Source organism: Cucumis sativus, chromosome 2, assembly GCF_000004075.3.
Source record: "Cucumis sativus cultivar 9930 chromosome 2, Cucumber_9930_V3, whole genome shotgun sequence".
Classification (NCBI taxonomy): domain Eukaryota; kingdom Viridiplantae; phylum Streptophyta; class Magnoliopsida; order Cucurbitales; family Cucurbitaceae; genus Cucumis; species Cucumis sativus.
In genome coordinates, this window is record NC_026656.2 from 11,802,294 (window position 1) to 11,944,882 (window position 142,589).

The 142,589-nt window shown below is 32.1% G+C and overlaps 12 protein-coding genes, 1 long non-coding RNA gene and 1 other non-coding gene across 23 annotated transcripts in view; 7 read left to right on the plus strand and 7 right to left on the minus strand.

Annotated features, from left to right (window-relative positions):
* Positions 1-4,862: 4,862 nt before the first annotated feature.
* LOC101217948 (la-related protein 6C) lies at positions 4,863-8,307 on the minus strand. Its single transcript, XM_004153725.3, has 10 exons — positions 7,420-8,307; positions 6,627-6,708; positions 6,424-6,518; positions 6,283-6,354; positions 6,121-6,200; positions 5,953-6,031; positions 5,814-5,861; positions 5,669-5,737; positions 5,406-5,534; positions 4,863-5,314 (listed from the first exon to the last, which is right to left on the minus strand). The coding sequence occupies exons 1-10, from the start codon at positions 7,774-7,776 to the stop codon at positions 5,054-5,056; spliced, it is 1,272 nt and encodes a 423-aa protein (XP_004153773.2). The 5' UTR covers positions 7,777-8,307; the 3' UTR covers positions 4,863-5,053.
* An 8,124-nt stretch (positions 8,308-16,431) lies between these two features.
* Positions 16,432-17,623, plus strand: LOC116401976. Its single transcript, XR_004214311.1, has 2 exons — positions 16,432-16,920; positions 17,049-17,623. It is a non-coding gene; the product is annotated as an uncharacterized LOC116401976 (long non-coding RNA).
* Positions 17,624-22,836: 5,213 nt separating this feature from the next.
* Positions 22,837-25,449, minus strand: LOC101214647 (transcription factor HHO6). Its single transcript, XM_011650899.2, has 5 exons — positions 24,958-25,449; positions 24,568-24,785; positions 24,074-24,467; positions 23,637-23,713; positions 22,837-23,446 (listed from the first exon to the last, which is right to left on the minus strand). Exons 1-5 carry the CDS (start codon positions 25,169-25,171, stop codon positions 23,180-23,182), a joined length of 1,170 nt encoding a protein of 389 aa, XP_011649201.1. The 5' UTR covers positions 25,172-25,449; the 3' UTR covers positions 22,837-23,179.
* Positions 25,450-41,214: 15,765 nt separating this feature from the next.
* LOC101207512 (serine/threonine-protein kinase SRK2E) lies at positions 41,215-46,591 on the plus strand. Of its 2 annotated transcripts, none has more exons than XM_011650901.2 (9): positions 41,215-41,600; positions 41,851-41,925; positions 42,070-42,171; positions 42,353-42,406; positions 42,550-42,642; positions 43,593-43,685; positions 44,858-44,962; positions 45,093-45,191; positions 46,046-46,591. In XM_011650901.2, exons 1-9 carry the CDS (start codon positions 41,568-41,570, stop codon positions 46,364-46,366), a joined length of 975 nt encoding a protein of 324 aa, XP_011649203.1. In that variant the 5' UTR covers positions 41,215-41,567; the 3' UTR covers positions 46,367-46,591. The 2 variants fall into 2 exon arrangements, with proteins under 2 accessions (XP_011649203.1, XP_004145407.1); XM_004145359.3 differs by having other exon boundaries at positions 41,217-41,608.
* A 5,737-nt stretch (positions 46,592-52,328) lies between these two features.
* On the plus strand, positions 52,329-56,556 carry LOC101213242 (probable N-acetyl-gamma-glutamyl-phosphate reductase, chloroplastic). 3 transcript variants are annotated; one of them, XM_011650906.2, is made up of 15 exons: positions 52,329-52,443; positions 52,535-52,579; positions 52,767-52,907; positions 53,043-53,150; positions 53,307-53,393; positions 53,508-53,558; positions 53,705-53,776; positions 54,194-54,313; positions 54,789-54,849; positions 54,944-55,024; positions 55,380-55,459; positions 55,550-55,639; positions 55,764-55,892; positions 55,984-56,126; positions 56,290-56,556. In XM_011650906.2, the coding sequence occupies exons 2-14, from the start codon at positions 52,538-52,540 to the stop codon at positions 56,089-56,091; spliced, it is 1,170 nt and encodes a 389-aa protein (XP_011649208.1). In that variant the 5' UTR covers positions 52,329-52,443; positions 52,535-52,537; the 3' UTR covers positions 56,092-56,126; positions 56,290-56,556. The 3 variants fall into 3 exon arrangements, with proteins under 3 accessions (XP_011649208.1, XP_011649209.1, XP_031737341.1); XM_011650907.2 differs by having other exon boundaries at positions 52,338-52,443; positions 52,529-52,579; XM_031881481.1 differs by having other exon boundaries at positions 52,371-52,579.
* A 72-nt stretch (positions 56,557-56,628) lies between these two features.
* LOC101207258 (kinesin-like protein KIN-12D) lies at positions 56,629-74,232 on the minus strand. 2 transcript variants are annotated; one of them, XM_011650902.2, is made up of 37 exons: positions 73,910-74,186; positions 73,136-73,823; positions 72,804-72,959; positions 72,614-72,697; positions 72,054-72,173; positions 71,861-71,974; positions 71,676-71,768; positions 71,430-71,590; positions 71,242-71,316; positions 71,059-71,146; positions 70,906-70,964; positions 70,592-70,655; positions 69,068-69,133; positions 68,801-68,983; positions 68,421-68,525; positions 68,107-68,342; positions 67,954-68,023; positions 67,783-67,848; positions 67,150-67,229; positions 65,580-65,649; positions 63,699-65,411; positions 63,127-63,576; positions 60,261-62,717; positions 60,068-60,175; positions 59,854-59,975; positions 59,668-59,755; positions 59,456-59,530; positions 59,134-59,376; positions 58,956-59,054; positions 58,703-58,780; positions 58,574-58,629; positions 58,380-58,491; positions 58,170-58,280; positions 57,870-58,040; positions 57,729-57,794; positions 57,502-57,621; positions 56,629-56,941 (listed from the first exon to the last, which is right to left on the minus strand). In XM_011650902.2, exons 2-37 carry the CDS (start codon positions 73,820-73,822, stop codon positions 56,804-56,806), a joined length of 8,784 nt encoding a protein of 2,927 aa, XP_011649204.1. In that variant the 5' UTR covers position 73,823; positions 73,910-74,186; the 3' UTR covers positions 56,629-56,803. The 2 variants fall into 2 exon arrangements, 1 of the variants encoding a protein (XP_011649204.1); XR_004214697.1 differs by lacking the exons at positions 56,629-56,941; positions 57,502-57,621; positions 57,729-57,794; ... (3 more) ...; positions 58,574-58,629; positions 58,703-58,780 and having other exon boundaries at positions 59,134-59,399; positions 73,910-74,232.
* An 11,614-nt stretch (positions 74,233-85,846) lies between these two features.
* On the minus strand, positions 85,847-89,197 carry LOC101207795 (salicylic acid-binding protein 2). The gene is made up of 3 exons (XM_004153623.3): positions 88,619-89,197; positions 86,598-86,729; positions 85,847-86,393 (listed from the first exon to the last, which is right to left on the minus strand). Exons 1-3 carry the CDS (start codon positions 89,087-89,089, stop codon positions 86,109-86,111), a joined length of 888 nt encoding a protein of 295 aa, XP_004153671.1. The 5' UTR covers positions 89,090-89,197; the 3' UTR covers positions 85,847-86,108.
* Positions 89,198-92,054: 2,857 nt separating this feature from the next.
* LOC101222441 (CCG-binding protein 1) lies at positions 92,055-93,415 on the minus strand. Its single transcript, XM_004153213.3, has 3 exons — positions 93,076-93,415; positions 92,930-93,003; positions 92,055-92,686 (listed from the first exon to the last, which is right to left on the minus strand). Exons 1-3 carry the CDS (start codon positions 93,308-93,310, stop codon positions 92,366-92,368), a joined length of 630 nt encoding a protein of 209 aa, XP_004153261.1. The 5' UTR covers positions 93,311-93,415; the 3' UTR covers positions 92,055-92,365.
* A 2,172-nt stretch (positions 93,416-95,587) lies between these two features.
* On the plus strand, positions 95,588-98,865 carry LOC101222916. Its single transcript, XM_004153215.3, has 4 exons — positions 95,588-96,430; positions 97,356-97,439; positions 97,878-98,007; positions 98,335-98,865. Exons 1-4 carry the CDS (start codon positions 96,114-96,116, stop codon positions 98,527-98,529), a joined length of 726 nt encoding a protein of 241 aa, XP_004153263.2. The 5' UTR covers positions 95,588-96,113; the 3' UTR covers positions 98,530-98,865.
* Positions 98,838-101,612, minus strand: LOC101222204. 4 transcript variants are annotated; one of them, XM_011650909.2, is made up of 4 exons: positions 101,467-101,612; positions 101,044-101,352; positions 99,437-99,544; positions 98,838-99,350 (listed from the first exon to the last, which is right to left on the minus strand). In XM_011650909.2, exons 2-4 carry the CDS (start codon positions 101,341-101,343, stop codon positions 99,051-99,053), a joined length of 708 nt encoding a protein of 235 aa, XP_011649211.1. In that variant the 5' UTR covers positions 101,344-101,352; positions 101,467-101,612; the 3' UTR covers positions 98,838-99,050. The 4 variants fall into 4 exon arrangements, with proteins under 4 accessions (XP_011649211.1, XP_031736519.1, XP_011649210.1 ...); XM_031880659.1 differs by having other exon boundaries at positions 101,044-101,356; XM_011650908.2 differs by having other exon boundaries at positions 101,044-101,416; positions 101,498-101,610.
* Positions 101,613-107,801: 6,189 nt separating this feature from the next.
* LOC101213446 (B3 domain-containing transcription factor VRN1) lies at positions 107,802-111,399 on the plus strand. The gene is made up of 4 exons (XM_004145301.3): positions 107,802-108,172; positions 109,838-110,432; positions 110,511-110,713; positions 110,805-111,399. Exons 1-4 carry the CDS (start codon positions 108,068-108,070, stop codon positions 111,138-111,140), a joined length of 1,239 nt encoding a protein of 412 aa, XP_004145349.2. The 5' UTR covers positions 107,802-108,067; the 3' UTR covers positions 111,141-111,399.
* Positions 111,400-118,158: 6,759 nt separating this feature from the next.
* On the plus strand, positions 118,159-122,774 carry LOC101213202 (B3 domain-containing transcription factor VRN1). Its single transcript, XM_004145300.2, has 5 exons — positions 118,159-118,402; positions 119,408-120,101; positions 120,183-120,343; positions 120,438-120,705; positions 122,377-122,774. Exons 1-4 carry the CDS (start codon positions 118,265-118,267, stop codon positions 120,696-120,698), a joined length of 1,254 nt encoding a protein of 417 aa, XP_004145348.1. The 5' UTR covers positions 118,159-118,264; the 3' UTR covers positions 120,699-120,705; positions 122,377-122,774.
* Positions 122,775-123,716: 942 nt separating this feature from the next.
* Positions 123,717-123,788, minus strand: TRNAD-GUC. Its single transcript has one exon. It is a non-coding gene; the product is annotated as a tRNA-Asp (tRNA).
* Positions 123,789-126,264: 2,476 nt separating this feature from the next.
* The window catches only part of LOC101222679 (serine/threonine-protein kinase SMG1), a 20,086-nt gene continuing 3,761 nt past the window's right edge, over positions 126,265-142,589 (plus strand). The window contains exons 1-9 of one of the 3 annotated variants that reach the window (XR_004214487.1): positions 126,265-126,839; positions 127,519-132,517; positions 132,617-132,805; positions 134,281-134,395; positions 135,543-136,599; positions 137,630-138,077; positions 138,909-138,962; positions 139,068-141,758; positions 142,306-142,419. Coding sequence is in view for 2 of the 3 variants with exons in the window: in XM_011650910.2 (XP_011649212.1) it covers positions 126,589-126,839; positions 127,519-132,517; positions 132,617-132,805; positions 134,281-134,395; positions 135,543-136,599; positions 137,630-138,077; positions 138,909-138,962; positions 139,068-141,933; positions 142,306-142,419 (10,093 nt within the window). In the remaining variant the exon portion in view is untranslated. Of the gene's footprint in view, positions 126,840-127,518; positions 132,518-132,616; positions 132,806-134,280; positions 134,396-135,542; positions 136,600-137,629; positions 138,078-138,908; positions 138,963-139,067; positions 141,934-142,305; positions 142,420-142,589 lie in introns of those variants that run through there. The other 2 variants (XM_011650910.2, XM_031880964.1) reach the window with 2 other exon arrangements.

A 142,589-nucleotide genomic window follows, 5' to 3' on the forward strand; every position in this document is an offset into this window, starting at 1 on the left:
AAAAACAACTATGTTCATTTATATAAGACTTTCTAAGATGAAAATTACAAGAGTTTATATTTGAAATGAACAAAAAAATCGTATCGTTTTAATAATTAACTTAGTCAAACCTAACTAAAAATAAAATAACATTATTAGATATGAAGTATGATAGTGTGTGAGACATTATATAAAAGGGTAACGATAGTGGTACTTGCTGACATTAAACTATATTTTACCATAAATATCAGATTAAATATAGGATGGGGAATATGAACAAATCTCAATATAGTGCTTTTAGTTAACTTTTCTGCAGGCACACTATAATCTATATGATCATCATGCACTAAAGAATAAATTAAGTTATACCTTCCTTGGTTCAATGGTGCATTGTACTAATCTCTTTGTATTCTGCCTTACTGGCGGCCACAAGAATAGCCAAAAACAACATATATAATTATTGTATACTTTTGAAAAATGGAACTGCCAAACAACTCTGCGAAGAAGGATAATTATTCTAAAGTTTTCAATATGTACAGACTCAAATCGTCATAAATTTACAATGTAACTCTTAAATTTGAGAACCATTTGTAAAGTTTTCATACTTAAGTTTTAATCGTACATTTTTTTTATAGATTTGATCGACCAATGACCGAATCTAATATATGTATAATCATTAATTAATTGCACTAGATTCATTAGCAACCGTAGAGTCGAATAATAATCCTTGAAATGTTTCGTGGGATAATACTATTAAAAGTTGAATAGGTAGCTCACTTGTTTTATAGACCTATTTTTCCTTCTTATTTCTTTGTGCAAACTAATGATATCTTCCATTTCAAATCTTTTTCTGTCAGTGAAAGTTTTCAAATGTATTGTTGTATCAAGATCATCTCAAAATTGCTTCCAAAATCATGTTTAGTCGATGATTTACAACTTTTTTATCCAAACATATGAGTTTAATCACATTTAATTAGTAATTTTTTTGTCTTATCTATACATATAGTAACTTCTCCCCTTCTTTTAGTCTATGTGAAGTTGGTTTTTTTTTTTTTTTTTTCTTATCTTTTTGGCTTATAAGCAAAGATTGAGAATTGAACTTTTTACATATAAATTAAGTTTGTCAAACATTGTCCATCTTTTTTAGATTCCTTTTAGCATAGAAACTTCATTCATCCATAGTTTTATTTTTAATATTTTTATGTAGGTAATAATAATTGCAATTTTATTTTTAAAAAACAATATATATTAGATAATTAAAGCTAAAATAAAAGAGAGTAATACGTAGTCCATTCGTTCAAACCTCTAATATTGTTAAACAATATTTCCATCCTAAATAAAATTATCTCTAATAAGAGTTTTTCTAATTCATTTACATTTACATTTTTGAGTGTGAACATAAGAACATTATTAATGTGATTGTTGAGAAGATATACGATCACAAGGATAAAACTAATAGGCTAAATTATAAAAAAGAATACCCCTCAACTTTTTTGCTGAACAATATTTTTTAACCTTTCTTTATTTTGAAAGTTGACATTTTTCTATAATTCTCTTTATGGAGGGCAACTAAAATTAATGGTAAATATATAGAGAGAAAAGTTCAAATTATGTACAATTGTGCCATTTTCCTATTAGGTTGGAGCACAACCAATAATCACTTCTACAAAAACTGGCCAAATTTGAGATTAATCTTATTCTTGATAGACTTGACTTAATATTATTATAGTTTATTGGGTTATACAGTAGACAATTGTAGTAAAAGTGAGATATTCAAAATCTTTAGTTAAAATATTTTTAAAGATTTTTTTGAGTGTGTCGAAATATATAATTAATAAATTAAATAATTTAGAAAGTACTTTTGTATGAGTAGAAAAACACTTTTAAAAGATCACATTAAGCACATTCCAAGTTAGATGTGTATTTAAAATGATTGAAGACTACATTATTGATGATAATAAAAAGAAAGTGTAGGAGAGGAGAGCCAAATTGAGAGAGTGAGATTTTTAGAAAACAAAACTCTTAGTCGCCACTTACTCATTTTGTGTGTATGTGTCATCCACTTATTAACATTAACACATTATTAATTACTTTAATTTTCAGGAGATAACACCCCACTTCAACAATAGTAATATCTTCTCACTATTTTTTAGGCAACCATGATGAGAAGAATCCCTATTTTTATAAATGAAAGGTTGGATGTGTATATACACATATATTTATATCATGTGGGTTTAAGTAGATAAGATAGTGACAACATGTTAGGGATAATTTTGAACCTAGTTAAAAATTAAATTTTCAAAATGGATAGAACAATCAATTGAACCTAGTTAAGGATGAGAGGGAGAGTGACACATGACTCTATAACATTAAGATATGGATATTTATTTATCAAATAGAATATATTTTCTTTTTAATTCATTTGTTTTATTTTTTATTTTTAAACATGCAATAATAAACAATAGAAATGAATTTTAAAGTTGATATTGTGGAAGGGAAGTGTTGTCAAACATAGGCGGCGGTGGTATTCCATCACACATAATCACATTATAAGAATCCAAAGCAAACCACAATGTCATAAATATTTTGAGTGGACACCAAAGTTCTTCACTCCACTTTTTATAAACAAATTCATACCATGGTTAGTGCTTCAACTACTTAATATCCATATTTGGAGAGAGATATTAAAGGGAGTATTCAAAATTTATATTAATATTCACATGTGGTATTTGCTAATGGAGAAATTATTTAAGGATTAGATCTCTTTGTAATGTCATTCTTCTCATTTCTTCACCGTTGATATAAATGAGAAGAAACTATAAAACTAGATTGAGCATATATCATGTACATATGTGATTAACATTTAGCCAGAATCCAAATTCATCTCACGGTTATTATGATGTTGTCACATTTGAGAACGAAAAATACTTGTATTTATACAGTAAATTGTTCATATTACAAAAAAGTGTCAATTTTTTTTTGTATTTCTACATGATCTTAGCTTGTGGATTCACTTTTATAAAGAACCAATTACAAGATGTCTTAGGTTTGTTTTTGTTAACTTTATTTTGTCTTTAATATCAAATTAATAAACGTTTTGATGATAACGCAAACTTAATTTTATTCCTTAATAGTTTTAGTGTCTTGAAGTGTTCGTCATGTATTGCTCGAAACAAATTTGATTGTCTAAATCAAATTTTAACAGAAGAAGTTATAGCCAAAAACAAACTTGACAGAAAAATATCGATGATGCGGTGGTAAAATTATCCAAATCGACCCAATCAAAGAGTGGCATTTGAAGCCTTGGAAGTGACACTCTGTGAAATTTGAATGTCACTACGTTGAATGTCATTTTATTCATCATCCTCTAAGGTTACCATACTGATACCGATCCTACAATATTTCCCTATAGGATATATGATATGATATGATATAATGATTCAAATGTAATTAAAGTTCTTCGAAAAGCTATTTTGTCTTTTAGCTTTGAACGTCCCTCTCCTTTTATTAGTTGTTCCACGATATTTTCCACGTAAAACCCACTCACACTAAAACAAAAAAGAGAAAGGGTCATTTGAAAATGTTGTGTATATATATATATATATATCATAGCTTTGATACGGATGATTCCTCTAGGTTTTCTTGGTTATATATATATATATATATATATATATATATACAAACAAACTTGTATCAAGAACTCGAAGTTGCATAAAATAAATCAAAGTTCTTCAATCAAATTGGAAAGTGATTGTCCACATAACTCATTCTCACATACTCATCATCATATCACCTTCTCCATCTTTTTGGACTCACTTTTCTCCTAAAGATTATGTGCCCCTTTTGACTATGGTTTTTTTTAATTAATATTATTTTTACTATCGTTTGGAAGTCGTTTCATATGTGTTATACCTATTTCACTTTTAATATATTCTTAGCTTAAATTAGTAGATAATCGATCTTTTCGTTACGCCTAATATAAGGTTGTTTGGCTCATGAGTTTAAAGAAAACTATTGAATTAATCTAGAGTTTCAAAAGTGGAAAGAAGTTCGAAGTTGGTGAAATCGTCTAACTTTGGTCAACAGAAAATAAAAAATCAAATTATAGTTTATTGGACTTGTGATGTAAGTATCATTGGAGGCAATAAATTTTTAGTGTAACTCAATATATATAGATATTCCAACAATTAACCAAGGTATATAAAGAGAAGCTTTTTTGTTCATAACAAAGGTCTCATATTTAAATTAATACAGGCCACTTTATTATCATTATAGGAGTAAGTGCATGACAACAATCAATACATATTGGGAGTAAAGCCCTATTTTTACAAGTAAAGCATATGAGAAAGGTAAAAAACTAAAAACATCCCTCATATTAGAAATGATTTGCTTAGACTTTCTTTCTTTTCTTCGGATGTGTTTTGAAAACTTTAGAGTACAGGTTTAATGTTCCACTCAAAATAGATTTTAAGAAAACCAGTTTACAAATAGTTGGCTTGAAAATAACTTTTACAAAAATGATTTTTGAGTTTTACTGACTAATCACTTTTTAAAATACCAAAATACTCTCACTAATCATCTACTGTATTTTCCCTATGCTTATTATTGGCTACCAAAATACCAAATATGTCCGACGATCAACTTCAACTGTCAACCTTGATGATTACCTCCATAGCCAAACATATTTTGATTGGCTCACTGGATAATATCATGACCTATATATTATGATCGTCATTTGGTAATTTATCATCTCAGGATGTTATATGACCCAAAATTTTGCTAATATTTAGCTAAAGTATTGCAAAGTTCTACACATTAAATATTATAAGAATATATATTGATGAGTGCAAGATGCTCAAATGAATGATGGCTAGCCAGCCACATTATACAGCAACCAAAACCCTATCAAACATCTCCATTATTACCAAATTTTTTATTAAATAATACATAAATGAAATAAAATGTAGCAGCAAAACTGTGAATGGTCTCATAAAAATAAAAAAATAAAAAAAAATTCATAGTTCCTTCCACCCTACTCAATAAATCAAACAGAGATTTCCCTACATTTCTTCTATCAGTCAACAAGCCTATTGACTAGAGGTTTAGAGCTTAATGGCTTGCCTCTTCCCATGGTGAAACCTTTAGTCCCATCAGGCATTCTTGGACTCTTTGTAGTCAGTTTGGAAGAAGCTTCACTCAAAACCTGCCCACTCGTCTGCAGAGATGATGTAACTGGCAAGCTATAGCTACGATCGAGATTGCCATGAATTCGTCCACGGCCCTTCCCACGTCCTCGACCCCAACTCTTCTTCAATGATGTAGAGTTCTCTTCAGACTAGTAAAAAAGAAAATAATGTATACTGTCCATTGATCAATTGCTAAACACATCATTCAAGGACAACACAGCTTTCCGTAAAAATACATACATTGCAATCGACATTCAGGTCATTGATATTTTGCAGTGGGGACTCTTCGACCGATACAGGAGATGGTGAATCATCTTCATCCAAAACGCTATCGAATTCTGATTTTCGATTCTTCAGAACAGATTTCGGCTATCCGTTTTTGCATTCACATAGAAATAATAATTAGAGCTGTTGTACTATGGTAAGGAGCAGGGAAATAGTGAAAATGCATGAAATAGTAAACAAGAACTCCACCCTTTGCATAACTTATTAATTACACTTACCGAGCGTCTCACCAGTGGCCTCACTCGGAGTCCTTTCCTCCAGTTTCTCTCATCGTTTAACTGCTCAATCTATAAGTGGAAAAGACATTAAGAAGATTGAATTACAAGAAACTCGATCCATTATAGCTCTACAATAAATGCATACCGCTCTTTCAGCTAACTCTGCTGTCTCAAACTCCACGAGTGCATGAAGCTTCAAAGAAATGAAGTATCCATTATAGAAATAGATTGTGAAGAGAAGTATCTTGGTTATATACATTATAGTAAAGCATGATTCACAATACCTTGTTACTGACAAACAATTCACCTTTAGAGCAGCAGGGATTCGATTCCGGGGGATGACAGATTCGGATGGTTTTCACACTGGTTAGATATCACCAATGAATGATGCTCAGACAGTTTATCATCTAAACAGATAGAATATGATATAGTGATAATGTCAACGAAACTACCTTCCAACCACACTGAATATTTTCTCCAGATTGTGATGAGAGTGATTTTCGGGCAAATTCTCAGCAACAACTGTGCGGGCCTGCAAATCGAAGAACAAAATATTACTCACTGTTCAGCTAAAAAGAAATGTTCTGCATTATTTGTACAATGGCTGATCTTACCAGCAATTCCTCTTTGTCCTTGTCTGTGAATGGAACCTTACGCCTAACTCTCTTCCCATCAGAACTGACAACCTTCGGAACCAGGTATTGATCAATAATTAATAAAGAGTAAAGAACGGAATGTTCTACTACGGAACTTACAAGCCTTGAAGAGGAGCGGAGTGCTTGAACTATGAAATTGTTGTTGGTTGAGAGAGACTTAACTTTTTTTGTCGACGAAAGAATAGAAATCGGAACTTCATAAACAGAATGAAAAACAAACACAAAAAAATAATCCAGTTTAAAGCATATCGAAAACTTAAATTAAAGCATCCGTGTAATATATAGTCTTGCAAAGGCCATACCATAACCATCGGGATCTTTACTAATGTGTTTTGCAAGAGTCTCATTTGCAAGAAGACTCATGTCACTAAGCTGATATTCTACCTGTAAAATTGAAATCATCCATAAGATACTGAAAGTTCTCATGTAAAAATCAGCATTATCCCATTGGCACCTGAACATGATAAACCTTCTTGAAAAAAAGTACGGAGTTCAAAGTTGGGTAGGCTTAACGTGAGCGTCTTTTAAGAGAATACAAGGGCAACAAAAAAACAAGCTGATAAAATCCCTTTAAAGAAAGGGTTTACAATTAAGATTCTGCCTACAAAAAAGTACTCGAGACCTGAGACCAAAGAGAAGCATGGAACCTCACCGAGGACCAAACATCACAATGATCACGTAAATGGGATTATAGTTACATAAAACTTATGCACATCGAATTTGCAAACTCTCAGCGTAACACACCGACTTCAGAGCCTAAAGAAAGAGGTATCAAACACATCAAGAGGAATCTAAGGAGAAAACTAACGGAAGAGGGATGTGAGAAACTACAAAAGATGAAAAAGTGGTGTATCTAATGGACATTATGATACCAGTCACATGTACAGAGTATCTAAAATGCATTTTCTTTTACTTATCCAACAGCAAGAAACCATACAAACAAAAGAAAACAAATGTCCCAGCCAATTCAAGATCCCCCAAGAGTATCTAAAATGACATTTTATGAAACATGACAAGAAATATGTATATATGGTGCCCAATGGAGTAATTCAAATCAAAGCTTAGTGATTGATAATTTTAAAGAGAAGAGAGTACCTGTTTGACGATTTTTTGCTGAATCTCCTCAGAACGAGCATGCTTAGAGAAATTAGGGAGCTGAATGTTGGGATTAGGGATCAAATAAGCAGGTTCTTGGTCCCCAATAAAGAACCAATCTGAAGAAGCAGGGCCCCCACCTAGAAAATGAAAATAGGGATGAAAATAACCGGTAACAGGCATCTGGGTTTGCGTTCTAGGGAAAAACTCAGGCGCTTGCGCATTAAATCTGAAGGCCAAATTAGCAAGACTGCTATTACTACTTCCATCGCTTTCGCTATTGATGATAGCTTCTTGATTGGCCTCCATTTCAGAATGGTTTTCACTAAACTTCTCTTCTGGATTCAGTTGCGCCATGCTTTAATCTTTTTTTTTTTTTTTATTTCCTGCGATTAATGGAAGTAGGGCTTGAAATGCAGCTGGGTTATTGAAATCTCACTCTCTCTCTCTTTTTTTTTTTTTTTTCTGTTTTTTTGTCTCTCTCTTTGTGTATGATTTGCCCTGAAGTTTAGTAACTGAACTATGAAAATCAAGCCACATTTCGCGCACAAATATATGCATTTTTCAGGTGGCGATTGAAAGGACGGTAGGATTTTGTGACAAAGGGCCGTTGGTTTGGAGTTTGACTAGCGATTTCGAGGTGGGAATTTTAACCAAGTGGCCTTTCCTTCCATTTTTGCTGCTTTCTCTTTCTTCTTCTTCTTCTCTGCTTTTGCTCTGTTTTTTTTCTTTTTTTAAAATTCTTTTTCTCCTGTTTTCTAATGGCTTCTTCTTCTTCCTCGAAAAAATGTGGCTTACGATTTGTTTGATGGATAAACTATTTTTAATGGAAAAATGAAATTCTGAAAATCAATGGGTATTTGATTGGATTAAGAGTGTTTGAACCGTTATACCAAAGTTTCTCTTTTTTTGTTTTATTATTATCTTTTGATATCTTATTGTTGCAAACAAATCATTCTATGCTATTCCATGTGATTACCCTTTTAAATTTTCAATACCAAAATTTGGATTCTTAAACTAATCTTCACCTTACAATTTCGCTTTTTCTTCTACTATCTTGATGCATTTATCATCCACTTAATTTATAGTCATTTCTTGGTTTTATGTGTTCATTTCATGATTTTGTAGGTATTAAGCACACAAAAGATAGAACAAAACTATCCTTTAGAGCTAAAATCACAAAAATACCTTTGAAGACATGGTATCCTGCTCAATGCACTTTTTCTAGAGGCTTTCTTCCCAAAATTGCATTTGGTATCACATCACTATTTTAGAGTGCAATGCTTCAAAGTATAAAAGCTAGGTTTTATGTCCTAAAACTTGTAGATTATAAATATAATTAATTGATCGTTATTAATAAAATGTTATTATCATTTCAATAGGTGTTTTATTGATTATATTATTAGTTTTGTTTTAATAACCTAAATTCAATAAACTAGCATTTTAAGTTGTTTGATGAAGTTTGTGAGAGTAAAGTTTGTGATGTTAATAAAATAATCAATTTCAAATATTTACAAGAATTGTTTGGTTAGAGGTCTTTTCCTATTTTTAAATTTTGTGATGCTTGTCAAATGAGTAAGCAAACTAAGTCATCTTTCAAATCTAAAAATGTAATCTCTACTACTAGACTCATACAACTATTACACATGAACTTATTTGACCCCTCTAGAATTGCTAGCTATGGTGGAAATTATTATGCATTTATGATAGTTGATGACTTTTATAGTTTACTTGGGTTTTGATGATAAATCATAAGGATGATGCTTTGAAAAGCTTTATTAGTTTTGCAAGCGTGTACACATTTTCATCCCTATTTTCAACAACCAAAACTTTTTTATCACTAACATTTTCAACTATGCAAGTTTTTTTTAATCAAATATTACTCTAAATCCTTTATCACACAATTGATTAGTAAGCAAATCATGCTTTAAGCCATCTACCAAGTGAACATTTTCAATCAAAGTAGATGAATCATTTCCTATATTACTCTTACCAATTATTTTACCTTTCTTGTTGTCACCAAAGATTACCATGCCTTCATCCTTTTTAGAGAAAGAGATAAGTTTGGATCGATCTCTCGTCATGTGTCTTGAGCAACTACTATCCAAGTACTATTTGTTTTTCTTGGAGGCTTTCAAACAAACCGAAAAACATAATGACACATCATTAGGTATATTAAGCTTAGACATGCTTTAACGACATATGTAGTTCTAGAACTTGAAGGAGTAGATGATTCATCAATATAACCAAAACCTCTCTTATCACCATAAGATTTTCCTACTTCAATAATTTTGTCCAATCTTTAAGTACCTATTGTCAACTTTTTATTAGTCTCTTTAGCTTTATCAATATCTTATAAAACATTTAGTTCATTTTCTTTAAACACTTTAATCAAGTTATCTTTGTCACAATTATCATTCTCAAGAAATCTAACTTTATCAAGCAAATCATCTTTCTCATTACAATAAAAAAAACATGCTTATAACTAGAAACATTCAATTCTTCAATTTGCTCAACATTTTCATTCTCTTTGAAGCAAGCAATTTATCAAGTTAAAGACTTATTTTCACTAATTAAAACATTGTATTTCTTCTTAAGCACAACATACTTAGAACTAAGTTTTTCTAGATCATTTTGCATGCTTTCAAAATTTTCAAATAATTGTTGGACAAGGGTGAATAGAGTTTAATTAAATTTTTTAACAAATAAGTCTAAATTAAACTAATTAGATCATTTTTAAATAAAATAAAGAATCTTTCTAAACTATCTTAAATAACAAGATTGATAAAAAGATATGAAATAGAGTATGCAATCAAACTCAACCAACAATAATATGTAACTAAAATTAAATGCAAAAATAATTAGAAAATAGTTAGAGAAGAAGACACCGCAATTTTGTAGTGGTTCGGTCAAACTCGACCTACATCCATTTTTTCAAACACCTCTTAGAATTTTGATTAAAAATCTTCATTTGACTCTTTCTACATATTAGAGTCGAACAGTTGAACAGTTACTTACTCCTTTTTTGGATTCATGAGCAAATCTGATCTTTTCCATGAGTTAGGATCAAACCGTTATAAAAACTGGAGCCGTTATAGAAACTCTCCAAGTAAACTGCACCTTGTACTGTTTGGAGGAGTTGATGGTAACATATTGTTTCATTCTGTCTGTCATTTATTGCCTTCTTTAAAATCTTTATTATTTCCTCATATAAAATTTCAAAGGATAAAGATTTTTTTAAAAAGAAGAAACATCTTTGTTCTGGTTTTGAAATTTTAATATTATTAATGTAAATAAAGTAGGCTTAGTTATTTTGGGTAATGATGTTAATGTAAATAAAGTAGGCTTAGTTTATTTGGGTAATTACCCTTGTATAAATACACTCCCTTTGGTCAATAAACAAATTAAGGGAATATTCTTCAGAATATACTTTCACATGGTATCAGAGCTAGGGTTTTCATCTTAGCCGCCGCCGCCGCCGCCGCTCACCCGTGAAAGTCTCCATCCCGAATCCTCATTGCGCATCGCAGACGTCTCGAACCGTCTCCGTCATCCTCATCGCGCCTCGCAGCCGTTCCGTCATCGTCATCCTCATCGCGCCTCGCGTCTCGCAGACAGCTCCGATCTGTCTCCAGCCCTTCCGCGCGCCTCGCAGACAGCTCCGATCTGTCTCCAGCCATTCCACCACAACATCGGCGTCGCGCCGATTAGTCGCAGCCTCGGCATCGCAGGTGTCCGTTTCCGCTCCGATTCGTCTCCATCTGCGCCGTTTCCGCTCCGATTCGTCTCCATCCGCGAGGCAGCCGTACGCGTCACCTTGCGGCCGCCGTCCAGATCTGTACCGCAAGACCTTCCGCCGCTGCAGCCATTGCTCTTCCGCCGCTGTCCAGCCGTCTCAGCCGGTTCTGTCTCCGTTGAAGCCAAGGCCGCCGCGTGAACTAGTAACCGCCACGCTCCCCGCTCACAACTGCCGCTCCACCTGCTATCGACGTCGGCCGACTAGTTGCTGTAACCGTTCAGATTTGCTGTCTGTTCGCGATGGTTTCCAAACCGCACGCGACTTCTCTTCCAGCCGTGAGTGCAAGACGACGTCTACCGTCCGACGCCGCCCACCAGATCTGACGAATCCTTCAGCCGTTTGTCTTCAGATCTGACGAATCTTTCAGCCGTTTGTCTTCAAGTTTTTTTTGTTTGTCTCCGTTCCCAGCCGTGCACCCCTGAATCCAGTCGCCACAACCCAGCCGTGCACCCCTGAATCCAGTCGCCAAATACAGTGAAACCCAGATCTGACAAATCCAGTCACGAATCAGTCAAAACTCGGTCGAAAATCCGCATTGTTAACCCCAAATCAAAATGGAGAGAGACCATATCTTTAGACCCATTTCTACCATACTTGATGGTACAAATTATATCACATGGGCAAATCAAATGAAAAGTTTTCTTATTGGAAGAAAACTATGGCGCATTGTAACTGGCGACATCACCAAACCAACTGCAAAGGAAGGGGATAACACATTCATTGAACGTCTCGAAGATTGGGACAGTAAAAATCATCAAATTATCACCTGGCTTGGTAACACCTCTATTCCCGCTATACATGCACAGTTTGATGCCTTTGATGATGCTAAAATATTATGGGATTTTTTGTCTACACGCTTCAAGTCTATTGGTTTAGCCCATTATTACCAACTGCACAGTACACTTGTAAATCTAAATCAAGATTCTGGTCAGTCTGTTAATGAATATTTGGCAGTTCTTCAACCCATTTGGACTCAACTTGACCAAGCGAACATCAGCAAAGATCATCTTCGCCTTATTAAAGTCCTTATGGGATTACGTCCAGAATATGAATCTGTTAGAGCTGCTTTACTACACCGGAATCCCTTACCCTCATTAGATGCAGCTATTCAAGAAATTCTGTTTGAAGAAAAGCGTCTTGGCATCAACTCTACTAAACAATCTGATGTTGTCCTTGCTAGCACATACACTCCCAACAGAGCCGCAAATATGTTTTGTAAGAATTGTAAGCTCTCTGGTCACAAATTTAGTAACTGTCCTAAAATAGAGTGCAGGTACTGCCATAAACATGGCCACATTCTGGATAACTGCCCTACCAGACCACCCCGACCTCCTAGCACTTCCACAAAAGAGAAAATTTTTACCAAACATGGTTCCTCATCTGTTGTTGTGCTGCTGCGACCTCGGATGATTCATCCCTCATTCAGATAAGTGATCTTCAGAGCTTATTGAATCAACTAATTTCATCATCCTCCGCTCTGGCTGTTTCATCAGGTAATCGATGGCTTCTTGATTCTGCCTGTTGTAATCATATGACCTCTGACTCTTCTCTTATGTCTACTTCTAGCCCTACAAAATCTTTACCTCCTATTTATGCTGCTGATGGTAATTGTATGAACATCTCTCATACTGGTACCATTGATACTCCCAGTGTACATCTTCCCCATACTTACTGTGTTCCTAACCTGACCTTTAATCTAGTGTCTGTTGGTCAATTATGTGATCTGGGCTTAAATGTTTCATTTTCTCCCAATGGTTGTCAGGTTCAGGATCCGCAGACGGGACAGACGATTGGAACGGGTCGCAAAGTGGGAAGATTGTTTGAGCTCACATCACTTCGGATTTCATCTCCTTCTTCCATCTCTGCTTCGGTCACTGATTCTGACACATATCAGTGGCATCTTCGTCTTGGTCATGCTTCCTCTGAAAAACTTCGTCATTTAATTTCTGTTAACAATTTGACTAATCTTACTAAATTTGTTCCTTTTAATTGTTTGAATTGCAAACTTGCTAAACAACCTGCCTTTATCTTTTTCTCAATCCATCTCTAATTGTGATAAACCTTTTGATTTAGTGCATTCTGATATTTGGGGTCCTGCCCCAATTACTACTGTTCATGGTTATCGCTACTATGTTTTATTCATTGATGACTACTCTCGATTTACATGGATTTACTTTCTAAAACATCGTTCTGAATTATCTCGCACATATATTGAGTTTGCTAACATGATTCGCACTCAATTTTCCTCTCCCATCAAAATTCTTCGCACTGATAATGCTTTGGAATATAAAGATTCCATCCTTCTTTCTTTTCTTTCCCAACAGGGCACTATTGTTCAGCGCTCTTGCCCTCATACCTCTCAACAAAATGGACGTGCTGAGCGCAAACATCGTCACATTCTTGACTCAGTACGTGCCCTCCTTCTTTCTGCCTCTTGTCCAGAAAAATTCTGGGGTGAAGCTGCCCTTACATCAGTATATACAATCAATCGTCTCCCTTCCTCTGTCCTTCAAAATACCTCTCCGTTCGAAAAACTATATGGTATTTCTCCCGACTATTCTAAACTCAAAGTTTTTGGTAGTGCCTGCTTCGTTCTGTTACATCCTCATGAACACAATAAACTTGAACCACGTGCCCGTCTCTGTTGCTTCCTTGGCTATGGCACCGAACACAAAGGATTTCGTTGTTGGGACCCTCTTTCCAACCGACTCCGGATATCTCGGCATGTCACTTTTTGGGAACACACTATGTTCTCTCGTTTGTCCTCCTTCCACACCTCCTTCTCTAGTCCTCAATCTTTCTTTACAAACACATCTGTTGACCTTTTTCCTCTCTCTGAACCCACCTTGGATACTGAGCTTGCACAATCTTCACCTGCTACTGCAAATCTGGATCCACCGTCTGTCTCCGATGATGTTCCTGAATCGCCACCTGCTACTCCTCTTCGTCGCTCTACCCGGGTAAGAGAACCTCCCCCTCATCTCACTGATTACCATTGTTTTTCTACCATTGTTTCCCTTGTTGAACCCACCTCTTATCAAGAGGCCAGTATTAACCCAGTATGGCAGAAAGCAATGGATGAAGAATTACAGGCTCTTGAAAAGACGCACACTTGGGACTATGTTGATTTACCTCCCGGTAAAAGACCCATTGGTTGCAAATGGATTTACAAAATCAAAACTCACTCTGATGGAACTATTGAACGTTATAAAGCTCGGCTTGTTGCAAAAGGATACTCACAAGAATATGGGATTGACTATGAAGAAACATTTGCCCCTGTTGCCCGGATGACATCTGTTCGCAGCTTGTTAGCTGTTGCTGCTGCCAAACAGTGGCCTCTTTTTCAGATGGATGTCAAAAATGCATTTCTTAACGGCAACCTATCTGAAGAAGTGTATATGAAGCCACCTCAGGGAACTTCTCCTCCTCCCAACAAGGTGTGTCTCCTTCGTCGCGCTCTATACGGTCTAAAACAGGCTCCACGAGCTTGGTTTGCCACGTTTAGCTCCACCATTACTCAACTTGGATTTACCTCCAGCTCTCACGACAATGCCCTTTTTACACGACAGACAACTCATGGTATTGTTCTTCTCCTTCTTTATGTTGATGATATGATTATTACTGGTAATGATCAACAGGCCATATCCGACCTACAACAATATCTTGGTCAACATTTTGAGATGAAAGACCTTGGATCTCTCAATTACTTTCTCGGTCTTGAAGTCTCTCACCGTTCAGATGGTTATCTGTTATCTCAAGCGAAATATGCATCTGATCTAATAGCACGCTCAGGAATTACAGACTCCACCACATCTTCAACACCGTTAGATCCTCATGTCCATCTAACTCCGTTTGATGGTGTTCCTCTTGACGATGCAAGCTTGTATCGGCAACTTGTTGGCAGTCTTATATACCTAACAGTAACTCGCCCAGATATTGCATATGCTGTTCATATTGTCAGTCAATTTATGGCTGCTCCTCGAACAATTCATTTCACTGCTGTTCTACGCATACTTCGCTATGTCAAAGGCACCTTGGGACATGGTCTTCAATTCTCATCTCAGTCTTCCCTTGTGTTGTCGGGATATTCTGATGCTGATTGGGCGGGGGATCCTACTGATCGACGATCCACTACAGGATACTGTTTTTACTTAGGTGATTCTCTCATCTCATGGCGTAGTAAGAAACAAAGTGTTATATCTCGTTCCAGTACGGAATCTGAATATCGTGCTCTGGCTGATGCTACAGCTGAACTTATATGGCTTCGGTGGCTCCTTGCCGATATGAGTGTCCCTCAACAGGGTCCTACCCTCCTCCATTGTGACAATCGTAGTGCCATTCAGATTGCTCACAATGATGTGTTTCATGAACGTACAAAACACATTGAAAATGACTGTCACTTTGTTCGTCACCACCTCTTAAGCAACACCCTCCTCTTACGTTCTGTTTCTACTATTGAACAACCTGCGGATATCTTCACCAAAGCCTTGCCATCTAATCGATTTTGTCACTTACTTACCAAACTCAAGTTGATCGCTACTCTACCACCTTGAGTTTGAGGGAGGGTATTAATGTAAATAAAGTAGGCTTAGTTATTTTGGGTAATGATGTTAATGTAAATAAAGTAGGCTTAGTTTATTTGGGTAATTACCCTTGTATAAATACACTCCCTTTGGTCAATAAACAAATTAAGGGAATATTCTTCAGAATATACTTTCACAAATATAAATCTGAAAAAAAAAATCTCCGCCATCGTGAAGGGCATAATTTTTAATTTGAAGATTAGAAAAAGAAACAAAACAATCTTCTTGTTATTCTTCTTAAGATAGAGAAAACATTAAACCTTTAATTACAAAATCTATATATAAGTGAATTCTAAGAGAATTGGGGGCAAAATTAGAATAGAATTTTATAGTAATAGGTTATGATGATAGTTAGAACATAAATTCTTTAAAAATAAATAAATAAACAAACATATTAACATATTAACATATTGAAAGTGGAGTATTTTAAGATATAACAAAAATTTAAAATTTAAAATTTGATTGGGTGGTTTTTCTATTGAAATATGAAGTAAAGTAAGAAATAAAAACAGTTTTCAATCATCATATATATTTCTACCAAAATGGTTGAGAGAGGGTGAAAATTAAAAGAGTTTATTTAACAAACATTAATTATAATAAAAACAAAATATAAAGTCCATAGAATAGAAACCCTAAACTCATCAATCTTCCGTTTGTGATGTGAAGTTTGGTCTTTATCTTCTCCCTCCCGCATGCTTGAGTGTAAGGGAAACTATTTTAGTGAAAAAAATTTGGAAAGGGTATTTATTTAATACACTTTCTAATTTCCTTTCTCTTTTCTCCTCTTTTTTCTTGAAATTTCAACGTTGGTTTTGTTGTTGGATTTGAAATCTTGGTTTCGCCTGAAATTGTTGCTTTCCTTCACGTCCGGTTGAAGAGAGTTGTTGATTTTGATTCTTTTAAGAGAAGGTGGTGAAAACCATCTTCTTCTTCACGAGTACTTCTCCCCCTATTCTACCTTCTCTCTCCATTATCTCTTTTATTCTGTTCTCAATAACACATGGAAGATATACTAAGCTCACCGCGCTGCCGTTGATCGATGCTGCCACTTCTGCTGCTCGTCATGCTGCTTCAGCGGTGTTCTTCCATCACCGCCAACTATCATCCCTCTCAAGAAAAGTGAGTCACTAATGGAGAAATTTATTTCTATTTACCTTTTTAATCTTCTTCTTCCTTTCTCTCACCTTGTCATTAACTTTCTCACTTCTTTTTCTGATTCTTATTTTGCATGCTCACCGAGAGAGAAGAGGAAATAGAGTATTGAGGGAAGATCTTTCAAATGTGCAATGGAGGATGAAGATCAGATTGCTTACATCCACTCTTGAAAGAAGGTAGTGAGCTTTTTATTCAACATATTCTTCAAGAAGATGATTCAAAAACAAATTAACAGATGAGTATTTTTCATGCTTGCTCTCAATCTATTTATTCTATGTTTCCTCCTTTTAAGCTGCAAGGATTTAAAGTTGTTATTTGGTTATTTTGTTGAAACAAAATAACTTGTTTTTTAAATAAAAATTCTTCCGCCCGAGTTGCCACTAAGGCCTTGCCTCCGGTCAGCTCAAATGTTGCTTCTACTGCAGAAGCCGCAGTCTCCATTGCTACGCTTGGCACCAAACTTGCCATGGTGGCTTCAGATTTGGAGGAGTCTCTCCCCCAAAGGCAAGGATATTAGATCTGCCTCTAAATTACTTAAAAAGACTTCTCTTTTAAGTTGTTTAGTTTGTGGTTGTTTTCTTTTTCTTTTATAAATTAATTATGTTTACAAATGTTGCTTTCAACTTAATTGGTTTTTCACATTATTATCATTGAGTTGTTGAACTGATATAAGATATATATACTAAAAAATAATTAACATGATTTAGATTGTATATTTAAATGAGAAATAGGCAATGTAGAAGGTGAGGGTTACATTTTATTAGAGAGTTGAAATAATGGGTTTAAAGATAAGGTACTATTTGTTTACTATTTATGTTAAAAGACAATTAATGTACTTTAGAAAGGTAAATGACAGTGATAAAACTAGCAAATCAAACTCTGACTCTAAAATATATGAACCCTAGACAAGTTGCCATAAGTTATCCCAACTACTCAGTCTTCCAAGTTTATTAGGTTTAGACCATTACTTCAACTCTCAAATATATCCCTCACCTCTCTTATTTAAATAAACCATGTTAATTATTTTTTTTAGAATATATCATCCTAATACAACACTCTGCAGTAATAATTATTTATAATAATAATAATAATGTTATTGTTATTGTTATTAAAAGATAATAATAATAATAAAATAAAAAGTTGAAACAAATATTTTAAACATAAAATTAAAAAAGAAAGAAACAACCGCAAACAAAAGGCAAACTATTTTCTTAAAGGCCGTAGTGGCAACCATGGGTGTAAAAATGACATGGGGTAGGTCAATATCTATTTTTGGCATGGATATTCCTAACAAAGCAACGTTTAGGAAGTTGCACACATCCACAATTTCCTATTCTGATTTAGGACAATTAAAGGAATGAACATCAGCCAAGGAATCAACATTCAAGTTTTGATAGATATGTTGAAAAGACTATGATTAATAGCTTGGGTGACATTTTCATCTACAGTTTGATTAAGATCAACACCTTGAGCGGCATCTTTATCCTCTAGCTTGGTAAAGATTAACACATCTTGAGAGTAGCATCTTCATTCTCAGCATGATTCATATCATCAGCTTGAGGGACATTATCACCGTTAATTGCTATGACAATATAGGAAATTGTTGCAGCAAGCAATGTTGCAGCCATCACAAGAGAAGCATTGACGGTGTTAGACATAACAACAATTACATTGTTGGAAGCCTTAGTGGCAAGCCCAGCATTAGCACCAGTTTTCACAGATGCAAAAGCATTACCTAGTTGATTGTTGTTTGCATAAGATACGATTGCTACAACATGGATAAGGACGTTTGTGACTTGAACAATTGCTATACCTAACTGAAAGTTAGCTATGAGGCTTAGAAATGAGACGGGAGAAAAAGGAGTGAATGGGAGAAGGGAGAAGTGCTTTGGGGGCAAAGAAAAGGAAAAAAATGACGTATGAATTAGGAGGGAAGTGAAGGAAGAAATTAAGATGGATTAAATAGATGCTTTGATTGTCCATTTTTACAACTATATCAGACTTTCTTTTGGCTTTGCTTTTTCGTTCAATCCATTTATGGATAACATTGTTGAAGAGAGTAAGAAAAAAAAAGATAAGGTCAATCTTTCTAATGAGTATCCTTCTTGTAGTACGACTAGTAAAAATGTATGAAATTACTGCATACATATATTTTTGTCCATTTATACGGTCATACAAATTCCCGTAAAGATATCTAATGTCATACTAAGATGCCAAAAAGCAAAGTTTTTCTACAACAAAAGATCAAACAGATGTATGTACTACAATAGGGTACATTTTTTCACACCCTCTTCAACAATGTTATACATGAATGGATTGATGAATAAGCAAAGCTAAAAGAAAGACTTGTATGACCACAAATATGAACAATCAAATTATCTATTTAATCCATCTTAATTTTTTCTTCACTTTACTCCTAATTCACGCTCTTCTCCTTCCTCTTCACTCCCAAAGTTTTTCTGATCCCTTCTCCTATTCACTCCTTTTTGTCTCTCTTTCTAAGCCTCATGGCTAATTTTCAATTGGGGATAACACTTGTTCAAGCCACAGCTGTCATTGTTCATGTTGTACCGGTTGTATTTTTCGTAAACAATAATCAATGAGCTAGTGCTTTTGCATCATTTGTGGAAGTCGATGTTAGTGATGGAATTGCCGCCAAGGCTTCCAAAAATGTGATTTATGCTATGTCTAACATTGTCAATGCCTCTATTGTGATGGTTATAGCATAACTAGTTGCATTAGCTTCTCATATTAATTATCATAACAATTGTTAACAGTGCTAATGCTTATGATCTGAATCAAGCTGGGGACGATCAATATCACTCAAGTTGTTCATCTTAACCAAGCTAAAGATAAAGATGTCACTCAAGGTGTTGATCTTAATCAAACTAGAGATGAAAACATCACTCAAGCTGTTAATTATAATCTTTTTCATATATATCAAAACTTGAATGTTGATCTCCTAGTTGATGTTCACTACTACAATTGTTATAAATCAAAATGTAAAGATAGACGATATGGATCTGTACACTGCCTGAACACGTTGCATCGCTAATTTTTTAGTTGTTATTAGGAGTGATTTGATTGCCGATTTCTGTGGCCATTCAAGTCTTTCTTTTTTCTTTGCTTCTTTCATCACTCCATGCTCTCTTTTCATTAGATATATGATACTTAGGTCATCAATTATGCACACCTATATGCTTCCTTCTTCCATCACTCACACTAAAGAAATAATTAAAATAAAGTAATAATAATTTGTCATATGTACCTTATCATGGTGCAATTTAGTGAAATGCATCAATACGTTAGAAGTTTTAAATCACACAAAAGAAAACTCTCTAAAAGTGTGAGTATACAATTTGAAGCTCATAATATTTAATTCTCACAATATAATATACAATTTTTATTTTCAATTTTGTTTCATTTGTTAGGTGGATATACAAGGGTTTTAATTTTAATATAATATGCATATAGATACATATGCAGATATCTGCATATTATCTGGTGTTCAACCGGTTTATGGCTTGAAAACAACAGATCCAACACCAGCGAGTTTGTGGTGTACCCAAGTCCATTGTTCATCTATGGAGTTCTGCAACATACGCCCAAATTCAAATTCATCATTCTAATCTCAAATTTGGCATTATTTGTTTTGTGGTTTGCCACAAAATTACTTGTCTATTTGTGGTGTTCACCTTAGATTTGCCCACGTATGAAACATATCTCGTTTTGAGGTGAACTCTTTGCAAAGGATTGGACTTTATTTTTATCTAATACGGTAATCCATCCTATGCTAAATTTAGAACACTCTTATAATTTGATCTATTTAATTATATCATTAACATGAGAGGTTAAGAAAATCAACTTGTACCATAAAATATGTAGGAAATTACCCTCTAAACGTTTATGAAATTAGAAAGCAAGAAAAAAGAATTAATTAAAAACACATCTACTTTTTTTTATTATTTATTATTCACTTTGATTAATATACTATTATAAAAAAAAAAACAAGAAATAAGATATGAGTTTTAATTTATTTATTTTTTTTAAAAAAAAAAAGAAATATTGGAAGTCATGTATTGGAATATTCCATTGTAATATCTATCCAAATAACACCAAACCAATGAAAGAGGATAATTATGTATGACCATAAGTTGTACATAGGAATCTCAATTTGAAATTTGTTCTCCATGTGATCCACCAATATTGATTTAAAATTTTGCTTCATTTCTATCTGACATCTACACACCCGAAGTTATTATTCATCAATCTTCTCAACTTTCACAACACAACCATCAATATTTTTTTAATTTCTTTTTTTAGATTTGAAAAATCTAATCTACTCAATATATTATTTGATTTTAACAATAAAATCAATATTCTCTATTTAGAAAAAAAAAAAAAAGAGAGAGCTGTCAATATGGGCCCTTTCTCATTATACCTTTGTCTATAAGATTCTCTCTATTATTTAGGTTGTGAGAAGGACTATTTTGTCATTCACCCAAATTTTAATTATAACTCATTCTTCTTTTATCTCACCTTTCTTCTTGTGGGGTAAAAAAAATGTTTCTTTTTTATGACTTATTCATTCATTAGTGTCTTGGGAGTAATTTGTTCATCTCTACCTTTTGGCTCAATACCTTTTTTTTAATGATAAATTACCCATTACTACATGATAATTTCACCAAAATTTAATTCAACCACAAACAACACATAAAATACATTATCGTATTTTATTAGCGTGAGACTTTGTATCCGATTAAAGGTAAACTCATGTGTGTGTTTATGCCCAAACTCTACAACTTCCAACTACTTAATAGTTAATAATCTAAGTGTTTTTTTTTTTATTATTATTATAAAGTTTGCATTTATGTTATTAATTTAAGAAGTGTTATAAGATAAAATAGGAATTTTTTTGTTAGAATAATGGCTGTTGCATCAACACCTCACATGTCAATTTTATGATTAAAATAATAAATTAAAAGATAATAACACATACAACAGAGAAGTAAAACAAAATAATAATAATAATTAGTTGTAAAAGAATAAATAGATATTGTTGAGTAAGATAAGTGAGGATCTTTGTTTTTGTCATTTTGCACAAACCACCATTTTCATCCACCCATTTGCATAAATGAATAGAATCTTACAACTAATTACAAGACAAATTTGTCAAATAATTCAAACAAATTCAGCATCTTCTAATATTCACTACAACTCATCTATATAAATTCTTTTAAATTTTTCTTTATTTTATTTTATTTTTCCATTTCCTTTTCCTTATTGGTTGTGCTTCATTTTTAATGGTATCAATGCTTGTGACTTCATTACATTCTATTCAAGGGGAAGACTACAAAAGTCAATTTTTTTTTTTATAGCTTAGATGCTTTCATCTCTAGAGAATCCAATGTAAAATTGAAAATCACAATATCCATTTTTAGTATTATTCTCATTTCTAGCTTTTGAAAAATGGTCTCAATTGCTTGTATACTATTTTTTTTTCTTCAATAATTTTTTATAGTATCTTGCATTTTAGAAACATTCAAATTTATATTTAAATTTTTAAATTTGTAAACTTTACTTTCATAGTACGAGAGATAATTTAGCTTTTTTCTTTTATACAAAATTAATTGGTTTTCTTGTTTTCCTATTATGTTGTACTTACAATTAATTGATGGTAAAAAAAATAAAAATATTCATCCTTATGCAATCACAAACTTGTACATAAAACATAATATTTCACAAATCATTTCATTTCATCACAATTATTTTTTAAAAAACAAAGACAGCCAAAAAGCTTGTTTCAATCATTTTGTATCTAATGTTTTCTAGGAGTGAATTGATGATTTCAAAAAAAAAAAAAAAAAAAGGTAAAAGTAATGGCTGGTAAATATATAATCATCATTTTTTTTTTCTTTTCTTATGATGAAATTGATCTTTTTCACATAAACATGGCTTTCCTACAAACATTTTGGTCCCATTTTTAATAGTGATGATAAACAGTAGCACTCTAAACTCAAAGGGGGAAGGGACACTAAAACTGCAAAATTTCAAACCAACCCTCTTGCTATCTCTCAAGAGCCTTCACCTTTTTTTTTTTATGTACCTTATACATATATTTATATATATGTTATATTTTTCTTCTTTTTTCCTTTTTCCTTCAGTTCTCTACCTCCCATGTTATATTTTCTTATTTTCAAAATTCATGGTGGGAAAAAACATCTTATACATCTTCATTTCCTGGTTTTTGAATTCTGCTTTTCCAGCAATAACTCTCTGATTTTACGTCCTCCTCCTCCTCCATGCTATCTCCTCCGGTCCCAGCTAACTGAAGGGGACCTTGTGGTGAGCCAGATTGAGAACTACAAGCCTTTGATGAATCTGCGTATGGATCTTGAGGTACCAATAGTCCCCCAAGAACGACTACAGATGATTGGTTTGCAGGGGGGACTGCAGATGCTGGAAGCCTTCTTGCGTGGAGTCGGAATTTCTGGATTGAGGAAAAAACAATATTAATCTCAACATGAAACATGAAATGCGAAACATTTTGACTATAAAATGGTAAACAGTTCATCACAGAATGGAAAAGGAGGCAGGCAAACTCTAGTGTATGCTTTAACTTTTCAGGCATTTCTTTAAAATACTTAAAAAGGACATTAAAAGTAAGATTTGGAGCTTGCCTGCAGATGGCTCTTCACTTCGTCGTTGGTGAGGCCATCTACCTGCATAAGTTCTCTAATCTGCTTCGGCGTGGCCACTGGAAAAGATACCAAAAGTTTCAAATTAGAAAACCCAGAACTTCCATCACTTTCAGTCAGAAGATTTATATCAACAATACACCTCATAGTTCTTGCTATCACAAAGACTAGTATTTAGCTTGACTGTGGTGATTAAAGTGGTTTTACATGATTTTCAAGCCAAAAGTAATGTAAACATGAGGAAACTCATCTTCATACAATTAGGTCTAAACAAGAGAATCCATCCTAATGTGCTTAAATTGTGAAAAAAAAACCTCAAATTATAAATATGATGCTGAATATTACCTAATTTATTGGACTCAAACACAAGACAGTTAACAGATATGTAATCTATATTTAACATGAACTTCATTTCTTACCCTGTGAGCCCCCAAGTTGCTGCAAGGCGCTAACGAAACGGCGATGCAACTCCTTCGACCAGCATCTCCTCTGCTTGCGAGAGCACTGCTGTTTCTGCTGCTGCATTCCAGTTCGTAAATTCACCGAAGCAGTGAGAGTGGAAGACGAGACAGCTCTAGTCCCGCTTGATCTCGAACCAGTTGAAGCTGATTCCTCCATTGGACTTTTTATTCCAGGAGTGCAAAGAGAAAGCCCATGAATAGGAAACTCCTCCTTATCCTCCTTCCTCGCAACCATGGCTGAAGAGAATATGGGATAAGATGGCTTAAAGGGCACTTGGATCCTCTCTCCATTTTTAGTTCTACAAGATTGCATTGAAACCTGAGTCACTACAGGACCTCCTTTCTCATTTCTCTGTGACCATCCAAAAAGAAAAGCAAATTATAAAGTGATTATCAAACGGACAAAAGAATAGAACTCCATAGTTGTTATTCTTTGGACAAATTGTTTGTACCTTGGTTTCCAATTTGTAATTAGAGTGGTGGTTATCATCAGAGTTCCAAAGTTGAACAGAGCTCATCCAATTCTTTTGATCCCTATAGTCATTCCCTTTCTTGGAATCATCACCGTCATCTTCTTCTTGTTCTTTCTTTAGAGGTATGAACTCTTCCAAAACTGGTTTGGTTTTAGGAACTGCACATTGCATTTTCTCATCCTTTACAGCTAAAATGGCTGAAAACAGAAACGTCAACAACCATAAGTACAAAACGGGGAGCCCAAAATTCCCATTGCAAGAAATGAATTTCAAATGATCTTCAAAGAGATTCCCCAAATTCCAAATCTCAGAAATTAACCGCATATTGAATCGAAACCTACAAATATTGAGAAGAAGAATTGAACTCACCATCTTTTAAGAGAACCATACAGAGAGGAAGCTCCCGTTTAAAGGCATCGATCTTCCTCACTTCATCCTCCAAAGTTTTGATGAAATCGTTAAGCTTAGAGACCCTATCGGAGACATTCCCGATCATGGAAACCTCTTTGAAGAAATCTGTGATCGTTTTAGGCACAAAAGAGGGTCTAAAATCCAAAGTGAGCTCAGAAGGAAGAGAACCCATTATGGATCTTCGTGTTGTGGAGAGAACCCAGATCTTGGTTTGAATTTTTGGATCAAAAGTTAGGAGGAAAAATGGAAGAAAAAGAAGAGTGATGAAGGTGGGTGAAACGTATAAATAAAAAAGAAAAATATATAAATCTATATATATATATATATATATACGTGAAGATGTTGAGTTGATGAGATTACGTATAAATACAGGGAGGGAAAAGAGAGAAAAGGGTGTAAGGGGAGAAAGAAGAAAGATGGTGGGATTGGGATTATATGTGGAGAATGGAGATTCTGATCGGAGTGCGAGTGGAAGAGAAAACATCGCCGATTTTTGACAGGGTTATAAAAGTCACTTTCGCGTCGTCGCATATTTTTCTCTCTTTTAACTCACTGAGTCAACTCGCCCTTTTTAACCCCAACTTCTTCTTTTTTATCTCTTTTTTCTATTTCTTTATATAATAAATCTCTCTTCTTTTCTTTTCTTTCTTTTTTTTTTTTTTTAATTTTGGAGTTTGCTGTTTATATTTTTCATTTTTTATTTTTATATTTAAAATTTTCAGCTTCTTAATTTTTATTTTATTGGGGTTTTTTCAAAATATAACAAACTTTAAAATATTTACATTTTAAAAACAAAAAATATCTTAGTCAACACTCGATTAATCGGTCACACGCGCGCACAATTAACCTTCTCTCAAACGATCTTGTACTACCGTCTAAACGAATGATCTACGACTATTTAGATCATGATACACGATAATCCTGTAGTTCTTTTTAAAGGATGAGGACAAAAGCTTCAAATTTAAATAGTCGTGTTGATCATGACAAATGAATCGTGTTGATTATGATAAGCGATAGTATAGTTCAATGTAAATGATCATTAAAAACTATAAATCTAACGATTGTATTGATTATGGTAAACGATCATGTTAATCATTTAAAATGATATTTGAACAATTTTGATATTCTCGTACATGAGAAAGATGAAAAAGAATATTGAAACAATTTTAAAATAGCTTCAAAAATCTGGTTGAAAATGAGAAGATAATATATATATATATATATTTTTTTTTTTTTTGTTAGATTGATGTAAATTATCCAATTTTTATTCTTGCATTTTCAATAAACATATTGATTATTTAATTAATTACGAAACAAAAACAAAAATAAATAAATATAGAGACTAAAATATAGAAATTGGATATTTAAAAAGCAAAAACTAACATGTCAAGAAATATGAAGAAAAAAGAAAGAAAAAGATTTGACCTTTTGTAAACGTTTTATATGGTTTACAAAAGAAGACAAAAGAATGAGTGAAAAAAGAAAGTGATGGAGTAGTAAATGAAAATATGTTGATCGGTTGCAAGAAAAACATTAACCTTTTGTAAACGTTTTACATAAACATATTAGGGTGAGATTGATTCATTTGAATAAGTTTGATATTAATTTGACATAAGTTATATGAATCAATTTTAATTACTCTAAATGAAATTAAGGTGTTTGTCCCAAATGATTGTGACAAAGTTTCAATTGTGTGCAAATGAGTAGTAGTGTATTTGACCCTTCAAAAATCTTTGGTTCACAAAATAATAGTTCACAATACCATTCACATTTACCAGTAAATATTTAAATATCGATATATCGTTGTAAATTTAAACTAAGGTTTTAACTTTAAATTTTGGTTTTTATTATGGACCAAGAAATTTAATGGATCAATGAGAGTAATTTTTAACTTTTTTTAAGTTTAAGGGTATTTACGAAACTTTTTAATAGTTTCAGGTATTTTGAAACAAAACTTTAACGATTTCCATCTAAAACTAATTGTGACGGTATTTTTTAACCATTTTCAAAAGTAATGAGATGTTAATTAACATTTTGATACATTGTCAAGAAGAAAGTTATGCGTGTTGAACGGCTGGTTGAGAGGAATTGCTGAACAAGAAGAAGAAGTCAAAACCAAAAGGAGAAAGAGTTGAGGCTAAGTATTGTGGATGGTCCTTCTCACAAAGTATTTTCAAATAAAAAGGAATTTCTAAAATGTGTCTTAATCCAATTGTTTGTTGTGAATGATTTCATGTCTTTCTCATGAGACGTGTTAGTGATGTCAGATGTTGGCGACGTTAAGAAAGTTAAGTTCGAGACAAGTTAAAGTAAGTTGTTATGCTTACTAGGTGTTCAACGCATCATCTCGCAAAGAGGTATGCGATGAGTGTCTAGGTGGCACGCTCCCATTTGGTCGCAAGGAGTGGCATTTGCTGTGACAAAATATCACTTAGACACTAATAGACATTATCTATTTGTCAATGTGTATCATTAATATAACGTGACAGTTGCTATATTAAAAAATATTTTCAACAATTTTGTCATTTAATTAGAATAAATTTTTGTTTATGGTGGAGACTAAAATAATGAAATAAGATATTTAGAAAACAAAAAAGCATGGCATAATAATGTTAGAGTGCATGAACACATTTGGGTCAACCAATGAAGGTCCTTAGCCATTCCATTTAGGCCATCCATTATGTCCATGACCAACCTATAAACTCTTCTACGAACTTGGACCATAGTCACCTCCAATCTCCATCATCCCCTTTCATCTTTGGGTTTCTTTGTCTTTACCATAATTGGTCTTCGTCTATCTTGATAAATCAACCCATAACATCATATTATACATGTAATGGTACATCCAATAATGTCTAATATATATATATACGTGTATTCTTTACACTCAATATTGTCTACATTAAATATGAAATAATTTCATATGTTCGGGTTCTTACTTCTTTTAGTATTTTTTTATTAATATAGTCATTGCTTGTATTGAATAGAATTAGTCAATGTTATGTCCATATTTCTTCCATATATAAAACATTATTCTTCACTTCAATAATAATAAAAAAAATGTATTGAAACCTTATTGTATGGCTCATATTTATAGTCAAGTCTTGGTTATGATATGAAATTGAATACAATAGTTTTATTAATTATTCATGTATTTATATTTATAAGAGTGTGAAAAAGAAATAAAGATTCGTTTTTTAGAAGTACGAACCCACTTTTGAGTAGATTATAGAATGAAAGATAAAACAGAGAAGAAAAATCTAGTAGTGCTAATGTAAACCTCACAAAATAGAATTTATATCTCCAATTAGTGAATACAATAGTGATATTGAAAACTCATCATATTCATCCTTCGTTTTTTCAAACTTAATGCCATTATTTCTAGGGGCGTTTTAGTAAATGTGCTTTTATAATGTTTCACTATCAAGATTGCCACTAACCCAATATCTAATCCCCTAACAAACTCTCTTTCTTAATAATATTATTTACAACAATTTCACAATCATCAAAAGATTTGAAACTCTTTACTAATTAAAATTGTTTTATAATTGGATGAAAAACGGGTAGCTTTCCTGTCCACAAATTTTATTTTTTATTCTACTTTTCATACTTTTCATCTTGACAAATTCTTCTTACTCTAATCGTAAAATATTTTAGTATTTTTCATGCATGATAAGAATGACATGCTTATTTGTTGATTTTTTTACGTAACTTTCTCAGACAAAAAATATTATATAACTAAAGATTCTAATATTTTTTACCATAAATAAAATCTATAATTTTTTTCTAATTAAGATTATATATCTTATTTAGTTGAATATTTATCTACTTTTATAATTACCCTTTGTTTTAAACTTGTTTTTGTTTGAAAGTAAATTTGAATTATATATATATATGTGTGTGGTTTTAAAGAATTGATTCCATTTGAAAGATGAGACTCTCATTTTCTTTAAATTTTCATTTTTCCTCCTCTTTCATATATTTCTTTCCAATTAAAATCTTTTTAGAACTCTTTTATCCCTTTAAGTTTTTCTCTCTATTTATTTTTTTCCAAAAAAGATTCTTTTGTACTTTTCTCTACAATTTTTCAATCTCTAAATAATTTCATTTCTCTTTCCAAAGTTTCATTTTCCCCAACTTTTTTCCATTTGTTGTTTTTAGTTATCTTTCCTTTCCTGATTATCAAATAAAATAAAGAGTAGTACTACTTAATTGTATACTATGACGCACTCATTTTTTTTTATGATCATAACAAGAAGAGATATCACAAGAAATATTAAAATATACTAGTAGAAAAGAAATCTTACCCAACTTCGGGAGAGCCTAATAAGAGTGTTCGTTCACTAATATCCCTATACTTACGAGAAAACTTAAGTTTCATTGAGAGAGTCTCACATGCACTTAAGGGAAGCCTGAGTAATCATTCTCTAAGTTGAGCTATTTGAGTGTTATTGTAATTGTCGTTTATTTACAAATAAGTATATCATTCTAATTGCTTTACTTTAATTATATTAGTGAATATGTTTTTCCATGGGCACACTGTCTTCCAAACTTAAGTAGAATTGCACTTTAATTATCTCATCATCCATTTATAATTGTGTAAAAGGTAAAATTTGAAGGGGAGAGAAAACAATTATTATCAAACAAATTTGATTTTCTCCTAGTAACAAAAAAGAAATTAATAATCAAACGAGTCGAAAATACAATGTATATAAAAAGCTATTGCACCTTTACTGAAATTGTGAGGAGTGTCTGAATAAAACTGAAAATTAAATTGAGGGTAGATAAAAAATGAAATCATGAAACGTCCAAACAGTGGAAAAGATGACTGTGTTGAAAATTATGGGAAGAGAATTAGTTTGATATCAAAACCAACTAACCATCCTAAATTCATTACATTTCATCATTTGAAACATGCCGTAAGGCGTAAGTAGATAAGATTAAACGGTCAAAAGTACCACTTAGATTAGATTAGGGAATCCAATTGATCAAGTTGAATGAAAGATTATATATATTATCCTTTCAAAAATTCATATTATATTGTAGAACACTTTATATAAAAAAAATTTAAAAAAAAAAAAGAAAGAAAGAAAGAAAAGAAAGTCATAGGTATAAAATCATTTTGACTTTATGAAGGAAAGATATGGGCCACCAAATTGGAATATTGTTGTGTTGATAGTCTATGTGTTGATTTAGATTCCAACAACTTTAGCTTACTATGTTCATCATAAATCTTTTATTTAATTAATTTCATTCACATTTGACCAAATATAAACATTATTCCATACTTATTTTGGTGTCCCCTCCAATTTTCTTTTTTTTTTTCCCCTCAACTTTTCAAACAATTCTCTCCCACTGTAAGGATGATGATAACCTTTATTGGTGGATTATAAATCTTTTCTTTCTCTCTTTCAGTTTTTTTTCTTTAATTAGTTTGTTTTGGGTTGTAGCGAAATAAATTTATAAATATACTAAAATTTCATAATACATACTTAGTAATGTCCATTAGTAATGCTGATAAACACTAATAAGTTTTTGGATGTCTATTAATATCTAGCATTGAGGGTAGATTTTGATACATTGATCAATACTTTCAACAATTTTGTAAAAAAAATTAATCCTTATTGTATCTTGAAAGGGTAAAAAAAATGGATTAAAGTGAGATCTACTTGGGCGATTTGACCCAACACCTTTCATTATAATTGATCGTATTTGTTGTTTGCAAAGTCTAAATTCAACATTCAACTTTGGCTAATTTTATATTTAGGGTGCTTTTATATTTACCTAAAAGTTATTTTTTAAAAAAATTTGTCGTCATTTTTTAAAAAAGGAAATATAGTCTTTTTCGTTAACTTTTTTGTGAATAAAATAAAATAAATCTAAATATAATTGGGAGTTGCATATGATTTAAAATAAACATTATTTTTTTTAATATCTTACAAAGAATACTTTAAATACTTTTTATATGAAATTAAATGGAATGTTTGTATGTTTGTTGAAGAAAAATTATGAGAAATTAGTGCAATTTCTCAAATCAAATCCGTCTTAGGAACGGTCTTCAAAAAGATATTTTTTAAAAAAATATTAATTAAAAATCAGTTTTTTTAGATCAAATTTTCGATTCCTAAAGATATGACCTCCCATCTCAAGAATTCTAGTAAATCGGACTCCCTAAATTTTCATAGGATTTTGTCTACGAAAAATAGTATAAGTTATTAAAAAATATTGATTAAGAAACCCCATGAAACCATAGATTAAATTTTGAAGGTTTGAAAAAATAAAAATAAAAAATTATAACATTATAGAAAAATTTTCTAAATGATTAAAAAAGAATCTTTATTTTAAAACATAGAGAATTTTAAGTTGGAAGGATTTTAAAACACATAAAATTTTAAATAGAAAGAATTTTTAAAATTTAAATAGAAAACAAAATGAGGCTTAATAAAAAAATTAGATAAGTAAAACAATCTTAAAGAAGAATCAAAATAAATTAAACAAACCTAAAATAACTTATTTAGATTTTAATATAAACATATATATTGGAGATTAATCTCAGACTTTCAAAGAATCAATTTCCTCACCTCAAAAATTCTAGGAAATCAGACTTCTAAATTTTCTAGGTTACTTTCTGAAAATGTTGTTTTTATAAAGAAAATTAATTTAAAATGTTAACAAATTTAAACAATTATTAGCATTAACATATTAAATTGACCACAAAAGAGAAAAAAATTAAATAACAAATAAAAGACGAGAACATATTAAAGAAGCAATAATCAATACTATAAAAAGAAAAATAAATAAATATGCTAATTATATATATATATATACGGAAGATAAAATATATAGAGAATAAAGCCTAAGAATAAATTAACAAAAGAAATACATGATAACAAATAAAAAGAAGATAAACAACAAGGTAGGAACTAAGAACAAGAATAATAAGCAAATATTTAATTATTTAGTCTTTTTTTTTTCTTTTTGCATTTTCGTATGGAAGCTTGAAGAAAGATAAATAAAACGACAATAGTAAGAATAAAAATATATAAAGAACTTTGAACGAAAATAAACAAAATCAGAAGAAGAAAGAAAAGAAAAAAAAATATTGAAATTCCAAGACACTAAACTCACTTTTGTTTGAAATTTGAAACATTGGACCAACGCTCTATCATACACCTCCAACTAAATTAGAATTTTTTTTTTTTTTTTGATTGGATTCTTGGCATTGTAGGGAGTTTTTATGAGAAATATGAAGATTTAGGGGTTGCTAGAAAAGAAAGTAAAATGAATGTTATAGATCTTCTGGTTTGTTTTTTTAAGAAGAGATAAAGGTCGAGAGAAGTAAAGAAAATAATACTAAGGTTAGCCTACATCATAAAAATGACATGAATGTTTTAATAACCAAAACCAAATTTAGAAAAATTACCATATTTAGTATTTCTCTACTTAACTTAGACTAACTAATTGATTTAATTACTCTAACAAAACTACCCACAAAACTTTAAAAATAGTTAAATAACATTTTTTTACAAATAGTTGGTTAATCACAACATTTAAAATAGAGCAAAATGAAGAGAAAAAAATTAATTTATCAATTAAATTAATTCTAAATAAAGTCGGACAAAATTAGGTGGCTACAAGTAAGGGCGTTCATAAAATACTTGAAAATCGAACCAATTTGACAAACCGAACCGAACCAAATTAAAATCAAACCAAAATCGATTGCATGCAGATCGGTGTGGTTTGTGTTATTTTAAAACCACTTCTTATGCGGTTTGGTTCATTTTAATATTTTAAATCGATTATAAAACCGAACCGAACAACTTCGTTTTAAAACATAAATAAATTTAAAGTATTGTTCATAAAGGTTTTGTTTCTAAAACTCGGTTAAATATGTTGACCTAAGATCCATTGATATCTAAAATCAAAAAGGGAAATTTTATAGAAATTGGTGCTTTGGTGGTTTGAGATTGTTCGAAATTTAAAATAGAAAAGCAAATTTTATCGAACTCGAGGTTTTGGTGGCTAGAGATTTTCCAAAATTTAAACCGAACGCATATGTAGTTCGATTTTGATTTGGTTTAACACAAACATGCGATTCATTTCGGTTTCGTATGAGATTTTTTTTTTGCATTTTAGGTTCGGTGCGGTTGTAGGTTGGAACCGAACTGAACCATGAACACCCCTAGCTACATGTACAAAAGATTGTCTCGTTTTCAACTTTATCAAATCTCATATACTCTTCTGAATACATCATTTCAATAGTAAGTCCAATTTATTTATAAGTTAAATGCATTCTAAGAATTTGAAAGCATAATGAAAATCATATGGAACATGAACTCGATAGAGATCGATTTAAGGATTTAAACACATGTTAGAAATCTTTTTCATTTTTGGAAACATTTATAAAGAAAATCACTCACCCTTACATTCAACTTGCTCTTCCTCCTAGCTTCCTCAGCCAACAGTCTCCTTGTACCTCTTGAAATCTTTGTCGGAATCAAGCTCATTCTGCATCTGTGAAATCTTGGATACTTCTTCAATCCTTTCTTAAATAAGCTCAGGGTACAAGCAACTTCAAACTGACTTGAATTCCTTCTATTTATAGGTCTCCTCCACTGAAATTTCTTAAGACCAAATGATTACCTTTACCAGAGACGAGAAGTGGCACAATCTCAAAACGCCACATGTTTCTGTCTGACCCTTATCCTGAATTTTGATTGGATGGCAGAGTCTAATCAATCATCGGCCTACTGATATCATGGTCACATCACTTGTTTTTCTTGGTGAAGTAGCTTATACTGCTCTATCATTCACCGCATAACCCTTTTCGCATGGAGACCTTCCATTGCATAATCCTTTCGAAAAAACATGTTTTACCAACAGAAATCTCTTTGCACATTATCCTTATTTCAAGGTCTTCATCACGTTGGTGATAAGCAATGAGGGCCTTACACTTTTTATATTGAATTAAATGAAAAATAATATTCAAAGTATTTTCTTGTTATATACTCCATTTCAATGTCGATTCTCTTTTTTTTTTTTTTTTTTGTTTCAATAAGAATATTTCTCAAAAAGTATTTCAAAAATCAAAGTTAAAATGACTAAGAAATATGAATATGATTATTATCAATGACAAAATTGCTTAATATATTTACAAATATAACAAAATCTTATAGTCTATCAATGATAGATAGTAAAGATACTGACAATATTATTTATATAATCTATTGTTTGATGAGTCACGTACATGACAGACAATTCTTGTATTTTTGTAACTCGTCATATCTCGAGAGAATTACTCATTTACATTAAGTAATTTCAACCTTTGATTGGTTTTGTGGAGCATGGTCTTGGAGATGGGGAGGAAACAACACAGATTCATTAGTTTTAGGGTGAACTCTAAAATGCTGCTATTGGAAGCGGCGAGAGGTGGGTCTTGGAAATGTTATTACGATTCCAACTGTGAGGCTCACATTGGTACCATGGAAAAATTAAAGTTTCAACCTTTTGTTGGTTCTATGGAACACGGTCTCCATGAGGCCATTGGCCATTTCTAAGCCATTCAAAGCCAATATTCTTTCTCTATATGGACTGAGACAGATTCCATAATTTTATGGGGCATTTCGACAACCTATACCTAATATCCAAATGAAATTCTATTTTCTTTCATGGATTCTTTATACTGTTCAATGTCGTTCTCTTTAGTTTTCTAGAAATATTTTCAAATATAGTAAAATGAACCAAAATATTTTCAAATGTTTTGGTTCTCGAGCTTTCTACACATATTTCTAACGACAACATTCATTATTAATTTGACTTGAAGATAATCTCCTATTGGGTGGATTCCTTGTATCAATAGTCGCCGCCTTTCTTAATTTTTTGAGAAGCATTTTCAAATATAGTAAAATGAACTAAAATATTTATAAAATATAACAAAATTTAATATGATAGAAACTAATAAACTTATATCATTGTATAATGTATATCAGTATCTAACCAATATCAATCATAGACACTTATAGACTTTTAATAGTGTTTATCAATGTCACTAATAAACACCAATATAAATCTATTTGTCTCTTATTTATAAAATACAAAATTTTATTATATTTTAAGTAGTTTTATCAATTACAATAATTTTTCATCTTTTTATTTTATCTTCTTGTTAAAAAAAATTAATTGCATGTTGATTTGATTTGTGATTAATATCTCTGATAATGTTTTTATCAATATAATTTTTAGAACAAAGTATTTAGAATAAAAAGATTTTCATCTCATCAATGACCATATGCCCTCGTACATGTTATCTCATGTGTTACAAATTTGTACAAGAATGATGTCTCTTTATCATAATTAATAAAATAGATGTTATGTTGCATATTTAATGTATATTAAACATTTAATATAATTACAATATTTTATAATAACGTTACCTTCAAATATATTACAAAATTACATCTTCTACTATCTTGATACTAATACTAATAATTATTTATCACGAATGCTTGATGTCGAAATACATCGAGATGTTATCAAAAAATTGATTATCAGAAAGCAATTACTCTTCCTAAAACTCGTTATAAATGGATGCACTTGAGGCTTAAAATTTTGAATCAATATGTCATTAGAGAAGAATTTTTCTACACTTTAGATATGCTTCTCCAGTAGCAATGTGAGAGAACTATTTTGAAGAATATCATGTACTTATCTAATGTCTTCTCGTTGATGAATAAAATAACGAGTTATTGATTGAAAAATCATGAATATCAGTCGATTAAAGAACTAACATTTCATGGGGTGAAGGTTGAAAAATTTAATAATGGGTGGATGAAAAATTATGAATATTGACCGACTAGAACAATCTCATTCCTTGAATTGAATGTTTTGAAGTTGACAATTGTATAATTAAGGTTATAATCGCAATAAATGAAGAAAAATTATTTTATGTGGTTGTTATAATCATCCAAATATTTTTAAAAAAAACCACAGAAAATGATGATCATAATTAGAGAAAAACTCTACAATAAAAGAAAAAAATACGGAAGCAGATTTTACACATCACATTAATTAATAATATATTTGTTGCATTTAGATGTGCTAAAGGTTTGAATTGAGAAAATTGACATATTTAAGAAATAGCAAGTGCTTCTTTTGTGATTATCTAAGTTTTGTTTCTCTGATTGTAATTATTTTGTATAATGAAAAAAGCATGAATACTTTTCCTATACGCTAAATAACTAAAAAATCTAATAATGAGATATTTGGCAGAACGGTGCAACTACGGACGTAATACTTATAAGTAAAAAATATTTGTTTCAAACAGAGAATGATGGAAGGAAAAGAGGGGCAAAGGTAATTGTAGAATTATTTTTACAACATACATAATTTTGATTGAAGTATAAGATTTGTTTAAATGTCACATCAACTCAAGGTACATAATTTAATTTATATATAAGACTTATTTAAATGTCACATCAACTTAAGATTAGCTAGAAATAATGGAAGGAAACAAATAATAGTGAGTTGGTTGACGTGTGAGATTTTTTATATTATGTCTTCTATATTCTACATTTCTTATATGACCAATTAGATAATAAAGATTTAGGTAGTTTGATTGGATTTTAGAAAAATAGTAACTTATTTTGATGATTTTTTTTTTTTCTTGTAGGAAATAATTTTGGATTGGAGTGGAAGGAGCGTGAGAAACAGGGAGAGAAGAAAGCGTGGGTAAGATGAAAGTGAGTTATTGGGTATAAAGGAATCTTTTAAGGGGAGTGGAATGGGTCCCAGTTGGGTTGAGATTTCTAATTGGAAAAGATTCTCTCCTAAAATACATTCAAATCAAATTACCTTTTTCTTTTTTTTTTCTTTTTTTTCTATTCTTCTTTTTTAGTCATCTTAGATTCCAAACTTCTAAAATCTAAAAATATTTTAAACATCATACTATGAAACTTAATATAAATATATATAACATAATTTTAATTCAAGTTGGGTGGGAAATCGAATTTTTCAAACCTCAACTCACTTAACTCTTATAGTATTGGTTGGATGGTCCAAATTATTTAGGTTATTGTGTTATTCTTCCAACCTTGTTTCATATAGTCATTTATACAAGGTCATGCATGTTTATTTATTTATATATATTAAGTTTAGAGATTTAAGACATATATTTTTCCTCCCAAGCTTACAATAAAACAAATGTACTTTGTATTTCAACAACCTATAATTTAGTTTAAGGGGTTTTAACTTATATATAGACTTGAGAAGTTTAAAATTCAAAAAGTTAGGTTGAGTTTCAAATTTAGAAAAAGTAGGGCTCAAATGACCAACACTCATTATCATTATGATTAATATTATATTAAAAAAATTGAAGAAATTTATAATGACACAAATATGTAAATAGTTTCCTTATTGAATTAATGTCAAATTTGACTTTGGATATTTATTAATCATTTTAGTTTAGAGCATGTGAGATAATATATATATATTAATGGTAAATATTTGGTTTATTTTTTATTTTCCATATAAATTTTATTTTTTTCACTTTTTATTGACATTGTTATATGGTCTTTTACATGATTATTTTTCTTTTTTTTGTTTGCATTCTTATGTTGTTGTGTTGGTCGAGTTTTATACAAATGTATGTATATTTTTTACATTTTTATTTTTTTATTCTACAAATTCTATAGTTTTTCGAAAATATACCATGATTTTTTTTGTTGATAAACATATTGAAAAATGAAAATATACATCTTATATATTATTTGGTATATAAAATATATTCACGCTCTTATTTGGTTTAGTTATTAATTTCAAATATATATCATGTTTATATCAAATATAATTATAACTATTATAGATTTTTAGTACGTCACATAATAGTAAGACATATTTTTACAACACCCTTCAATTAAAGAAAAATATTCTCTCTTGACCAAGTGTCTGATAATTCGAGAAAGATCTTGGCCAATATCCATAGATTTCGATTTGAATTTAGAAGAACTTTGTTCATATTCATTCTTCAAGAGACATTTCTCTAAGAAATCCATTTCTAGCATAGAGATATTGGAACAACCAGTTTCATGTTCTATTGTTGTTTCACCGTTCATTCCAGCTTGTAGCAGCTTGAAAGAAGAGGATACCAATGATAAGTTGTTGGAAGATATTCTGACACAGTTAATCTCTCCTCAAGTTGTTGCTGCTAATTCTTCTGAGAGTTCTCTTGTTAAGTTTGTCTTGTCTTCTGCTTCTAATAAGATATATATTTTACGTACTTTCTCATATATACACATGTATATTTAATTATTTGACATATATATACATTATATTATATAATAAACAATTATAATAATGTTAGATATATAAAACATGATAAGAAAAAAAATACATATATATAATGGCAATCTACGTCCATAATATCCTCTAGTATATTGATAACTTGTAAGAATACAAATTATTGTAACCTTTTAAGTAAAATAATGAAGTCTTATTGCATGAGAAAGAAAGAAAATAGAGGAAAAACTAGGTAATCTGGTTATTCCACAAATTAAAGTGAATGATACAAAAGAACTTTATCCCTGTTTTACTGCTAATTAGTGTTCTTATCGTAGGGTTTTAAGCGAAATGGAGTGAAGGTGAGCAATATCATGTCTACATGAGAAGACCAGTTCAACCTTTGCTGCGAAAAGAAATACAAGATAGGTGATTAAGGCACTAGCAAACAAAATTAGTTAGCTGGAAATTCTGAGAAAGGATGAAAAGATGTCTGTGCGGCGCTGCTGCAACTTTTTAGAAGCTTTATTAATGGTGGGTGGCGACCTATTAACATCAACTCTCGCCTTTAAATAGAGCTTCCCACTCCATAATTCAGTGTGCAAAATTTTGGCCGAAAAGAAAGTTTTTATATCATTTGTCGCCACGTGCCCGAAACGACGCGAAACGGCCAATGTCCTCAAAAGAGCTAGTTTTAAAAGAAAATAGGAGTCGCCACCAATCTTTTTTACGGTGTGATTGAACACCGAAATAAAGTAAACAGTTAAAAAAAATGGTCTGCAAAAAAATTGAGTTGAGTTCGGGAGTCATTTGCGTATGGGGAAGGTATTAGCACCCGACCACACCCATTTAGATAAACGGTGGTCAAATTTTAAATCTTGAATTGAAAATATTTTTTTAATTTATTTTTAAACTAATGTATTATTTCACCCCTCATTACTCCAATATTACTTCAATATTTGAAGCAATGATTTCATAAAATAAATGGAATAATATTCCATTAATTAAGACTACATATTTAAGGAAAGTTTCTCACCTTAAGAAAATAAGAAATTATTACAATTTAAAGATGATTTCATAATTTTACACAATATATAAAGTTGAATTCGATTGGCATGTTTGTTCGTTATATACAAGCAGGAAATATTATGGATGTTTATTATATAATATGAAGTATATAAATATGACATAATTAATTATACACATGTACATATGATAAAGTACATAATATATATATATATATTACATATCTTACTAGAAGCAGAAGACATGACAAACTTAACCAGAGGACTTCAGAAGAATTAGTAGCAACAACTTGAAGAGAGATCGATTGTGGCAAGATATTTTCCAACAACTTATTGTTGGTATCCTCTTCTTTCAGGCTACTACTAGAGTTCTTAATGGATACGATATTACACAACCGAAATATACAATTTTTACTCGTTTGCTTCAGAAGAAACCTTAATTTGTTCACAGTCACACTCAAGTTAGGAAAGGAGTTCAATTTCAATCTCATAAGAATCAAATATCTTTAATATACTAAATATACCCTAACAAATTTTGTACACTTAACCATAAACTCTTACTGAAACTATTTGTCGACTAGGGTTGAAAATCTTCTGGAGAGCGCTCTCCGTCATAAATTGTCTTCTTTACCCAGTAGGTTTACACAGAAAATGGTTACACGATGGGTAGTCAAAGATTTTTAAATGAAGAACCACTGTTTTGAAAGTTTTTTCAACAAGGAAGTTTTTCCAAAATTCTGAATGTCCAAATTGTTTCCATCCCTTTCTTATTTCATTTTTCTATTTTTTAATATATTATTAATAATAAAGATGAGTTGTTTGGTTAATTGGGCTCTACATTTGTGTAAAATTAAAGCTCATTAGTATATTTATAAAATTTTTAAAAATTTTGGGTTCAATTTGTATTAGGCTATAGTAGTTAAAACTCTTTTCTTTTTTCTTAACTAAATGAGTAATTATAATTGATTACCATTTTAAAAATAATAATTAAAAATATAGCAATATTTTAAAAAAAATACAAATATAGCAAAACTATCGTTGATAAACTTGTATCGCTGATAGACTCATACGATCTATCAGTGGTAGAGATCAATATTTGTGATATGGTTTATCGTTGATATATTTCTATATACTTAATTATTTTGAATTTAATGGTTAAATTTGGAGGTAGACCAACCAACCACCATTTGAAGCGTGTCATTATAAAGCCTATATATTGTTCACAAATGATCATTGGGCCAAGCCCAAAAGATCTAATTTATACCCCCACTTACACCCTCATTGTATATAATACTATATTGAGAAAATATCAAATTTTATATTCTCTTATCAATCTTATAACTATGATTGAGTTAATTATATTAATTAAAAAATAATTATAAAGGAGGGTAATTTTATGAGTAATATCACAAAATATTTTTTAAAATATAAAATAAAATAAATATTTACTAAACTATAGCAAAATTTTAAATTCTATTAATGATAGTCTTTTATTACTAAAAACATATGCTTAAAGACTAGGAAAGATAAAATTTGTTATAAATTATAAATATTATATAAAATTTATTATTTTTAAAAATTAACCTAATAACAATTACATAAAAATTGTAAATATAACAAATCAGTTATATGACACAATATGCTATCAATCTCTGTGCATAATATATATAGATTATATACACTAATAGTTATCATATATAAAAAGAAATGGATAGTTCGATTCTCACGTTCCCAATTAATAAATCTAAACTGAAAATGACTTTACTTTTAATATTTAAAATGAATATATCTTGTCCGAACAGGTGGACGAATAAGGTATGGAAGTTGTAAAGAAAAAGGAAAAGAAAGGTCCGGTTAATAATACTGCTAGGTATTGGTGAAGCTTTCACGGGGTGCATGTCTTATTTGTAGTGGTACAAAGTTCACACTATGCCATATCTTTTCACGGCCACCTCCTTTCTTCTTCAATAATCTCTCTAATTTTGCCCATCACTCATTATTTTGCATTCGATCCTTTTATGCAACACAAAACTCACCAATGTATAACACAATAATGGATAGCTAGGCAGTTTACATATGAGAGCCCCTTGAGAGTCTTTTGATTTAGAGGGTGTCTCAAGAGATAAAGTGACGACGGTTTTGACAGTGATCGGAGGTATATAGAAGCAATGGATGTGCCGATCATGCATACAAGTGACCGGTACGAGTTGGTTCGAGATATCGGCTCTGGCAATTTTGGAGTGGCTAGGTTGATGAGAGATAAACATACCGATGAGCTTGTTGCTGTTAAGTACATTGAAAGAGGTGACATGGTACAGTTGAATAAACTTAAAAGGCATATACTCACATCAAAATCTTTAAAGTTCAAATTTTTCATCGTACCCATATTGTCCTAAAGAATTGCGTTGGACGAGAGATTTCAAAATTTTCATACATTTTTTAGAAGTTTAAAAGAAAAACCTGTGAATTTTTTTTTTCTCTTAAAACGATATAAACTTTTTATAAATAATATATATTACTATAATCTTGATTGGATCTATAATGGATTGAACAGATAGATGAAAACGTTCAGAGGGAAATAATAAACCACAGGTCTTTGAGGCACCCCAACATTGTCAAGTTTAAAGAGGTACAATAGCTTTTAATATAATTGATTTATGTCTGCCTCATATATTTACCAAAATAAAACCCACTAATTTATCTTTGTAAAAAGTATTTTGTATTTAACCAAAAGCTAAGTACTAATTGATTTGTGTTTGCCTCATATATATAGGTTGTTCTAACACCAACTCATATAGCCATTGTGATGGAATATGCCTCCGGCGGAGAGTTGTTTGAGCGGATATGTAACGCCGGCCGCTTCAGTGAAGATGAGGTAATTTCCTAATCCTCTCCTTCGTCCTATCTCCTTTTGAATATTTTTCTTTTTTTTTTCTTCAACCAACTATATATATCATTTCTCCTCTAATTGATATCGATCACGACTAACATTTTTATTGATATAAGATTAAATTTACGATAATCTTATATCAGCTTTTAAATTTTGTTATCCGAAGGCACGATTCTTCTTCCAACAACTTATATCAGGAGTAAGCTACTGTCATGCTATGGTTAGTATTCTTTTATGTAGTATCAACCAAATGCAATGCTTTTCTAACTAATTTCCCTAAGTTCAATTGAAAGCATTTGGATTTTTTCATTTTTTTTTTTTTAAAAAAACAATTTTGGATTCTTTCTATGTACGTAAATTAAGGAAGTCTGCCATCGAGATCTGAAGTTGGAAAACACACTATTGGATGGAAGTCCTGCCCCACGTCTAAAGATATGCGATTTCGGTTATTCTAAGGTACTCAGCATTCAGTTGAAAAAATATTCGTCAAAGATATTACTGTAACAAATTGTAGGATGTAGATTAGAAAAATGCATGCATTCCTTTCCTTGACAATTACTAGATACAAACCAAAATATAGTATTACTTTTAGTTCCTCTCTTACACATGTATAATATACAAACATGGAAACGTGCATGTTAGTTTCTGAAATTTAAGCTTTAGGACATATATAATGACACGTTAGTTTTAAAAGGTAAGAGACTTCACTTATATTAAGCAATTATTACAATATACATAGTACTTAATTAATTGTTGAATAACGTAACGCTTTACATAGACTTACATTTGATTTAACTTTTTAGAGTGTGAAAACTTAACTATAGACTTCTCTCAACTGCAGTCATGATATTTCCATATCTTATGTAAGAAAGTGCACTTTAAACAAATAACTTAGCTAGAGCTAGACTTCTCCTAAGCATGAGATTCTTTCTTCAACTGTATCTTCATCACACTACGATAAACAAGAGAACACCCTATCTAAAATACAAGAGCACAGAAAAGTTTTTGAGACTCTGTACAAATCTATGAGAATATATAATTGAAACATCAACTTATTCTAAATTACTCTTGCAAAGGATTAACCTCACACAAAAGGGAAATACACACAACTTCTATAAGAACATCTGATGAACTTTGCTCTGCTGCTCAAAAACTTCTTCAACCACAGCACTATCCCAAAGAATAATCACAAAAGTGTGAGAACCCTAATTGAGAAAAAACAAGCAAATAAACAAGAAAACGATTTTCCAAACATTCTGCAAAAGAAGAGGAACAAAATGTGCTAATAGACTTACAATCAACGTGTGTTTCTTGAACAAAGATAAAATACTGTTTTATTGGGTTTTGATTTTAGTATTATTCCTCTAATTAAGCTGCATTATTATGTGATTTATATTTGAGAAAAGTCGTCAGTGTTGCATTCTCAACCAAAATCAACGGTGGGAACGCCAGCTTACATAGCTCCTGAAGTCTTACTTAAGAAAGAATACGACGGAAAGGTATTACCAAAACTATATGCTAATTAATTAATTATATTTCAATTAACACCTTAAATTTTCTATAACTAAAAATAAGTTTTCAAGAATTAATAAGTTCTTCTTTAATCATTATTTAATATTTTATTTTTTTAAATTAAATCTATTTCATCGCATAATTTTACCATATTTTTCATATTTCTTATGAGTAATTTATAAAAAAAGAAAAGTTGAATTATTAACCAATTTCTGAGCCTAGGCAAAAATAGCAATTTTTTTTTTATAATAATAAGACCACGTCACTACATTTTCTAAATTACAAAAATGTTATATATGGATTACTTTTTTAAATTTTTTAGTCGTCTGATACAATTTTTTCTTTTAAGAAACTATTTTTAGTTTTAAAGAAACTTAACTTGCCTTGTGAAAACATTGGTAGAAAGTAGATAAACACAAAATTTAGAAGCAGAAGGGAGGCTTAAAACGTATACTTAATTTTTAAAATCTAAAAGCTAAATGATTACTAAACATAACAATTTTCTTAACTTTTAAAAACTTAGTTTGAATTTTGAAAACAACTCTAATAGAACGTAACAAAATAAATTAAGAAGATGAAAGTAATGTTTATAAGCTTCATTTTGTAACAAAATAAATTAAGAAGATGAAAGTAATGTTTATAAGCTTCATTTTCAAAAACTATAAAGTTTTTGTTTAATAACATCCTTTTTTATTTTACAAATCTATGCTTTGTTTGCTTGGGTGTGTTTTCTAATTTTTTAAAGAAAATATTTGAATTTTTAATCCAATTTTAAATAATAAAATAAAATAACAAGTTTTTAAGATTTACTTTTAAAATAAAACAGTTAGCAAACAATATTAAATAATAAAAAAAATGATATTTGTAAGAGGAGTCGTCAAAAATAACAAAGTTGACAAAATAATATTTATAACATATAGCAAAATTTCATATTCTATCAATAATAGATATTGGTAGACACTGATAGAAGTTTATCAGATTATATCATTAATAGAATCCATAATTATAATTTATTTTACTATATTTGAAAATACATCTATTTATAAACTCAAGGTTTAGGGTTTATTTTGGAATAAAATTAAGTATTCAATGAGGTTCACAACTAGATAGTTGATTGATTGATTATATTGACATAACATACGCTATGGTTGAGGTGCAGATTGCAGATGTGTGGTCTTGTGGGGTAACGTTGTACGTAATGTTGGTTGGAGCATATCCTTTTGAGGATCCTGAAGATCCTAAAAATTTTCGTAAAACCATTCAGGTTTTTTTTAATGTTATGAATAATTTTATTATGTTTATAAATATTTTCAATCGTTGTCTCACTTTAAAACATCTTTTTTAAATATGATTAAATTACATGTGAAATTATTACTAATTTGATTATTTTGCAGCGAATTTTGAATGTTCAATACTCCATTCCGGACTATGTTCATATATCTCCTGATTGTTGCCACCTCATGTCTAGAATTTTCGTTGCCGATCCCGCTAAGGTTAGTTTCTTATGACCTAATTTGATAACAACTTTGTAGCTTTATTTTTCTATAAACTTTTTTGGGTCATTCAAGTCACCAACTTAACAACTCAATTTCAATAATAAACACCATTGGTGTTTACACACATTTTACCAATGAATTTATCCTTATCTCTATATATTTGTTTTTTATATTTATTAAACAACTTCCTCTTTTACCTCTTAATCTACTTTTACATTTATCAAGGAACTCTTTCTTACAACTCCACATTTCAAACACAAAGTTCTAATTTCAACGCATTAACTTTAGATCTATCAACTCAAAATTAACATATCAACTCCACTTAATGAGTTATAAACTCCTTAAGCTTTTAAAATCAAATGGGACTCCAACTTTTAACAAATTATTTTAGCGTGGATGCAGAAACAATAGTTACGTTTATAAATTTTGTATTCAAATTATATGCTAAATTTACTAAAGTTATGATGTGTATTATTTTCTGTCTAAAGTATAGGTAAGGTAGGAGGATTTGAACCTCCTTTTTCCCAATGATAGAAAAGTATATATATACACCTTTACTAATATAATGTTATGATGATTAAGGTATTTTCAAATTTTAATGGTATAGATTGCATGCTATATGCTAACATAACTAAGCAATCATTATTAGCAAGTTTGTTTGAAGTTTGAGATTTAAATCTCAATATCTCATCCCTCAGTGTAAAAAAAGTGTAGTAGTATTTAGTTAGATTTCATCTTTAAGTTATAAAGCATATATATGTGTGTATATATGTGGATTGGATCGATCGAGTGGGAACAAAAGATGTTTAATTGGTTGATAATGAATTATTCCACCACATGCATGCATGTAGAGGATATCAATACTAGAGATTAGAAAACAAGAATGGTTCTCAAAGAACCTACCGACCGAATTGGTTGAGGATGAGATGACGAATAGAAACATTAATAATATGGTGGAGGAGGAGGCGATCGATGAACCGTCGCAAAGCATTGAAGAAATCATGCAGATCATCGAGGAAGCGTCAGTGATGGAGGCCAGATTTCTACAGAGTCCTAACGGACAGTATCTGACAGGGTGTTTGGACATCGAAGAGGACATGGAGGAGGATTTGGAGACGGATGCTGAACTGGACTTGGAAAGCAGTGGTGAGATTGTTTATGCCTTAACGTAGAAGCCCTTCTTGTGTGTTTATAACGAGAATTGGGAATAACTACGTACACACTTTCCACTTTTCCTATGTTTGATTCCTGTTTTTGCTTTCAATTTTTATGTTGAATTGTAACGGTGAAGTTTGATTGTGTATTTGTATTATTCACTCTCCCAGCTCTCATGCAACAATATAATATTGGTTGGGTTTTGATAAAATATATGTATTAAAAGTATAGCTATTTGAAAAGTTTCGAAAATATGATTTAGTTTAAACTATTATTTGTTGTTGGTTGTGCATGGATGCATCCACATGTGGGTGCGTGCTTGCTTGCGTAAGTGTTGAAAGAGAACCGTCGTATTTGACAAAGTACCCATTGTGCACTTTGGGAGAAAGACTACCAAAATTATAACAACACACAAATGCAAAGTACTCCCCCGCTAAAAAAACTTAGAAAATTATAACTCATCCACCCACGTAGTCTACTACGTATACCTGCGTCTTGGAACTCACTCAAGTTAACTATTTTGTGGGCTCGATCGCACAGATAAAAAATTAAAAGAGAGGGATAGGTTGATTAGACTTTCATAGCTTTTGATACCATGATAAGAAATTAAAAGAGTCTGGAGAAGAAGAAAGATTATTGGCATATAAAAAAATCTGAGATGAAAAAACTTTTACCTACAAACACAGGAGATAGTTCCTCATATAACCATATTTGGGCCATACAATACAGTGAGCCAAGACAATCAAGTATATGATGGCTGGAATTAGTGGATTATTTTAACACACACCTAAAGATGTATCATATTTTGTAAAGTCTCACGGCCTTTTCCCATACAAAGAACATAAAGAGAGGATACTCCCAAATGTCTTCTCTTCAAATCATTGAAACAATTAGTTGATGAAAATATATAATAAAATGTCCATCACATAAAATGCTTTTAACTTTATTGGGGATAGGAGCTTTTCCACCGAACAACCCAACCCTTTAGCTTTCACCAGACGTAGAACTAAAGGGGACTATACTCTTACTACTTCTCACACTTTGTCATAATGTCAAAAGAGTATTTTGAAAATAAATCCTCCCTGGATTTTTCTATGTATTTATGATGGCCAATGACATTTACATGAAAAATCACTAATTTTGGGATAATAAAGAAAATAAAGGATAAAATAGATATTGCACTCAATGGTTCTGTAGTGTAAGATAATGGCAGTAACCAATATGGAAAAAAAATGTTCATCAGAACTGGCTATTAACCGATTACATTTTTCTGGAATTTAATTGTAATTTTTTGTTGGTGTGATGATTCGGCTATAATTTGGCATATGTTGCTGTCTAATTTGCTTCTCACATTTGGAGTCTTCTCTAACAATCAGTCTATGTTGCTAATAGAAATCGCTACTTTTGCTATATTTATAAATAATTTGGTTCTTTTTTATATATTAGATATTTTTTCGAACATTACTTTAAAATTCTATATATTTCAATGTCAACAATAATCTAGAATGATATAAGTTATAAACAAATATTATTTACATATACAACATTGTCTCAATCTGCCACTAGCTACCCTAATACTTTACAACAAAATAAATCAAACTCTGCAAGGTCTTTTTTCTGCATAAATTATTAAATTGGTTTTAATCAATTGAAAAGCGACCATTTAATTATTTTTAAAAAAGAAAATACAAAAAATAAAAAAGTATATGACCTCTCAATACAATCAAAGGACAGAACTTTAAATCAATTACCAATTAGAGTAATTATAATTTATAGTAATTTTTAAAATAATAAGTAAGTATATCGATAATATATTGATAGATTTTGACAAATTTTATTATATTTGCAATATTTTTAAATGTTGCTATATATTTTATTATTTTGAATATAATTGCTACGTTGCAACTATCCACTTGAGAATTGAAAAGGTTAAATTATGAGCTTTTTTGTCAACTTAGTCTAATTTACTTGACTTTTGTTTTTCAGAGTCGAAAGTTTGATCTTTTATTTTATAGTTATTTTACTAGTGTATATATATGGTTGATGATTAAGAACATTTTTGGACGATCTATCAATATTTATAAGTGATAAATTATAAGTATATGATTTGAGGTTGACATAAATTAGACACTTTATATACAAGAAGAATGAAATATTGATAACTTTCTTTATATATTTCTCTCAATTAAATATATTTAAAAGAAGAAAGAACCAATAATTAAAAAGAAGAATGAAACAAGAAACAACAATGTAGATTCTTTCAAACTCAAAACAAGAAAAAGGAAACAAAAACAAAATGGACAGAACAACTTGGTTGTAAAATTTGACCTCATGTCTATGACTATATATGTATGAAATGTCCAACTTGGACCAAAGAAATTTGAAGACACTTCAAACATTTATTCCAAATTCTACAGTACTTTGGCTACAAAAAGTTCCTTGAAAGAATGGTCGAACCAATTTTTGCCAATTCATATATGCGTGGATAAGAAGTTGTGATTTATTTTAGTTTCTGTCCACGTAAATTGGTAGAAATTGTTAGTATTTTCGTAAGTAGATTGTGTGTGGATTAAACTCTCTAAACCCACATTTTGTTTTTTAAAAGAATTGTTGCCTTTTATTCACTAATACAAATTTGGGATACAATGACACTTGAAACAAAAAAAATGTATGGGTTTTGCAACTTTTTTCTAAGATGCATTCTCAATTGAACATTATTTTTACACTTCTTAAAACCCTAAACCTATTTTAACTTAAGAATAAAATGTTTTTAAAAATGCATTCTCAATTAAACTTCTTTTCTAAAATCTCCTTAATTTAAAAACATGCATGTGTTTGGCAACTTTTATAAAGAAAAGTTTTTAGGTAAAATTGGTTTGATTTGTTATGTGTTAGAATTGTTTTTATAATTTTAAATTTAATTTATCTGCAGAGGTTTTGAAAGGAGTTTGATAACGATCAACATTAAAATTGGGTCGGAGGATCATGTTGGCAACTGCCACTCTAAAATAGTAATCGAGGTTTGCGGTTAGTGGTTGTCATAAACTAGTCAAAGATGATCACTGGAAAATGGTTGTCGGCAGTTGGTTGGTAACAATCATTGAAGAACAATTGACGAAAGTAAACGAACAACGATCTCTCAAAAACGATCGACGAAAGTTGATACGCAACCATCAATGAAAATTGGTCGGCAATAATGGTCATTGAACAACAGTCGACAAAAGTTGGTCAACAATGGTCATAAAAACAATGGTCGTTGGTAGTTGGCCAACAACTATTGACAAATGATTGATAAAAGTTAGTTGTTGGCAATTGGAGACCAAAATAGTCAACAAAAGTTTATCGATAACAATCACCAAAAAACGGTCGATAGAAGTATATTGATAGCAGTTATAAAAAAGGGTAAGGTTGGTTTGATAACGTTTATTGAAAAATTGTCGACAAAATGTCTACCAAACATGCCCAAAATGTTTGTCCACATTTTATTTCCCCACTGTGTGTTTTAGTAATTTCTCTTGCATCTTCAAATCAAATATTTCTCTTTCACTCGCACCCTTGCTCTTTCACACATAATTTCCACTCACTCTCACCCTTTCTCTCTCAAGATTTCATCTTCTCTCACAAATTAACTTCCAACCCGAGGTAACCGAGGGGTGGTTTGAGTTGACTCTGATCATGCAAGAAAGTAAATAGTTGACATAAGTAGTCAAGCGAAAGAGAATTCTATTTTCAAAAGAATCTATCTTGGGTAGTTATAATGATCTCTCCCCTTATTAATTCAAAGAATTCATTCATGGAGCTATCTTCACTTATCTATAACCATCACCTAACCAATTTAATTACTTCGTATAACTAAATTGTGTTCCAAGGTTTTAAATGTTTTAATCCAATATATGATTAAGCATGCAATATTGAATTTTTCAATGCAATATTTTAGATTGGTTAGAACAATGTACATCAAAACAGAGTTACAAGCTAACCTAACCTACCAAATCTTATCTAAATATCACAAGTAAAAAATTCAATGCAAAGCAAAAGTTATACATTTTCATGTGTCCAACGTATAACAAATTATCATTAAAGAATATAATTGAACCAAAGATTACATAAAATAAGTTCATGTTCTCATAATTTCATAAGGATAAAGAGAGAATCTAAGAAACCCAAGTTGGAAAACGGTACAAAAAAATAAGTGAGAAATGGCTTGTATTCGAGATAAGCTCCGGCTAGCACGAGAATGAATTTTTATAATAAATGTTGCAGCACTGCCCTCACACGTACATCTTGCACTTCAAATGTTCGGAGCGCTGCAATGCTTGACCAATTAAGTGAAAAGAGGCATTTCTGCCATATAGCGCCATGAGACGCTATGGAGCGCTACATGGTAGAAGCCTATTCCCTTCTTTTGCTTCGACTTTTACCTTGGTTCGTCTGGAATATGACGTCATCTAACTCCAAATTAGCTCCAAAATGACGTCAACTCCAAATTTCATCCACGAATTGTTCAAATCCTATAACACAATCCAATAAAACAATAAAATCACTTAATGAGCTTGAATTAAGAGAAAATAGATATATTTCATACACTATCACCATCGTCGCACCTATAGGACGTTTGTTGTCATCTTTGCATCTGCAGAGTCGTCCAACTGTGTCACTGCCACTTGTAAATTGCCTGTCAACGCACATTCATATCTTTTGGAGACGTTTGATATCGAGCATTGTCAAAATAAGTAGTTTTTGCGTAACGTTTCATCTTCTATTTTATTCTCTATTTTGTTTTATTTTAATTTTGAAACTGTCTGTTGGCTATAATGTCTAGGATTCTTCATGGTTGCTTGAATTTAGACTACGTGATTCTCTCTTATTACATTGCTTTTGGATGTTTATGATTGTGTGTGCTTTTTGTACAAGGATTGCGTGTTGGGTAGCTTGAGATAAGGTGATGGATGAGAAAAGTCTTGGCTTTCAAAGGTTTGTTGGAAGGGTTGGGTTGGGTTGGATTTTGCTAACATCCGAGTGGAAATTTGGGAATGGAGAGAAGGAAAATGCAAGGGATTGTTTGTGGCTGCATGTTTGGTTTAGTGTTTGTGCATGTGGTCAAATTATGGAGGAGATGGCAGTTGATGTGTTGTGTAAGGAACTATAATTGAACAACTTGATTGGTTAAATTAAATACTCTTCAACTTTGTGCTACAAATTCATATTATTCTTTTATTTACAAGAGTTTATAGTTCATACACATAATTTTCCTTTAATTTTGAGGCTTCAACTTCTTTTTTTATACTTTTTAAAAACTTTAATTTCTTAGTTTAGTTTTGAGTTCGAAAATCACACTTAAGCATGTTTAACTTGTTTCAATCTCACTCATACACTTTTTAGGTTAGATTTATTTTGAAGTAATTTTTTTACATTTTTTTTAAAAATAACTTTTTATGTTATTTTTGAGTTCAAAAGTCACACTTAGGCATGTTTAACTTATTTCAAGAGTTAAAATGTAAGTTAGGTATTTTTTAGGTTGAGCTTGGGAATGAATTTGTGACACCTACATATTTTGAAATTAATTTTAGAATTGAAGTGCTATTTTCACATATTTTACAAACTTTTTAGGTTAGTTTTGAGTATAAAAGTAATACATTGTCATTTATAAGTTGTTTTCCAAATTAAAGTATCACCTAAATACATTTTACATTATTTGTGGTTGATATTGAGTTTGAAAGTCACATCTAAGCATTTGCAAGTTGTTTTTGAGAGTTTAAAGACATTTTTTATATGATTTTTAGTTTGAAAGTTAACTTGAAGGAGTAAAACGTTACTGGAAGATAAAAGTAGAGTGAGAGTACAACATCATAGTTGAAGCATCCAAACTCTCTTTTATGGACTAAAAGTGTTTTAAAAGTGTTGTTACCCTATTTTTTTTTAAAAAAATAAAATTGATATGTATATTTTTATTTTTTTATGGCGTCATCGTGTGTATCAAAAAAAGAAAAGAAAGAGCAACTAAAGAAAGTAGATGATCAAACACAAAGCTTATTTGCAATTCATTTGTTTGGAAGAACGGCTGAAAGTTCTTCAGCGGCGCTAATCGCCTAAGGTTTGAATGCTCATTGTCTCAGTCATATTCAAATGGGTATCTTCAATCATCTTCTAAAACCTCACTCTTTTTCGTTATTTGCAAGGAGTAGAACATGACGTCTTCAACCTTCAGCTCTCTTTCCTGTTTACTCAAGGTTTCTATTCCTTATGCATTTTCTTTGAACGGTTTTTTAGTATCAGAGGAATTAGAGAGCCCCTTTTCAGTTCTTTCATTTTTGTGTACCCTTTCCAAATGGGTTTTCTTTTTCATTGTCGCAATATTTTGAGCTTGGAGAGGCTTTCCTTTTTTTCCTTTCTGTAATTTTGTTTGTTTTTTTTCAGGATGAATCACAGATTTTGAAGCTTAGAAAGCGAAGTGTAGGGAACGTGTTTTTTAAATGTTCAATGAGCGTTAAATCTCAAAACCCACAGCCGGAAGTTCGCATTGGTGTGCTTGGAGCTAGTGGCTACACTGGTTCGGAGGTAGCTTTCTTTAACCTGCAACTTATGTATTCACTTTGGGAAGAAATTTGCTTGCTGTCTAATGGCCAAAGCACGGGGATTTTGGAATGTTATGACATCAAAAGAGGAATGATCTCTTATGTTTCTTCCTTGCAGATTGTTAGGCTTCTAGCAAATCATCCACACTTTGGAATTACTCTCATGACGGCTGATAGGAAGGCTGGTCAACCGTTTTCATCAGTATTTCCTCATCTATTCACACAAGTATGACTTTCTTACTATTGTGATTCCACTTAATGTCGGTCATGGTCAGTTTTGTTATTTCTTAGTTGGCTGGAATGCTGGACATGAACCTTCTTTAGGTATGGTGTTCATTGTTATTGTGGAGTTATGTTGACCGTATTCCTTTGCTGTTTATAGGATCTTCCAGAGTTGGTAACCATCAAAGATGCAGACTTTTCAAAGGTGGATGCCATATTTTGCTGCTTGCCACATGGGACAACCCAGGTTAGTGTCGAATTGCAGTTCATCGACCAATTACTCATGAGATAGAAGTATCACAAATGTTACATAGGCATTTCTCCTTTTTAGTCTAATTAGTTTGCATTTTTCTGTCTCCAGGAAGTTATTAAAGCGCTTCCCAAGGAATTAAAGATTGTGGACCTTTCAGCTGTATGTTTAATGTTTTAACCTCTTATTTTATATGTGCCAGTGATTTTGTTTTTATTGTATTTTAACTAATTGGAGCTTTTATATTCTGAGGCTGAAATGATGAAATGTTCTCATGAATTGTACAATTGTACTCAATGATTCTCCAGGACTTCCGTTTGCAAGATCCATTTGAATATGAGGAGTGGTATGGTCAGCCACATAGAGCAGTGGATTTGCAGGTGTGATTTATTTATTTGTTTGAACTAGGAAAAATTCCTTTCCCTTCAGAGTGAGGTCTGTAAACAAGGTTGAGTCGGGAAATTTTGGCACATGAAAATGTTTGCTCACTTTAAACTTGAGCATCGATTTCCAAATCTGCTGATTTATTCTTCTCCTACTTAAACTTTCATCAGTTTTCTACCATGTTTCCTTTATAGCCTGAATACTGTGTATTTCAGCTGATTCTGCATCTCAGATTGTGTTATTTTGAGTAAGTTATGTGCTGTAAGTTTGTAATTTTTTCTTCTAGAGTATATTGGGCCAGTGGTGGTGAGATAAGATGTGAACCCTGCATTTCTTAAGACTTCTTTCTAACTCTTTTTAACATGTACATATTGTTTTGAATTTGTGATACAAATATTTCATATTGGTTTCAGAAAGAAGCCGTGTATGGTTTAACAGAAATTTTGAGGGATGAAGTCAAGGGTGCTCGTCTTGTAGCCAATCCTGGTTGCTATCCAACATCTATTCAACTTCCTCTTGTACCACTAATGAAGGTTTTTGTCTATCCCTAGAAGATTTCATTAGTACACTACTGATGCTGAGCTGATACTTCTTTTTTCTTCTTCTTTTTTTTGTATATTCCTATCTTGTGACCATCTTTTAATCTTAGCTTACCCACCCTTTGTTCATCTCATTCACTGAATTTTAGTGACTTACTTACGGTGAAACCGGCTGCAATTGTTCTCGACCAATTCAATGTTATATATGTTTTCATTTCCCTAGGTTAGAGGCTTGGCCAAATTATCATTTTGTCAGCAATAGCGAAACAATGTCATTTGATTGTGCATAATTAAAATGTAGATGGCTGATGGTGTATTGATGTATTAACAATATATTGGACTAAAACTAATGCATAGCATCTGGGGAGAAGAATTTGTGATTGCTTTTGTGATATTTGGCAGAAGAGATAACCGTCCTAATAAATTATATTTTCTGTCCACTAATTATCTTTCAATTATTTTCCTTCAGGCTAATCTAATTCAACTTGGGGGCATCATTATTGATTCTAAGTCTGGAGTCAGTGGAGCTGGTTAGGATCTATTCCCAATTTACACCCTCTACAAAATTTGTCATGAACTGGATTGTGTTGTACTGTTGCTTTATAAACTTGGTTTACTTCATAGGACGTGGTGCTAAAGAGGCAAATTTATACACGGAAATAGCTGAAGGCATGTACTCTTATGGAATTACCCGCCATCGTCATGGTAAGTTGATGCACTTGGTCATATGAAGGGTTTTCTAGTTCTTTGCATTCTACTCTGACATGTAAATAATATGTATGAGTTCTAGAATTTGTCATTCTTGGATGGCTAAATAATATGAGTTCTAGAATTTGTCATTCTTGGATGGCTAAATATTGCATTCTACTTTGCATCGTTACTTTTTTGGATATTGCAATATATTTCTATTTTTGGTGTTCTTTGTGTAGTTTGTTGTTCTTGATGTTCATGCTAGGTAGTTAGGTCATGCTCTTAGTAGTTACCTAACTGAATGTCTTGATTGTGGTATTTTTCAGTAGATTTTACAATGTAATGATCTTGATTTTTCTTTACTTTTCAGTTCCTGAAATTGAGCAGGGACTATCTGAAGCTGCAAAGTCAAAAGTAACTGTCAGTTTTACGCCACACCTAATGCCAATGGTAACACGCCTTGATATGCTAATAAGGATTGTCTTGGGATTGATTTTTGCATACGATAGTTTGACAGATATATTCTCATTACCATGTTAGATTCGAGGTATGCAATCAACTATATATGTTGAAATGGCTCCAGGGATAACTACTGAGGATTTGCACCAACACTTAAAAGTCTCCTATAAGGTATAAATAACTTCTCATTTTCTGCAGATTCCATTCTTCAGCATCCAGTTCCTGAGTTCACCATTTGATTAGATAAAGCATTAAGTCACACTTCTAACTATTTGATATTTTCCATTCTCTGTAGGAAGAAGAATTTGTACGCGTGTTGGATAAAGGAGTTGTCCCTCGTACTCATAATGTCCGAGGGTCTAATTATTGCCACATCAACATCTTTCCTGACCGTATTCAAGGAAGAGCAATCATCGTTTCTGTTGTAAGTTGATCAAATTCATAAATTATCGTTAAAACTAGCATATCCCTATCCATACGGTACCTAATAACAATCTTGATGGTTCGATGGGCAGATTGATAATCTTGTGAAAGGGGCTTCAGGTCAAGCCCTACAAAATCTCAATTTGATGATGGGATTCCATGAAACTACAGGGCTCCTTTATCAGCCCTTGTTTCCTTAACACCCTTGTTCCTGTTAATGGTTTGAAAAGAACTTGTGAGTCAAACTAAAAAACCTACTTTTTTGTTTTCTTCAATTTCATAGTAACAGGCTAAGGATTCTTTCCCCATCTTCATCATTTTGGGGTTTTCGGGTCCTCAAATACTTCCAAACCTTGGTCCATTCAATGGTCGATTAATTATGACTACCTGTTGTGTAGGTTACATGATGATGAAGATGCTACAATAGTGGAAACTCCAAAATATATCATAAGAGTTCTCAGACGATGAAAAATAAGTTTAGGGCATTTGTTCAAAGAATGCGTGTAATGTTCTCTTCTAATTTAAGCAGCACTTGTTTTGTTGATACCTTTCTTCTCATAAACAAAGCTGAGCTAAATTATTCAGTTTTTGCCTGTGGAATATACCTTTGATTTTCTTTCGGGGAAAATTTTGTTTCAAAACCTAGTAGCCAAATTTTACAAGTACATGTATTGTAAATTGTCATAAATATCTGTTTTGGTCTTTGTTTATATTTTTTTAACGAGTGGTGTGCCAAATTGTAATAAATTCCACTATATAATAATTAATTAATAGTAATATTTACACTGTCAACAAGTGATAGACAGCTAAACCTTTGGATGCCGGGAAAAGGCTAATTACAATTTCCTGGAAATGAGATAAATAAATTGAATTGGAAAAAAAAAATCTTAAAAAACACTTGGTTTTGGGGCCTCATCGATCTAAAGCAGAAAAATATGAAGTTTGAAGCAGCCTTAGAGGAGATTGACAATTATCTTCTGTCTTTGAACTCTTCGGTGAAGGTTGTGGTATGAGTTCGGATAATCTAATCCTCTCATTCGCAATTTTGTTCTGTACATCAAAACAAACAAGTTCAATTACAACTTAGACTATCAACTTTTAGGTTTTTGTTTGTTTTGTCCATAACTTTCAATTTTAACCAAAATTTTAGTACTAGAACTTTCAATTCTTTTTTTTAAAAAAAATCTCATAGGTATAGGTATTATTATGCTGTTCAGGAACCCTATTCCACAAGTTTTGAAAGTGATTATTTTTGCTATGGTTCATTTTGGTCTTTATTTTTAAGTTTTGTTCATCTTAGTTCTTGTAATTTGAAAAGTTCATTTTGGTTTTTGAAAATGTCATTGAATTTTCAAAAAGTGACAATTTTGTACTTCATTTTTAAGAGTTCAGAATGGTCGTTTTTTAAAAGTATAAGGATCAAAATGAACTAAAGTTCAAAATTCAAGGACCAATGAACATTTTGAAAGTACAAGAACCAAAATGAATAGAAGTTGAAAGTATAGGGACCAAAATGAACATTTTAAAAATAAAGGAACCAAAATGAACCAAAAACAAAAGCACAGGAGATCAAAAAGCATTCAAACCATAGTTTAAACTATAAATTATACCTTGAATTTGAAATCTTGGAGCTCTCTTTCTACCGAAGAAATTCTAATCATTAGTTGATCTAGTGCCTCCTCAGCCACAGAAGGACATATCTCAGATGCAGGTTTTGTTACTCCAGCTGCCTACAAGTTAAAAAGAAGAATGTATAAACTACAAAGTAAATTCAGAGTTGTGAAGGAGAATAGCTTTTCTACTCAGTTTCTTTCATTTCATGAGGTTATAAACTTACCTTTAAAACGCTGGTGCACAAATTCAAAAGCTTCCGAGCTAATTGGACCTTCTCTTCCTCAGTTTCCTATAATAGATTGTTTTCAGACAACGAGAAACTACACATTTTCAAAACATCATGTTTCATTTGCAAAGTACTAACCTTCAACTTGATGTTTAGTCGTTGCTCCTCATCGAAATCAATGTTTGGAGTCTTCCCGGTGGAGGTGCGAAAATAAGCCAGCTCTTCTTTCACACGAGAAAGAAGAATCTCTGTTTTATGCAGCTTAGCACTTAGGTCACCATTCTGTGCTCTGAGCATGTTATTTTCCTCCTGTTGTATGTAAAAGGGCAAAGAAAAGTGAGGAAAAGTTTACTAGCCTCAGGTTTACGAGTACCGGGAGGGAATGGCCAAAAACCATTGGGAACTAAGTAATATGAATGACGTTATCTCAATTCTCACTTTGATTTTGGCATGGTGGTGAATACGTTGCTGGATATTTTGCTGACCAGACAATTTCTTAAGTTCTCCTTCAAGTTCCAATACTTTCTGCTTGTGATTGAAGTTCTCAGACTACGCAAAAGCACAAAGGAAAATCAAGATAAAATCATGGAAAAGGAAAATATATACGCCCCTAGCCTCGTAAGACAAAAACAATTTCAGCATCCAAACCTTTAACATTTCATTTTCAGTCTTGAGTAACTGATCTTTGTGGCGAAGTTTTTCCAAAGCAACTTGTAAGGCCAAGATTTCAGCTTGCTTTCTATCAATCTCCTCCAACCATCTAAAAAGGCAGAAACTTAGATATGATTGAAATAGTCAAACAAGTTTGAAACTAAAAATTCTTGGCACTAACAGAAACTCACCCACGACGCTCCTCAACAAACTCAGTGAGCTGCTTCTTCAGTTTTACTACCTTCTCCTGAAAGATATCCAAGATTACAAACTCTGATTTTCAACCAAGTCTTCATCAACATTGTAAACACTATGATTACCTTTTCCTGAGACTCGACAGTGTTGAATTGGACACTCTCTGATGTCTTTTGCATTTGATGATTATCATCGAACAGTGACTAGTAATATTAAACAACAAATTGTAAGAAATTTATCTAAAGCAGTCTATACTGCTGAATTTTCATTTACAAAAAAATGTAAGGTGATAACTTTAAATGCTGATCGGATGCCTCATCAGATAAATGAACATGGCAAAAAAAATACTACAGATAACAAAAAGGTTGCATAAAATACCATGCAAGTGGTCATATCAAGCTTGACTCCAAGCAAGTCTCGGATGACATCATGCGTCATACTCTCAGCAGCAGCCAGTCTTGCATTCAATGCAAATATCTGTATGAACACCCAAAAGATCAACGATTTTAATATTTATAGATCTACGAACTTCCAATCAAGTTTATGTACACAACACCTCTTTTTGTCTGCTAACTGCCAAATATTCAAGCTCCTCAATGCGATTCCTTGCGGCAGATAGGTCTTCATCCTTCTCAGATTTCATTTGTTGTGCCAAGCCCAATCCAATGCATTTAAAAGGTGAACCAGATCCACGTGGCCTTGTCGCATACTTGTCTGTTTTGTTTGAAGAAGCATTAGTGGCATATGTGGCATGCCCTTCGGGTCTGACTTGTTCAGCCATTGCTTCCAAGGATTTGAACTATTACAAGGATTTGTGACTTTCTGAAGTTAGAGGGAAAGAATTAACTGTTTGAAAAATGACATTTAAAGTCGGCTACCTTTTGCTTATACTCGTTGGCTTGTGCTTCCGCATGCAAATTCAGTTCAGAGATATGGGCTTTAAGTTGAGCAATCTGTCAAAACAAAACGAAAATGAAATACTACTCCAGATTAAACTAAAACTCTTATGAAAAGAATTCAATTATAATTTAATGCCTAATACAAAAACTATAGTTTTTGTATATAATGGGGATGAAACAATAAACCTCACCTCAGCAATTTTTTCCTTTACATCTCCTTCAAGTATTTGAACATGTTTACACGCTTCTGCAAGGTTTTTCTCTATTTCACTTACATATCTAGAGGCACAAGGAGGAAAAAAAATTAATGTCATCATTTGTTACCGAGCATGTTCAGACCATTGTAGAAAATAGAACAAGTGAGTTGAGATATATACCTTTTCAAGTCAGCATCGGCATTTTTAAAATTATGCATTTGATTTTTCACAGAATGAAGCTCTAATTCGAGTTCTTCTCGTTGTAACCTCTGTTGTTCAGCATCTTCCTTTACCATGTCAACCTAAAAAAGGGATCAGACATCAATATATTTAGTTGAATGACAGAATACGATCACAAAGAAATTTCAAGTAATGTAATCACTTTTCTCTTCACCTTATTTTCCAATACATTTATGGTACACTCTAGCTCTTCCACAGACCTCTCCAAGAGTTGCACTTCAGCCTCCTTCTCTTTAGCATATATCTTTTGTGATTCAGCTACCTGACATTGACATTCATAGCCATGTTAGGATAAAGGTTCATAAAGAAAATTCACACACTTTCATATCCATAATTATAGAGCATACCTCTTGAGCTTCCATCAGATTTGCTTCATTTTCTTCAGCTAGTGCTTCTAAGGTTCCTAGCTTTTCTTTCACATTACACAACTCCATTTGTAGCTGATCCCTTTCAGTAGTCAGTTCATTCAAATTTCTTTTCAAAAATTCGATCATGTCATTCATTTGACTGAATTGATTGCCCACTTCTAAAAGTTCTATTTCCAAGTCTTCAGTTAACTTCCTCTTTTCTGACAACTCCTCCTCAATTGAACATTTTCCTACTAGAAAATTTTCAATTTGAGTTTTGAGCTCCAAATTTTCACTGAGAATCAACTTTTTAGAATCACTTTCTTTTGATAAATTAAGCTCCAGATCATAAATTATGTCCATTTTATCCTGCAATTGAGCTTCTAGTCTACAGGCATGAGCAATGGACTTATCAAGTTCAGCTGACTTTTCTGCAAGCTCACTATCTAACGTCTTCATTGAAGCTGCCATCTTATCTAGTTCATCTTTTCTGTCCTTACTTTCAGAAGCAGATTCCTGCAGCAACCTAAGATCAAAAAGAAGTCCAGCAAGAACTTCATCCTTCCTTATTAACTCAGTTTGAAGAGTCAAATTCTCCAATTCCACTTCCTTGGTACTCAACTCCAGGTATTCAAACTCTTCCAGACAAGTAGATATTTCTCCCATACTTTCCAGCATCTCATGATATATCTTGTCCAAAACTGGAAAATAAGCATTCAACCCGTCAACTACTCTGGTACAGTCAACATCTAACATGCCCATTGAATCAATAGATTTTGCAATGTTCATACTCATATTTCTGAGAACTCCGTTCATATTTTCGTCAAAATATTGAAGTTTGTTTCTGAAAGAAACATTCTCCTCATTCAGCGTAGTTATATGGTTAACACAGATTTCAAAATCTTGCCTTTTTGAGCTCAATGTCTCTTTAAGTACAAACTGTAAATACTGCAGTTCCAACAACTCAATATTTCTCACTTCAAGGTCAGTATTTAAATTTTGATTTTTCTGATCAATGGCATGTATGTAGTCGGAAGAATCTTCCAATAGCTTTTCTTTCATTTGCAAATCCTTCAGTAATCTATCACATTCAGCTTCAAGTGCTTGACATTTCCCCCTAACTTCATCCAGTTCATCTTTCAATACGTCATTTGAAACACTGACTTCTTTTAGCAGCTGAATATCTCGTTCAAGAGTTCTGTTTGTTTCATCCATCTTCCTCACACACATATTGCTTTCATTCAGTTTTGACAATAAACTGTTCCTCTCAACTTGTGTTTCTTGAACTTCCTTTTGTAGAAGTACAACCTCAACTTCCTTGTCTAGTAAAAGTTGTTCTCTCAACCCTTCGTCAACCTTGGAAATAATTGCCCTTTCCTTCAAAATCTCCAAAAATGCTATACAATTTATATGCTCTCTATCAACAATAGACTTCTGGAGAGTAAACTCTTTTATTTCTTCATCTAAAATACACGACTCTAAATCTCTCAAGACAAAATTTGTCACAAAAAAATCAGTTTGGAACTCAAGGAAATTTTCCCTTTCCTTCAGTAATTCCTCTTGACCCAGTAGTGATGAAATAAAAATTTTATTACTGTCATCCAACTCCTTCATCAGAACAACAAGTTGGTGTCCCATGTAATTTGACCTTTGTAACATTTGTTCCTCTTGTATTTGTAGGTCCAATACCTTTTTCTCGAATGCATTTAACTTTGAACTCATTTCTCCTGCTTCCTCCTCTTTCTTTTGGATGCGATGAAAACCACTCTTGAGGTCAGATAGCAGTTTTCCTTTCAGAATTTTACACATATCAAGGTCTCTTTTTGTCTTGAGGTTTTGCTCCCTTAAACCAGCTACTGCAGCATCTGATTCACATAGTCCATGCTGAAGCAAACCATTCTCAGCATTTAGCCCCATCACGGTTTCCAATAGGATACCCATGTGACAGAGGTGCAACACCGATATAGCACAATCCTTCACAATTATCTCAGACCATGCATTCTCTAAACATGAGCGGACAAACTTAGTTGAGTCCAGTTGTAAAGACTTCATTGATTGGATCTCGGATGCCAATGACATGAAACTACTATTGACAGTAGTCTGGACTTCTGCAATGATATCTTCTAGTTCCACAATGGAAGCCTCTATTTCCATTGAATTTGAGCGCATATGTTCCTCTAGAGTTTGGAATTGCTGACATGATAAAGTATTATAGTTTTGCAAGCTTCTAACCTCTTTCCTCAATAGTTCCTGCTCGGAGGTTTGCAACATTTCCTTTTCCCTTAGCCTTTCAATTTCAAGCTTCGATGTCTCATTTGCTATCATGAGCTCATTAATCATAATATCTGCTTCTCGTATGGTCTCTTGGGCTTCTTCAAATTTAGCAAGAATGCAAGATGCCTCTGCAGTCTTGTAGACTGCGAGTACTTTTGCTTCCCCAAATTCAAGTTCAAGCAACTGTAAGACATGAAATGATAGGTTAGATAACAAGGTTAACTAGCTACTAAACTATCTACGAATTGCTGACTAATCTGAGACGATTATATACTACACAAAGTTTTCGTTTAAAAAATTCAAACATGTTCAAAGATAGACACATCAGAATGTCGAAATGTAATGACAACATTGGGTCCATATATCCATGTGATATTCTAGCCTGAAACAGTTGTTTCAATAGGTATCATTCTTTTATATGGCTAAAAAGTAAGGAAAAGAGAAAATCTTTAATATGAAAGAAGCCACAGGTTATGGACATATTGAAATTAGATTATGAAATATGAGGAATAACAATTCAGAAAAAGAATTGAGAGATACAGTTAAGATGTGTAGAAAAAGGGAAATAGTTAAGAATATATTTTTTGTTAACCTCTTTTGTTTGGCACCAATGAGAACCAGCTTCAAACACGTTCTGTTCAAATGCTTTTAGCCTGTGACTGAAAGATTCCATCACATTTTCAGATTGCTTTTCAAACTTTTCAATAGTATCTTGCAGTGTAAGTACTTGATTCATCAAACACTGTAAGTTCTGCTGATTATGTTTTTCATTGATCAACATCTCTTTCTTCTCATTTTGAAGCTTGACCATCTGAGCTTGTACCACTCCCAAGCTTCTTAGTGCAGACTCTATTTCTTTCTTCAGAAGTGTGATGGTAATATCTTTACCAGAATTACTATTGAAGGTTTCGGACTCTAAGTTTTTCTCATTACGTGGATAGCCAGACAAGTCTTTTCCAATTTTAAGAGATCGATCCAATATTTCAGCTCTTTGGTCTGCATCCATGTTTACATTGTTCTCTTGATGTGTGTTTACGCCTGTCTGAAACATATTTCACATTTGGCAATCAGGAAAACAACCTTCAGTCATAATTAAACATCATAAATGCATGCAACTAACCTCAAGATCTATCTTGTCAATCAGAAAGCAAAATTTTAGCTTACCCATCGTTCTTCCCTCTCACCCAAAGACGTAGGCATATCCTTGGATTCCTGTTCCTCATTATTGATATGCTGCTCTCCCATATTTGAGCTCATGCATGACCTTAGAGTAGAAACACCAGTTTTTAGCTCAGCTAGCTTCTCAATTGTCAAAATTTTATCATTCTCAAATTCATCAAGCTTTACTTGCATGGAATGATGATATTCTTGTTCCTCGGTAAGCTGCTTTCCCAATGTAGCACAAATTCCCCTTGATTCTTCTAGTTGCTTCCTTAGATGCTCTATTTGTTCCTCTGCTGCTTTGATCAAATTGGCTTGGTGCTCAACATGGGCATCTTTCATCAAGTTTGATTCTACTAATTCCTTGAACTGGGTATCCTTATCTTTCAAGGCACTAGAATGAGAATGGTTCAACTCCGATAATCTATTAACAAGAACAAAAGCAACTGTAGCACAAACTGATGTTCTTCTAACGCGCTCTTCTGCCAATTTAATGGTATCTTCCATTTCTGCAATACATGTAGCCTTTTCTTTAATCAGGGATGTCAAATGAAGGATCTCCTCATCTTTTTCCTTGCACTCCAGCTGATGAGCTTCTGTGATAGCTAATGCTGCTCCCCTGAGAGATTTAAGCATGCTCTCCATGTCAATACGTTTATTGTTTGCATCCTCCAAACACCTTCTGAGTTCTTCAATCAACAAGTCCTTCTCAGATAAGATTCTTATCATTCTACTCACTTGTTCAGAAATCCAAATCCTTTTCCCTGGAAAGGAAGAAGATATGTTGTCAAGGTGATTTGAGGCATCCACGAGAGCTACATATCCATCAGAAAGAATTTCTTCCATCTCACAGGTCAGCAGTTCCCATTCTTCAGTCAACGTTGTTAGTTCCTGGTCCTTTTTCTCAAGTGTTTCACTTAAACTTTCATTATGTTCAGACATAAACTGGAGTTCATCCTGCATATGCTTCAATTCAGATTCCAAAGAGTTTACATCTTTTTTCATCTCTATTTCTTTCAAATGACTTTCTTGGACTTGTTGCTGAAGTATAGCTAGCTCTTCCTGCATACAGACAATCACCTCAGCAGTTTCAGCTTCAGCTTGCCTGCGAACTTCATCAATTTCTTTATCATTTGAAGCCTGACATTCACGATCCCTTTGACACAAAGCATTCAGTCTCTTTGCCTTTTCAAGAGAAACTTGCATCTTGGTCAGTCTTGTACGCAATCGAGATTCATCAAATCTGGAATGAACTGAAGGTGATTCAGGTGAATTATCATGCATCTCCTTTAGAGCAAGGCACTTTTTCAAACACATGATTTCATGTTCACGTTCACTCAAAAGCTGTGAATTCTGACAGTTGCTGTTCCTCAGTTCCTCGATTTCATTGATTGAGATAATTTGCTGGGATTCAAGAGCTTCAATAATGGATTTTGCTTCCTCTAATTCTCTGCCTACTGCTTCACACCGTTCATTCATTTGCAGAAGATCTTTTCTTGCATGCTGAAGATCATTGTTCAAGCATATGACTTTTTCATCAACTTCTCTGTGAGACAGCATTCCTTCGTTGAGAATGATTTTAAGTACATCCAATTCCATCCGCAAGTTCAAAATTTCTTCATCATGTTTCTCCAGTGATGAGTCGTCATTCCTCTCTCTCAGTTTCTGATGGATTGCCTTTGGCACCAAATCTTCAAAATCAGTTCTAGATGATCCCTGGAAGTTCAAATTGAATAGGGCATAAATGCTTTGAACCTTTGTAGGACAGTAATATTCCAGTGTATTCAACAATTAGGTACACAAAAAAATTTCTGACTATCAGGCTTCTTCTCATCCTTCTAGTAAGGATTCAAGCTTATAGAAATTTACTTTAGAACGAAATACCTCAATGGTAACATCCTGATGCTGTTCAGATTTTAAATTTTTCAGCATTGATTGCAGTTGGTCTACCTCCCTGCATAGAATGAAGATCATTAGCAAACTAAGAAGTCTCATTTTTCAAGACAAAGAAAGAGAAAAATAATGGATAAACAAACTGCTTTTCAAAAATGATGAAACACACTTGGAGGGAGGAAGATGGAGGAAGGAGCATTCTATCTAAGAAGTTTGATATGTACAGCATTTCTGAAATAAACCTGAATTGGAGTGCATTCATTCCAACAAACTAATCAGGGTTTAGGGTTATTTGGTCTCCTACTTCACTTATTTGTGCTATCGGACAGTTTGGATATTTGTGTACTCAATTTTGGTTTTTGATTTTTCATATATTTTTAATTATGCTCTTGGCCATTTATGTGTCCCTAGTTCACATGTTTTTACTAGTTTGTACGGATATGATAGGGATCCTAAAGGGTGTCAACCTAGTTGAGATTTCTGGGTGCGTCGATCCCTAGGTTATTTTGAGCTTTTGTCTCATTATTATCATTAATAAAGAGACTTGCTTCTCTGTGAAAAAAAATGGCTTCCAACCAAAGCTAACAGCCAAATTTGCAACTCGAAACCAGTAGCCAATGGGTTCTGGAATTTTTGGAAGAAAAACTGACTAAAAACACTAACTAATAAATAACCCATCTAAAAGTCCAAAGCTGAATGCTTATAGACAATGGTTTCATCAATCATCATTTACATCAAAAAATATGTAAAATATCCAATTTATAAAAGCAATTTCAAATAAGGTTTTTTTAAAATATATATAAATGTTTAACTACCGATTCATTTGATAATATTAATCAATAAATTAACTTCTAACTATATTAGTTGATTTAAATAATGATAATTGGAAGTATGGATTGGAATTATTATTGGTAATTATTAATTGACATGGGTTAGAATCTTTTGCCATCATTTATCTTAATTGCTAGTTGACTTAATAATAATACTGTAAGGCCCTCGGTTGTATATACATATAAAAGCAAGGATCAGAGTGGAAATTCCAAGGCAAAGCAATTTGTGAGATGTGAGGTTCGTTTGGGTGTTGTGGGGACACCACAGCTGAGAGAGGTTTAAAAAAGGTTTTTGGGAGTTTGGCAGGTTGTGGAGAAATTGGTGAGAGTATAGGCTTTCTTGGAGAGAATTTCTCAGCTCTCTCAAATGTGCTAAGATTGGAACTACTCTTCGATTTTAAATTGTTGCTTCTTACTTCATAGTGTAATTGTTGAACTCTAGCTTCACTTCCGTGAAGTAAATAAATACATACGAACAAGGGAGGTTTGCCCCTGAGATTTTTCGGAAAACATGTTCTTGTTGATTTTCTGTGTGCAGATAAAGAGGAACCTAGTCAATTCATTTTCAAAACCAATCGTTGATTTACATATAAATTACTACTGTTATATTTCAATCACTTTCTAGGATTTATATTTTTGCAAAATGCAAATGCGTGTTATGTTATGTTTAAGTTAGCCCATATAAAAGCCAAACAAAATAAACTTCGTGTAGAAATAAGAAATTTACTCACCGGTTAAGTTTTCTGTTTTCCTCTAGGCAAGATTCTAGACTGCACTTGGTTTCCTCTAGTTCAGCGAGTGTTTTCTTCAACTGTAACAGCCAAAATTTAGTTTCACATTCAGTACATGACAAGAACATGAAGAAAACATGGATTCTAAAAAGTAAACCTATAAGGGTGTTCATGTATCAAAAACATCTGTTTTGTTGAAAATTTTATGTTTTTGAAGGATAATTTCATAAAAACTTTATAGGAAAAGGTAACAGAAAATGAGGATAGTATCTTGCTTTCATATTTTGTGTTCCATTAATTATTTTATATGTATAACTTCATTTTAATGTTTTATATGAAGAAGGAACAAACTAAACGTAAACAACAAAAAGTGGTATCTTTCCAAAAAGTTTAAAAATATACACCCAAACAGCTCTAAGCAACTTCCTTTCATCTGGAGATGGTTTCTTTATTGTTTTGGCAGATTGACAAGGAAGAAGTATATGAAGCTTGTGATAAATATTAGCAAGCATTTTACATAATGTTCCTCTCAAAGAAAAAAGTATGCAAAAATGAACAAAGATCTATGAAAAATACTTTTAGTCCTATTTTCCTTCTTGAATGAAAAGTTCTTTCCAGTATAAAAATATTGACCTGAGGTTGCATGGTAGGTTTTGATTCATCTTGTTGTTCCGGACTCCCAGAGAGAAATTGAAGCATCTGTTTATTATTGTGATCAGAAAATGGTTATATGCTTTTCAAAAGAAAATCCAAATTACTTCAACAAGAAAGTAATGTGTACACAATTTCAACTTTTATAAGCACCTGATCGCGTGATCTGGATACTTCACCCATGAGTACTTCTCTCTCCCCCTCTTCATAGAATTCTTGAAATCTATCGAAGATTAAGAATTGGAATTTAAAGTGTTCCAAAGCAAAAAAGGAAAAGAAACAGAAGGGACATAAGAGAAATATTACCTTCTAAGCTGATCCAAAAGCCTTATGTTCTCTATGGCAAAGCGTGTAACTTCAGGGTTTTTATCTATTTTAGCTCGAAGTAGCTGAATCTCCTCAGATAGACTTCTATTCTCCTCAAGAAGATAAGTTTCTGCTGGAATTGAACCACCAAGAAGTGACTCCATTCTCTGAATTTTGTCTTCTCGAAATTTGAGCATCATTTTACTACACCTTGTATCCTCTTCTCTTTGGCGAACCTGAGAAGCAGTTTAGAAGATGAATTATTGCCTAAATAAAAAAAAATCCATGATAAGGAATAAAAACAAGAGAGATACCAAACGGTTCAGCTGTTCAATTTCAGCTTCAAGTTGCCTGATGGAAGCTTCTGCCATTTTTTCTCTCCTCAAGGCACCAGCAAGTAATGTCTCCAAAGATTTCAACTGTTTTTTTTTCCATGTCATTTTACCAATATTATTAGAATAAATAAAATGCCATAAAATTGCACTGCAGAAAGCTTAAAAAGCAGTACGAGTCTCAAGAGAAAGAAAAGAAGTTGAAAGCAGGCAAGTGTACACCGGAAGGCGGAAGCATTACAAAATACCATGCAACCTCAATGGTGAAAATGAAGATAAAATACTACTGATTTCAACGGAATGAGTACCAGAATGCATATATATCTCATTAATTATTTCAATTTTAATATTACAGATTATACCTGTTTCGTTGACATTCTCACTTCTTTTGATTGGGGTTTAAAAGAATCATCATCTTGTGAAATGTCCATATCACATATATTTTCTGTATCATAGTCTTCATTTTCCATTACTGTATCTTTGACAAAGGAGTCAAATGACAGAGACCTGGAAACATTCTGTCGCTTGAGGTATGCAAGCTCCTCCTGTTACATTACCATAAATAAATTATTAAGCGTACTTTGATTTTATGAATTTAAATCAATTATATGTATGCCATAACTCCCTACCTTAAGAAGTTGTATCTGGCGTTGGAGCGCAATGACATCCCCTGTTGAATCTTCATTGACCACTGCCTATATGTGCCATAATGAACAATAAATTAATCATAAGAAGTAGGAGGATGTTATTAATATAATTAGATTATTCTTAGGAGATATTATTCTTAGGAGATATTATTCTGGAGATATTATTTGATATTATTTCCTTAAGTGTATTTCTCTATGGTTATATATAGGCTTGTATCTCTATTAAGTAATTAATGAAATATAGATTGATTCCATAAAATCAACATGGTATCAGAGCTCTAGGGTTTTCGCCTTATTGAATTCTAGCCTCCACATCCCGTTTGATTCGTCTGCCTCCGTTGATTCGTCGACGGAGGCAGAGCCATACCCATCAGTAATCAATACACATCATGTCTCCAAGTAGTTCGCTCTGCCTCCTAGATCAAAATCCTCGTCTCTGATTCTGCCGCCGCCATCACTGCTCCTTCCATCCACACAGTTCGTCGCACTCTCGACCCATATCCGCTCTCCATTCGTCCTCACTTAGATCTACTTGTGCGCACATTGCAAGCACCAATTTGTTTGTGCATCTCTGTTCGTGTCTTCGACTTCCAGATCTGTGTTTTATTTCATCTTTCGCCTTCGAATCATACTGTTCCAGATCAGACCAACCTGCCGCCGCCGCCCTTTACTCGTACCAGACAATCTCTTTCGATTGAAGACTCCCGATCCTGAAGAGGGTGAATCTTTGTTCAGATCCATGATTCACTGCTCCGCTCCACTCACAGCCGACGACGCACAGGTTCGGCTTTGTCCGCTCTCCATTTGTGAAGCTCGCCGTCATGAAACGCATCTTCTCTTTTTGCGAAGAACGCCGCAAAGCTCTCTATCTACTCAACCTCTCAGCTCTCTTCAGTTTTCTGTTCTTCTTTTTCGTTTGCACCCAGATTTCCTGTTCAGTTTGATTCTGACTTGCTTTAGTTTAGTTCGTTCAGTTCCATTCTGATGACGAAACGCTCCTGCCCAATTCAGACCACGTTTTCATCCTGATTTGATTCTACTTTGCTTCAGTTTTGCTCTTTCATTTTGCCCCCGGAGTTCTTGTTTCGTTCTTCCTAGGTTCTGTTATAGATCTCTATACGAGGATCTATGTTTCTATCCCAGAAGTTCTTCGTTTCGCTCTTCGTGGGTTTGTTTTAGCCTAGAAGTTCTTCGTGTGTTTGTTCTTCGGGTTTTTTATTCTATTCTAGATATATTGTTTCTTTTCTTAGTTCTTAGCAAACTCAAGTTTGTGATTTCAACCTTGAGTTTGAGGGAGGGTATTAATATAATTAGATTATTCTTAGGAGATATTATTCTTAGGAGATATTATTCTGGAGATATTATTTGATATTATTTCCTTAAGTGTATTTCTCTATGGTTATATATAGGCTTGTATCTCTATTAAGTAATTAATGAAATATAGATTGATTCCATAAAATCAACAGATGTCATCAACAAATTGGTTCCTAAATGTGGGTAACTCACATTGTTTTGGATAAGTTTCGCTCGCTGGGCAAATTTAAGAGTGTTTAGTGTTTCAGCTGCACAACTGAACAAGAAAACCATATTATAAATAAACTTGTAAGTGAACAGGAGGCATCATCACAGAAAAGTGCAAGAAGAAAATCCATCAACCAGAACCTAAGAACAGATTGAAAAGTAGGACAACTTAAAGAAATAGTTGAAGTTGAATTAGAAAAAGAACTAACATTTTAAAAACAAAAGAAGCTATAAAATGTAGTCTAAAAATATTTTTGACTAGTATTGACTAAATCCAGTATAGAGAATCATTAACTAACCAAATAGAAGGGCTAACATTTGCAATGATCATTGTTTTTGAGTTTCCACCAAGAGAGTCCTGCATTTTTATTTTTATTTTTATTTTGGAGATGTCAAAAATAGCATCAACAGCAGAAAAGACAGAGTGGATTTAAAATAGAACCATTATCAACCTGAAGAAGAAAGGTTAGCTTTGAATCTCTGTAAGGAATGTGTCTCGGCTTCCCACGTGCCACATCCAGCAAAACCATTATAACATGACTGAAATTATAATCATCGTTCAATAAAAAGGTGAAGACAAGAAAATCAACATACGATGGACGAAAGGGAACTAAGGTAAGGGCAAAGATCAGTACCCTAGTGTAGACAGCGACTTGTTAATATTAGCAGCTTCCCTTAAACGCTCACCCTCCGCTCCAGAAGTTTTCTGCCTGTTAAATAGAATACAAGATATAATGAAATAAGAATAGGGCAACCAAAAAAGGAAGAATTTGTCCACATGTTGTGGCCTGAAGCTCTAACAAAAATTTGGTGGATTCCCTACCTCTCAGAACCAGCAAGGTCAACAAGATTCAGTCGAGAAAAGCGTAGGTTAGTTGAGGATTCCTTTTCCCACTTGCTTTCAATCACGCATGTAAATACACTATGTGAGCGACTGCTTTCCCTATTCATATTTGTTGCAGCAACTTTCCTATTTGAAGATCCCTGAAGACATCAAACAATGATTTGATCAACAAACAAACTAGTTCATATGAATAGATAAAAAGAAACAGCCAATTTAGACAGTAACCTGAGTCAGAAGCCTGAGAATATCACTAACAGTCCGAACTTCAAATTCAGACAGATTTTCTACATAAACACCCTTCTTAACATCTTCCCGCAGCTGAGAGAAATCAAAACATTTAGAAGAGTGGTCGACAACCCTTTACCAATTGATATTGACAAGTAATAAAATATTAAATTAATCGATCCTACAAGTAGATTCGTGGATGAGGGGTCAAGAAGATCTGTAATTTGTTCGTTATAAATCTCTAAAAAAGAGCACTTGCAGTTGTACTTCAGTTTCTCATCACGTCGAATTTCTTCCTCCTGAAAATGAATAAGATTCTATCAGAAATGCCTTTAACCACACTATTATAGAAAGAGATTGAACACAAGTGACTATTACAGCATGGATCCTTGCAAACAAGAACTCAAATATACGTGGAGTGATTCCACGATGTGGACTTGGCTTCACTTCAAGATCATCAATCTCACCAAGCATAGTGTGCGTTTTTCCACTTCCAGTCTGCATAATAAAAAACCAAAACTCAATAAAATAAATAAAGACAAAATAAAATTTCATTCTGAGATCAAGATATTGGTTGCTTCTTCAAATGCAGATGAACAGCGGAATTATGAATGTTCTCGAAATTTAAATCATGAACTTCGTTGCCAGTTCATATATAAATGTTTCTTGACTGGAAAAGATAAGAATTTGGTGTATACTTGATGAGGGAAGTGTTGATAATAACAAATGACCTATATCACTCAACACAAACAAGAGTAATCATCATCTGTTGCGAACAAATTAGGTAATACATGCCTATTAGCATTCATATAATTATAGACTATGACGTCCATGTAATTAAAATTTGGGATATTGCTGCAATCACTAACTAAATAGGCAAGATACAATTAGAAATAAAAAGCCTTTGCAGCGTTAGGAAATTAGTAAAGAAAATTTACCTGACCGTAGGCGAACATACAGCTATTATAGCCAGACAAGCAGTTCTCAACCATTGGCAGACCAGCCATCCGGAACAAAATTTCCTGCAAAGTATCGATATGGTCATAAACAAAGAACAAGGCGAATGAGAACTTATTTACAAAAAGGAGTCAAACAGTGAACACTCAAGAGTTTTTTCTCCAGACAAACCTGATCAACTGTTTCACATGCTACATGATCAAACGTAAATTTTGTTTCCGGTTGGCCAATCCAGGTGATAGATTGAGCACTTTCCTGTTTTAAGCACCTATTGTAACCATTATTACTTCTCTCCATGTTATTTAAAGGACGAACACGTATAAGAACCTGTGAAATTTTAACACCATCAGTGAGTCCAATAGTTAAATGCCAACAAATTTGTAGAGAATATTGATCAAGCATTAGCAAAGGCCATCAGGAAAACTGTAGATTGGTTTAAAATTCCATTATGCTCACAAAGGAGAATTACATAGCCCCGTTAGTAAGAACACAGATCCGATTACCTGTACATTGTGTTCCATCCAAAATGAGGGGTCCTCTTTGAGATCGAAGTGAGGGACTTCGACCGTGTTAACAACCGAAGGTGGTACAGGGTTAGCTGGAATCCCTTTGTACAATGCAGAAAAATTATTGATTCGATCAGTTCTGCTGCGACAAACTGAATGCGGAGGCTTGGAAACACTTTTAGTCGGTGTGCTTTGCGTAGAATTGCTTTCGGAATAACTCGAGGTTGCTCTCCCCACTGTCCTCGTAATCCTAGGGGTTGTAACGTTAGAAAATCCCCCATTTCCATATCCTCCTACACCGCCGCGGCTCAGTTGTCCTGAACAAGTAACCGAATCAGCCTTCTCCTCATCCGGAAGAGAACCAGATTCGCTTTTCTGAGCCCAACCAAATCGCTTCCTCGATGAAAACCCACCTCCTCCATGCTTCTCCGGTGTACGAAGCGGCAATGCAAGGTCCGAACCCTTTCCCTTTGCCTTAACGGGAGTCCTTTCAACTCTACTCTTTAAACCAACTTCCTGTTCTTGTTCCGAATTTCGAATCGGCTCTTGAATTGAATTCAACGGAGGTCGCGATACGTCCATTCCAATTCGATTAATCGATGAATCCCTCGGATTCACTGGTACATTTTCGAGCTCCTCGTTCTTTCCAGAACTCCGGCGCAAAAATTTGAAATCTTTAAGCATTCTGCAGCAATAAATCAACAACAATTAACAAAAAAAAAAAAACTAAAAAAAAAAATAAAGTAAGTGAATGACATAAAAAACAGTCACCTGAAGGAAGAAATGAAGAATAAATACGGGAGAATTCGAGCTCCTGAAATTACTTTTCAGCTGGATGAACGAAGCTTTTCCAGCAGAACCTTGAGCAAAAACGAAGAAAGTGAAGGAGAAAACAGGTGAAACTTAGAGAGAAGAAGGTGATTTGGAAAACCCAGTGCAAAAAACTGGAAAGTTTCTCTTCTTCTCCATAACCAGACTTGGAGAAGCAGTCCTGTGGATGGATTGGTTTGAAGTTCGAAAGTTTGAAGTGAGCTCAAAACGTTTGTGTTTGATAAACACTTTTTGTGATGGACGGCTGAGATTGCATCAAATATTTGAAAAAGCACGGCGGTTTTGGGATTCGAAATGAGTAAGGACTCCTTGTGTATTTCAAAATTTAAAAAAAAAATACTAAAGAATGTAGGAAGGGCTTTTTTGGTATAAAAAGAAATTATGAGCTTATAAGTGCTTTAGAAAGCTAACGGCTATATGTTTACATGTGGCTTTGGTCATTCATTTAGGCCCCACGTTCAACCCCAATGGAATTCAAATATTGAAAACTTGTGGTTAAATTGCAAATGTTTGTAGTTTAAAATTTTTCAATTTACTCCTTATACTTTGCCTTAGTTTCATTTTTGTTTATGCTCTCGAAATTTTCTAACTTCATATGTTGACTTTGTTGTGTATTAAGTTTTTGTGGATTTTTTTTTTCGTTATTACATTTATACCCTTTTACGAGTAGGGTGAATGGTAGAAAATAGTGAGCAAACGGAGATTTCAAGAATCTTTTTGAAAATCAAGTTCATCTTTTCATCTTCGTTGAACTTGCAAAAAAAAATTTTACCTCTCTACCGTTTGAGGACTAGGATCTTATGGAAAATAGACATTTATAGCAATAATATTTTTAAACGTTAAAAATCAATCTAATTGTTATGAATAAAATTGTTGTCTATACTTGTAGACTTTGTCGTAACTTGTGTCAATGAACTTTCCAAAGTTGCATTGTCACTCTCAACATGAAAGAAAGTATGAATTTTCAAAAATTACATTGAACCCGGACTTAAAATAATAATAATAATTAAATACATATATCTTTACAAAATATAACAAAAGTTTACCTCTATACTATAAATAAATCTTTATTAAATATACTTAATTAATATTTTTTTAAAAAATAAAAGGCAATAAAATAATTTATAATAAAATAATTTGGAACCCTAAAACTTGGTAGAGGAATTTATGTTCATGTTTTAATCTTTTTTTCTCATAAAATCATGAACAACTTGGAGTCATCTTCAAAAATGTTTCTTTATCTTGACTGTCGACAACAATTATTGATTGAGACTCACAACTCCAAACGCTGTAATTGTGCTAATAACTTGAATAATAAATTTTGGATCAATCACAAATTGACACGTTATTAATCAAATTAATGACAAAAATAATAAAACGATTTCATTTGAGACTAATTAAAAGTTTATGTCTCTAATTATTTTGATTTAATTAAATATTAGAAAAAATTAAGAAAAACACCTAATTTGATTATGATTTTACATAAATGTCATAAGATTTCATTTGTTTTCGTTAAATAAGATTTCGAGATTTTATTGATTGATTTGTCCTTCAAGTTAAGTTTATATATTACATATTTTCGAAAATATATCTATTTATTGTCAAAAGTATTTTATTACACGTTTATTGTTACGTTAAAACTTACCTATTTAGTCCATTAATTAATTAACATAATTATTTTCATATAATTTTAAAATATACATTTATTAGATATTCTATGTAAATATGGTGTATAGTTAATTTTATTATGGTTGTATTATAATCAGAATTTTGCATTAATTATTTTTCTTTCGGTGATTTTGTTCAAAAGTTCTTTCCTCCATCTGATCTCTTTCACTTTTCGATCTTTCATCGTTCATTCTTTCTTATTTTGTTCATCTCATTTAAATTTTTCCGATGAGTACATATTTGTTTGATATTATTAATTATGTGTATGAAATTGTGAAATATATTATGATGGTGTAATTTAATAATTTTTGATATATACTTATTATATTTTATCAATTTTGCATTGATTTTCTTATATTAGAAGTTAATTTGTAAAGTCTTACCATGACTAGAACTGTTTTCAATTGAAATAGATCGTTATATACCATTGTATATTTAACATGATATTAGATAACAACGTATGTGTGCATATTTTACATTGTATTTTAATTTTGTAACAAATTTCACACTACATGAAAGTACAAATTTATATTAAAATGTAGGTAACAAGAAAAATGAAAGAATGAATATATGAAAAACAATGTAAAATATATGTCATATAATAATTATAAATGAGACATTAGTAAAGTACATGTTGTATATGAAAAACAATGTAAAACGTAAAGAAAGTATGTGACATATATACTTCATTCACGGTAAATTTTTTTAATTGAAAAACTTCACCACACTGAAAAATTTCACCAGCATACTATAATTCACAATTTTATAAACAAAATTAATAATATGAAGCAATGCACTTTCCAGAAAACTCATAGGAGATGAACGGAATAAGAGAGATCGGACGGAGAGAGAGTATATTATTGGAATTTTTTTTTACTAAAATAAAAAATAATTGGGGAAAATATTGATTAAGAAAATCTTACCATAATTGAATTAACTATAAATCATATTTACTTACGATCTAATAAATGACCATCTTGAAATTAAAATGAAATTAAATATATTAAATACTTAAAATATAGTAAATATGTAAGTTTTAATATAAATAATAAATGGGTAATAAAACATTTATGCGATTATGTATATTTATCTCTCCACCTTTCTTTTTTTTTTCTCTAATATTAATATTAAATGTGGGTAGTTTTGTCGTTTGGACTCAATATTTGTGTAACTTTGAAGCACATTAAGACTTTTGTGAAAAATATGACAAAACCCTAAATATTATTTACTTAGACCAAAGTTCAATTGAGCAAAAAAAATGCTTAATTTAGCTCAAATACTAAATATGACTCAAATTCATGTAATTGAGCTCATAGGTCTTATCTATAGACCAATCGGACCCAAGCCTATAAAGCTCACCAAAGATAGGAGTTCCTGTCATTTGTGAGAGACGTATCTTTTACTCGAAGGGGGCATTTTGTTTGTGGGTAAAAAGGGTGGGAATGGATATGGGCTTACAAAGCCCATGTTTGGTTGATGGGTACGTTTTTTTACCATCAAAAAGATATTTTTTAGGGTTTATTATTCAACATAAGAGGAAGATTTTCAATCGTGTAGAGAAGCAAAGGTTTGTGATTCCTTCACTTTAAATTTGGGATGATCTCACGGTAACTTTGACTCGAGTTTCAAAATCTAAATCATTTTGTTTTTCATCTTGGAGTTTTAAAATCTAAATCCTTATGTTTTCATTCTATGGCATCTCAGGGCAACTTTGTCTCGAGTTTTGGAACACTTTCCTTCTGCCTTTTTTTCATTTTTGAGCATCTTGGAAAAACTTTGCCATGAGTTTTAAAATCTAAATCCTTATATTTTTCATCTTAGGGCATCTTGGAGGAACTTTACCCCGAGTTTGTCCCTCAAATTATTTATTTATTTATTCTCATACATTCTTTATATCATTCTCATGCATAACGAAACACATTCTTAATTTCCAACAATCTTATTCCTAACTTATTAATCACAGGCATCATTAATTTCCACCAATCTTATTCTCATCCCAATTTTCTCAATCCAAAAGGCCCTCAAAAGTGCAGAGAGAAATAATTACTTTTTTACTCCATAAGGTTTGGCTATCCAGTTGGGGGTATGGTAAGGTCGCTATCAGAGGAAGAGGAGGAAAGAATTCTTCCCTAACTTGTTGACCATCCTCAAAGATACAAGTTTGAAGATACAAGTTGTTCATTTGAAGATACAAGTTTTCTTCTAAGACTCCAACTTCAAAAACATCACGTGCTCTGCTTTCTCAAATCAAGCTTAGGCATTCAACCGAGAGAAATCAGAGGATTAAATACTAGAGGTCGAACCACATCACATCAAAATAACACAAAAACAAGATAAACACAAACTCAACTCCACAAATTAAATTTCTTTGAAAATCTCGTGTGAACAACCACAATAGCACAACAACAATTCTTACCTCGATGATCGATTCAACAACAGAAGAAAAAGAAAAGTCATGTGGAAGTAGTTATAAAGTTTGGAAGGGTCATGCAATCTTAATCTAAAATATATAAGCTAAATGTAGACATTTTAAAATATAGAAGGATGAGATATGTAAATTACACAAACCAAAGTTGTAGTGTAGCAAAGAAAAAAACAGCATCCATATTTCCTATAATCAATAACACACACAAAAAAAATGGGGGGAAACAATTGGGGAAAAAGAATCCCATCATCAGAAGCAATTCCATGAAATTTACCTTTTTGTCTCTTATAAATCTTTGGTTCACAAAACGTTGAAGTGGACCAATATCTCATAAATTCAATTTGTCAATGTTACACCTCCCATTTTCATTATTATTATTATTTGTATCTTACTTGCTTTAAAATCTTAAATCTCATTTAATGTTTGATGCTCCTACTTTTCAACTACTACCTCTAATATATATAAAATAGTGTAATTAAATTCAAAATAATTAAGTATATAACAATATTTTTAAAAAATTGTAAATGTAACAAAAAAATTTCAAAGTCTATCATTGATAGGCCATGTTACAAATCTTGATCTATAACTTAGTTTAACAACGATAAAAACTTTATTACTAATGGAATTTAAAATTTTTATTATACTTTTGAGTTTTTAAAATTGTTATTATTCTCTTAATTATTATTTATAATTACCAAAAGATATGAATGGTAAAAAGAATTTGAAAATATACAATTTATAGGATAAAAAATTAAAAATATATATGCATAAATGAAAATTGAAAAATAAAAACTTTTTAGAGTTCAATTTCTAAGTTAATTTGTAGTTTACCTAAATAACTAATTTTTTTTTTCGTTGGGAGGATATGATCATAATCACTTTATTTTGGCTAGAGGTGGAAAACAAATTACTATATTTTCACGTGAATCAATATGATAAATATATATTATAGTATAAAGTGTACTATTAAACAAAAGATTAAAAAGTCAAAAATTCAAATCACTTTCAAATGTTTATTGAACTAAAAAAATCTCTCCTACGTTGATGTAGTTTTTCTTCCGCTAAGAGCAATTTTTTTTTCTTATTTCTTGTAATTGATTTTTGTTTAGTTTTCATTTTTGAGTTCATGGAGTTTGAGTTCTTGTCTTGAAATTTAATTATCTATGTTTGAGTTTGAGTTTGAGATCTTGTAATTTGTACAAAGATCATAGTATAGGTAGGTCGAGATACACAAGTATTGTTCATATAAAAATATGATGAACCACGAGAAAATTACTAGTAGTAACCTAAAGAAGGATTTCAAATTGTCAATTTTTTTTTACTCTATGTTAGAATCTAAACCAAGACAAAGATAATCTATCCCAAAAATTGTTATTTCCTAAAATCAAAAAGTTTTCATATGTTTAAGAACTTTTGGAGAATTGGTCGAAATAGTTTTTCATAGTCTCTCAATCAAGATCGACTATCAATAATCAAAATTTAACTTGTCAATAAAAATAAAAAAGAGTACTTTGTGTGGAGTCTCAACTAGGAGAAGATAATAATCAACTTCTCCAATAATTGACAAACACAATCTTTTCCCAAATAAATAAATAACATCCCAATCACACCTCACAGTATCTCTATGCAAAATCAAATGTAAAATTTAGAAAAAGACTTCTAAAAAATTATGGAAAGAGCATTTGAAAAGATATTAAAATTAAAAAATTGTGACAAAATATATATACATATATATAAAAACAGTCAACCACACCAATATGATAAATATGCTAAGTTATTAAAGGACTATCAAAGATGTCTATGTTAAATTTTTATTTGAATGTGGATGCACAATCTCAATAGAAAAACTATTTCCTACGAATTCTTTAAACGGTGATGGTAGATGAAAACATTTAGATTATTTCTTATAATTTCTCTCAAACCTTTCTGGAACAACCTATTCCACCCAAAAAAAAAGAAAAAAAATCAATTTCACAATATGTTTGATAAAGAACATAAAAAAAATAAAATAATTAGTACTTAAATTAAAATAGAAAGATAGTTGAAGCACACATTAATTACAATCCAAAGCATGATATTATATATTCGATCTTTCAATTCACTTTTGTAAGAAAAAAGTGTGGGCTACTACAGTATATATAGCATTACAAAAATCCAACGCTCTCCACACTCCTTTTCAATAATTAAAAATAAAGAATCCAAATTGTCCACTCTATTTAACTGTCCTTTCTATTAAATTCCTTCTATTTTGGTATTTGGTATTTGGTATTTGGTCTTCACAATACAACAACCACAAAAATATATATAAATAAAATAAAAATTATTAGCTTATTAACATAGGAAGCATTATGATCGTCAATTTGAAACCATAAATGAATCATATATTCCTCAATTATTACTTCCCTCTTTTAGCAAAAAAAAATTGAAAACAAAATTTAATATAATATCTAACCAATATTTCTAGAATGAAAGGTTTTCAAATCTAGGAAGTTTTTCACGATATAAATTTTGAAAACTCGAAGACATTATTTCTTGTTTTCAAATCGAGGGTAAAAAGTTTTAAGGAAAGTAAGAGAATAGTCAAAGAAGAAACTGGGTCTAATTGACCTTAGCTCTTATGTAAGTCTAAAGGCTAAAGATCCAACATAGCTAGACTTAAAAGAGATGAAACTTTAGCGCGTCCGACAAGAATGTGAATCCGTCAGTCTTTGCCTAGAGTCATCTACGCACAATCTATCCAATTGAAAGCTCTAGTTAGATAAAGGATGAGAGAATGGTCGAAGCCTATAAATAAGACAAGGAGTGGAGAGCAAGCATAAGCAAAGTAAGTCATGGACGATTTTGAGCTAATTAGTTAATTTCAGCTATTAAATTTTCTGACTTTAGGTATCATAGTGTGTATGGCTTAGATCACATAGTGTGTATGGCTTAGATCACATAGTGTGTATGGCTTAGATCACATAATTGAATTTTCTAGCTCTCTTTGCAAAAAGTATATTGTGTAATCAAGTTTGATAAAATTCATTTGAAGAACTAAATAATGTAAAGGTTTATTGAAAATAAATGTTTTCAAATGGGTCATTTGACTATAAGCACATGAAATTTAAAAGTTATTTTAACCAATAAATATAGTGAAATCACGATAACCTGATTTTGTCATTTGATAGAAACATTGTTTTAAGATTTAAATCTTATTTCAGTCTCTTAAAGTTTACTTTAACCCAACGTCAATAATAAATATAGTTGAACTTGCATATTTAGCAAGTAACTATCTTTTTTTTTCTTTTTTTATACTTGTTTACAAAAAATAAAAGTAAAAACTTAAATCGTGTTATCTATCTCTACTATTCACCTTTACCAAGTAGCTTTATTTTACTATTTACAATTTATCAAACAAATTCGTCCTACTAACTCCGCACTACTCTCCAATATGCTAATGTTATATACTAATTCACCACATCTAGTGATTAAAATGCCCTTTAAACTTTCGAGTTTGTTACGCTTTACATATTTTTGAATTATAAAGAGTTAAGGTTTTAAAGTTTATAATGGACAAAAATGGGACCAACTCCAAACTTTAAACCCAAATAAGTAGGATTTTAAATTTAATTTTAGAAAAAATATTTTAATTTTTATATATAATTTGAAAAGGAAATAAAATAAATAAATTGAAAAATCCCACTCCTTTTTTTTAATTAATAAACAGAAATTTCTTATTCAAACAAAAAATAAAAAATTGAAATCTCACATACCCTCTTCATTTGGATAAGAGAATTAAATGTTTTGCATGTCCTTGTCCTCCATTCCAAAGAATGAATACTAAGTAATATACATATATAGATAAATATATATATATATATATATATATATAGAGAGAGAGAGAGAGAGAGAGAGAGAGAGAGAGAGGTATTGCATTAGTAGGTGGTAGGAGGAGGGAAGATGATGGTTCAGAAGGTTGGTATGCTTTTGAAGTTATTGAAAATGGCAGTGAAGTTTATAATAGTGATTGCGAGCTCTGCTGTTTCACTTTTCGTGTCGACGCCTCCCATCTATTATTTCTCTTCTCACATACACCTTCCTCCAGCTGACTCAACCGCAACCACTGCTCTGGATTTTACTTATTTTATCAGATAGTTACCTTTTTCTTTCTTCTATATATATAAACTTTTTCCCCTAGTTTTTCGAATTTTACATCTTTATGTTTTTATCTCCTAGCTCTGTTATGTCTTTGTATATATCAGTATGTGTATGTTTTCCTTTTTTTCTTTAATTTTCCGAGGTTATCTCACTCTCCTTGTTGACAAAATATAGATATCAGTGTTTTGTGTTTTGTATGAAAGTTTTATTTCGTAGTAATAGTAATTTATTGTTATTTTACGTACAAAAAATAAATATATAGGGAGAGAGATGGACAAACATATTTGATTGAGGATGATAATTAATATGTCTTAATTATGTTTAAGAAGTCATGGTTAATTATGTTTAAGAAGTCGTGGTTATTGAGATTGGAGAGATTTGAACTATGAAAATGATATTAGAGAAAAAACACACAAACGTAATTAATTAGCAAACAATTAATTATTAGATTTTCAATTTAGTTATTGTTTTGTTTTAAGTTAGGTCAAATAGTAGAAGATGATCAAGAATGAATTAACTTTGATTGATTTTTTTTAGTCTCGAGTTTGAGAGAGAAAAAATGGTGTAAGTGGAGGTAGTTAAGTTTTGGAAGAATGTACTCGTGATTATAAAGATTTTTTTCAAAATACTAGATTGTATTTTTTTAATATTGAAATCTATATAAATTTGTGTATTTCTTATTTTGTGTTGTTTTGTTTCGAGGAGTCTTTTAAAAAGTAGAACAAAACATGAAAATATTTACGTTTCGTATAGAACAATTTTGAAAAAAGAAAAAGTCTCACTAACCCATAATGTGAAATATAACAAAAATACATCGCGAAACAATCTCGCATACCAATCTAAACGATCGTTTATCTATTAGTGATAGTGGTCTATCTCACTAGTGGTCTATCTTTATTTCTGTGAGATGATCGCGTTGTAAAAAAAAAAAAGACACAATACTTGATAATAAAAAAGAATCATAAAAAAATATTATCTTTATAGAAAAAATAACACAAAAGATGATAGATAACGCACAAAGAATAAACCCTGAACGAGGAAATTCTAAAATACAAATTTGAAATTAACCTTTAGTTTCTTAAACACAATTTATTATTTGCTTTATGCTCGTACTAAGTTTTTTAATGCCATAAAACACATAATACTGTTTAGTTAATTTGTTAATAAATGTCGATTATTTCATTTGGTATAAACCTCATGTTTTTGTTCACCACATTATTCCTTTTCTTTTATTGGCACAAAAACACAAACTTCATTAATAACAAATACAACGTAACAAGAAGAAGCTCTATGGTTGCCCTAAACCACAACCACAACCGCAACACAACACTCCCTTCTTCTTTCCCATCACAATCTTATTCATATATATATATATACGAAGATGTCTCTTTATCTATTACCTTCTTCAAAAATGCATACATTAACATGAAACATTGACTATTGAAGTTAATTTTTTGGTTTTAAAACTTCAATCAACTTAACCCAAAAAAAAAATAAAAATTAGAAAAGTCTTTTTAAGTTTTATATAAAGAAAACCAATCATTTCAAGTTAATTAATTAATCATATATCTAATCATGTGAAACATTTCGTGTTATTTAATTAATCATATCAAGTTGTAGAATTTGAAAGAGACACACTAATTATTAAATCAATTGAATGTATTTATTGAGCATTATTATTATTTTAATTACAACACCTATATCGTGCAACCTCTAAAATTTAGAAAAGGTCTAATCAACGTTACACATACATGGACCCGACCTATGTGCTACTAACATTTAAAGAGTAAATTATAGAAAATAACATCATCTTTTTTAATAAGTACCATATTATACTTTAACAAGTTATAATATTAAAGGAAAATTTTGAGTTACCAAAGTTCCACTTCTTTATAAACTCGTATATTCATTTATGGGTTTAGGTATTAAGAGCATCCAAGTTATGGAAGGAGTGGGGAGATAGGTTAAAATACATTTGTTGATATCTTCACACACGCCAACGGTCAAGCGAGGTGAGGATTATAATATTTTTGCTAAAACTACCATTTCTTATAGTATAAACGTTTTTGTGTTTTAAATTAATTAAAAGATAATTATCAATCAAGATCGTTGGAGTCTCTCTCCCTACTTACTATATATGGGTCTCATTCTTCTCTTCTTAAGATACAAAAAAACAATCAACGATTTCTTTCTCTCAAAAGTTCTCTTTTAGAATATCGAATATTTGAGTGTTGGAATTCTAATTAGTTTTGAACTGAAAACTAATTGAAGAACATGACTATTTTATCCTAGGGACGACAGGGCAACACAAATATGTTTGCACAAAAATGCAGCGCTGCGAAATGTTTTTAAAAAAAGCAAGATTTGGAATTCAACCCTTTTTCTAACTTGTTTCTGTTTAGCAGTACGTGTTGCTAGACAACATGCAAGATGATCACTAGGCATTTTGACCAATAGGCGAGTTGAGCAGTAGGTGAGGTGATCATTTGGCAACTTAACCAATATTACACGAGCTGACTAAAGAAAACGTCTTGACCAGGCAGGATACCAACACATTATGTGAAATACAAGGCAAGAAAGCACATGTTCTGGTTAGACGTTAAAACTTCTCAACTCATCACTCCTTCTAGGCGATTTGCAGCATCGTATAATAATACCTTTGAGTTTTTTTAAATGTTTTTAAAACTAATGTGTGATAGTAACATTTCTTTAAAAGTTTAGACTTGAGTTAAGACTTTGCACGATATGGTAATGACTTAAATAGTGTGGTGGTCCAATTTTTTATTTTTGGATATCGTTGTACCAATTAGGTGCCAATTTTGGTTGTTGGAAAACAATCCTTCTGGTATATGGAAGACGTCGAAAAATGTTCTTCAAAAGTTGGTCAATGGTGATTATCGAAAAGAAATTGTTGGAGGTTGGTCGACAATATGGTTGTTGGAAAATAGTAGACAAAAGTTGATTGTCAAGAGTCGACAAAAAAACGTACCTAAAAATAGTGACTAGAGGTTTGTTCACAACAATCAATGATGGTCGGTAGTTTGTCGTGCGGTGATCGTCAGAAAACATTTACCCAAAGTTTGGTCATTGACGATTGTCAAAAAGCAATCATCGACAATTCGTCGACAAGAGTCGATGGAGACGGAGGTCAGATTTCGACAGACTACAATCAACGGAAACAGTTGTCAAAGGTTGGCTAACGAAGATAGTTGAAAGTGGGTCGGTGGTCGAAGTGTTTCATACAAATTAAAAAGATTAACCATTAAGCACTCAAAATTCATTATCTAAACTTGGGTTTAAGTGTTTATCTTAAACCACAATATTTTATAGACTCATTTTTTTCAAAATTTATTGTCGGGGATTACAAAAAACAATATTTTTTCTTTTCAAAACAACTTATTCTTTTAAAATTTAATCCCTTAAAAATATAATCCAAAGACACTTTGAAAGTACATGAATATTTTTAAAGAAATTTTATACAAAAAAAGTTCTATAATTTAACCAACATTAAAGATAAGTTGATATGAGAGTACAATCGCTCGACTGGTTGTGGTCGTAGTTGATCATCCAATTTGATTGAACTATATTTTTTCAATTGTATCAGTGGTGGGAGGGGGAGGATATTTCAAATTTCAAAGAAAAAAGAGTTTGAAGGTAAATTATTAGAACTACATGGCAATGCCAATATGTAGTGAATGAAAATTTTGAAACGAAGATTGAAGGGTTGATAACAATGGTGGTGGTACATAAAAATTACACCAAGTGAAAAACTACAAGACAACCACTCCCTAAAGATACAAACTTCTTTTATATTACAACCACTCTTTTAATATTTTGCCAAAACCCAACAATATATAGGATTATTACACAGCAGTAAGAAACAGAATACTAAAACAATACAAATGAGGATTAAGAATGTTGACGAGCAATGTGTGAAAGTATGTTGAAGAGATGCAAAGGCTTAGACATCATGACCATATGATCAGATCCTTTAACTTCCACAACACCATCAGGTGGGTTTCTACGAATAACCCATTTTTGGAAGCTTTTCTTGATGACCTTATCATTATCCGAAACAACAAAAACTCTTTTGACAGACCCATATCTCTCCTTTGTCAAAACTAAATCTTTGTTCCATTGCTCTCCACCAAACAGATGGGTTGGTCTCACCAATGTCCTCCCTAATGTCAAGTCCTATACCATACCAAAAAAAGAACAACAACAACGAAAACGTGTTCTATCACTCCGTTTTATAACCACTTTTGTTGAGTTTTATAAATGTATCAGAAACATGTAATATTTCAGAGAGATGTTAATCGAGAGTCTGGATCGAAGGATTTTAAAGCACTTAGAAGAAGATGGTAGAATTTAGAAAAGTTGTTTAATAAATTGATTTACCTCCAGGGGGCTTTTGTTGAATACTTTTGCGGCCAAGAACAATGGCCCAAATGTCAAAGTTGTTGGTGGGCTTCTTGGCCCATTACCATATGTATAATGGCTGTCTGGCCCAAAATCTAACCACTTCCGTAACTGCAGATATATTAAAATATTAAAATTTGTACTGTCTAACTATGTTGCAATTATTGATATATAGTCTTTGATAGATTTTATTATATTTACAAATATTTTAAAATGTTGTTATATACTTCATTACTTGTTCCAAAAGTTGTTGTACAAGATAATTATCCAAAATAAAATGTCATACAAGAATGAGATCTTTTAAAAAAGTATAACAAACCAGTAAAATATTTGTCCAAGCAAACAATAGAAAATTTCAAAATGCCCCGATTAATTAGCATCCAGCACATAGAATATTTGGGAAACGATCATTTAATATTTGGAAAATGATCATTTATATTAGGCTATTCTCTCCTAGATTCTAAATGATAAATGACCAAATCTAAATCTAAACGGTTTTTTAATAATTTTTTAGTATACAATCATTTACATTAATCGTTTAAATTTGGATTGTCAAAACTCAATAATTTTTTTCATGATTTATTTGGTACACGGTCGTTTTGTTTAGATTTGATAAAAGGTAATTTATTTTTTGTACACATCGTTTAGATTTGTACACGATCATCGTTTATATTTCGTTATTTTGTACATTTTTTTTGTATTTGTCACACAACCTAAACAACCAAACAACAATTTGAAATATATTTTTTTAAAATCTTTTATATTTGATACACGATTTTGAACCAAATAATAGTTTGAAAAAAAATATTGCAAAAAATGATAAGGAGAAGGAAAATCACAAAAAGGAAAAGGAGAAAAAAGAGAGAAAACCTAAAACATTTTTAAAAAATAGCCAGCTTAATGGACTTTTTCATTGTGTTACACGGACCATAAATATTTTATTTGTCGATTTGTTATATTTATAAAAATTAACCTACAACAATACATTAATGTTTTTATTTTATTTATGTGAAAACAATTGATGAAGTTTACTTTGATGTTAAAACAAATACAATGGGTTTCTTTTATTTTTCTTCTAATGTGAGGTTTTGGATTTTATAGAAAGGTTTGTAATGAAAGTGAATTAAATATTGAAAGAAAAAAAGAAAAGGATGAACTTCATCGTTCAAAAAATCTTTAAAGTTTATTTCAAATAGATTTTATCAAAAGAATTTAAATAATAATAGATTTTAAAAATATCTTTTTTAATTAGTCAATCCAACTATCTCCTTAATAGATGTTTCAATCGATCGTTAATTTTCTTTGATTTCACTTTATAATTTGAAGAATTATTAAAGGGTATTTAAAGCTCCAACTTGGAGTGGCTTGAGCAACTTGTAATAGTTCATTTGGTGTCTAGGGTATGAATAAAATAAAGTTAATTTTAACCCTCGTTTTTCTACATTAAACTATTTACAACTCAAAGAGCATTTGGACAATGGGTCCCTAACTTTGTGGATGGAAAGAGATATTATAACTCCATACTTGTGCTCAATTATGGTACAATTATTTCAAATATTTATTTGTTACAATATTTACTATATGTTATAGTGTTTATAATATTCCACACATCATCTCTTTACCTTTTTGTTGGTAGACTAAAATAGACCTCACCCAACATAACAACTATTGACTATAGTAATCAACTCAACACTCTCACCAACTCTCTTCTAAAACATTTTCCCATAACTTTATCCCCCAATCACCTCCAACTCCCAATTTTCACCAAGCAACTTCAACAATCATCACAAACGACAACTTATGGGAGGGAAATGAATATTTTGAAGGGAATGGATTGCTTATATAAATTTATTATTTTAAAATCAAAAGTTAACACAAAACAACAAACAGAGTTAATTTTAAATTAAAATTAAAAGGAATTCTTTTTTTAAAATTATTATTTAGAAGATATTTGTTGAAAAGAAATGTAAGACGAAGAAGAAGATTGATCGGATTCAAACCTGTCCAATTAGAAATGAAGCGTTTAGGGCTGGGCCAGGCATAGCGGCAACCACAAAAACCGCAACAGATATTTTCTCCGGAAATTCCTCCATTGCCTTCGATATGCAAAGCCCGCCTTGGCTGTGTCCTACCAGAATCACCTTCTCCTCCTCCCCCACCTCCCCCATCAAATTTCTCAACGGCTCAACGTATTCGTTGAACGATTTCAGCCTCTCCGCCTCCCGGGGATCAATTCCAGCCCCCGCCATGTCTAACGCTGTCACCCGATGCCCCGCCGATCGGAGCAGCGTTGATAGCTTGTACCACGACCAGGCCCCCAGGCAGGCTCCGTGAACTAGGACGAAGTGCTTTCCTCCACCGCCGCCTACGTCGGTGCTAGGCGGCGGATCTGATAGGGATTTGGTTAGTGTGGGAGAAAGAAAGAGGAAGAAGAAGAAGAAGAAGAGGAGAAGGAGATTCAAATTATGCATTATTCTCTCTTTAATTTGGGGATTTTGAAGTTATTTCAGTGTATCCGGTGGGATGTGTTCTTGGGGTTCTATTTAAATTTGTTTTAATTTGGACTTTCACTTCACAAAAATATTATGGTTTAAATTCAATGTCCCACCCTGCTTTTATCCTCCTAAATTTCTTTATCTTTTTAATTTAGAAATTTTTTATCAAAATTGTTCAATAATAATAATAATAGGACAATTTGCAATTGAGGTAATTTTAGAATATGATATTTCCTGTCACACCCTTCTTTTGGTAATTTTTATACTTTCGGGTATCAAATGTTTAGTATCCATACTTTTTTTTTTTACATTTTTTAAACTGTACTTGTTTTTTTTTTTTTTTTTCATTTTGCAAGAGTAATAAACTTATATTATGTATCGAAAGCTCTACAACATAATACATATGATTCAATTTTCAAAATCTACGTTAAGAATGTTAGTAGATAATAAAATATATTTTTAAAAATCAACGATAAACTAGCATATTGAACTTAAAATTTATTAAAGATGCACGTTTGAAAATATATGAACTAAATTTAAACAAACTTAGTATCCATAAGATTTTTTTTATGATTCAAAATTACAGTAGACAACGTTTTCGACAAAAGTTGAGATTTAAAATGTTATAATGGTGATTGAGATTAGATTGGAGTTTCAATTATTAATGAAATTTGGTTTGGAATAAAGTTTTGAAACGGGTTGAATACTGTTTTTTTGAAAAATGACTTTTTTGAAATTTAGTTTGAAATGATGTATGGAATATTAGAGTTTGGTCAAATAGAATTGATTTTGAGTGATGGAAGCATTGAATAAGAATTAGATAGCTGAATAGTGGATTGGAGAGCTGTGGGGCACGGAGGAGTGGTAAAGTTTAGTGTATAGTTGTATGAAGAAGTAAATGTGTTGACTTTTGTTGGTATACAAATTTGTGACTTTTCCTACCATAATGTCTTTCATATTTATTGCATATCAAATTTAAAAGTAGGGGCAGTTTTTTGTTAGAATTAATTAGGTTGGTGTAGGAAGATATAGCATGTAGTCAAATTGGAGTCGCACCCAATTGTCTACTTGTTATCACATTCGTGAACATTTAAATATAGATGTTTAGAGTCGTAGACAAGCCCAAAACTAAGGAGAATCAAGATGTGGTATAGAAGAATGCACACTTTAAATAGAAAAAGTAAATATTTGCTATATTTTTAAATATTTTCAATTAAATTGTAAAAAATTAAATAACTTCTAAACAACCCAAACATCCAATCTTACTATGTAACATTAGGGGTTGGTATTTTAAAATTTATATTATATAATTCTTTTTGTAAAAAACATAATGGACTTAAGTCTTGCTCGTTACGTAAACTTCAGTCCATTTCAAACAAAGAAAAAGTTGAGAACCTTTGGTTATAGCTTTGAAAGTTGGAAAATTGGAGTTTTTCTTCCTTTTTTTTCTTACGTTTTACTTTTCTTTTGAGAAGAAAAATGGAAAATTGACATTGTACTATTAAAATTAATTAATTGGGATTTCCAAATTTGAATAGTAAGTATGAGTCCACAATAGTATAGACTTCACCTTTTCTTTCGTAGGACAGAGAGTTTGGTATTCTTAGTCCAACTTTGTTTTTAATACCAAAACATTAGCTTACATCTTCACTTATTTAATTTTGTAAGAACCAATATGGAAGTATATATACATATAATAAAAAGATGCACCAATATGGTTCACCTAACTCAAAGATCGATTTTTGTTGTTGTTATGTTTATTTTTCTCAAGTATAATGGTACTTTAGTTTTCAAACTATTGTGGACATTCATGTGTCGCCTTAAACCATCTCGATCCGTGGAAAAACTCAATTGTGATCACGTTAAGGCTACTATAAATATGGTCATTTCTAATGAGATAAGATATAAAAAATAGTGGTGAGATTTGACGTAATCAAAATGTTAGATTTTATATTTTTGTGAGAGATGAATTATCCATCATAAAAGAGACTTCTCAATCAGTCACTCATACAAAAATAACTCTTTTTTTGGATAAACAAGTGTAGACTCTTCAAATCTATTATGTAAAATATTGGCATGTTCTTGTGTAAAAAGTTGGTATGTAATAGTGGGACTCATCTCATTTTTTAAAAATAGCCACTAGTTTTACATTGTTGTTTATGTGTATTTCATAAGTGTAATAAAATGTGCAGTTGGCTTCAACATATGTAATCAAATTGAATCAAATTATATTTGAGATTTCTTAGAACGTAGTTATTTTCATAGTTACCATAGTTACGTATATTATTATATAACACACATTGATATTATCAAAAAAATGTGACAACTTCAAATTAGCATGTGAAATGAAAAGTTTACAATTCTAAGTAAACAAAATTAAAAACAAACCAATTATATTTGCAATTAAGAATCATTACGATTAATAGCTTACTTTTACATTAGGATTTGGTAAACATACCCTTAATCCACAATAATTTTCTTTGTCCTCTCTATCCACAAATCACATCTACATCCTTCTCTTTCTCACCTTTATCTTCTCCTTCTCTATCTTTGTTTTTAAAAAGCAAATTTAATGTTATGTGATTTAAATTGAAGTGGAAATTCGGTAGTCTTTCTAGTTTTAAAGCTAATTTTAGCAAATTCTAATTATAAAGGATAAAACCTCGATGCTAAAAGCTGTTTTATACAACAATTTCAAAAGTCCAAACCTCAAATTTTACTTTATTAACTTCAACCTCAATTTCTCCCTATATCTAATTAGTTTTAAAATAAACTAAGCAATTTTTTTATAAAAAAAAAAAGTTTAAAAAACTTTAGTTTTTCTTTTTAGAATTTGGGAATTCAAGCATTATCAAATTTATTCTATGAAATTTGAAAGAAGTATAGATAAAAAAAATATAATAATAATAAAAATACAAGAAAGAAAAACAAGTTACCAAACTTGGAAACGGAAAGGGCACTCTCCCCATTCAAACTCATTCTTAAGTAAGATTATGTAGGACTTCATTTATTTATTTCTTACTTAGTTCATACCCTTTTTTATCCACAACCTATCTCAACAACACACAATATAAACCAAAACAACAAACATCAAATTTAAATATACACAAAAAAGCTATCCCCTAATCACAAATTTTATATAACAAATATTTACCAATTCATCATCAATCCAACTTCACTAATACTAATACTAATACTACTACTCATCAATCTGCCAAAACTAAACCCTACACCCTAAAAACCATTTGAACTTCAATCTGTTTCATGATCGGGTGCAGGGGAATACCAAGCAGGGAATGTGCCTTTGCTCCTCAGCAATCTCGTAAATGCCGAATCTGGCATTCTCCCTTCTTCTTCTTCTTCTATTTCTTCCGCAGATTTTGGCAATCCATCTGGTATTGGGCACTCCCTATTCCCCCTTCCTTCCACTTCCTTCTTCCATGCCTTCCTTTCCTCCTTTTCCTTTCCCTTGCTCTTTTGTATTGCTGTTATCCCGTGTACGCACCCGATCAGTGATTTCACACCTCCTGCCTGTAGAATCAGTTTCTCCACTTCTTGTTTTGGCGATTCTTTCTGATTTCAAACCACATATAACAAACCATTCGTTACATTACTCTACATGTATTTGATAGAATTGATCAAAATTAGGTCTGGATTTAAGTGGGAGAGGGAAATTGAATTAGAAATTCAATAAAAACTCACTCTAAGATCTTTGAGTTCGAAACAGAGATCGAATTTGGGGGGCAAAAGAAATCAAGTGTGAAAGAAGAGAAAAAAGTCGAAGTAAAATAGATTAAGAAAACCATAGAAACTCACTTCAAGATCTTGGAGTTCGAAATACGCTTTCCAACAGCTATAAGAATCGTCTCCTTCCAACGTCGAACAATAATCTAAAAACAATCGCAGAGGATCAGATCAGAACAAAACCACAAGAACAAAAATAATAATAATAATAATAAAACCTGCAAGCTCGTTCTCAGACTTCTGAATCAGAGGGGGTTCTTTGATGGCGCGATCAAGCTTAGAACGGCTAAAGGGCTGGAGCTTGGGAATATAAGAATGGCTCTTGGAAGAAGAACGAACAACAAGGGAAGAAGAAAATGGAGAAGAGGAGAGGGATCCGATGCGGCGAAGATGAAGGTCGGGGGATTCGAGAAGTAAAGGAGATGAGAGGGAACGGAGAAGGGAGGAATCCATTGATGATCCAAAAGGGGAAAGGGAATGAAATTTGGAGAGAAAAAAGTGAGGAAGAAGATGAGATGAGAGATGAAGAAGAAGCGGATAAGGATGGGGATTTGTTTTATTTAATTTGATTTGATTAATTATTGGATTTGATTTTATATATAAAAATATCTAAGGGAGGGGAGGGGGTAGGTGACGTCAGAATACACGTATGATGTGTTTTTGAGCGTTGGATTGGGGTGATGTGTGTGACGTGGACAGGGCATGTTGCACTTTTTAATCATTTTTAAGATAAAAAAGCGTAAGCGGTGGGCCTGAATCTGCTGCGGACATGGTATACGGAAAACGCGGCTTTTGTAGATTTATTTATATTTTTAGGCTTCCATTTCAAATTTAGTTAATGACTTACCATTATATTTTTTAAAATTTATAAAATGGCCAAATTATTTACTAGGACATAAATGGTTTGGGTTTTACAAACATTTTCTAAATCCATCCCAATTTTTGTAGGGTCAAAAATCTAATGTTATGAACCCTAAAGTTATAAAAATCTTGTTCGATGCTAGATAGGATGAAAACAATCGTTATCATAACTTTCATTTGATTAGAGTGTATCTCCCTTTAAACATATTTCTTAACCAACTTGTTTATCTAATTTAATCTAATTTTTTTTCTCTCTTTTGAATATTTAATTTTATTGACTTACATTGTATCATGATGGTTGCAGCAATCTTAATGTTATTACTATTATCAAATACTAAGATATGTTGTGGTTGTTCTTCTTCTTTCTGATTCGTCCTTTGATGATGTTTCTGTTGTTGTCAATCATGTTTCATCGTGTTCATCAAATCCAATACAATTTAAGGGTATGTACAAGTTCAATAGCTTGTCGAGCTTATGTCATGTCCTACCCTAAATGCCACTTCCGACAACCAACAGGGAGCGTGCCTTTGCCTCAAACCTTTGCATCAAGCCTAGTAAGTGGAACAGCTCACTTTAACTTGTCTCATCGCGAAACCTTTGCCTCAAACCTTATCTCTTTGAAAAGCTAACATACATTTACTTTCTCTACGGGGACGCTACCCCAATCACCTAACATTTAACATTACATGCTAGCTTCTTCTTCGCCAGCAACCTCAACACATTACCTACTTCCACAAAATTACTCTTAGACTCATATACTTCTTTTCACATCATCCTTTCTCCAATCACAGAATGCCTTCTTGGTCAAAATAGCCTATCTCAACGAAATTCCTCTTCAACAGGACGCCCTTTTGGACTAGATTCTGAGTTTTTTTTTCTTCCCACTTTCAGCTAGTGTTTCTTGGAATATTTATGAACTTTAATATGTTTATTATATATATATATACACTTGAGATTTATTTACTTATATATTTGCGATAATAGTTACAATGTAATTATAAGATCATAATGTTTTTATGTGTTTACCTTTTTATTTAAGTGAGAACTTGCTAATTTGTTTCTCAACGTTTCTTATTAAATTCAAATTAACTTATTTTAAAAATATAGCATTGTGTACACATATATGTTATAAAAATAAAGTATTAAACTAATATGATTTCGAGAAGGTCACACGTGCATGATATTTTATAAAATAACAACATTTGTGAACGGTAATTATTCCAATATTTGTGTTTTTATTAGAAGTGTAGTGTAATGCACATGTGAGTCCGCAATTAATTTTGACTCGTTAATAAGATATTCAACACCTATTGTAAGATCTTCGTAATACGGAGGGATTTAACAACTTTGGTTGAGGATTTTTATTTGAAAATAACCATTTAAATCTCAACCCTAGTTTTTATTTCAAAATAATCTTAATCGGTTAAATCTCAATTCTTAATAATTTGGTTTTCATATTAGAATTCATTTATTTTTGAAGTTTGATTTTTAACCCATAGCGAATCTCTTCATTGGCTTGTTTATCGTCTTCAATCTCTTGTTTCTCATTACTATGATTCTTCATGCTCTTCCTCTCTGTTGTCCCTTTCAATTATATGAAAAAAAATGGTTTTAAAAGGATTTACTGCTATGTTTTTTTTTTTCTCGACAAAATAGAATAAGATGTTGTATTTTTTAGATAAAATATGCCCAAATCTCGTCTATATTTTATTAATCAAATACTATAAATGATTTTGAGAAGCAATCGACAAAAAAGATCTCACCTAGAAGATGCAACTTTTGTACCTTTGTGTCTTTTGAGTGAATTTTTTTTGTTCTTCAATCTCAAGTGTTTGAGATTGTATCTATGTGTTTCAAACGGGATCGTATTTTGTTTATATTCTTTTTCTTGAAGATCCATTGTTGATGTTAAAGTTGAGATTGATACTTCAAATGTAAGTGCATAATGAAGTTGGAAAAAGGAGGGCCAAGACTAGAGTTTGCCACTTGAAGGTGTAATTTTAGGGTTCTCGATCACTTTGCCTTTTTCATGTCTCACATTTTCAAATTATGGATGGAGGAGGAAATAAATGTGGCTAAACAAGGATATCTTTGAAATATGTTTTTAAAGTAGAGTAGAGCATGAAGAGGATTCAAATCCTGCCATAAATTTTCTGAATTGACTTAGTTTTCAACTTTGTTTAGACTTATGTTACAGAAAATGAACCTTTCTTGGCATGGCACAATCACAAGATCTTGAGATGTTTTCAGAATTAGTCTTAAGTTTCTTTGCAAAGCATGGGGATCATTGGATCCAAATAAAACAAGTACCAGAATATAGAAATCAAGATATTAACTTATTACTTTGTCTTTGGTTATAAAGACTATTGAAGATTTTCTCTTGATAACAAAGAATATGATTGGCAACAAATTTAACATTTGGCTGACAGGCAAGTTAGTGGTAGTTGTGGGATTGATATCGCTCATGATATCTAGGTTGAAGACATTAACTCCAGTTAGTTATGTAGAGACCCGTGCGAAAAGTAAGTATGGAAATTCTAAAAGTAATGAGATTCACATAAAAGAAGGTTCGCAGCCAGAAATTTACACAGAAGAAGATGCCAAGCTTTTGGGAGATTGTGAATCAAAATGGGTTCTTGGTGTGGATGGATATGGTCAAGATGGAAAGCGTGTGTATGATCCTGTCAATGGAAAGTCGTGTCATCAATGCAGGTAATACTATTTCCTGCTTTCCTTTTATATTTTAAATATACTGTCTCGCACACAATTGTCATTCAAATCCTAAACCTTAAACCCTTAAAAGTTGATATATATCACATATGATGTTAATAGTTGATTGTATTCTGTAGGCAATTGTTGATTACTGGATATATGTTTTAATTTAATAAGTTTCATTAAGGAAAAAAGAAACGAAATGATACAAGGGCGCACAAAGAAAAGACCAAGCCCATGAAAGGCACCCAACTAAAGAAAGAGATGACAGCTTTACTAAATAATTCTTATAGAATAATTAGAAAAAACTTTTGGAATCAAACCCCCAGAGAAACTTGAAATTTTCTATTTTTTGTCAGGTTTTTACCCACCAACACTAATAGCAATGAACAAGAGTTTCCTTGACAGTAGTTAATAGAAGCTCAATCTCCTAGTTTCATACTTTCTCAGTGTGGTTTGTTTGTATTGGCCAATTTATAATTTATTCACAAATAAGTGAATCCTACTAATATTTTTCCGTCAAGTAAAAATAAATCTAACTAGAAAGTAAGCATGAACTCCTATCTAAAAGAGGGCTTTGGAGTAAATCATATTTACTCTCCTTTTAACTATCTCAAGACTGCTCGCCTTTGTGGATATTGATTTCCATGTATCTTAAATCTCTCAAGGTATTCTTATTTGATCATCAATATAGGAAGTGTTATTTAGGCAAACTTGTTAAGAATCAGGAGAAGATAGTAAAGACTATGATATATTACATTATGATTCCCATCTCACTGAATGGACTCATTTGCTTACATCATGGTTTGTAGGTACGATGTAAAGACTTGTCCTCTTTTTTTCTTATATTCTTTAATATATAAGTCCTTACTATCTTCTCCTGGTTTTTTATCTGTGTCGTTAACAATTATCTGATGACTTGCAGGCAGAAGACTCTTGGTCACCATACACATTGCAGCAAATGTAAATTAGGCCAGGGGCAATTTTGTGGAGATTGCTTGTACGCACGGTGAGTTGATATATTCTGCTGATCTTTAGAGGGATATGGAATTTTCACTCTCTTTTCCTGATGATCTTGACAATGCTTTTATTCTGATTAGTATAAGAACAGATTTGATCATTCCTGTAAGATCCTGGATTGGATGCATGTCCATTTCAAACTTCTGCCTGATATAAATGAATACGTTGTAATCATATTATATTTCTCTTTGTATTCAATTTGTTTTTATTGAGAAGCCGAAGTAAGTTTCATTAAACGCTAATTAGCATAGCTCTCCCCCTTGGAGGTTGGAAATTTGATCTCCCATAGTTGTTCTACTAAAAAATATATAAATATATGTTTTACTATCTAAAAGATGGTTTAATTGAGAATATGCATTGGATTTCTTGCACCTTTCTGCAATTTATATGCACAGTTAACTGTATGCAACTTCTATTTTTTTTATAGATATGGAGAGAATGTGATGGAAGTGAATTTGAATCCCAATTGGGTCTGCCCGGTATGTCGAAGTATTTGCAACTGCAGTTTGTGTCGACAATCAAAAAGATGGATGCCGACCGGTGCTATATATAGAAAGGTTAGGTTCTATGCATTTACATATAGAGATACAAATGTTTTCCTTCTAGATTCCATCATGTCTTTTGATTCAAAAATGATGTAAGCTTTTGTAAGGAAACACTTGTATAGCATCGTTTTTCCTTGTTTATACATGGTGTGGAAGAGATAAGTCAAATTCTAGGATTAGATTAGTGGCCTGCTTTTTAAGTACTTAAAAACACTCCAAGAACTTGCAAGTCACAGTCCAAACAGACCGTAAGTTTATGTATAGTGTTTTGTCTTCTCCTCTGGAATCATATCTATAAGTACCGGCAAAGAGAAGCTAAATTCTTCTTTGTTTTTCAAGGTCCACAATTTGGGTTTCAAGTCTGTGGCTCATTATCTCATTCAAACCCGTTGCAATCAGACGAACCAGAAAGGCTCAAGTTCAAAACATGTAGATGCTGGAGATAGTTCACAAGCTTTGGCAAACGACCCACAGCATCATGACTATTCCCTGTCTTCTGGTAATAGCCTCGACATTGAAGGTACAATGGAATAGCCACAATTTTCAGACAGTCGGCATTTTAAGAATTGGATGGAAGAGGGGAGAAGAACGATAAGGCTAAGTTGGATTCTAACAGTTAGGAACAGAATTTGTTTTTGGATTGATATCATAGTGGATCTGAAATCTCTATTAGGATATGATCTTGATGAAAAAATTTACTCTCTGATCAAGATCATTTAATTTTGTGACGTAACTAAATAGAAAAGGGAAAGAAAATTCCTTCAGAACTACATCTTTTGTATAGAAACTTTTAACATCTATGATGGTCACTACTCTCACTAATGCAGAATACAGTTTAGCCATGGAAATCAATGATATTATGTTGCATTATATATGTGTGTGTTTGTCTGTATTGAATCTTCAAGATTGTACAATATCTTACAAAATGTTTGGACCAATGACGAAACTATATTTCTTCCTATGAATTAGCCATCTTGACACATGCATATCATAGCTCTGAACTATGATGAAGAATATCGGTTCCTTGCCTACAGAGCTGAAGATGCAAAAGATTTTTAACCGAATGGGTTGGTGACCGTATCACGAACATCAGAGAAAAGCTGGTAGAGGGAGAAACGTCTGAGATTGTCGACTTCATACCAGGAGTTGAGGACTTCCAGGTTCTTATCTGTCCCTGAAAATGCAAGTTGTATGCCTAAATTGCAATCAACAGAACCACCATTGTACTTACATTTGGAGTTTGGAATTGCACAGTCTTGGTTGTCCACGCATAATGAGAAATCCCCACTGCATTTGTCACATCCAAATTTCTTCCAAAACAGGTTTTGAAGAATTCCCCTTTGAAATTCAAGAACCTGGAACAAACAACAATTTTGTTATCAGTACCATGATGATTTTCCTTTTCCTTTTCCTTTTACTTGAACATAGTTTACGAGCTTACCAAAGTGAAACTAGTTATGGTATTAGAATTATCAGTGATCATTACTGGGAGAGATCTTGCTGCATACTTTTGCCCAGCAAATGCTACCATATACCCACCATTCAAAGCCTGAAAACACCAAAATTATTATTATGTCCTAATCTTGATTCCTAATAAATCATATAACCTCATGTAGTAAAATCATCTACCAAAATCTTCCTTCATTCACTATTTCAGCATTTGAAAAGTTAGTGACCTACCCAAGGTTTGACCAATGCAAAAGAAATTGTTTAAAGTGTATGATATGGGTAAAAATTTCCCTAATTTGTGGTAGATTTACAAATGCTTCCAACTGCTCAGTACTCAGTAGGCATATTTGGAAGGGTAACACTTTATGGGAAGTTAATTAGTATTGGTTGGAATCTTGTTTCTAATTTGGTAAAAATACTCTAGTTGAATGAGTTGTCATCCATTCTAATTTCTATTCTATTTATCATGGATTGACTTATTAGTGCACTGCATTAAAGGGTGATGGATAATTGTGAGGTTTCTAGCCCATTAATTGTAACTACAAAACCATCAACTTAAATTATTTTATTTTTGTAACCAAAATATCAATCTAACTTATCCACATTTTCATTTTTAGTCCCAATTTGTTCTCACCATTATTCATGCATTTATTTTAATAATTCATTCTGGCAGAGATTGTCTTTCAGAATTAATAGAGTGATTATTTTGAAAGCTAATTCCAATGGATTGTTTGAGTTGATTTACTTGTTGACTTAATCTGATATCGTATTGGTCCGAATAAAAACAAGAGAGTATAAATTGAATCACTTACAAAAATTTATATTTTTCTATAGGAGTCTTCAAATAACCGATAACTTGAACTATCCAATCACAAATTGTAAGGATTGAGTTCGAATTCAGGTTACATGTTTTAAAATTTGAGTTGACCCAATCCAACCTGAATTTCTAATGTTATTAAAACACATACTACAACTTATAAATATTATAATTCATACATATTATTATTACTATTAAGCTTTTCTTTTTAAGCAGGTAATAATTGAGCTTTGATATTTAATATTTGTATTTCATTTAAGTTTTATAATTTTTTTGGGTGGTCAATTTGACTAACTCGAAAATTCGGATTGGTCCAAAAAATCTTCCTATTCAACCCATTTATATTTGTAGTTTTCAATTATTAGTTTAAACCTTAGATAAAATACACTTTTTGACCCATATATTTGGAGTTGATATTTATTTGGTCATCATATATTTTAGTTCCTCACTTGTCAAAATACCTTTAAATGGTTGTTGATTTAAATTTTAGTTAACGTAATGCTTGCTAGAGTGATAATGTGAATGCTAATATACATTTTGACATGTTAATTATATTTAATTAGTTAGAAAGTAAAATTATAACCAAATAAAACTTTCTAAGTTCCAAATATATAATATTTTGAAACCAAATATTCCCAAATAATATATATATATTCCCATTGGGATGTTGTTGGGAAGAAAAACAAAAACCATTTCCGAATGGATGAATAAAGCATGAGATAACAATAATAGATAATAATAATGAAGAGGATAGAAGAAAGAAGATACGATGGTACACATACCGGATTGAAGGTGGAGGAATTAATGGTGAGAAACGAGAGTTGGTCGACCTTAGGTCTAAACACGACGAGCTGAGCCATTTTAGAAGCCAAAGACAGACGAGTATCACAAGGAGAAAATTGAATCTGATCCTGGAAGAATGATTCTTTAGAAGAAAACGCTACACCAAATGTAAATCCATCAGATCTCTGAATCTTTGAATCTAAACATGGACTATACACATCGTTCGTATCGATTCCTTCCACAACCAAAAGCAACAGCGTCACAACCAAAGCCACGATCATTATCCTCATCGGCCGCATTGATTCTAGCTAGCTTCGATTAAACTTATAGAAGCATCAGAATTAACCCGATCATATTATCAACGGAGAAAACCTAAGAAGAAGGAAAAATTGAAATGAGAATTAGATTAATTATTAGGTTACCTGTTGGAGTTGGAGAAGAATTAGGCAATACAATTGTGAGATTTTATTGCAGATTTCTTATTGATTGAGAAATCATTTGAAGAAGAAGAAGAAGGGGTTCTTCGTGAACGCGGAAAACGGTTACATCGGCTGTCTAGTTGGATCTCTCAATAAATACTTCAAATTTAAACTACCTTTAATAGCCTTTTCTTTTAACAAATACTTTGTTTTTTTAGTTTATGTTTTTAAAGTTTTTTTAATTAAAAAAAATATCATATTTGTTCCTCGTCAGTTTCAAAAAAAATTGGAAATAATTGTTATTAACGGAAAAAAACAAATAGTGAATTTGTAAATTTTGAGAGACCATTCAACAAACCTTCAAAAACAAAATAGAAAAACTTGTATTGTTTTGATGGTCATCAACACTCACTATCAAGTCAGTAATCATTTAAAACGACTATTCATTAATTAATCTCTCATATTATTTACTAACTTAAATTGTTAGATTTATTTCACTAATGACTTTCAACTATGTGTAAAAGCATAATACTTTGGCATAATTTTTTTTGTCTTCATAGGGTTTGCCTCCTCGAGCTCTATGGTCGTCCTCGTGAATCCATACTATGAACTAAACTTCACCCTTGTTGCTCAATCTTGTCTTTACATTTTGACTTATGTTTTTTCTAACTCAACGTTGCATCAATCAATCTCATTATCTCTGACATTTTGAATTCATAATGATACACACATTATCAAGGTTGCTAAAATAATTTATTAGGAATGATTTGAACTAATTTGAACATTTTATCATTGGATTCACATCAATAGTGTTTGTAACTCTCTATGGGTAGTTTAGTGAGTAATTAGATGTCCTATGAGACGGCTATAATGCTTGGTCAATCCATTGGTAGTTGATAGTTATAATATAACCAAAGTAATATAAAATCCTATTGAATATTGATGTTTTAGCCATATAGTGTTGGGCTACCATGCATGGGATTTGAATTAATTGCTTGTTTGGGCAGCTATAGACAATGCAATTGACTTATGTGGATGTGTGTTTTTATATGGAGAGGCTTTTCAACATCCATCCATTTTAACACAATTGAAGCATGACAACTCTTGTGTGCATGCCAACTCATTAGCAAATACGCATTCAAAGCTTGGCCTTCGTGTTCAAACCTATAACCTATGAAAAGATGCACAATAACGTCAACATCGTCCTAAACTATTTTTCGAATAATATACCTTTTAACATGCTATAAATATGCATAATTGTTTTCTGTTTTAGCTTTATATTTTCTATTTTTAAAATTCACTTAATTTTATTATTAAACTTACGAATAAATCCAAAAATGTAAATATAACAATGGTAAAGGTTACGGAAGGACCAAAAGGAAGATCTCTCAACTATTAGAAAAGAGCTATTAATTAGTTTTTACCTCTAATTGAACACTGAATGATGAGACCTTAATTAATTAATGTGAGACAAATAAGAAAAACAGTTGATTTAATTATTGTTTTAAGTCTATCCTAAACTGTAGGTTTTATGTCTTATTTTTTAGAATAAAAAGAGACAAGAAATTCAACCTATGATATCAGTATTCTTTATTTAAATTGTTTTAATAAATAATATTAGAGTGCATTTCCAAGATGCCCCCACCCCGTTTGAGGTTTCTATTCATACTATTTAAAATAATAATAATAATAAGGAGTGGGGTTGCATTTTCTAAATTCTTTTATTGCTTATAATATAATTTTAATAACGAATGATAAATTTTTTTTTAAAAAAAGGAAAAACAATATATTATTTGTTTTGTTTTGTTCGGGTTTAGTGAATAGTGGGTTTGGGTGTTGCGGAAGAGATGATGGGCCCATTAAGATTGATAAATGATAATAGAGAGGGACGGGCCCACCACTCCATCTAACCTTCCCTAATCCGACACGTGTCATTACATTATTATTATTATTATTATTATATTTTGTGCCTTTAATAATACAGTTAGGCAAAGGGGAAAGAGAAAGAGAATAAAGGCAATCAAAGCATCTACCCCATACCCCTTTCGTACCTTCGCTCTTTCTTTTACTCACTCTTTCCTTTACACTTCTCAAACCCACCCCATCCGACTTCACTCGTTTTCTTTTTTCCTTTTCCATAATTAAACCTTTCATTTTTCCTTCTCAAATCTACTACACCCTTCTTCCTCTCATTTTTCTTCTCTACCCCAAGTTTAGTACTGATATCCAACAGTTGGTTACATTTGTTTAATTGTACCTCAATAACCTCTAATCTCCATCTTACTACAAACAATTTTTTTATTTCCACTTACCATTTGCTCCTCCCTTCAGATTGGAGAAGGTGTAGGAGATATTGATATGGCACATTCTTTGATGTTCAATTCAAACATGTGCAGTCTCAACGTTTTATAGTTGTATCTATCAAAGTTGTAGAGTGCCCGTGGTGAGCTCACCACCTGACTTGTTGTACAATCTCAACGCATAAATTTAGTATCAACTAGGAACAAAATTTGTTTATATTTAGTAGTGATCCGTAGGAGACCACCAATTTTCTCTTGTAGTTTGATCTCAATTTTAGTTTATTTAACTTACAATGTTAGTGTATTTTATCACTCAACTTTGAATTTTTCACTTTCAAATGGAACAATATTTATTTAAAATTATAATCAATTTAAAATAATTTTAATGCAACTAGCTTTAACTAATTTTCATCCTAATTAAGAGAAAAATAAATAGAAGAATTATTGCAATAAACTAGCAAAATTTTATATTTTATCATTGATAGACACTAATAGAACATTTACTTTATTTTGTAAATATTTTGGTTCAATTTACTATATTTATAAATGCACCAATAAGAAAACATAGGATGACTATCTTAAATTAATCAATGTTTTTTTCAAAAATGATAAAAAATACAAAGTTAGAATTAGTAAAAGTTTTGGATAAAAGTTTCAAATACTTATAAACCAGAGTAAAAGAACACTAAACTCAAAATCCAAAACCATATAAAAATAAAAAAGTAAATTGTTATATTTTAAAACCAATGACCAAAACGGATACATGCTTAAACCATCTTTCAGACCGAAAAAAGATATCTCTTTCAATAGGAAGTTGAAGATCCTAATTAATCTTCTGCTTATGAATGTGAGAATATAACTAATCTAATCACATATAGATGAGAGAGAAACTAATTTTCTACTAGTAAAAAAAACTTAACCAACGCTTATGACCATATATATCATATAAAAGAGTATGTTCTCTATTACAAGAAGGTGCTAAAAATCCCAATCAACAACTAGGGCACAGTTCTAGAGCAAATGACATTTTGAGCTAAAATGAGGAAAGCAAACGAAGGGAGACATTATAGGCCAACTACGAGCAAAGAAATAGTCATTTAACACTCATTAGTTAGAATAGCAAATCCTCTTTTAACTTGATTTAAAATATCAACAATCTCTTTTATTGATCAAAATTTTGAATCCACACTTCTCTCTGCCTTTATGTCAAGAGAAATAGTAACAAGTAGCAAAATTTGATAAAAACTATTTATAAAATATAACAAAAAATTTAAATTCTATCAATAATTGACATTGATATTAAATGTCTCTAATATTAAATGCTTTAGTACTTATGTAATTTAAAGTATGATAATTTAGTATCCTTACATTGTCAATATACTTAGCTTAACTGATATTTGTATCTTTTTTAGAATTGGAGGTTTCACGTTCAAGTTGAATTTAATAAGACTTTTTTGAATTAAAAAAATCTTTATTTTTATAAAAAAAAAAAAAGAAACTGTAGTAATTAAAACTCATATAGTGAGGCATTGAGCATTGAGTTAAATTGCAAAATAAAGACTAAGTTCACCGTATGTGGAAAGGTGATATATATGTGTTGTTATATCTGCACAAGTAAATGGAAAACTTGTTAAGATACAATTAAGAGCATGGATTTAATTGCTATATTATTGTTCTTATTTTCCAAAAAGTAGTTTCTTTTTTAAATGGTTTATAAATTTAAATTAAAAACCAAATTGGATGTTGTAGAAAAAATACAAATCAAAATAATTCCTATGTAAGAGCTGAATGATGCGAGCTAATTACATTCATAAACATAAACCTAAAGACAAAATTAAAATTATTAGTGTTCATGGTTGGAACTTGTATGCGTTTGTTGTTGTGGCTCGTGACTTGATTTTCAATTTACTTTTTTTTTTTTTGTTCTGTCTCACTTTTCAAGTTGACATGCTTAAGAGATTGTCTCATCAACGTGGCAAGCCTACTTCACTCTAATACTCAAGCTATATAGTATAGGAAGTATATGGTTTAACAATGCACATAAAAAGAAAGGTTAGAGCTCTCATTTGAAGATTACTTAATTCCTTCCTTTTGGAGTCGTTGAATGGGGCTATTTATTGGTCTTTCCTCTTAAAATCGTCTTTGATTACCTAAAACACTTATGATATCAAGCTTATTTTTTATACTCAATGTTGCACAGTGCGAGACAAAGCACTGAGCACATTCGATTATTTTTCAATTGGTATAGGTTTTACTGGCTCAGTTGGTCAACCAAAACCTTGAGGCCAATATTCCCATATGCTTCTTTATGGTACCTCTATATAGGCATTAGATTTGTTGTAGGATTTAGGCTCTGTCGTGGGTAACACTTAGCAAATTAGTTCATTTCTTCGTTTTTTTAGTAAACAATAATAGAAGTGATGAACAAATAAAGTTAAACGATCATGATAATTAGAGTTAAGAGAATGACCAATGATGATTGATGATTCAAAAATCAAATTGAAAAATAGATGTCTTACAACGTGAAAAGTCAACCCATGAGTAACTGATTCACATTGTATGATTAACATGGAAGAATTCATAACTTGAATCACGATGCATCAAATTACGAAAGGAAAATATTAATAGTTTCTAAATTATAATGAAATTTGTTTTATAGCTTTCGAAATGTTTACATGGATAACAATCTCCACAGTGAACAAATACAACTTCTCCAACTAAGAATCTATCAACAGTTGCAATTATAACAATTAAATTTAAAAAAAAAATAACATATACATGACAACATTTAATTTTTTTTAATAAATATATATCAATTATAAAGTTTATCATTACTATACACTTGATTATTATTATCCCTAAAACTACTACGAAGTATAATTATCCAATATCACAAAAGTAAAAGTTGCATCAAAGAGACCAACCACTAACATAGTCAATAGAACTTAGAGCATAAGTTGGTTGATAGCGAGAGATATCTTAGAAAGTACAGAGATAGATTAGAGTTCTCTATACAATAATAATATCACATTTACTTAATATATTTATAAATATTCTACAAAAGTTTCATACTTTGTTACTATATTTTGAAAAAAAGAAAACAAAGAATTAATCCTTATATATAATTTATAATTATTATTTAGTCCTTAGAATTTGATAAGAAGTCGGAGATAATCAATTTTATCACACTAAGAGGACTCTTTATGAACTTTTATATTAAATTCTAATAAACATGATAACTCCTTATTAAAATCTATTACTAATAAGAGTTTTTTTTTTAAAAAAAAAACTTTGAAAGTAGAAAAACAAGAAATATAAACTCTATCCCATGGAAATCTCTGGTTTATATTTTATATTTCAAATACACTGTAGAAATATTAGATTATATTTTTTCTCAGCTCCTAATGTATACACAAATATAGGTGAAATATTAACAGTTTAATATTAGCTATGGAGAAATAAGAAATATGAAACAAACTCATTTATGTCTTTTTTTTTTTAATATAAAAGAAAAGAGAAAAAGAAACAAAATATTATGGCAAAATGCAAATTTAATTTTTCAAAAGAAATCACAAGAAACAAAATATCTTTTAATGTAGATTATAAAAATTTAAAATGACAATATTTTGTAAAATAAATACAAATCCAAAGTTTGATAAAATTTGTAATTTGATAAGATTAGATTAGAGAGTAGTAAAGAACAAAAATAGAAGTTATAGGGACTAATTTTGTAATTAAGGAATAGTGAAAATTAAAAAAGAAAAAAAGGAAAAAGAAATGAAAGAAAAGGGAGGGGTAGGACAGGAAAGATACCAACTGTTAGAGGAGTTGGAGCAAAATTTGGAATGTTTTGAATAATAGTCATTAAAAATATAAATGACTGAGTCGACTCGTTGCGAGTTTAACCGAGTCTATAATAAAAAATCCGAGTGAAAATGGAGACGAGTTACGATGAGTCACGATGGGCCACCCTCTTCCATCGGCTGGTTCAACTTTTAGGTCAAGTTGAGTTTTCTTTTCGCTTTTCCCTTTTAATTCTTTTTTTTTTTTTTTTTAGTTTTTAATTTTAATTATTAATTCGAAGAAACGGAATTTGACTGCGAGAAGAAGAATCAGTGGAAGAAGGGCAAGTAGATCTGAAACTTCATACATACGCCGGAGATTGGGGGAGAAAAATCCGGGGACGGTCGGCGATTGTTTCTCGATTTCAACCATACCAAAAAAATAATTAAAAAAAAAAAATAAACAGAACAGAACAGAAGCGGAGATTTTTTTTTTTTTTTTTTTTGGAATCGTTATGCTGAATGACTGATTTTTCAGCTTTCCGAACGGGCGGTTTCAAAAGGAAAATGCCGCGCCCTCATTTTCATAAGCTTGTTCTCACCTCAACTATCCAAGCTAGGAAATTGGTACTCTTTTGATCCTTTTTTTTTTTTCTTTTTCTTTTTTTGTTTTCTGGGTTTTGCTTCTTTTGCTTGATTATCGAGAAGAATCGGGCTAAACTTCGGTTCTGTCTTTCTTTTTTCTTTTAGACTTCATCTACTATTGCTTCTTCTGTATCTTCTGCTGAGTTCTTTTGCTCTAGCAACGAATTTTCTTATGGATTAAAGCTAAAACCCTGAGTTTTATGTTCGTTTTAATCAAGGAATAAGGAAAGTTTTATTGGGCTATACTCGAATTTCTTGATGATTTACTTACTTCTCTGTTTTTTAGTTTTGGTTAATCGAAGAAGTTGTTTAGTCGTACTAGGTCAGACTCCAAAATTTTCATTTCATTGTCTATCAGTCTGCTACCGCTATATACGACTATTATTATTGAATTTGGAGCTGAACCCTTCATTATTTTACCCTGTTAATCATGTTTCTAAAGTATCTTTCTGTTAGTAAATAAACATGAAATTGATGAAGTTATCTCCTGGGCTGGAAATAGTTTTTTTTTTTTTTTTTTTTTTTTTTGCGTTTGTTTTGTGTTGCATTGGTTATGCTTTCAAAAGGGTTTCCTTTTCAGTTGCATGATTAGGCAGGATGTGTTTCCATCAGCTACAAATCAATTGGCAGTAAAATCCCAGTTTTCTGTGGGCTTGTTTTAACTCAACATTCTCAATTTTTGATTCGTGCCCTTCAAGTTCTTGCTTCTCAGCTTTTAGTGATAGCTTTTTGGGTTTGTTCTAATTTGATGTACATAATATAGCTATATCATAGACGATAATTGTGTAAACAAAATATTTTCATTCCTCTTTCACTGATTTGTTTGATCTTTTTGAGATTTTCAATTGAAATGCTTGGTTCTCTTAGAAGAATCTTCAAGTATAATGACTATTCTTTCATCCCTAAGCTTTGAATATCATTAGATAATAAATCAAATAGGATTTTGTTTTCATATACAGATACTCTCTTGAAATATCTTGTCAACTGTTAATTGTCGAGTATATGATCCGTATCTTCATTCTTCATCTCATTTTTTAATCTTTAAACTTAATTCCTTGGCTACAAGTTCTTTAACATCTTTCCATTGTTTCTTTGTGCTGGATTAGTCCAGAGCAACGGTTGGATCTTGACAAAAGTGAACAAACATTATACTCCTTCTGTTGTATTGTTATTCTTGATGTACATTGTTTTAGCTTTTGTTTGCACTTCATGTTAGTTTGCTACTTTGTGACTGTTCGTTTCTTATAATGCAGTTTATTTATGCCATGATTTGTTTTTGTCTGGTTTCTTTTTGGCTTGGGCTCTCCTTCTCTCTGGCATTTTTCTTATTCTTACATAATGTCATAATGAAAGTTGTTTTCATCTAAAATAGGGTTTGGTTGTACGTAGCGCATGATTCATCACATCATTATATTTGTCGTTGGCTACAACCCCTTTATAGAATTCCTTTGTTTCTTTAATCATAAATCAAGTATTTTAGTATCTTCCCTTTTCAATAAGGAACTGTTTTCCTACCATTTAATTTGTTGAATGGTCATACCACTGCAGTCATCTTGTCATATATGTCCATTTCTTGGACTGGAGTTAAGTTTCTATATTGTCATTCATTTGCATTGCATAACCCTTCCTTGCTCAACATTTTTGCAGAGAATCCCAGAAACTTTTGTCAGGATGATCAGGGATGAGCTTTCAGCAGTTGCAACCCTTACTGTTCCTGATGGCCATGTTTGGCGTGTAGGTTTGAGGAAAGCCGACAATAAATTTTGGTTTGAAGATGGATGGCAAGGATTTCTTGAGCATTACTCAATACGGGTTGGGTATTTACTAGTATTCAGATATGAGGGAAACTCATCGTTCTGTGTTTTTATCTTTAATCTTAATACATCTGAAATAAACTATCAATCGGCTGCTCTCAGTAATAATCAAAGGAATAATTACAGCATTCAAAACCGAATCTTTGAAGAAATGGAGGATTATGATATTCCTGAAGCCATTCCTTCCAATCAGTCCATGAATTCCGGTTCCTTGCGGAATAAGCTATTTGGTGATGAATGGAATCTGCACCAATCAAAATCTGCAAGTACATTACAAGCTGAGTATTTATCTACTAGAGATATTGGGGTTCAGTTTAGTGCTGTGGAGGTTAAAAAATCTGCAGATGAGGTGAGATTCCAGAATTTGGGTGATGATGCAGCACACAGAGTTAAAAAGAGTGGAAGCAAAAAGCGAAAAATCGAGTCTAGTAAGCTTTTGTCTTATTGCTTTACAGTTTGCACTGTAAATGTTTGAATTATCTTACCCAGTATTTTTCGAACTGCAGGCGAGCACCATCCATCTGCTCATAATAGTGAAGATTTAGGAGACATTCGTTTTAGATTTTATGAAAGTGCTTCTGCTAGAAAGAGAACTGTGACAGCAGAAGAAAGAGAAAGAGCTATCAACTCTGCAAAAGCTTTCGAGCCTGGTAATCCTTTCTGCAGAGTCGTCTTGCGACCATCCTATCTATATAGAGGTTGCATAATGGTAAGATATTGAGGTTGAAATTTATCATATGAAAGCTTTTAAATTGAATCACGTGAGCCCTAACAAGGGTATTCTGCACTCTCCTTTACAGTATTTGCCATCTTGCTTTGCTGAAAAGAATCTAAGTGGGGTTTCGGGATTCATCAAACTTCAGACGCCTGATGGGAGACAGTGGCCGGTCCGATGCCTTTATAAAGTTGGTAGAGCGAAGTTAAGTCAGGGATGGTACGAGTTTTGCCTGGAAAATAATTTAGGGGAGGGCGATGTTTGTGTGTTTGAGCTTCTTAGGATGAGAGAAATTGTACTCAAAGTTACCATGTTTCGTGTCATTGAAGAAGGCGGACGAATGGCAAACCCAAATCCTGCTAGCATGATGAATCCACCTCCGCTGCGAAGTGTTAGCCACATTAAGCTGATCAGAAATTAATGGACAATATTTCCAGGTTACCCTTTTGTATCAAATCTGTCTCTTTTTTGTGGTAGCTTGTTGATTCTGATCCCTTGTGGTATTAGCTGTTGTTTGATGTTTATAATCTTTCGAGATTGACTTAAGTTGGAAAAAAAAAAGGATCCGTTTAGAGTTTACGTATTAAAGCTGTATTGACTTTAGTTGTATATAGATTTTCAAATTTTTGTTGATATCAATCTAGACAAGAACATCAGCAAGTGTTTGTTTTGGTTCTTCATGTTGAGAGTGTATTCAATTATTAGATTTTACTTTATCTCAACAACTTCATCTATTTGTCTGTGTAGCTGTTGGTAAGATAGGATCAATGGCAAATTGCTCAGGTTTTAGGAGATAGTTGATTTAGGCCTATGTCATAGCTCTCGTGAATTTGACCAACCACAGTGATACTTATTCTATTTTTCTAGGAACTACAATGTTAGTTTAAGCAGCGGTGTGTTGTACCCTAAGGGCAGCTGTTAGAGTTCTAAAGTCTGGAGTTAGGAAAATTGTGCATGCGGTCGAAGGCTGTTTCGTTTGGAGTTAGGAAATATTAGAGGGAGAATGAGGGAAAATAGAGTTGTTTGATGAATTTGAACTTTAATAGTGATTACTGTTTAAGTTATTTTGGTAGACCAAACGCCTCCTAATTTCATTTTGCATCGACCCTGGTTCTTGTTTTGCTTTCAATGGAGACGTTGAATTCGAGTCTAGTATTCAAGTTGACATGTAAGAAGAGTGTTAACAGTGTATTAGATTATCTCAAATATTCATCCTTCACTCAGTGCCACCACGCTCTTGGCTTTTTCCTTTGAAAGGCCTTGGTCTTGCTATTATGGAAGTCTCTCATGGTTTTAAGTATCCTTTTGTTTGTTTGTTTGAATTAGCTCCTCTCTATGTTTGTACCCATTTCCATCATTTTGCTTGCTACTTCGTTTTTTGTATTTTTTAAATGCATAGATATATTTCTCTTGACAAATGTTCTCTTAGTGTTTTTTTTTCTTTTCCTCCTTGGAGATCAATGTACTAATGTTCTCATAAGAAATTGTGTTGCAATAATCTAAATTGATTCATTTAGGAAAGTTGAGAGGTTTTTATTGATACAAATTATAAGCTGAATTTTTTCATATGGGAACGTGGAGGATGATCTAAATAAATATACTTAAAAGATAAATCGGTACGATTATTAGTTATCATTTAAATTTATATGACATAAGCTAAATGTAAAATAATATTTTTTTAAATTTTGGGGTGACACGAGGTTTGACCTTATTTCTAAACTAAAAGATTTTTGTTATCGTCATATTCGAGTACTATTACCAAAATAGAATATTACATGATTTTTGTTATCGTCATATTCGAGTACTATTACCAAAATAGAATATTACATGTGGGGCAAAATATTGATAGATTATTTTTTATTCATATATTTTTTTGTTAAAATATATCTTCTAGTTCTTAAACTTTTAAACAAGCAAACAAATTTTGGTTTGTAACGATTTAATCCTCGTACTTTCAATTTAGTATTAGTTTAGACTTTCAATTTTGTATGAAACAATTTTATTGCTAATTAGTCTATACCTACAAAAAAAACCATCAAAATTTTACATCAATTTTTTGATTTATTATTTTATAATCTAAACTTTTTATTTCATAAAATTATTGAGTCCCAAGTAAGTATGCAAAAAAATTTTATTAAATTTTTATGCTAATTTCTACCGTAGAAACTAAGTCGTTACAAATTTTAAAATTTAAAATTCAAGGACTAAATTGTCATACAGTAAAGTCTTTTTTTGTTTTTTAAAAATCTTTCAATAAATAAATTTTTAAAAACTTTTGTTTTAGAAAAAAGAATTAAATATTAATTGATCGGTATTTAAAAAATCGGTAAGAACTAATTTGAATTGCAGAAACAATCCCTAAAATCTAAACGATAATAATGAACCTACAAATTTAAACCAACAATATAATTAGTAATGTATTTATGACAACCTACTTAATTTCTACCCACTTTGATTAACACCACAAATTTGGAATTAATTCAAGTCTAATAAATATAAAATGAGGCTATAAATTCAACTAATAAACTCCCCCTCCATCCAATAATTATATCATTTTTGAATGTAAATAAATAATAGGGTTGTATATTATTGGAGGAACTAGGCTTCTGAGAATGGGGAAGGAGGATGAAAAGTGCCCATTTTTCGTTTAAGTAACCTACATGACTCTTTTTGACTGTTCATAAGTGGATGATAGAAATAAATAGTAATTTTCCACGAATAGTCAGAAAATCTTATTTTTTTGGAAGAAAAAAAACGTGTTAAATAAACTTTTATGACTCATTTAGAATATGTTTACTAAGCATTAAACACATGAAGTCAATCACAAATAATTGTTTTTAGAAAAGCTTTAATATATTTTTAGATATTATATACTTAGTGACACCTTAATGTGTTGTTAAAATACTTTTAGAAATGTTAACTAAAACAACGTTGCTAAGTTTTAGAATTATTGATTTTTTTTTTTTTGTCAATGTTGAATTTCAATTTTAGCAAGTTAACTTGGATTTAAAGAACTTGATTAAAATTTTAAGTTCTCAATATTAAATATATTACACCCTAAAATGGTCGACTAATGAAATAAACGTTTTTTCATTTAAGAAATTTAACGTAGTCCACTTAAGGTGTTGATGGATAGAATAAACATTTTGTTAAATTTTGTAATCAAATTTAGGTTATGTGATACATTTACTTGTATATTTGACCTTCAAAGTTCTCTTTACCTTCGTGGTTCAAAATTTGAACAACATAAAATTTATCTCCTTGATTACTTTTTAATGACAATACATTGTGAATTCATATATCAATGTTACTAAATTGCAATTAAGAGTCTAAAATAATGGCACAATAAACTTGTCATAACTTTGGAAAAGATTGGAGTTTTTCGTATTTTTCTACCAAAATCGCACCTTTCTCATTTAAGTACATTTTATGATTCTTTTTTACCGTCATAATTTTTTTTCACAAAAAAATGTGTGAAATGAGTTTTTATGACTCATTTTTCACTATGTCGTCCATTTTTGCTACTAGTCACAAGTCATGGAAGGTCATATTAGTCGTAGAATTTGGTAAATGTTTTACAAGAATCCATTGTATTAAATGAAGTACATGACAAACAAAATGTAAAAACTAGCATATCTATTTCAAATTATTAAATTAAATAATTTAATCTAGGTATATGTTTAAGGAAAAGAAAACTCCATTTCAACCCTATTTGATCAAATTACTAAGTGGAAAAAATATACTATTTATCCTCTCTCCAGCGTTTTTTAGATAAATTCATAAAATTTGAAATTCATGCTTCGTCTCGATAGGATGAATTAAAGAAACTATTTTAGACATGCAACAACATATCTATAGTCTTCGTCACCAATTGACACCATGAGATATTTCATGCATGGCCTCATAGCAACTAAAAACCCATCTCCCAACCAAGACTCTCTATGGTGGGTTAGCTTAGGATCCTCTTCTTAGCATTAATTAAACTGAAGTTGCCAATGACAAGGTTAACTCTTCAAAAAGATAAGATTATAGGTATGTGATTCTCTAATATTGTCCTACTCTAATCTCTATGATGTAGGCTTACCAAAAGTTAATTAAAATATTGAAATATTGCATTAGATGACAAAAAAAAATTAGAAAAAGACAAATCATAACAACTCATTTTTTTATATTATAAAATTGACAAAATGGGACTAGTAATTGATCATATCAGACGGTAATGTGCTTTTAAATTTGTTATTTTTGCGATTTAAAAAATGTATATGACATGGATTCTATTATCATAATTTAAAAAAAATTATTAGTTATTATAATATATAACTAATGAAAAATTAAAACATAGAATAAAGTTGAAAGCTCACCTACTATATGATTTAAGACTGGTCTAGACTAAGATAAATTTCTAGCCTATTTAGATATAGATAAATTTAATATAAATAGTTTTAAAATGTCAACATATAAAATTATAATAAGATTACAATAAAGTAAATTGCACACTTATATAAAAATAAGATTTGGGATCTTACTTAGCTTAAAAACAAGGTTAACTTTCTAAACAAAATAAAGAGAGAAAATATTTACCATCATTGTTACAAATTGAAAAAGTACATAAAATTTACTATTTTTTTTAAAAAAATTAGGTTTGTTCTAAAAAAATGTTAATTGTTATGTAATTAACACCATACTTGGGAACTGATTAAAAATTTTGAATTGGTCAAACTTTATTTAAAAGCTTGCTATATTGTGATTAGTGTATTAAATAAGTTTAATCAACTTAAGAAATTCACATGATGAAAGAAACTAACCTAAACGTTTGTAGTATGGGCTGACTAATAAACCCTTGGATTAATGATTTTGGATTTTATCCCAAAATTTTTAGATCAATTTATAAGATTAGATGTATTACTAGAACTATCTCTTATAAAAGGTGTTTGTGCGTGAATTTAACAGGTGAATTAGAGATATTATTTATAGTACGTAAGTGAAGAACAAATATGACAAACTATCATAAGACGTCCATCATTAGTTGAGTTTATGTCTAAGCTCGTGGCAACTTACAATGACCGTTTAGAAGGATACTTGAATCGGTTAATATCATTATTTAACTCCTAGAAAAAAATATGTTTTCCAATATTTAGTGGGGTTGGTGGGCTTAATTAGACTACAATGGTTATATATTAGATAATTAATGAAAAATTAAAACATAATAAAGTTGCAAGCTCACCTAATAAGATTAGGGATTTTACAGCTTGGATTAAAATAAATTTAATTAATGTTTTAAATTGTTTTAAACTTTTCAATTTGTCTTTATAATTTATTTTTTTGAGATTAGAATAAAGTAAATTGAATTCATACTAAAAAAATTAAGATATTTAGATAAAATAAATCTAACTAATATTTTAAATAGTTAATTTTTTTTAATTCTTTTTTAAAAATTCTATTGAGATTAGAATAAAGCAAGTTGAATGCTTACCTGATGAGACTATGATTTTAGACTAATATAAAACAAATTTTAATTAATATTTTTTATATAATTTAAAATTTTTAATTTATTGTTATAAAACTATGATGCCATTAAAATAAAACAAATAATCTTATGAAATGAATGTAATTAAAATTTAGTTGTTCCACAAAAGTAAATTTCAAAATATAGTTAACTTCTCAGGTTCCTTTAAATATAAGAAATGGTCAAATATTTACTATCATATAGAACAATTTCAAAAACAAAATCGTTAAGGCTAGTCGAAAATACAAAAAATGTTCAATCATTTATTAGCATCGAGTACCTAATATATTTGAAAAACGATAGTTAAATTTTGGTAGTCAAATTTGAACGATTTTTTTTTTTTTGTACACATTCGTTTATATTTGGAAAACAATCATTTACATTTGATACGTTTATATTTGGAATAGAATCGTTTAGAACACTTTTTCCAATAATTTTTTTGTACAATTGTTTTGATTTGAAAAACGATCGTTTAAGTTTAATATATGTTTATATTTGTAACACAATCGTTGATTTGATCATTTAAACTTGGCTACCTAAACCATTTTAAGATTCCTTGTACACTAGATTTGACTATTCAATATATTTTTGTTAATATTTGGAACAACGAAATAATCATGTAAAAAAAAACTAGATTTTATATTTAGTATTAGATCTTGAACCAAAAAAAACAATTAGAAGAAAAAATAAAAGAAAAAGGGCAAAGAAGAGAAAAAGAGGATGAAAAGAAAAATTGCAAAAAATTAAAAGAAAGACAAACCTGAAATATTAAAAAAAAATTGACAGTTTCATAAGCTTATTTTACTATACGGACCGTAAATATTTTACTGATTTGTTATATTTAAGAAAATTAACCTATTGTTTGGTATTGATTTTTTGTTTCTAATCTTATTTTAAATGAAATATCTTGATTCCATCACTTTTGATGAACGAAACCCTTCAATAGTAAGAAGGGTCGAACTGTTGGAAGGTTGAACATTTTAATACCAAATTTGAAAGATACCCAAATAATAGGATTGATGGAAAGTCTAGCTTCTATTCGATCTCTAATTTTCAAAATATTACATTTTTAGTTTTATTTTATTTCAATTTAGTCTCTAAATCTTAAATGTGACAATTCTATTTTAATATAATCAAAGGCATTAAAAGATTGTTTAGAGCATATTTGACAACTTTGAGTCATTTGGAAGAGTTGAGTTGGTGGATAAAAAAGACCAACAATCCTATAGTTCACCAATAATTAAAGAGATCTTTTTAATCCCATTATTCACGTCAACTCACATTTTTCACTAAAATATTTACATTTCTCACATCACTTCCGTATTCGTGTCAACTCTCCCCAATTATTTACTATAATTATTTTCAACTCAACTTTTTACTTTTATAGATATCCAAACGGTTCCTTACTAAAAGAATAAAGTTAAAAGTAGAAGTTAAGAATAACTTGAGTAATCCGACAACCGATTTATACTCCTAATTAAAAATACAAATATATTGATGAAAAATCATTAAAAATAGATCATTTGATCAAAATATTTATACATTCACACAAAAATGAATTGTTATGTGTAAATATTTTGTCAATTTTTTCTATTTAAAAAAAATTCAATACAACGTATAGAAATCCACTCAAAGTACGCACTAAACTAAAAAGAATTAAAATAGTGAGATTTAGAACTTAATAGGAATTAAAATTTAAACTCAAAACCTAAAATTGAAATTCAAAGGACCAAAAAGGAATTTTACTCCAAATTAAATATAATATTTAATATTTTTTCTTATAATGCAAAACTCTCTTCCTTTTTTAATTTTCTAGTTTAAGCAATTTATTAAAGCCATGGGGGCCACTAATCAAACGTGTCAATTTTCCATTAGCTCTTACGAAGGTGGGCCCACATGGTACAAACAAAGCATAGTTTTTTTTAACCTTCATCTCTCTCTCTCGCTTCTCGCGCACACACACAGCGCTGGGTTTCCACTGCAAAGTTCTTCGTCAGAACAATCAATGGAAATTGAATTAAGGGTCCGCTGAAATTTCAATGGATAACTCTCTTACAGCCATGCCCGAGTCAAACGAGCAAGAAGGAGCTCAATCCTTTAATCAAACCTCTCCAGCAAGAAGAGCTGGCCTCTTCTATAAGCTGGTAGTGCCATCCATTCTTCAAGACAAGAAGCTGGTAATCAGTCATCGGTCGTACCGCCTCTATTTCGTTTTCTTTCTGTTCCGATTTTTCTTTTTATTTTTCTTATGGGAAAACCAAAATAAACGGAACCCAGAGTCGGTTTTGGGGATGAGAATGTACAATCATTTCCATTTCTTTGCTTACTCGTGATAAATGATTGATCAATTGTTTCTTAGCTTTATTTTCTTTTTTGCTTAAGTGGGGTGTGATACAATCGTTCATTTTAGATTGATGGTGAAGAAATTCAGGGAAAATGCCTCTTGGTGATTAGATTCTAAGCCGATTTTAGCTACAAAGTTTTTATGGTAGTTCCGTACTGTTGGATTTTTTTTTTTTTTTTTTTTTCTGTTTTTAAGATTAGAGAGATGAGAGACCTAAAGCAAAATTCTTTTTCTGCAAAGATGTGGAGGGCAACCAATTGGAAGCTGATCAATGGGTATCAATAGCCGAGAACGGGATTTGGGTTGTGAATAATTGGGTTTTATCTTTTGCAGCTTGAGTTTATTGGGGTTGATTGATCTTTACTTTTCTAATTGGCCTTGAACGATCAACTTTTTCAATTTCTATCTGTAATGATGTACTGCGAGCACCCCTGTTTTCACTTTAGGCAAATAATTTGTGTGGGCGATTGATTTAACTAAATTGAACAGGCAGTGAACATCAGTTAATAGTTAAACTGCTGGAGGATAGTGTTTTCTTTCTCTCCTTTTCATTGTGCCCTTGAAAAATTCCATTAATGGGGTTGAAATATCTGCTGTTCAATGAATTTTGGAGGCTTATGTATGGCTATGCTTACTGTTGAGTTGACTTGTTTAAGAAAGAGTGAGAAAACCATGATTCTATCTATTATCGCTTTTTGTAACTATTCACAAGTTTGACTCTGATAATGGTATTGACAGTTTTGTTAATGATAGATACTTTCATTAGAAATCCCGCAGATCGGGGTATTTTCTGTTTGCAGTATTGTTTGTTTAACAGATTAATTTTATTTATCTACAGAAAATACCAAACAAGTTTGCTAAGAAGTTTGGAGGTGATATTTTGGATCTTGTTACTCTGGTTGCTCCTAATGGTTATCGATGGGTTCTGGAATTAAAAAGACATGGCCGTAGTATGTGGTTTGAGGATGGTTGGCATGAATTTGTCAAACACCATTGCATTCAAGTTGGACAGCTCTTGGTCTTCAGATTTGAAGGAAATTCCGTTTTCAACTTTTACATGTTCAACCTAACTGCAATTCCAAATGGTCCATGCAATACTTCAAATGCTTCCATTGAACAAAACGATGGCGAACAATGCCCAGATACACTTGGAAAAGAAGCTGAATACAAGAAATTAGTTGAAATATTAGGAACTGGTTCTCCTGACCCCTCTCCACGTCCTTCTGTCAAGGACCTTGTTTGTGAGTTTCCAGATCAGCAAAAATTCAATGGAAGTTGCAATGGGACTAGCATTAAGAATTTTATGCATTGGTTCGACACAGAGAACCTGCATCCTCTAAAGGATTTTGATAATCCACTAAAGCATTTAGATAAGTTGCGCATGCAACTACTAAATTCAAATCGAGATATCGGTATACAGTTCGACGGGGATGAGCTTGCGAAAGCTAGAGAAAATCATGACTTTCAATTGAATCAATCCTCTGATGAAAGAGAGGAAGGAGCCATGAAAAAGAAGTTAAAACTTGAACCAAGTAAGTTCTAAAAATGCACAGTTTAACTAATTTGCAGATTCTGAGAAATAAATTGGTTCTTAATATCAAAATTCAATGTAGTTGACTACTACAATGACAATGAGCCAATAGACGAAAAAAAATGTGGAAACGTCCCACATAAAATTAATAGGATGGCTTTTGGAGTTGAGGAGTTCAAGTTTGGTAATCCGTTTTGCTGGATTGTTATGAGACAATCCTATATACGAAGAGGGTTCCATTTGGTAAGTTTTTTAGCTCTACACTCCATTATTTGATTCTCAACTGTATGCTGAAGTAGATAGTACAAATGAACTTTTTTTTTTTCGTTATTGACAGCATATACCATCCAAATTTGCGGAGAAGTATCTAAAAGGGGTCTGGGGCGATATCACACTTCAGGTTTCAAGTGGGAAGCAATGGCGTGTTCGATGCATTCGTGAAGGTCCTGGCACCAAGTTAACCAGGGGATGGGCTGACTTTGTCGTGGACAACGATTTGAAAGAAGAAGACGTTTGTGTCTTTGAGCTGATTAATATGAAAGATATTGTGATGCAAGTTACAGTATTCCGTGTCCATGGTGATCCAACAAAAACTTGAACCCGAGGTAATCTTTTTACTGAATTTGACGTCTATTATGTAATGTTTTCAACGTTGACTGCTCGTTTGTCTTGCATGCTTCATTAGATTATAAGTAGTACTAACTGTTAAGTTTGAGCACAAAATAGAATTGATTATGAAATAGTTAAGAAATTTGAGAACAAAATAGAAAACCATTCCTCAGAATTCTCAGCCAAATGGTTTACTTACTCTAGTATATATAGTGAACTGTTCCACTGATGATTTGATTGTGTGCCCCTTGTGTCTTGAGGAGGTGAAGTAAATGGATTTTGGGTTTACATGTAGATTCAAAGTCTCTACGGAGTCTGGCTTCCTTAAAACATTTAGAGGATCATAACTATGGAAATTAAGGGCTGTTTTTTATGTTTCTGTTTCTTGTTTTTTTAGGAAGAAAGAAGATGAAAATTTTATTTGATGCATTCTTTTAGGAGAAAAATGTATTTGATTGTCAGATTTTCATTTAGTAACCATTTTATTATTTTTTACTTTCTCAAACTTTAAAATCAAAAGCTTTACTTGGAAATTATTTTTCTAAACATAAAGTATTTTGCTTAATTGTCGAAAGAACAAAATATCTAAGTTTTTGTTCGATAACCATATGGTTTTTGACTTTTAGCTTTTGAAAATCAAGATATGAACAACTTTTCCACCCTTAAATTCCTAAATTTGTTATCTATTTTTACCAATATTTTCAAAAATCAAGTCAAGTTTTGAAAATAGCAAATTGCAAAAGCCCCATATAAGTATGGTGGTAGTTGCAATTATATCTTCTAAGTTTAATTATAAAAATTAGGTACTCAATTTTTTACGAAATTACACCTTCAAGTAATAGCTTTGGGCTTCCAAATGATAAAAATGACCCTCAAATGTGTACAATTGTTATAATGTCTACAATTATATAAGTTTGAAGGTCTATTTTTAACACTTGTACAAGTTTGATGGCTTACTTTTTATAATTTTGAGGATATAATTGCAACTACCAACATACTTCAAGAGTGGTTTTTGTAATTTGGAAAAGTAGTTTTTAAAATTTTACTTTTATTTGTGAAATTTGTTAAAGAACTCAATTTAAAGAAACATAAACATTATTGTAAGAAATTAAGTGGAAATATGTTTAATTTTAGAAACCTAAGTAATTATCGAGGCTTTTAAACTATCCCATCACGTTTAGTTTTTCAAATGCAATGCTTTTAAGTGGAGAAAAAAGAGAAAAAGATAAACAATGTTTATTCATGTCTCTTAATAATAAAAAACAACAAGCAACAAACAATAGTCCCATTCGATAACCATTTTGTTTTTTGTTTTTAGGAATTAAGCATTTTAATTTCTTACAATAATTAACATTTGTCTTAAATAAAAAAGTTGAATTCTCAGCCCAATTTAAAAAACAAAAACAAGTTATCAAAAATTGGTGAATTGGTTTTAAAAACTCTCCTACAATATAACCAACAAAACTGGATAATGGATGAAAAATAAAAATGAATTTTTATCACGAGAAACATGAAAGAGTTAGATGTCCATATATTAACCCCTTGAGAAATGAGATGGTACATGTGTATATTCTGTAACTATAGAAATTATCCTCCCTCTTGTTTCTCCATTAATCACGCATCTGAAAATCTCATATCTTAACATTCTACTGTCTGCACTTTTGCAGGAAATTGGAAAAACCCCAACTGGAACATCCAGTTTATTGTTATGCAATTATGTTGGAATTTTTCTCCAAAGACAGATGACAATGAGGTCTTGGTTTACACAACACCTTGTTGTTGCAGTTTATCCTTGTAACCTTGCCCATGTCCATTTTTCGTCTTTATCATTTACAGTTTTTTCTTCAAAGCATGAAGTTGAAGAGTGGTTGAACTTTGAAACTCCTGTGCTTAGACCTCCATTGTAAATTCTTCCCTGAACGGAAAAGTAAAAAAAGTTGGTGTTTCTTTTCTCCGTAATGTATATTGGCATGAACTTTGAACTTTTTTACTCAAAAAGTTGGAGAGACTGACTCTTCTTTTCCAAGGAAATGGATGCCACCAATGCAAGAACGAATCTGTTTCATTTCATTTGTGAACAAGTTGGGTAAACAGTTTGGACTTGGCAGGCGCCAGTAGTCAGAGTAGTTTCCCATCAAATTATGACTATTCGGTTAATGTATGTTTTTTGGTATAGTTTCCCTTTAACTAATTGATTTTAAAATGTAACATATTAATTCAATAGTTTTGAGTTTGATTTCAATCTAGTTTAGAAGTTTCAAAATGTTATAACTTTCTCGTTGAAATTTGAGTTATGTATCAATTCCATATACTTCAAAATTTATGTCTACTATTTTAATTTTCGTTAAATATTCACTTTTAGTCCTGGAGGTTAATGTCTAGTAAAATTTTATTAATCAATTATAATCTTTTTAAATTAATAGAAGATGAGTATTTTATAAAAACTTGAGGTTAACTTGTAAACCTTGAAAGCTTTTAAGGAAATATTAAGAACTATAATTGTAGCATTACATTTCAAAAATAAAATTCTCAATAATAATTACAAAAAAATTCAATAATATAGCAGGATAAAAGTAATACAATTTGGTTATAAACAAATAATAAAAGCAATCAATTCTGAGAGCAAAATACAAAAACTCCTCTTTGAAAATAAATAAATTAATTGATTTTTAGATTCTTTCGAGTGAAAAAAATGACAGTTTATAAAAACGCCTGAAAATCAATTTGTCACTTTCTAAGATTATAAAACATAACGTGTAACGCTTGTATTTATAATTTTGGCACAATTTTGTTCCAAAATAAGATAGTTTTTAAATTGGAATGTAATGTTAAATGGGTGTTTGTTTTTATTAATTTCGTCTCTTTGGTTGGAGAGAAAGCAAATAAATAAATAAATATTCTTATTTATTTATATTTTTTTAATAAAAAAATATAAAAAAAACAAATAAATCTTATTAAAAGAAGAAGAAAACTGAATAAAAGGAAAATAAACTAAAGTAAAAAGAAACGCCGTTGCCGGGGATCGAACCCGGGTCACCCGCGTGACAGGCGGGAATACTCACCACTATACTACAACGACTTGTTGAAATGAAATGAAGATTTATTTTATTTATCTAATATTTCATGAATATATGTTAGCAATAGAATGCTACATATTTCTTTTCCAATCAAATCTTTAAACGGATTGATTTTATTTTTAATATATAAAATACAAAATAGAAAATTTGTAAAAATAATAAATTTGATAAAATATTTAGAACATATAGCAAAATTTTGTTATAGTTTATAAATATTTTAATTTACATTGTTGTTTTTTTAAGAAGCCTCTACAAAATATTTGAAATAATAGGATTTTCGCTCTTAAATCCTTACTTAAGCACTTTTCTCGTCTTTTTAGTTAAGCTAATATATTTGTGATTGCATTAATATATTTTTCACAAAGGAAATATAATGTTTGAGGGTTATTTGATAGGATTTCTAAATTTTAAGAATTAGAATTGGTATTTGATGTACATGATTTAGAAGTCTTAGTTTCTAAAGCTTATATTTGAGTTATTATGGACCATCTATAGCCTATGTTGTATTGTGGATCAATTTTTATGATAAATTAAAATGTTTCATCTATCCATTTTAGAATGAATTTTATATTATATTTATATGTTTTGTATTTTCAAATCAATTTTTTTGTTTGTAATGAATGACGGTGGTTTTAGATTTATTGTGACAAACCAAACTATAATAATTTATCATATACTCATTTTCGTGGATAAAAAATCTAATTAAATGTGTCGTTTGAATGTACTAGAGAAAAAAAATAGTATTTTAAAAGTTATTTTTTATTTAGATTGTTTTAATTGAATTTTCTACAAATAAGCTGGTAAAACACCTCAATTTTCACCGGTAGATATCTCATATTGAGCGTAACAACAAAAACTCAAGGGATAAAATCTAAAATTGAATGTGACAAAAAAAATGTAGTTGGAGGGGTTTGGTCAACCTCATTCTTGGGCTTCCCTTTTTCAGTTCGACCTCCCTTTCCAAGGGCTTTTTGTAAGTTTAAATCCCAACATTATATAAACAATAAAAGCTCAAGTCTTTCAACCAAATAATTTTCACAATAATATGAATTAAAGTAATATACTTTGATCCAAGAAATTGTGTTTTCCTCTGGGCGTTCCTTTAAAACTTGATTAGGATGATGAAAAGAAAAAGTTACTTAATGAGTTAGAGTGAAGATCAATCCTAGAGTTTCATTTGTATACATACCGTCTCATATGGGTGTTTAATTAAAATATGTTTTTTACTTGATTGATTGAATAAAATAATACAAAAGATAAAACAACATATATGTGTGGAAGGCGATCATTTCACTCAAGGGTGTTGCTTAGTTATGCACTTGCTCTTTGATGGGCTAATTCGTGGAGTTTCATCTTTCTTTTGAGCCCATTTTCTGATTGGTTTCCCGATGTGTAGGATAATATGGAAGTATTGTTGGTTATTATCTTGAAGGATGATTTGGTTCCTTTTTAGTTTAAAAAGTAGTAGGCTTGAGAATGGGTGATTTCTAATTGTCCTTGGTATATGGAGGGCACTCCTATTTTGATGAGGAAGTAGGTTCCAAACATTATTTCTAAGTCCTTTGTATTTGATTGGGTGCCCATTTGAGTGAAGTTGCTCAAAGTTTCTTGAGAATTGTAGACTCCTAAGTGTGTTGAGTGTTTTGTGTGGCCAAGAGTATTTGATTTAGCAATATGTATGGATAAGACTATCTAAGAGTTGTGAATTGTCTACCCATCTCTTGTGTTGAGGTAAGAGTAGTGATTTTCCATGTGTTTTGTGACAATATAGTTGCGAACATAGAATATGCTTGGATGGTGTACAAATGTGCTTATTGGGGTGATGGTTTTGGCCTATCTATTGATAAGCGTGGGGGAGAGGGTTGATAAGGCACTTTTCTTTTGTACATTTAGCTCTTATTAGTGGTGATTTGATTCTCACCACTAATTAGAGCCTAGCTATAGGGTTGTTGTTCTTTTATTCAAGGGGCAATTAGTCTTCTATGATGGGAGGTTAGGGTTAGGTTCTTACGTTAGTCTTATGGCTCACTTGGTGGTGTTTAGAACGTCAAATTTACATAAAGACACTATAAATTATTGTATTCTTTAGCGTTGTTCTAATGATGTCTCTGATTTAGTGGTCAATTACTGTTATGTGCTAACGAGTCTTAACTCTTAGCAAACTTTTAAGACTTGTAAAAGGATTTAGGATATTAATTTATTTTTTTGTGATTTTATTGATTTCTTCATGCTCAAAAGTTGTAAGTTTTTTATATGTTTTGTTTCTTCTATTTTGGTTGTAGGATTAGTTCTCTTTAGTTTGTGCTCTAACCTCAAATTAAGAGGAATTATATATTATATATTACGTATATCACCTTTAACCAAATAATTTGAGAAATTTTCGTGTTTTTTAATTTTTATTTTTGGGAAATCTTCATTTTGATGGATCAATAATGGATTTAAAGAAAAAAAGAAAGAAAGAAGAATGCTAATGTAATCAATTTGTGTGACATTAGAGTTTCCTCTAAATACCAAAACAGATTTAGAATTTGGAGCATCAACGAATTTTGTTCATCTTCTTCTTCTTCTTCACCAGTTTGCATTTCTAATAATGTCTTGAACTTTTCACTGTAACTTAGAAACTGAAGGCTGAAAACTTCCTCTTAGAATCCTTCGTCGGTTTCACAATCTCAGGAAAGCGAAAAAATTGCTCTGAATTTTCCGTAGCAGAAGGAAATTGAATGAGTCTGAATCATCATTCGGAGTCTTTTGGGGTTTTAAAGGATTTGCAATGAATTATTTCAGGAAATTCCATGGAGAAGGATGATGCAGGGACTTCACCACCAACAGCAGCAACTAGCGGCCCTTCTCAACGTAGCTTTGCGGAAGGATGATCCTAATCCCACTACCTCAAGTTCCAGTACCGCCGGTGCCACTTCCGACGAGGACGACTCTGCTAGAATTGCAGCTATCAATTCAATCCATCGTGCCATTGTTTATCCTCCTAATTCGCTTCTTGTAACTCACTCCGCCACTTTCCTCTCCCAGGGCTTCTCTCAGCTTCTATCTGATAAGTAAGACCTCCTCTTCTGGTTATACATTGCTGGAGTTTCTTCTCTTGATTTTTCTGTACCGTTTTTCACTTTGTGGTGCGGAAAGATCGTATGGTATTTTTGGCTTCGAGCTTAGAGTGCATATACATTTTTTCATTGTTGCCCTTTTTTTTCTATCTGTGTGGATTACTCATGGTCTCTCTAGAAATGTGCTTATTAACGAATTGGAATTTTGAGCAAATCCATGGTGACTGGGCCGCCAACCTAGGATTTAATGCTATATGGGTTTCTTTAGTACCTAAATGTTGGAGGGTCAAACGAGTTATTCGAGAGATTAGTTGAGGTGCGTCAAACGAATTGTTCGTGAGATTAGTTGAGGTGCGTCAAAAGAGGTGTTCATGATATTATTTGAGGTGCGTGTAAGTTGGCTTAGACACTCGTAAAAAAAGAACGGGAATTTTGAGCAAGCTGGGGCAATTATCCTTTGTGTTGAACTCAAATTGAAAATTTTGGTTCTAAGAAATATACTCAAATCTCATTTTCTTCAAAATTTTTGGTACTTTTGCTAGTAGTATAATGGGAAAAGTAGGTTTTTGCCTATTGTTTCCAGTTCTTGTTTTATATACGTAAAACGGGGATCCATAATTTTTTTTACTGAATGTTATTATTGATGCAACTATTTCTTGATTCCACATATTAGGTCATACCCAGTGAGACAGGCGGCAGCCATTGCTTATGGAGCTCTCTGTGCTGTCTCATGTTCAATCACTGCATCACCAAATGGAAGGCAAAATAGTGTACTACTTGGAACTTTGGTTGATCGATTCATTGGTTGGGCATTGCCATTGCTTAGCCATGTCACTGCAGGTGATGCAACCACCAAGTTGGCATTGGAGGGATTGCAAGAGTTCATTAACATTGGAGAAGCTGGTGCTGTGGAGAGATTTGCTTTGCCAATCCTTAAAGCATGCCAAGTACTTCTTGAGGATGAGAGAACTCCCTTGTCTTTATTACATGGACTATTAGGAGTTTTAACTTTGATTTCTTTGAAGTTTTCTAGATCCTTCCAACCTCATTTCCTTGATATTGTTGATCTGCTTCTAGGTTGGGCATTAGTTCCAGATCTAACCGATTCAGATAGGCACATCATTATGGACAGTTTCTTACAGTTTCAGAAGCACTGGGTGGGTAATTTGCAGTTTTCTCTGGGGTTATTGTCAAAGTTCTTGGGTGACATGGATGTATTACTTCAAGATGGGAGTCCTGGGACGCCTCAACAATTCCGCAGGTTACTTGCATTACTTTCTTGTTTTTCAACAATTCTTCGGTCTGCTGCTTCCGGGTTGTTGGAATTGAACCTTCTTGAGCAAATAAGTGAACCACTTTCGAGAATGCTTCCTCAGTTGTTGGGATGCTTATCTATGGTTGGACGTAAATTTGGATGGTTGGAGTGGATTGATAATTTGTGGAAATGCTTGACTCTTTTGGCAGAAATATTACGTGAGCGTTTTTCCACCTATTATCCACTTGCTATTGATATCCTATTCCAAAGTTTGGAAATGACCAGAGCTAACCGTGTAGTGAAAGGTCAGAAGATTACGTTTCTTCAAGTTCATGGTGTTTTGAAAACTAATCTTCAATTATTGTCCCTTCAAAAATTTGGGCTGCTGCCATCATCTGTGCACAGAATACTGCAATTTGATGCACCAATATCTCAGCTTAGAATGCATCCAAATCATTTGGTAACAGGTAGTTCTGCTGCCACTTATATATTCTTGCTCCAACATGGGAATAATGAAGTTGTTGAACAAACGGTGGCATTATTAATTGAAGAGCTAGGTATGTTCAGTGGCTTGTTAGAAAAAGGTTTAGATCAAAGAGGTATCAATGGTATTCTTGATTCTCAATTTTGTTCAACTATGGATTTGTTCGCCCTAATTAAGTTTGATTTGAGAGCCTTATTGACATGTACTATCTCTAGTGGAACTATTGGTCTGATAGGCCAAGAAAACGTTGCTTTCACATGTCTAAAAAGGTCAGAAAGATTGATTTCCTTCATTATGGAAAAACTGAATCCTTTTGACTTTCCACTTCAGGCTTATGTGGAATTGCAAGCTGCTATCCTCGATACATTGGACAGGTTGACCACAACTGAATTCTTTTGCAAGTGCTCTTTGAAGAAATTGAGCAGCGAGAACCGTTTTCTGGATTCAGGAGAAAACATAGATTCTTATCAAAAAAAAGGAGAAAACATAGATGAAGCCCATCTAAAGAAGGATCATTCAGCTATTATTATTGAGCAACTAACAAAATACAATGCTCTCTTCTCCAAAGCCCTTCATAAAGCATCTCCACTAACAGTTAAAATAACAACCCTGGGTTGGATTCAGAGATTCTGTGAGAATGTCGTTACTATTTTTAAGAATGACAAGACATATGCCAACTTTTTTGAAGAATTTGGATATTTTAGCGTCATAGGAAACTTGATTTTTATGGTAATTGATGCCGCATCTGACAGGGAGCCTAAGGTGAGATCTAATGCAGCTTCAGTATTGGAGCTGCTTCTGCAAGCAAAAATTGTTCATCCCATATACTTTTATCCCATCGCTGACGTAGTCCTGGAAAAACTTGGTGATCCAGATAATGAAATAAAAAACTCATTCGTGAGGTTGCTTTCTCATATTTTGCCCACGGCACTTTATGCATGTGGTCAATATGACCTTGGATCATATCCTGCTTGTAGGCTTCATCTTCTGAGATCTGATCATAAATCTAGCCTGCACTGGAAACAAGTATTTGCCTTGAAGCAGCTTCCTCAGCAAATTCATTTTCAACAACTAATTTCCATTTTGAGCTACATATCACAAAGATGGAAAGTTCCTGTTGCATCATGGACCCAGCGGCTCATCCATAGATGTGGGAGATTGAAAGACATTGATTTGAGTCAAAGTGAGGAGATGGGGAACCTAGGTGCAAATGGTTTATGGTTAGATCTCAGGCTGGATGATGATTTTCTTAATGGGAATTGCTCAGTTAATTGTGTAGCCGGAGTCTGGTGGGCCATCCATGAAGCAGCTAGATACTGTATTTCTCTACGTCTACGAACGAACCTTGGTGGGCCTACCCAGACTTTTGCAGCACTAGAGAGAATGCTTTTGGACATAGCACACTTGTTACAGCTTGATAATGAACATAGTGATGGGAATTTAACCATGGTTGGGGCTTCTGGAGCCCGTTTATTGCCCATGAGGTTACTATTGGATTTTGTTGAGGCCTTAAAGAAAAATGTTTATAATGCATATGAGGGGTCTGCAGTCTTATCACCTGCTACTCGCCAAAGTTCATTGTTTTTCCGAGCAAACAAGAAAGTTTGTGAGGAGTGGTTTTCACGTATGTGTGAGCCAATGATGAATGCTGGATTGGCACTTCAAAGCCAATATGCTGCAATCCAATATTGTACGCTGCGTTTGCAAGAGTTCAAGAATCTTGTTATGTCACATATGAAGGAAAAGTGTAATTTACAGGTCGGTGAAAACATCCACAACACAAATAAACTTACAAGAGATATCTCAAGGGTTTTGAGGCACATGACTTTGGCTCTTTGTAAAAGTCATGAAGCAGAAGCTTTGGTTGGTCTACAGAAATGGGTTGAAATGACATTCTCTTCCCTGTTTCTGGAGGAAAGCCAGAGTCTTGGTAACTTTACACTAGGACCCTTTTCATGGATTACAGGGCTAGTCTATCAAGCAAGAGGTCAATATGAAAAAGCAGCTGCTCACTTTATCCACTTGTTACAGACTGAAGAGTCACTTGCTTCTATGGGTTCTGATGGTGTACAGTTCACCATTGCTCGTATTATTGAGGGATATACAGCTATGGCTGATTGGACATCTCTGGAATCATGGTTATCGGAGTTGCAATCTCTTCGTTCTAAACATGCTGGGAAGAGCTACTCTGGTGCTCTAACTACAGCTGGCAATGAAATAAATGCAATCCATGCATTGGCACACTTTGATGAAGGAGATTATGAGGCATCATGGGCATGTCTTGGTTTGACACCAAAGAGTAGCAGTGAGCTAACTCTAGATCCCAAGCTGGCTTTGCAGAGGAGTGAGCAGATGCTTTTACAGGCACTGCTTCTCTATAATGAGGGAAGGTTGGAAAAGGTGTCCCAAGAAATCCAGAAGGCAAGAGCAATGCTGGAGGAAACGTTGTCAGTCTTGCCTCTGGATGGCTTGGAAGAAGCAGCTGCATTTGCTACACAATTACATAGCATTTCTGCATTTGAAGAAGGTTACAAGCTTACAGGCAGTGTAGACAAGCACAAACAGTTAAATTCAATATTGAGTGTTTATGTTCAGTCTGTGCAATCTTCTTTTTGTAGAATTAATCAAGATTGCAACCCATGGATAAAAATTCTTCGGGTTTATCGAGTGATCTCACCAACTTCTCCAGTCACCCTTAAACTCTGCATTAATTTGTTAAGTTTGGCTCGTAAACAGAAAAACCTGATGTTGGCAAATAATTTAAACAATTATATTGATGACCATATATCAAATTGTTCTGATGAAAAGCATTGTCTATTTCTCCTTTCAAGTTTGCAGTATGAGAGAATCTTGTTAATGCAAGCTGAGAATAGATTTGAAGATGCTTTCACAAATATCTGGTCCTTTGTGCATCCTCACATCATGTCTTTCAACTCAATTGAGTCGAACTTTGATGATGGTATTTTGAAAGCAAAAGCATGCTTAAAACTTTCTCGTTGGTTAAAACAGGATTTAGAAGCTTTGAACTTGGATCATATTATACCTAAGCTGATTGCTGATTTTAATGTGACTGACAAATCCTCTGTAAGAGGAGAATTCTCCATCTGTAGTGAGAACTTACATTCTGGACCTGGACCAAGTATAGAACTTATCATTGAGGAGATTGTGGGTACGATGACTAAATTATCCACTCGTCTTTGTCCTACATTTGGTAAGGCATGGATTTCTTATGCATCTTGGTGCTTTGCTCAAGCTGAAAGTTCTCTCCATACTTCAAGTGGAACTGCTCTCCGCTCATGCTTGTTTTCTTCTATACTAGATCCTGAAGTTCATTCTGAGAAATATAGACTAACTAAAGATGAAATCATAAAAGTGGAACGCCTGATTTATGTTCTCGTTCAGAAAAGTCATGAAGCAAAAATTGTTAATGATGATCGAAGAGAATGGAGTTCTGAGACCTTAGAGGATTTGAAACTTGATGGCACTGTCAAGGCCTTGTTGCAGCAAGTAATAAATATCATCGAGGCTGCAGCTGGTTTGTCAAATACTGAAAACCCTGGGAATGAATGCCTAACTGATGTCTTTACTTCTGAGTTAAAGTTATTTTTTCAGCATGCTAGTATTGACCTAGATGACACTAGCGCGGTAACCGTTGTTCAGGACTTGGTAGATGTTTGGAGGTCCCTGAGGAGTAGAAGAGTGTCTCTCTTTGGTCATGCTGCTAATGGCTTTATACAATATCTTTTGCATTCCTCTATAAAAGCTTGTGATGGTCAGCTGGCGGGCTATGACTGCGGGTCAATGAAACAGAAGTCTGGAAAATACACACTGAGGGCGACATTGTACGTTCTACATATTCTTCTCAATTATGGAGCCGAGTTAAAAGATTCTCTTGAACCTGCTCTATCAACAGTCCCACTCTCTCCATGGCAGGTTTGATTTCTGTTTCTGATTTAAATCATTTTTGTTTTCCTTTTGGAACTAATTTGATAATGTTGTAGTTTAGAACATATTTTTATTTTATGATTCTAGGAAGTGACACCACAGTTATTTGCTCGCCTGAGTTCTCATCCTGAGAAAATTGTGAGGAAGCAGTTGGAGGGATTGGTGATGATGCTGGCTAAGCAGTCTCCATGGTCTGTAGTATACCCAACGCTGGTTGACGTAAATTCTTATGAAGAGAAGCCTTCAGAGGAACTTCAGCATATACTTGGTTCTCTGGTAACATGATTTCTTTCATTAATTTAATTTCATCAAGCCTTTTCATATTTAATACATTTTATTTTGATGAGGAGTTTTCCCCTCTGTTTGAATGTCTTTATTTAAGCTTCTTTTGGCAACGGGTGGGAAACTGCTCCTGACTGGAAAAAGGTCTTAAACTTATTCTATGTGTTGTCTGATTAACTGTTGAGTGATTCAGTCTTTGACACTAACTAAATTAGTCAATTCTGGGGCTCTTTAGGTCCTAAATCTCTGACCTTTTCTAGCTGGGGCTAAATTATTCAGTTCACATATTTCCTCCAAAATCATATCAGAATTAGATCAGTCTTCCGTATTTGATTTCTTGATGGAGTCTTCATCAGTTTGGTCTTTCTTTTTATCCTTGCACAATGTACCATTATATGGTCTCTTCAAGAAAATGATATTGTCTATTATAGCTTGAAAAGAGGGACCATCTCCAAGAAGGAGTGATGAATTGATCTTTTGTACAGGATGTGAATTGATTGTTTGTAGAGGAGTTTTCATGCTTAAGGAGGAATAATGGAAAAACACACATTTAGATTCCTGTTATAGTGGTCTTTATTTAAAGAAAGAGAAACATAAGGATTTTCAAAGATAAGTTGATGTTATTGATCATGGTCTTGACTCTTGAGTGTCATTTTGGCTTCTTTGAGTTTTATTGACTAGGCTTTTAAAAGACACTTCTAGAGTTTTTTTGATAAGAGTTGGATGCCAGTTGTGGTGGAATCCTTTGGAAAAGTGGGTAAGTCTTCTGTTTATGGGGAATAGAGGCAGTTATTCATAATCCGCTAAGTTCATAACCCAATGCAAGAATATATGATGATGGGCTGGTTTTGTTATAAGATCCAATATTAATATCTTAAATACTGGACTGCTGGTTTGGAAGAAAATAGGAAAAGGTAAGAAAAGAGTCTTCTTTCTGAGCTTGAATCTTTCGATGCAAAAACTAAACTCAAGGAGATTTTTAATCTTCAATTTGATATATAATCTACATTCAAATGTGAAATTATGGATTCATAACTATTGTTTTGGCTGTTTTTTCTTTCTTTTGTTTGAACTGTACTTCGATTGTTTGCTTCTTTTCATTTATTCATTGAAAAGTTTTGTTTCCTTTAAAAGATAAACTAGTTGTGTTTTCGGTTAATTTTTCTATTTGTGGTAGAATTTCTTGTAATATTTCTACTCTGAATATACTTTTGAATGATAGTTGGCTCCTTATATGAAAAAAAATCATCGGCTGCTTTATGAATCATGTAGAAAAATACCACCTTTTAATATTTTGCTGATTATACTACCTAGCAAAATGCAAATTCGAGTGCCTGCCTCCATTTTAAATTGATAAACTTTCCAATGGCATGGTGCTTGTTTGTTGGAAATGTTTTCGGTTTGAATCAATAAATTCATGGTTACAGTTGAAAAGCAAGATTGTTGAAACATGCTCATGATACCTGCAGAAAGAGCATTATCCAAGATTGATCGAAGATGTTCAATTGATGATAAAAGAGCTGGAAAATGTAACTGTACTTTGGGAAGAGCTATGGCTCAGCACACTTCAAGATCTTCAGACAGGTGAGAAGCATGATTTTAAATCTACATAATGACACTTTTACCTGACATAAATTATTCTATAATGCAGAAATTTGTTTTTGGTTGCCAACTCACCACAATAAATATAACTTCAAGTTTGACCATAATTGACCTTTCACGTGAAATTTAGGTGCCAAATTTGACCTGTAGGTTCTGAGACTCAGGGATATCATACCTGCTCTATGATTTGCCCAAGTTTCCGTTATTACTGAATTTCCTGCACTGAGTAGTTGCTGCGACATATTGTAACTAGCACTTCACCTTGGCATGTTGTAACGTTCAAGAACAATACCAATTTGTAAATTATCCTTTAATTGAACATTTTTCTTTTGATAAGAAACAACTAAGATATATTCAGAAAAGTCCAACAGTCTAGGGTAAGGTTGAGACAACCCCCAAAGGCCAAAAAGAGCTATACAAGGAGGGTCTTCCAATCACTAATACCATCAAAAGGCTGTAATTACATAAGAAATTATTCTGTAAATATATTCACCAAGAGGCCATATTTTGTGTCCTATCACAAAATTTTAAGAAGTGGAAGGGTGTAGAATTATCTTCGGAGGTTCTAGACTAGTTTCTTTCCTCCCAAATAAGCTGCAAAATGCTCTAAAGGTGAAACTACCCACCACTTTGGCCTTTTTCTTCAGATTCTAAGCAGCCAGGCCTTCCAACATCCAATTGTCAATGTTTTTATGGAGACAAAACTGTAAACCCAGTATTCCTGCAGCGATCCAATCTTGATTGGCAAAATCACAATGCAAAAAGAGGTGGCCAAGGCCTTCTGCCTCTTTCAAGAGCATTCTGCTTTCCAAAGTGGACAAAAACCACCTTCTAAACTTCCTTTGGAGTCTATCATCATTGTTCAAATTCCTATAGGCTGAAGACCAAAACTTTAATTTTCTGATGGTTGTCATGTTTTCATGTAAGCGTAATCGGAGCAGAGTTTATGCTATTGGGCTTGGAAGCAAGACTAAAGGTGGAGTTGGAAGAGTTTATGTTACTTGAACACTATCTGTTGTACATCTGTCACCTTGAATTATGAGGAATGCCAATTTGTAAATTATTGAGAATTTTGTTGATTTGTTTTTCCTTATACAAAGCAAAAGATTGAGAAGTCTATATTTTGCAGATGTTATGAGACGCATAAATGTACTCAAGGAAGAAGCTGCTCGAATTGCTGCAAATGTCACTCTCAGCCAGAGTGAGAAAGACAAGATAAATGCTGCTAAGTACTCAGCCATGATGGCCCCCATTGTGGTGGCTTTGGAGCGTCGTTTGGCTTCAACATCTCGAAAACCTGAAACACCCCATGAAACCTGGTTCCATGAAGAGTATAAAGAACAGCTGAAATCAGCTATTTTTACCTTCAAGAATCCTCCATCCTCTGCTGCTGCACTTGTTGATGTATGGCGGCCATTTGATGATATTGCAGCATCTTTGGCATCTTATCAGAGAAAGTCATCAATTTCTTTAAAAGAAGTTGCACCGATGTTAACTTTGTTATCATCATCTGACGTACCAATGCCTGGTTTTGAGAAGCATGTTATCTATTCAGAAGCTGATAGAAGCATTGGCTCTAATCTTTCAGGAACTGTTACAATTGGTTCTTTCTCAGAGCAAGTGACTATCTTGTCTACAAAGACAAAACCTAAAAAGCTTGTAATACTGGGTTCTGATGGTGAAACCTACACATATCTCTTAAAGGGTAGAGAGGATCTGCGTCTTGATGCTAGAATCATGCAAATGTTGCAAGCTATCAATAGTTTCCTGTATTCATCTCATTCAACTTATGGTCAATCTCTCTCCATTCGCTATTATTCTGTAACTCCAATTAGTGGTAGAGCTGGTCTCATCCAATGGGTGAACAATGTAATGAGTGTATATACTGTATTCAAGTCATGGCAACACCGGGTCCAGGTGGCACAACTCTCAGCAGTTGGTGCTAGCAATTTGAAAAGTTCTGTACCTCCACAGCTTCCACGTCCGAGTGATATGTTTTATGGTAAAATCATACCAGCACTCAAAGAGAAAGGCATAAGGAGAGTGATTTCACGTAGAGATTGGCCTCATGAAGTTAAACGTAAAGTTCTTTTGGATCTTATGAAGGAGGTTCCCAAACAACTTCTTTATCAAGAACTCTGGTGTGCTAGTGAAGGATTCAAAGCTTTCAGTTTGAAACTAAAAAGGTATAACTATTTTGGTTTGTGTTGTAACATGCTAAACTTTCTTTCTGTCAAATACAAACAAAGGGCTAATTGGCAAAAAGTTGTTTTTCTTATGCTTGCATATAGAAATTTTTAGGTGATTAAAGGTATAATTGTCCTTTCCCCTTTTCAGCATTTTTCTTTTATTTTTTTTTCAAAGGGGTATTTTCCGGCATGATTTTATTTAAGGACGTTTTCTACAGAAAATTTTAGTTTATCAAAGGAATGATTACCTTTTTTTTCTTGCTTCTTTCTTCTCCTTGATCTTCTATTTTTTTTCTCCTCAAATTGTAATTTTCTATTTTTCTGTAATACTTCTTTTCTGAACTACTCTCCAATTACTACTGTTTTCAGCATGATTTTTATTTAAGATTGTTTGCCTTGCAAGTTGTATTATGAAATATATATTCTTCTTTTTTCTTGTATTTGCTTAACTTTCTAGAAAGTAAAGTTTCAATTAGGATTTCTTTACAAAGAAATAAAATTTACTGGCATGTTTGAAAATCAGGTTTAACAACAGAAAACATTTAAAAAATAAATATAATTAATACCATTTGTGTTTTCTTGTTTGGTAGAGTATTTCAAAAACAAATTTTTTGAATAAAAATCTGTAAAAATAGTATTTGTTGCAGAAATAAGTACAAGGTATTAGGTATGTTTCCTCAGGAAAAAAAAGAACATGAGACTTGAGAGTAAACACAGAAAATAGGTGCAAGGTTTGAAGAAGAGAGATCTTTTGTGATAAAGGTAGACGGTGAAATATGTTTTGGATGATCCAGAGCTGATAGTGGCTAGGAAAATCTGAAAATAACATTCAGAACTTGTAAATTTAAAATTTGGAATTGGTCATGTTCAGTTCATAATTGCCTGCCAGCCAACATTTTTGCGATAAAACTAAATTGATGTTGAGCCATTCTGTGACAGTTTTCCCTTCCTTTCATTTCTTTTGATTTGCAATAATCTAGATTCAGTCTGCTAATCTTGCAAGATATAAAATTTGTTCTCTACTCAGGTATGCTGGAAGTGTTGCAGCAATGAGTATGGTGGGACACATCTTGGGCTTAGGCGATAGACATCTGGATAATATTCTTATGGATTTCTCTACTGGAGATGTTGTACATATTGACTATAATGTTTGTTTTGATAAAGGCCAGAAACTGAAAGTGCCAGAGATTGTTCCCTTTCGTCTCACCCAAACTATGGAAGCAGCTTTAGGACTGACAGGAATAGAAGGGACCTTCAGAGCAAACTGTGAGGCTGTGCTAGAAGTTCTGAGAAAGAACAAAGATATACTCCTAATGCTGCTAGAAGTTTTTGTGTGGGATCCTCTTGTGGAATGGACCCGTGGTGATTTCCATGATGATGCCACTATAGGTGGTGAAGAAAGAAGAGGCATGGAGTTGGCTGTTAGCTTGAGTCTATTTGCATCTCGTGTGCAGGAAATTCGTGTCCCCTTGCAGGTTCTAGTCATTTCCACTGAATGATAATTGCTTTATTTCTATTTTCCTCTCTTTAATTATAGTGTCTTTTCTGCTAGTATTTCTAGTTCATTTATGCTTATAAACCACCAATCAAGTTCACCTATAAAAGGTGTACAAAGAAGATGACCAATCAGCCAGATGCTGTTGAGCCAATCATTTGATTGTGTGATAATGTTGGCTAGTTTGAATGGAAATCATGTAGGTGATACCGACGATAAAAGGGTCCTTGGAAGTAGTAGTTTGTTATTGCTGTTTGTATTAAGTTAACAGGGAGAGAGGTACTTGTATGGGGGGAAAAAGAGAGAGAAGGAGAGGGTAAGCTGGGAGGGATTCAGGACCATCCAACTTCCTTAAGAACTAATAATATTGATTTGTAAGCCATGTCTGAGATTTTGACATGCTTCAAGTCAATTAAGTTATTTGATGTGTGCTATTATATATGTATAACACCTATTTCCTCATTTAAAAGATGGAATTATCTCTATCACACCTTGAAAGTTCTTAATTTTCAAAATTCATTTCTTATTGTCCAGAAAATTTTCAGTCCATCTTGGTAGTGCTTTACTCACTCAGAAGTTAGTGATCACAAAACATAAAACTTGGACTCATTACTGTACAATAGATGAAATGTTCTTTTTTACCCCAAAAAAAAAAAAAATACTGTACAATAATGATTTATTGAATTGTGGAATTCAATACTAACCTAGGTTCCATTATAACTCTCTAAATTTAAAAGAACTAAAATGTTTTGAGTTTATGTTTAATAGATTTTGCTTGTGCAAACTCATTATAACTCTTAACATTTTCCAGGAGCATCATGATCTTTTATTGGCTGCCCTACCTGCTGCTGAGTCTTCTCTTGAGGTACTGTACTGCTTGACACTTGTATCTTGTTTGTAATTTCCTGAGCTTCTACCATCTTCACTTGTTGCTTCCATGAATTTCTCTGAACCAAATAATCTATTCCAGGGGTTTGCAAATGTCCTAAATCACTATGAGCTTGCCTCTACGCTCTTTTATCAAGCTGAACAAGAAAGATCAAGCATAGTTTTGCGTGAAACATCAGCTAAGTCAGTTGTTGCTGATGCAACATCTAGTGCAGAGAAAGTTCGTACACTATTTGAAATGCAGGCTCGAGAGCTTGCTCAAGGTAAGGCTATTGTTTCTGAGAAAGCTCAAGAGGCATCAACCTGGATTGAGCAACATGGAAGAGTCCTTGATAATATAAGGAGCAATTTGATTCCCGAAATAGACATGTGTTTGAATATGAGAGCAATTGGAGAAGCTTTGTCACTTATATCTGCCGTTACGGTGGCTGGAGTTCCAGTGACAGTTGTACCTGAGCCCACTCAAGTGCAATGTCATGATATAGATAGGGAGATTTCTCAGCTTATAGCTGCACTAAGCGATGGACTTTCTTCTGCTATAGCTACAATTCAAGTTTATTCTGTTTCTTTGCAGAGATTTCTTCCTCTAAACTATGTAACGACTAGTGTAGTTCATGGCTGGGCTCAGGCTTTACAATTATCTAAGAATGCCCTCTCCTCTGATATTATTTCACTTGCTAGAAGACAGGCTACTGAACTTATGATGAAAGTAAATGATAATAATGATTCTGTACAAGTCAGTCATGACAATATGTGTGTTCAAGTGGATAAGTACGCAAAGGAAATTGCAAAAATTGAAGAAGAGTGTACTGAGCTCTTGACCTCTATTGGTACAGAAACGGAATTGAAAGCTAAGGATCGGCTTCTATCAACTTTTACTAAATATATGACGTCTGCTGGCCTTGTAAAGAGAGAAGCTATTCCATCTCTCCAGATGGGACGAGTTACACATGATGGGAAAAAGGACATCAACATGCAGCTGGAGCTTGTGGCAGAAAAGGAGAAAAAGGAAAAGCTACTATCTAGTATTAACGTTGCTCTGGATATTCTATACTGTGAGGCAAGAGGAAAAATACTGGACATTTTGAATGATATGAATGATGGGAGACTAGTGAATAGAACTACATCTCATGATTTTAATGTTGTTTTCTCCAATCTAGAAGAGCAAGTGGAGAAATGTATGCTTTTGTCAGAGTTTCATTCTGAATTATTGGATTTGATTGATGTTAAGGTGCTGAGTGTTGAAAACAAATATAAAAGTTGGCATAGGAATCATTCTCATAGAAATTGGACTTCTACTTTTGCTGTCATGTTCTCTTCTTTCAAAGACCTGATAGGGAAAATGACTGATGCTGTTCTACCTGATATAATTAGATCTGCTATTTCGGTGAATTCAGAAGTTATGGATGCATTTGGGCTGGTCTCACAAATTCGAGGATCAATTGATACAGCACTAGATCAGTTTCTTGAGGTTCAATTAGAGAAGGCTTCGTTAATTGAATTGGAAAAAAATTATTTTATCAATGTTGGCCTCATTACAGAGCAGCAGTTGGCCCTTGAGGAAGCTGCTGTAAAGGGCAGGGATCATCTCTCTTGGGAAGAGGCCGAGGAGCTTGCTTCAGAGGAGGAAGCTTGCAGGGCAGAACTGCATCAACTCCATCAAACATGGAACCAGAGAGATGTACGCAGCTCGTCTCTTGCAAAGAGGGAGGCTAATTTAGTACATGCTTTGGCTTCATCGGAATGCCAGTTTCAATCTCTTATCAGTGCTGCAGTGGAGGAGACTTTTACGAAAGGCAACACCTTATTGGCCAAATTAGTTAAACCATTCTCTGAACTGGAATCTATTGATGAAATCTGGTCTTCCTCTGGAGTTTCTTTTTCATCTATCTCAAATGGGATTCCTACTTTGTCAGATGTGGTGAGTTCTGGGTATCCAATATCTGAATATATTTGGAGGTTTGGTGGACAATTAAGCAGTCATTCTTTCTTTATTTGGAAAATTTGTGTTGTGGATTCTTTCCTTGATTCGTGCATACATGAAATTGCTTCAGCCGTGGATCAGAATTTCGGATTTGATCAGCTCTTTAATGTTATGAAGAAAAAACTTGAGCTTCAGCTTCAAGAATATATTTTTAGGTACCTTAAAGAACGGGGTGTTCCTGCATTCTTGGCTTGGCTGGATAGAGAAAGGGAACATTTAAAACCACTGGAGGCAAGAAAAGACAATTTCCATGAACACCATGATGAACAAATTAAAGATTTGGAATTTATTGAGAGGATCCGATACATGCTGCAGGAACACTGTAATGTGCATGAAACTGCCAGAGCAGCAAGGTCTACAGTTTCACTTATGAGAAAACAGGTGAATGAGCTCAAAGAAACTCTTCAGAAGACTAGTCTGGAAATTATTCAAATGGAGTGGTTACATGACAATAGTTTGACTCCATCACAATTTAATAGGGCCACCTTGCAAAAATTTCTCTCTGTTGAGGATAGGTTATACCCTATTATTCTAGACCTTAGCCGATCTGAATTGCTGGGAAGTTTGCGATCGGCTACTTCAAGGATAGCTAAGTCAATTGAAGGCCTAGAAGCTTGTGAGCGAGGCTCTCTTACAGCTGAAGCACAGCTGGAGAGAGCAATGGGGTGGGCTTGTGGTGGCCCAAATACTGGTCCGGTGATAAATACTTCTAAGGCTTCAGGGATTCCTCCTCAATTCCATGACCATATCTTGAGGCGGAGGCAGTTGTTATGGGAAACTAGAGAAAAGGTATCAGATATTATTAAGATTTGCATGTCTATATTGGAATTTGAAGCATCAAGAGATGGCATGCTTCAATTTCCAGGAGACCATGCTTTTAGTACAGATAGTGATAGCAGGGCATGGCAGCAAGCTTACTTGAATGCAATAACAAGACTGGATGTTTCTTATCATTCCTTTTCCCGTGAGCAAGCTTTTCTCTTTTATGTTGATGTTGTCTCATTGCACTATTAAGCCCTTTTGGTTCTAAAGAAAAATTGTTTAGATATTTTTAAAAAAATCCTGAAATCCAGAATAATATAATAATTATCGTCAAAATATATAGGTTCTGAAGATATATGTGGTTTATTATCAAGCTTGAGATAGTTACAAAGTGAAAGTTTAGTCCCTAGATGAAAGATATATTTTCTAGAATTGTCCCCGGGAGTTATATTTTTAGATATAGTATTTTTGGGGGTAGAATTTGTTTCTTTAAAGATGATACTTGGGCTACAATAAGGAAATTTTTATCTTTCAGGTTAACTGATGATTCCTTATTCTTTGCGTCTTCTACTAGGTACTGAACAAGAATGGAAGCTTGCAGAAAGAAGCATGGAGGCTGCCTCAAACGAATTATATGCTGCAACCAATAATCTTCGCATTGCTAATCTTAAAATGAAGTCCGCTTCAGGTCATGCATCTTTCTGTTATTTAAGCTGAGCAAGTACATAGATATATACACAAGCATTACACATTTTCCTCATTTGACATTTGACATACGCAAGTTTTTATCTTTATGGTTTATGCACTAAGATTATCCTTGTATACAATATTTTCAACAGTACCTTTTGCTCATTGCTT

Bases quoted from the DNA above. Each gene is read 5' to 3' on its own strand.
- LOC101217948 (XM_004153725.3), bottom strand. From the start codon at position 7,776: ATGGCGCAACTGAATCCAGAAGAGAAGTTTAGTGAAAACCATTCTGAA. The intron at 6,519-6,626 runs GTATGGCCTTTG...CTGTTTATGAAG, and splicing joins TAAAGATCCCGATGGTTATG to TTCCGATTTCTATTCTTTCG. The intron at 6,032-6,120 runs GTAGTTTCGTTG...ATATCTAACCAG, and splicing joins ATATTCAGTGTGGTTGGAAG to TGTGAAAACCATCCGAATCT.
- LOC101214647 (XM_011650899.2), bottom strand. From the start codon at position 25,171: ATGGGTTCTCTTCCTTCTGAGCTCACTTTGGATTTTAGACCCTCTTTT. The intron at 23,714-24,073 runs GTAAGAAATGAA...TATCTTTTCCAG, and splicing joins GCAACTTGGGGGCTCACAGG to TGGCCACGCCGAAGCAGATT. The intron at 23,447-23,636 runs GCAAGCTCCAAA...TCCTCAATCCAG, and splicing joins AAGTGAAGAGCCATCTGCAG to AAATTCCGACTCCACGCAAG.
- LOC101207512 (XM_004145359.3), top strand. From the start codon at position 41,465: ATGGATGTGCCGATCATGCATACAAGTGACCGGTACGAGTTGGTTCGA. The intron at 41,926-42,069 runs GTACAATAGCTT...TCATATATATAG, and splicing joins ACATTGTCAAGTTTAAAGAG to GTTGTTCTAACACCAACTCA. The intron at 42,407-42,549 runs GTTAGTATTCTT...ACGTAAATTAAG, and splicing joins TAAGCTACTGTCATGCTATG to GAAGTCTGCCATCGAGATCT.
- LOC101213242 (XM_011650906.2), top strand. From the start codon at position 52,538: ATGACGTCTTCAACCTTCAGCTCTCTTTCCTGTTTACTCAAG. The intron at 52,580-52,766 runs GTTTCTATTCCT...GTTTTTTTTCAG, and splicing joins CTCTTTCCTGTTTACTCAAG to GATGAATCACAGATTTTGAA. The intron at 55,025-55,379 runs GTAAGTTGATGC...TTTACTTTTCAG, and splicing joins AATTACCCGCCATCGTCATG to TTCCTGAAATTGAGCAGGGA.
- LOC101207258 (XM_011650902.2), bottom strand. From the start codon at position 73,822: ATGCTTAAAGATTTCAAATTTTTGCGCCGGAGTTCTGGAAAGAACGAG. The intron at 65,412-65,579 runs GTATTTCGTTCT...TTGAACTTCCAG, and splicing joins ATCAGGATGTTACCATTGAG to GGATCATCTAGAACTGATTT. The intron at 58,281-58,379 runs GTTTGGATGCTG...GCTTTTGCGTAG, and splicing joins CTGAAAATGAAATGTTAAAG to TCTGAGAACTTCAATCACAA.
- LOC101207795 (XM_004153623.3), bottom strand. From the start codon at position 89,089: ATGCATAATTTGAATCTCCTTCTCCTCTTCTTCTTCTTCTTCTTCCTC. The intron at 86,730-88,618 runs GTTTGAATCCGA...ATATATCTGCAG, and splicing joins CTTCATTTCTAATTGGACAG to TTACGGAAGTGGTTAGATTT. The intron at 86,394-86,597 runs GTAAATCAATTT...GGTATGGTATAG, and splicing joins TCAACAAAAGCCCCCTGGAG to GACTTGACATTAGGGAGGAC.
- LOC101222441 (XM_004153213.3), bottom strand. From the start codon at position 93,310: ATGGATTCCTCCCTTCTCCGTTCCCTCTCATCTCCTTTACTTCTCGAA. The intron at 93,004-93,075 runs GTTTTATTATTA...GATTGTTTTTAG, and splicing joins GTCTGAGAACGAGCTTGCAG to ATTATTGTTCGACGTTGGAA. The intron at 92,687-92,929 runs GTGAGTTTCTAT...GTTTGAAATCAG, and splicing joins TCGAACTCCAAGATCTTGAA to AAAGAATCGCCAAAACAAGA.
- LOC101222916 (XM_004153215.3), top strand. From the start codon at position 96,114: ATGATTGGCAACAAATTTAACATTTGGCTGACAGGCAAGTTAGTGGTA. The intron at 96,431-97,355 runs GTAATACTATTT...GATGACTTGCAG, and splicing joins AAGTCGTGTCATCAATGCAG to GCAGAAGACTCTTGGTCACC. The intron at 97,440-97,877 runs GTGAGTTGATAT...TTTTTTTTATAG, and splicing joins GGAGATTGCTTGTACGCACG to ATATGGAGAGAATGTGATGG.
- LOC101222204 (XM_011650909.2), bottom strand. From the start codon at position 101,343: ATGCGGCCGATGAGGATAATGATCGTGGCTTTGGTTGTGACGCTGTTG. The intron at 99,545-101,043 runs GTATGTGTACCA...TGGTGTTTTCAG, and splicing joins ATTCCTCCACCTTCAATCCG to GCTTTGAATGGTGGGTATAT. The intron at 99,351-99,436 runs GTAAGCTCGTAA...TGTTTGTTCCAG, and splicing joins CCATAACTAGTTTCACTTTG to GTTCTTGAATTTCAAAGGGG.
- LOC101213446 (XM_004145301.3), top strand. From the start codon at position 108,068: ATGACTGATTTTTCAGCTTTCCGAACGGGCGGTTTCAAAAGGAAAATG. The intron at 110,433-110,510 runs GTAAGCTTTTGT...TTCGAACTGCAG, and splicing joins AAAGCGAAAAATCGAGTCTA to GCGAGCACCATCCATCTGCT. The intron at 110,714-110,804 runs GTAAGATATTGA...TCTCCTTTACAG, and splicing joins TATATAGAGGTTGCATAATG to TATTTGCCATCTTGCTTTGC.
- LOC101213202 (XM_004145300.2), top strand. From the start codon at position 118,265: ATGGATAACTCTCTTACAGCCATGCCCGAGTCAAACGAGCAAGAAGGA. The intron at 118,403-119,407 runs GTAATCAGTCAT...ATTTATCTACAG, and splicing joins TTCTTCAAGACAAGAAGCTG to AAAATACCAAACAAGTTTGC. The intron at 120,102-120,182 runs GTAAGTTCTAAA...AATTCAATGTAG, and splicing joins GAAGTTAAAACTTGAACCAA to TTGACTACTACAATGACAAT.